A 144,179-nucleotide genomic window follows, 5' to 3' on the forward strand; every position below is an offset into this window, starting at 1 on the left:
TATAAGTTGTTCCGTGAATATTTCTGGGGTAGACCCCTCCACTCGCTCCGGCAGACCCAGAATACGGATGTTATTACGTCTGCTACGGTTTTCAGCATATTCCGCTCTAGACTGTAGCATCTAGACCTGCTGTAACAGTTGTCTGGTGTCATTTCCAACCATTCTAGACGCATCTTCCACGTTGCTTACTCTTTGCTCCGCTGCAGACGTTCTCTCACGTATTTTGTCAAAATCGTGGCGTAAACAGCTGAGATCAGACTGGAGATGGTCTATCTTTGTTGTAAGAGCAGCTTGACAAGCCGCTATATAGCTTTCATAATTTGAGAGGCTTCGCGTGTCGCATATGTCCAGGAATCACAGGCAGAAGCTTACGGTAATACCGCTGATACGATGCCGCACCTGCAGTGTGTTGTCTGTGCTCCGCTGTGGTCTCCCACACCGCCGATCCTCTCTTTCTTTTCTCAGTGCTGTCCTGGTCTCACTACTGCGCCGTCAGTATCCTCAGGATGTCACCAGAACCGCGGCGTGCAGGTCAGTGTAGTTTGTCCCCAATGCTCAGGGGACCTGATGGTACCGATGAGGGCTCAATTAACCCCGATTTTGCCAGGTGTTAGAAGGGTTATCTTCAGGATTCTGGAGGAGCACTTCGTCTCTGCTTCCTCATGCCAAGGTTAGGCCACGCCCCCTGAAAGAAACTTTCTGCTGCCGAAATAAATTATGATGTTGGGAATAGAGAGTTGCTGGCCATTAAATTGGCCTTTGAGGAATGGCGTCATTGGCTAGAAGCAGCGATTCATCCGATTACGGTAATTACTGACCAAAAGAATCTGGCTTACCTGCAATAAGCAAAGCGTCTGAACCCTAGGCAGGCCAGATGGTCATTGTTTTTTACCAGATTTAATTTTGTGGTCACCTATCGCCCTGGGGTCAAAAATGTCAAAGCAGATGCTTTGTCACGTAGCTTTTCTTTGGGGTGGGGGGAATTAGGAGGATCCCGCTCCGATTTTGGCTGATGGGGTGGTTGTATCCACTCTTTATCCCGAACTGGAGGCGGAAGTGTTGGGGGCTCAAGGTGAGGCGGAAGATTCAAACTAATAAAAAAAAAAAATTGAGAAAGATATAAACGGATGGCTGACAAGAGAAGTATGACTGGTCCGGACCTGTGTGTGATTTGGTGTGGTTGTCTACTAAGAACATTAATTTGAAAGTAACTTCTTGAAAGTTGGGCCCAAGATTTATTGGTCCTTACAAAATCCCGTCCATTGTTAATCCGGTTGCGTTTCGTCTGGAACTTCCGCAGGCCTGGAAGATCCATAATGTGTTTCCTAGGTCTTTGTTGAAGAAGCATGTTGAACCTGCTGAACCATCTCCTTTGCCACCTCCCACTGTCTTGGTAGATCGTAATCTGGAATTTCAGATCTCCAGAATACTCAACTCGTGTGTTCTTCGTGGCTCCCTTCAGTACATTGGAGGAGATACAGCCCTGAGGAAAGAATGTGGATTCCGGCTACCGATGTCAATGCTAGTCTCCTTGTGAAGGCCTTTCACAGGGCACACCCGGATAAGGTTGGTCCTGGGTGCCCGAAGGTCACCCGTAGAAGGAGGGGTACTGTCACGCCCTGCCCTGTGAGAGGCATGCAGGGGTTAACCTGGTTGATTATCAATTTGTTCAGCGTCATGGTTTTATAACAAGCACATTAAGCAAAGGGATATCAGTATTTGCTCTTGATTCCGCTCCTCTCTCGCAAAAGTATCTAACTAATATTGTGCAGGATATTCATTTGAGGGTGGGTGATTGTCATGTTGAGTCCATTTCTTTTTTTCTGAGAGGTTTGCCTGTGTTACAATCCTACAGGCTCACCTGAGTCAGAGGACAGCTGGCTGGAGGTGGGAGCCCAGTGGCAAGGACCGCAGGCAGGTTGTAGTTGCAGGAAGTCAGGCAGAGGCGTAACCGGTTGGCAGGCGGTGAGTCAGGGCAGACGGCAGTGAGCGTGGTCAGACAATCCGGATCAGGTACGGTGGTAGCAGTTCAGTTGGTATGGACAAGCAGAAGAGTAGTCGGGGACAATTCCAAGGTCGGCAGCAGTCGAGTTGGTAGCAGAAGCAACAGAGGAACAGCAGTAGATGCAGCAGGATCAAGTCCAGAAGAACAATAACCAGCAGGGATCTGGTGCAAGAGGCTGGGCTTATAAAGAGGAAGTAGCAGGTGCAAGGAATCACAGAGATTAACAAGGCAAGGCTGGAACAAGGTAGATCAAAGAGTTCAGTAGAAGGAAAAGTCCAGAAGGGTTGGTAGTCTAGTGGCTAGAGCTACCGCCTGGGACATGGCCGGTCATGGGTTTGAATCCTGACAGCCTGCTCCTCTGGTACTGGATTTACCACGGTTGATCAAACATAACCCTACCATTGATTGTCAAACTAGGGTGCCCGGAGGTCACCCGTAGAAGGGGGGGGGGGGGGTACTGTCACGCCCTGCCCTGTGAGAGGCCTGAGAAGATCTGACAGACTTGCTGCACGTGAGTCTATCTGACAGATTGTTCTGTTTCTCTTTGTTGTGGTTTTGGGCAGGATCCCACCTCCCCACAGGTTCTGCTCATTAGCTATTTAGTGGTGCTATTAATACCCGCCTCTCACTATAGCCCTTGCGGTTTATATTTGCTTCTGGAGTTCTCAGCTAGTGTTTGGTGGATCTCCTGCTCCCCGTCAGTCTTAGCCTAAGTCCTACTCCTTCTCTTTTTGTGTGTGTTCTGGCTAGGCCTCAGGAAAACGCTGGTTTCTGCACCTTGCGCTAGGAACCGGTCGTCTTATCTCCAGCTCCCTAGCTGAGGGTTTGTTACAGTTTCAGCTAGGCTTAGGTTCCAGCGCATGAGCCCTTCCACCTTAAGGATTTGCTTATGTTGTCAGCAGTCAGGAAAAGGCTCAGGGATTGTCAGGTGGTGACCTTTCCCTGTTCTCTAGCTTTGGGGCCTAGCCTGGTGTTTTGTTGCTTTTGTTGTATTTGGTTTGCTTGCCTTCCCTTACCTACCGTGACAGCAGGCCCTCATCTACAATCTTTTACAGGGTCAGCTCACCTGCAGGCCCTCACCTACAATCTTTTAGCGGGTCAGCTCCCCAGCAGGCCCTCACCTACAATCTTTTTGAGGGTCAGCTCACCTGCAGGCCCTCCCCTAATTATACCTAACAGGTAATTTGCACGCATGCTGCCTTGATTGGAAGTGGTAGCCGTAGCTGTTTATCAGGCTCCCTCTACGGAACAAAACCCTAATTCTCCGTTTCCTGTGGTCACCGTGGTTGGTGCTGAAAATAACATCAAAAGTTGATAGGGCAGACATCCGAATGGATCGTCGCCGTCACAGGGACGTGCGATTGGGCCCAGGTTATCTAGAGTCACCATAGCGGCAGCAGGCCCTTGCTCCTAATGTTTTTGAGGGTCACCAGCAGGCTATCAATCATAATTTTTCAAGGGTGTATGATGCCCTCCTTTATGTGTAACAAAGGGTGTATTGTAGTGCAGATTCCTTGTCATTTGTGGCAGCCCTTTCACTTAGTGCATAGACTTTATGAGTGTAGGAGTCCCACTACCTGAACAATTGTATCACAATGTGAATGAGGCCCTCCATTATGTAATATACAGGTTGTATCGGAGTGCCTCTTCCTTGCAATTTTTGGCAGCACTTGCATTTTATATACAAGTAAATATATAGGAAAGAATGTTTCCTAACAATTTTCCTCTAAAATCTTCGGTTTGGTGCGTATTATTGTCAGTCTGTAAAAGTGGCGTACAACTCGGACAACATTGTTCCCAGCAGCGACCTGGGAGTCCAAGATGCATCCAGACATCCTCCCCATGCTGTTCCCGAAACCATTTCAGTGGCGTTCCCATCAATTTCTGACCTTTTCCTATGAACCAAGCACCCTCCCCTCTTCAGAGCAGGGGGTGCCTGGTTTAATGCTCGGGTTCTCCCATTGACTTCCATCCCGATGTGTTCGGTCTGAACACCCGAGCACTATGGTGCTCGATCAACACTACTTGTTATGTGTGATCGTTCGGCCCTGTTGTGCTGGTAATACCACCTGGCAGAACTGTAATGTGACTGTTGCCAGAGCATGCCATCATTGCTAAAATGTTAAGTTATGCATGCTTTTGCACATTGCTCTGAAGCTGATGAGCAGAGCCTCTGCCCATACCCTACCAACTGGAACAGCAGCCCGTCAGTCTGCCAATCTTGTGTCAGGTGGGCCCTTCTTTACCTTCAGGGGTGGCCCCTCATAAGTGATAAAGTCCTGCTGATGAGACAAATCGATTCGCTCGTCTCCAATATACACTACCCACAAAAAGTTAGGGATATTTGGCTTTCAAGTGAAATTTATGGAAAACATAAAAAGTTCACGCTACATTGATATTATATCATGAAGGTAGGGTATTTAAGTAGAAGCAGCAATGATTGTTTCCTCATATCAAACAATTTATTGAAACAAAAGCCAACACCAGTGGTGGGTATACCCCCACAAAAATGTCACTGTCTCAATAACTTGTCATGTGGTCTTGAGCATCAATTACAGGTGACAACGACGTCTTATGCTGTTCACAAGTCGACTTTTGGTCTGCTGAGGCATGGCATCCCATTCTTCTTGAAGGGCAGCCCTCAGGTCATTGAGGTTCTGGAGTACAGAGTTACGAGCCTCTACATGGCGACTCAGCTGATCCCATAGGTTTTCAATTGGATTCAGGTCTGGAGAAAGTGCAGGCCATGCCATTTGAGATACCCCAGTCTCCAGCAGTCATTCCTTAATGATGCAACCTCGATGAGCTGGTGCATTGTTTTCCATGAAGATGAAATTAGGCCTGTGTTGTTCATGCAGAGGCACAATGACTGTATTAATGGTGTTATTCAAGTAGTATGGGCTTGTCACTGTACCATTCACAAAGTGTAGGGCATTTCTGTATTGACTAAACACACCTGCCCACACTGTAACACCACCAGGTCCACCACCAAAGGCTCATCTGGTGACAACAGTGGCTGATGCTTAGCGCTTTCCTTGATGTCATCCACATCGTTGGCTGACATAATTTCTGCTCAGTGTGAATCGACTTTCATCAGTGAACAGCACTGAGGCCCATTGGTCCCTCTTCCAGCCTAGATGCTCCCTGGCCCTTGCAAGACGATGATGACTATGGTCAGGTACCCTTGCAAGTCATCTAGCATGCAGACCACGCTGATGCAAACAGTTTTGAATGGTCTGACATGACACTTGGGTGCCTTTCACCTCCCTTAAATGTGCTTGGAGTTGTGTGGCATTCATCATCTGGTTCTGCAGGGCATTGTTCACAATGAAGCGGACATCAGTGTGGGATGTGGCCAAAGGACATCCACTTCTATGCCTTTCTATGACTCTTCCAGTCTTTCTGTATCTCTGTTGCAACCTGCTGATGACACTCTGTGACACTCTAAGCTCAGTGGCCATTTCCGTCTGAGAACATCCTGTTGAAGCCTCGCAATGGCGAGGTACTGTTGATCAATTGCTAGGTGTCATCTTGGTCTCATGATGTCAAAATGTGAACAGCATGATGAGGAGGACTGTTTAAAAAACAATTCTAATTGAACCTGGAAATGTATTGGGCGATTCATGGATCAAACACCTGTTGTGAATTTTGCCGTTAAGCTCCTTAGAGAACAGCAAGTTGTGCAAAAAGTATTGCAACATTGAACAGTTGGCTATGTGCCTTCAATAGTTTAGAGAAGGTCACATTAAGTTCACCTGTAAAGATTAGAGTGCATTTTAGGTTAATCCTGAAATTTCACCCACAAGCCAAATATCCCTAACGTTTTATGAGTAGTATATATATATATATATATATATATATATATATATTTAAATAGCAAGAAAAAGGCAGCACTCTCTCAGTAAGTGTATAGACAAGGGTGCCAGCGTATAGGACCTTGAGCCAGAGTCCATTACACAGAGCAGGAAATCTGCAGCACGCCATAAAAATGGGAATGCAAAAAAAATGTGACTTTCATTCATCCATGGCATTGCAAAAGAATTTTTTTCGCACCAATCTACAATTTACACTGCATAGGCATGGAAACCTTCCCAATGGAACGTTTCAGGTAAGTTTGGTGTTCCCTCTCCTTGTTTAACACATCATTCCTCACTAGTCTGTCTTTAAAGGGGTTGTCTGCCTTCTTCTTAGACCTCATGCACACGACCGTGGTGTATTTTGCGGTCCGCGGAACGGCGCGGACAGCCTTCAATATAAATCCCTATTCTTGTCCGCAAAGCACGGACAAGAATAGGACATATTATATATTTTTAGCGTGGCCACGGAACGGAGCAACGGATGTGGACAGCACACAGAGTGCTATCCGCATCTTTTGCGGCCCCATTGAAATGAATGGGTCTGCATCCGAGCCGCCAAAACGGCATCTCGAATGCAGACCAAAACAACGGCGGTGTGCATGAGGACTTACTGATGATCTATACTATGAATAGGTCATCAGCATCTGATCATTAGGAATCCAACACCCAGGGTCCCCACCGTTATGTTGATTTAGAAGGCATCGGTGTTCACAGTAGTCTTGCAGCTTCCCACAGGCCAGTGATGTCAGAACTATAGGCGGGGTCGGACTGGGAACTTTAAGTGGTCCTGGAAAAAAATTCTAAAAGTGGCCCCATGTTATAGGGGGGTCCAACTTGACAGAAGGGTAGGCAGGGCCAGCAATATCATAGTTCAAAATATCGCCCCATCAGAACCATATACCACAGTGCAGCACAATATATTGCCCCAAAAGCTGCCCCTCTGTGGTGGCCATCAATAGCTACCATCTTCTGTCTTCCTCCTCCAGTTCTCTCTGATTAAGATATGGAGCAGGGGGCTTAGGCGGTGAGAATTCAGCAGTTGAATTCAGGAAGGCATGTGCTGTGTCTGGCCAGGTACGTGAGTACCTGATTCTCAATCTTCTTAATTGCCTCTGAGAGCTCATTATGTACCTGAACTGTGACAGAGAGGAGGGCTTGGGAGGGCCCATGGGCATTGGACCACCAGGAAATTTCCCTTTAAGGTCTATTGCCAATTCACCCCTGACTATACGTCATGTGGCCTGGGCACAGCTCAGCCCCATTGAAGTCCGTCACCAGGGATCTCCGCTGATCAGATGCTAATGACCTATACAAAGGATAGATCATCAGTTTGAAGAAAGGCTGATAATCCCTTTAATATTCTTAGGCCTTCCATATGACAATAGTAGGCTCTGATGTAATATCTGGATATCTGTTTCTCACAACTGGCCAATGTTTTATAAAAATTTGTGTGACAGCTGAACTTAGCTCATTATAAGTGGACACATAAGGTACCATTCTTCACCATCCCTCTTGTCTTGTCTGACTGTTGTAACATATTTTTCCTCAGGACACTGACCACCTTCTATGGACTACATCCCTCAGATAACCAATATAAAAAATAACCTCATCATTTTATTTAAAGCTATTTCCGTCTTATCCTCCTGATCCAGAATCCTGCAGACCCTCAACATGTGGCTGAAGGCAACGCTCCGCTCCCACTGTCTTCCACAGATGGCAGCTCCTGTAATGTAAAATGTTTCTATCTGTACCTTTGACATGTACATTCGTATGTAGATGTCCATCTGTAACATATACTCATGTATCCAAAATTGTATAGGCTCAGAAGAGTGGGACAATGTAAAGTTAAAATTTTCATCATTTTTTTTTATACTTAATTTTTTTCTTATTTAGGGGCGATAGAACCAATTACTGTATTTTCCGGCGTATAAGATGACTTTCTAATACTAGAAATTCTTTTTAAAAGTCGGGAGTCGTCTTATACGCCGGGTATACTCAGTTCCGATGGTATATTCTAACCCCCAGGTGTTCCCATGGTGACGGGGACGCTTGCCTGGGGGTTAGAATATACCATCGGATCTGAGTTTTCGTGAAAACTCAAATCCGATGGTATATTCTAACCCCCAGGCATTCCCATGGTGACGGGAATGATTGCCTGGAGGTTAGAATATACAGGGCCCCGCCGCTCAGAGGAGTATACATTTATTAACTGTAAGGCCTCATGCACACGACAGTTTATTTTCACGGTCCGCAAAAACGGGGTCCGTAGGTCCGTGATCCGTGACTGTTTTTTCGTCCGTGGGTCTTCCTTGATTTTGGAGGATCCACGGACATGAAAAAAAAGTCGTTTTGGTGTCCGCCTGGCCGTGCAGAGCCAAACGGATCCGTCCTAAATTACAATGCAAGTTGTCGGGTATTTATTTCATATAAGATATGAAATCATAAAAATTATGATTTCATATTTTTTATGAAAAATAAAAAAAATTAAAATGGAAAATGTAATTGGCGGACATATAAACGCCAGTTCTTTTATTGATGAGATCTAAAGTTAATTTGTGCAGCTAATGAAACAGGGTACAATTAATTATACAAAATATAATTTATTATAAATACAAGCAGTACAAATGGCATACAAATGAATACAAAGATAATATCGAAATTGACCATAAGTTGGTGCTCCACCGTTTACAGGCTGACCTAAGTACAATACAATACTACTTTTTCCTTTTATCAAATTATTACCGATTAATATACTGGTAATCAAAATATTATAATGCAACAACAACAAAAAAAACAATAGAAATGAATCTGTGGAAAATCCCTTATGCTCAATCAGAGAATATGGCAGTAAGAGACTCCTTATAAATACGCCCGTTGACCTAACTACGGATAATAAAATCCGATCAGAGATTCCACTCTGATAGCAATATTACAGAAATTCTAATGATGTGCACGTTCATTAAAATTTCCCATAAAATTATTGTTTTAACACTATTGACCCACTAATAATGGGGTCTCAACTATATGCCAATTGGAGCGATTTATAATTACTGCAAGTAAAATAGATCATACATTACCCCTTGCTTTGGGATAAAGAGCTTTTAGAAGGGACCCAGCTTTCCAAGATTCAGATCTATCCCGTCCTGTGGTACGTTCCTGACGTGTGAAGTGATGCTGATGAATGAATTCCCAAGTGTTCTCCCTGAAGAAGTTCCAAGTGATGTTTGGCTCAAGTCCTCTTTGTCTCAAGTGATTTTTCAAGTGATCTTCCTCTTTTTCCCCAAAAACTGGATCAGATATCCTAATCCTTATCTATGCCCATCCCCTCTTGGATTAGGGATTTCCAATTAGATAAGGTGGGTGTGACGTATGGTAATCATGGGTATGATGTCATTTTATTGCCATTCTTGCAAAACTTCCGCCCATCTACCACTTGATGGCACTGTTGTATCATATAGCAATTTTAAGATATTTTAGGAATTAACACATATATATGGTTTTATTACACCTCTTAACCTTTGGTCTCTCCCAACTTAAATCAATTAGGAGGTATTCTTTCTGACACTTTAGGATCACTTTCCCAGACATCATGGATCCATTTTGACAGTTAACAGACCATCTTATTTATGGTCAGATAAGAGAACCATAAACTTCTAGCTTTTGCCCTGGTTTGTATACACCTAATTGTCACAGCTATTGACTAATGACGTTTGAAATATCAGCTCCTCTGAATAGACCCTTTTTAAGAGAAGAAAAACAACAACTTGCTATATCCCCTCAATGAGATACAATACAAAAAGATACATTTGGTCATAATATATCAATATTGCATAGTATATATGAATCATTAACAAGTTCAAACGCTAAATAAATGCACACAGGAATATATATATATATATATATATATATATATATACGAAAAGATACCCATTCCACACCAGATGTGTTTTATGGACGTCTCTTATCAGATCATGGTTTAGCCATGCAACACCCATTGTTCCTCAGACTGATATGTTTAGAGAAACTAGTGTTTTTAAGCAATAACCTCTCATGACCCCGGTAGTTGAGACAGTTTATGTGAGACCCATTACATTCTCTTAAGATACCACATCTGTTGGCAATAACTTTTAAAACAATATACATTGTATGCCAGTGACCATCATGATCTTCTCTGGCTTATTCCAACAGAGAGTTTGGCCTCTTAAAGGTAATGTGAATCTCCATTTTGGTTCTAATATTGTAAGACCTTAATGTGCAGATATAAATATGCCCGACAAAGTCAATGGGGACGGATCCGTTTGATGTTGACACAATATGGTGCCATTTCAAACTGATCCGTCCCCATTGACTTTCAATGTAAAGTCTGGAGTTCTTTTATACCATCGGATTTGAGTTTTCTCCAATCCGATGGTATATTTTAACTTGAAGCGTCCCCATCACCATGGGAACGCCTCTATGTTAGAATATACTGTCGGATATGAGCTACATCGTGAAACTCAGATCCGACAGTATATTCTAACACAGAGGCGTTCCCATGGTGATGGGGACGCTTCAGGTTAGAATATACTACAAACTGTGTACATGACTGCCCCCTGCTGCCTGGCAGGACACGATCTCTTACAGGGGGCCGTGATCAGCACAATTAACTCCTCAGGTGCCGCACCTGAAGGGGTTAATTGTACTATCATATCCCCCTGTAAGAGATAAGGGCTGCCAGGCAGCAGGGGGCAGACCCCCCCCCCCTCCCCAGTTTGAATATCATTGGTGGCCAGTCTTGTACACAGTTTGTAGTGTATTCTAACTAGAAGCGTCCCCATCACCATGGGAACACCTCTGTGTTAGAATATACTGTCGGATATGAGTTTTCACGAAGTTAAAACTTAGATCTGAAAAAGCTTTTATGCAGACGGATCTTCGGATCCGTCTGTATGAAAGCAACCTACGGCCACGGATCACGGACACGGATGCCAATCTTGTGTGCATCCGTGTTCTTTCACGGACCCATTGACTTGAATGGGTCCGTGAACCGTTGTCCGTCAAAAAAATAGGACAGGTCATATTTTTTTGACGGACAGGATACACGGATCACGGCCTCGGCTGCAAAACGGTGCATTTTCCGATTTTTCCACGGACCTATTGAAAGTCAATGGGTCCGCGAAAAAAAACCGGAAAACGGCACAACGGCCACGGATGCACACAACGGTCGTGTGCATGAAGCCTAATCATTGTCATGGGGGGGGGGGATCTGTGGATGGCACTGTTATGGGTAGGGGGATCTGTGAATGGCACTGTTATAGGGAGGGGGATCTGTGGATGGCACTGTTTAGGGGGGGGGGGATCTGTGGATGGCACTGTTATAGGGAGGGGGATCTGTGGATGACACTGTAATAGGGAGGAGGATCTGTGGATGACACATATAGCATAAGATGCTATGTAGTGTCATCCATAGATCCCCCCCCCATAGCAGTGTCATCCACTGATCCCCCTCCCCATAGCAGTGTCATCCAATGATCCCCCTCCCCATAGCAGTGTCATCCACTGATCCCCCTCCTCATAACAGTGCCATCCACAGATCCCAGTCAGTTCCGTGGACTGGAGAAGATCGTCTTGAAGACAGGGAGAGCTGGGCATTCAGGGGTAGTCTTATACGGCGAGTATAGCCCAAACCCTATATTTTAAATGGATAAGTTGGGAGTCATCTTATTTGCCCAGTCATCTTATACACCGGAAAATACAGTCGTGGCCAAAAGTTTTGAGAATTACATAAATATTGGAAATGGAAAAAGTTGCTGCTTAAGTTTTTATAATAGCAATTTGCATATACTCCAGAATGTTATGAAGAGTGATCAGATGAATTGCATAGTCCTTCTTTGCCATGAAAATTAACTTAATTCCAAAAAAAACTTTCCACTGCATTTTATTGCTGCCATTAAAGGACCTGCTGAGATCATTTCAGCAATCGTTTTGTTAACTCAGGTGAGAATGCTGACGAGCACAAGGCTGGAGATCATTATGTCAGGCTGATTGGGTTAAAATGGCAGAATTGAACTGTTAAAAGGAGGGTGATGCTTGAAATCATTGTTCTTCCATTATAAACCATGGTGACCTGCAAAGAAACGCGGGCAGACATCATTGCGTTGCATAAAAATGGCTTCACAGGCAAGGATATTGTGGCTACTAAGATTGCACCTCAATCAGTAGTTTATAGGATCATCAAGAACTTCAAGGAAAGAGGTTCAATTCTTGTTAAGAAGGCTTCAGGGCGTCCAAGAAAGTGCAGCAAGTGCCAGGATCGTCTCCTAAAGAGGATTCAGCTGCGGGATCGGAGTGCCACCAGTGCAGAGCTTGGAAGCAGGCAGGTGAGAGCGCATCTGCACGCACAGTGAGGCGAAGACTTTTGGAAGATGGCCTGGTGTCAAGAAGGGCAGCAAAGAAGCCACTTCTCTCCCAAACAAACATCAGGGACAGATTGATCTTCTGCAGAAAATATGGTGAATGGACTGCTGAGGACTGGGGCAAAGTCATATTCTCCGATGAAGCCTCTTTCCGATTGTTTGGGGCATCAGGAAAAAGGCTTGTCCGGAGAAGAAAAGGTGAGTGCTACCATCAGTCCTGTGTCATGCCAACAGTAAAGCATCCTGAGACCATTCATGTGTGGGGTTGCTTCTCATCCAAGGGAGTGGGCTAACTCACAATTTTGCCCAAAAACACAGCCATGAATAAAGAATGGTACCAAAACACCCTCCAACAGCAACTTCTTCCAACAATCCAATAACAGTTTGGTGAAGAACAATGCATTTTCCAGCACGATGGAGCACTGTGCCATAAAGCAAAAGTGATAACCAAGTGGCTCGGGAACCAAAACGTTGACATTTTGGGTCCATGGCCTGGAAACTCCCCAGATCTTAATCCCATTGAGAACTTGTGGTCAATCGTCAAGAGGCGGGTGAACAAACAAAAACCCACTAATTCTTACAAACTCCAAGAAGTGATTATGAAAGAATGGGTTGCTATCAGTCAGGAATTGGCCCAGAAGTTGATTGAGAGCATGCCCAGTGGAATTGCAGAGGTCCTGAAAAAGAAGGGCCAACACTGCAAATACTGACTCTTTGCATAAATGTCATGTAATTGACGATAAAAGCCTTTGAAACGTATGAAGTGCGAGTAATTATATTTCACTACATCACAGAAACAACTGAAACAAAGATCTAAAAGCAGTTTAGCAGCAAACTTTGTGAAAACTAATATTTGTGTCATTCTCAAAACTTTTGGCCACGACTGTACATACTACTTTTCTATAGAGTTATGGACTTATGTTACAATAGTTTAAACTTATAATGTTCGTCCCGGAACCAAATAATATTGTAGCTTGATGCACCATTAAAGAGAAAGTAATTATCTCTCAATATCATTTCCAAAAGAACAAGTACAAATTCCCAAGTAAGTAGTCACATGAGTCCAGCTGCTTTGTTTATGCTGTAACCATATCCCCCTGATTTCTTCCGCCATCCTACATCCTAGAGTGAGGAGCCATACATACCACTTGGGATCAAAAAGATCTGTTCTCTAGATGTTTGACAATACATATGGGGCCAGATTTATCATTAGCTCAAGTCAGAATAATGGAGTGAAAAAGTCGCACATTTTTGCACAATCGCTTAAACTGCGCAAAAATTAGCGACTTTTTTCTGCTCTGCACTATGCTAGCCAGTTTTCTGAAAGTGGGCGTGTTTTCTTATGCAAATTAATCTCTAGACAGATTTACTATTGGGACTATTTAAAAAGTCGCAAAAAAGTCGCAATTTCACTCCAGTGAGGACCATGCGTATCTTATGAGACTTTTTAATAGAACATGCGACTTTTTCATAAAAACGTGCGACTTTTTCATAAAAACGTGCGACTTTTGTAAAGCTGCTTACTGACAGATAAACTGCTACCGTCAAACCACATTTATTACAGTCTTAAAGGGCCGATCATAAATCTGACTTGGCTAAAACTGACTTTAGCCATATGTGAAAGTGGAGTGAGCTGTCAAAGTCATGATAAATCTGGCCCACAGACTATAGACCATGGGCCAGATTTATCACGACTCTGACAGCTCACTCCACTTTCACATATGGCTAAAGTCAGTTTTAGCCAAGTCAGATTTATGATCGGCCCTTTAAGACTGTAATAAATGTGGTTTGACGGTAGCAGTTTATCCGTCAGTAAGCAGCTTTACAAAAGTCGCACATCTTTACGAAAAAGTCGCACGTCTTTACGAAAAAGTTGCATGTTCTATTAAAAAGTCTCATAAGATAAGCATGGTCCTCACTGGAGTGAAATTGCGCAATTTTTTGCAACTTTTTAAATAGTATCAATAGTAAATCTGTCTAGAGATTAATTTACATAATAAAACACGCCCACTTTCAGAAAACTGGCGAGCATAGTGCAGAGCAGAAAAAAGTCGCAATTTTTTGCGCAGTTTTAGTGATTGCGCAAAAATTTTGACTTTTTCACTTCATTATTCTGACTTGAGCTAATGATAAATCTGGCCCTGTGTGTCCACCCCTGGACTAGCTGTTTTGACCCAGTACACAGTGTAAAGGACTTTGGTTTTGTTCAACCACTAGAATACCGCTGTACCTGCTCATCTCTTAAGCAACGTCTTTGCGCTGTACCAGTGGCTGGAGCTCTTTGCCCGTTACAGAGACCATGCGTGAAATGATTGATCTCATGGGTGGCAGAAGAATATCTTTATGAGCTAGCTCTGAGGACAGCATGAAAACCAGGTGCGACCAGTTGTGGAACACTACTTGTCTATGTGAAACTAACACTTCCCTTTCCTGTAGAATATCACTACGGGAACTTCTAAAAGACTTTCTGGGATCCTGGACAGATAACATTGTTACAATCTCCTGTTCATATAAATCGCTAACACTACAAGACCCTCCTTATCATAAGGTCTAATTGTAATATAGTGGATCAGTGAGAAAGGTGTGCGTCTGCAGACTTCTCTCACTACCTGCCCCACACTGATCTGTATGATCATACCGGCAGGAGAGGAGGCTGAACGATCTTTCAGCACACGGAGGGGACTTTGATAGATACAGTCCTCTCCATCTTGAAGGTCTCCAAGCTACAGTAAATGAGATGAAAGCTTTGAGTAACTGGAGTTTGACAACCTTTGATGATATCATCAGTAGGCAGATCCTGGCCAGGAAGAGTAGAAATGTGAGTTTTTATTAAAGTGTGTGTGCAGCAGAACTGTGTGTGTCTAATGTGTGTGCTGCAGAGCTGTGCGTGTATAATGTGTGTGCTGCAGAGCTGTGCGTGTATAATGTGTGTGCTGCAGAGCTGTGTGTGTATAATATGTGTGCTGCAGAGCTGTGCGTGTATAATGTGTGTGCTGCAGAGCTGTGTGTGTATAATGTGTGTGTTGCAGAGCTGTGCGTGTATAATGTGTGTGCTGCAGAGCTGTGCGTGTATAATGTGTGTGCTGCAGAGCTGTGCGTGTATAATGTGTGTGCTGCAGAGCTGTGCGTGTATAATGTGCGTGCTGCAGAGCTGTGCGTGTATAATGTGCGTGCTGCAGAGCTGTGCGTGTATAATGTGTGTGCTGCAGAGCTGTGCGTGTATAATGTGTGTGCTGCAGAGCTGTGCGTGTATAATGTGTGTGCTGCAGAGCTGTGCGTGTATAATGTGTGTGCTGCAGTGCTGTGTGTATAACATGCATGCTGCAGTGCTGTGTGTCTGTATTTGTATGATGTCATGCTCATAGAGAGTTAAAAAAAATACCTAAAAATATAAACTAGCAGAACAAGCATGTTTATAAAGAGCAAGGACAGGAGACGCATTTTCTTGGATATATTAATTGAGGCGACCACATGCACCATTGCCGCAGCAGATGACACACTGAGAGTAACAGGAGCTGACCAAAACTATTACCTCCAGTATGCTAGACCCCAACACTACTGACCTTAACCCTTTTACTTCAGTAAACCACCAAGGAAGATTTAAAGTGTAACTGCCGTTTCATGTATTATTCCCTAATGGTATAGTACACCCTGCTGTATAAGTGCTTTTGTGATGTAAAATTTGATCATTTTCAGTTTTACCTGCTAATAACTCCCACAAGTGCATGCTACCTTCCTATTCAGCAGCTCTCATCTCACAGCGTTGCCATGTGCAGTCCGTCTTCTCAATATTATAACAAGAGACGGATGAGCTGTGGGAGAAGGAGCTCAGCCCTGACAGCCTGGAGCTGGGCTGAGGCAGAAAGTGGAGGGGGAGGGCTGCTTTACATGGTGATATCTTCTCAATGGTAGCAGCTATAAATATGCAACTGATCTTGCACAGCTCTAGTCCAAGAAATCACTGTTAGAAATAGAGTCGGGAATAATCGCGGGTAAAATCTGCTTTTACTTTCAGCTTCATTCACAGCATCCCGATTTCTATCATTGATATCTTCCCCTGTACTGAACAGATTTATGTCATTCTGTTATTGTCTAAAAGCTGGTACCTGGTACCAAGCCAGAGATATAAGCAGCTAAAGCAGGCCCCCCCCCCCCCCCCCCTGTCAGTCTGGAAGAGAATGAGGGACAGCTGGCTATTAAGAGGTTAAAACAAATGCTTACTGATTTAATGTAATTGCAGGGCTTGTCTCTGGTTAGCTGTATGTGAGGAAACAAACTGCTCTGGGTACTGTGGGAAAAGTTATCTGCATTCTGGTCCTGCTAGTTCATGTGAGGAGAGCAAGGGCTTATGGGAAGTGAGGGAAATACAGGATGGCCTCAAGGAAGGGCAAAGATCATCACAGGAAGAGCAGCAGAGGCCATCTTAGGTAGTTGCTGAAATAGAGGCACAGAGAAATATGGTCGCTAAGGGCTGAATACAGACATCAGAAAGGTAAAATTAGCTGAAAAATGCAGCTTCATGAATATCTTCCCTTCAGCATCACATATGTTAGGAATTTCATTTTTGGTAGTGAAATAGCAGTTACACTTTAATAATTAGAAACTTTTTTTTGTCTAAAACTAGGGTACATCTTATAGTCTTTCTTTTATGATTGTCTTTTTATTAAAGTATTATTTGCAAAATACAATACAATGGTGTTACCCTGCTTATTTCCACTTTTCCTGTTTAGTTTTTTTTAAGTAAATAACAGTACAGTAATTGAGGACCATCAGCATCCAAATACAAGCAATATTGTCGTCCTAACATCAACAAAATTTGAAGCGGAGAACCGCAAGAATCTCCAATATAACAGGACAGAATATCATACTTGTTAACCAGTAATTTGTGATACTTCCATATTATAGCAGAAAGATAATAATGGACTAGAAGGAAAGAAAAAACGAAACGTGAGGGAAACGCACAAAAGATTAAGACAAGGGATAAACAATCAAGGAGAGGAGTAAGAAAGACTTTAGATGCCTGTATCAGAATAATCATCCCAGGGTTGCCAAGTTTCATTAAATCTGTCAACCTGATTAGTTATGGTGGCTGTGAGGTCCATTCTTCTGGTTAGTAGATCAAGTTGAGTGGGAGGATCTGTTCTCTTCCAAAAACTGGCTACAAGGCGTCTAGCAGCCGTCAATATGTGTAAAATCAGAAGCAAAATATGCTTTTTCAAGGGATTAGGAGGCATATTTAAAGGGCTTCTATCACCCCCCAAACAGCAATTTTCAGTATTGGACTTTAATATAATTGCTAATGTACGCAGAGTCCATATATACCCCTCTTACCTCTGTCTGTGCTTTAAATTCTTTAAAAATAGTACTTTTGTGATATGCAAATTTCTTCACTACCAGCAAGTTAGGCGGACTTGCTGGTAGCCGCCGCATCCTCGGTCTAAAAAAACGCCCCCTCCTCCACTTGATTGACAGGGCCAGCGAGCGCTCTCCTCCTTCCGCTGGCCCTGTTTGCAGCTGAAATCCCGCGCCTGCGTCGTACCGATCCTCATTCGGCGCAGGCGCTCTGAGAGAAGGACGCTCGCTTGGCTGCTCCTTCCTCAGTGCGCCTGCGCCAATGACGTCAGCCCTACACCCGGAAGAGAAGACGCCGGCATCGCTTGTAAGGAGGCGGAGAGTCCGGTGATGTCGCTGGATGCTTGATTCAGGTAAGTATTTGCCTAATAAGCATGCAGCCACTACAACCACCGACGAAATGGGGTGCCATTATTTTACAAAAAGTATATTTAGACACACTATACCATCAACGCTTATAAATAATATACCCATAATTAATAAATATGTATAAATAAATATGTGATATATATATTTATATATGTGTGATATATATATATATATACTGTATATATATACACACACATATATATATATTTATTAATTATGGGTATATTATTTATAAGCATTGGTGGTAGGTAAAACAAAGGGTCCAAGGGAAACCTAATACCCAGTAGTTGGAGGTGGAGACTTTGAGTTGATATCCAAAATGAGACTATTAATGTGCATTCCCAGAAAACATGCATATGAGACCTACCCCCATTCCACATCTCCAACACCTATTTGAAATATTGGGATTGAGATGTCTCAGCAGTTGTGGGGTGTGATACCAAAACATCAGGACTTTGTAGGAATGTTCTTTATGAGTAGTGCAGGTAGAAGTTAGTGCGGCTCTCTTCCAAATCAGTCCCCACTCCCTCAGGGAAATAGGGCGATCTAGGATCGATTCCCATTTGGACATGTACGGGTGCTTAATATGTGTGGGAGGGGAGATAGTAGAGAGTATGACATAAATCTTAGAAATGAGTCCCCTACTGTATGTATCTTGATGTGCCACTATATGAATGTTTGTCTTGTGCCATTACTTCATGGTAACCTATTGACTGGAAAATGACATCCGTCTTCCTATATTTGAACTTCATGTCCAGTTTAAGATTGTACAGTGGCGTGCAAAAGGGCCCCCCTGGTCAAAGTGACAGTGAACAGTTAAGCAAGTTGGAGATGAAATGATCTCCAAAAAGCATAACACTCATTTTTTATTTAACCACTTCATTACCAGAGTGTTCCTTACCTGCCAGTTTTTCAGTTGTAGCAATGCGTCTATCTAACTGCAAATAACGGATTCATGTCTGAGCCAGCCTACATGTATTCCATATTATTTTTCACAGGACACCTTAGACCTTTCTTTTGTGCCATTAGATGATGGATATAATATTTAAAAAAATATATATTTAAGAAAAAACTTTTTTTTAACTATAACAAAAGGTTTCAAGACAAAACATTTCTAAAACCATTCCCGTACGATTGTACCCTGAAATTGGACGCTATCTATGTAATTCATCTACTGGCCGGGCCCGCCGCAAGACTTCATAAGACTGAAGCGTATTTTGGCAGCCTATTTTTCTATTGCTGGCTCTATAGCACCGTACTGCCAGAAAAATCTTGTACAGCGCCAAAACGCAACAAGCCCCTTCAAAGTGACTTTTTTATGTTATTCATCTTGGGGAAATTTGAACATTTAAATTTATTTTTATTAGTATTATTTATTTATTTTATTTACTTTTTTGTAAGTGAATTAACCCCTTTCTGCCACAGTCAAGGCAGGAAGAGGTTAATTCCCAGCCTGCAGGCTGACATTTCATTTTAAAGCCAGCAGGTGGTGCTCTTACCTAACAAAAAGCGCTCCCTGACGGCTTTTAGATAGTTGCTACAAGCGTCTATTACTGCCTGACTGCTCCCGCTGGCCAAGGCACACCTCCCTGTGACCGCAGCTGTCTAATTACAGCGGGGGCCGCCGGCAGATCGCGATGTAACCCAACGCTTTTATATGTTGTGTTACAGATAAGAGCCTATTGCCGTGACGTATAAAGTCGTGCGGTGGTAGGCAAGTGGTTAAAAAAAAATTTTTTTCATCTTTTACATTTTGAACTTTAGATTTTTATTGATCAATGAGAGCATAAATAAACAACAAACACGTAACTTGCATAGACTTTTAGATATGAGTCATGCAGGAATACAAAGGTATACAAAAGCATACAAATGTAATTAGTAATAAATATAAGGAAGCTACATCCAAAAGACCCATGTGGCAAGTATCAGAGCTTTTTGTAGCCAGCCAAAAGTCTTTCAATTCTTGTTTGAGGGATTTTCATCAATTCTTCCTTGGAAAAGTCTTCCAGTTCTTTGAGATTCCTTTTTAACGGTGTTATTTTTCTTCCAGAATTTGCTGGAATTTCATTGAATCGATTCTTTCCTGCACTCGTGAAATGTTCCCCAAGCATTTGCCTGCAACACAACCCCAAAGCATGATTGATCCATCCCCATACTTAATGGTTGGAAAGGTGTTCTCTCCATGAAATTCTGCGCCCTTTTTTCTCCAAACATACGTTTGCTCATTGTGGCCAGAGTTCTATTTTAACCTCATTGCTCCACAGGACTTGTTTCCAAAATGCATCAGACTTGTTTAGATGTTCTTTTGCAAACTTCTGATGCAGATTTTTGTTGTGAGGACGCCGGTGAGGTTTTCTTTTGAGGAGTCTTCTATGAAGGCCATATTTGTGCAAGTGCCGCTGAACAGCAAAACAATGTAGCACAACTCCAGATTCTGCTAAATCTTCCTGAAGGTCTTTTGCAATCAAGCAGGGGTTCTGATTTGCCTTTCTAGCAATCCTACGAGCAGCTGTCTCCAGACATTCTCTTGACCTCCACTGTTCTTCTTAACTGCCATTTCTTAATTATATTTGCAGCTGAGAACTGAAAACACTTTGATATATTCTTACAGGTTTCTCCTACTTTGTGGGCTTTAACCATTTTCATTTTTAATGTGTTAGGCAGCTGCTTGGGAGAACCCATGGCTGCTGTTTTTTGGAACAAGGTTAGAAGTGATTGTGAACAAGCTTTAAAGTGGTTGTCTCATCTGAGACAATGAGGGCCTATCACTAGGATAAGCCCCCATTGTCTGATAGGTACAGGTCCCAGTGGTGGGAGCCGCACCTATCTCCTTAACGGAGCCTCGAAAGTGATGGATGGCGCACTGCACATGCGCAGCCGCCCTCCATTCATTTCTATGGGGGCTGTCGAAAATAGCCCAGCGCTGGCTCGACTATTTCCTTCAGGCCCATAGAAGTGAATCAGAGAGGTGACCAGGCGCAGTGTACTCCCATTCACTTCTATGGGGAGAGCGCAGAAGTGAAGATGCGGATAGCACACTGTGTGCTGTACGCATCTTATGCGGCCCCATTAATAATAAATGGGTCGGGATCCGTTCAACAACGATCCGGACCGCAGATGTGGGGGAATTGGGGCACCATGGCTGCTCTTACAGGCAGGCATCCATGCCGGGTAAGGGCAGCATGTTGTATCCCCCCCCCCTCCCTGCAGCTCCAAGCACTGCGATTGACCGATCAATGAAGACCGGCACATCGCAGCGCCGGAAGCAGAAGGAAGCTGCGTGGTGGGTCGGGGGTCATGGGGAGGTGACCGGTCTCCTCCGAGGTAAGGCAGGGGACTCCAGTGTTTGCCGTCCCCTGCCAGCGCTGCGATTGGCTGGAACAACGCTCCAGCCAATGGCAGAGCTACAGCAGCAGAGGGAACTGGAGGAATCCCTCTGCATGCAGAGTGGACTTGTGGCCCTCTGTGCTGTATCTGCTGGGACTTGTGGTTCACCACCACAGCAATCTACTGCTTCCTTTACAGTAGAAGAAAAAAAGAACATCTGCAACATCCCTGTCTCTATCCCCCCTCCCCCGTACAATTTTGCCTACGGCGAACAAATTGTGACTTTTTTTGTCACTTTTATCTGGCTTTTTATTTTTTTCCTGCTCTGCACCACTTTTTCTGTGTGCAAGCTGTGAACGCCAAGCACTGATCAGTCTGTAATCCACTGTTCAGCACCTGGCCTAATTTTTTGTATCTGCAGTAAATTTTTATACTGCAGTGTTTGCACAGACGCACCAAACGTGCGCTTGCGTTCTGCTGCCCATTATTTTTTACTGGTCGCTTCTGTGCTCAGTTTTCCTTTTTTTTTGTGTAAAAAATACATTTATTGTTAAATAGAGATCATTTTTGGGTAGTGTTAGTGTAGATTTTTGCACGCACAATATATCTGTGTGCGTGTGTCCTGCACCTGCTGAGCGCTGATCAGAAACATACATTTTTATGATCGGTCTGCCCAGTTTACTGCACTGATTTATTTATTTTTTCGTGTACTTAGTCACTCAGCTGAAGAGGCATACGCGTATCTTGCCTCCGATACAGAGTCTGCCAGTGAGGGAGAAGAGGATGCCACTTTCCTTTACCCCCTCATTATCATGCGGTGATAAGGGACACTCTAGAACAAGGGTACTCAACTGGCGGACCGCGGTCCAAATACGGACCGCGGCCGCCAGTTGTCCGGACCCCAGCCATCCTTCAGAGCGCTCCTCCTCTCCTGCACACTCTGGTACGTGCAGGAGGAGGAGCTTACCGGCGCACTTCTTCCTGCTCCAGGGGCGCAGTGAGAGACGGCTCCCTCCACATGCAGGCACCAGCGCTTTCATCCGGCACCTGCACATGGAGGGAGCTTTCTTCCGCTCACAGATCCCTCCTCCCCTGCAGCAGCGGCAGCACGTAAGGGAGCTTCAAGCTCCAAAGGACACTTCCGTGCTGCTGGGGAGGGGAGGGACATCACCACTGCCACCAATGAAATAAATGTCACATTTGGGAAGGAAGGGGGGCGTGGAGAGGGCTAGAGAGAGGCGGGAACACTGACTGCAGGAAAGGACTCCAATCAGTGTCGTGTTCCCATCTCTCCTGGGCCATCTTCTTTAAAATTAAAGGTAAACTGATTAAATGAAATGATTAAGCCCCATCAAACCATGATAGTTTTGTTTCGCATCCAATTCCCATTATTGGGGCATTGGATGCGGACCCCTTAGTTTCAATGGAGCGGAAAAAGATGCAGACAGCACACAGTGTGCTGTCTGCATCTCTTGTGGCCCCATTGTGATTAAGGGGTCCGCATCCAATCCCCCAATAATGGGAATTGGATGCGAAACAAAACTATCATATGTCTGTTCTGTGGCTTGGGTTGCCACCCGGCCAGTGGTTCACCAGCAAGGCTGGTATTTTAGTTACCTTGCTGGTGCCAGAATTTTCCTGTAAGGACTGTTAGGCTACTTTCACACTTGCGGCAGGACGGATACGTCAGGCTGCTCACCCTGTCAGATCCGTCCTGCCGCTATTTTGCCGGACTGCCACTCCCCATTGATTATAGCGGGAGTGGAGTTATGGGGCAGCATGGCAGTGCACGGCGTGAGGCCGCCAGACGAAAAAGTCGGATATGTAGTCCTTTTAATCTGGCGGCCTCTCACCGTGCTGCGCCGTAGCTCTGCCCCCATCCCCATTATAGTCGATGGGCACAGAGCAGCGGCACGGCGAAGTAGTGGCAAGATGGATCTGACAGGGTGAGCAGCCTGTCGGATCCGTCCTGCTGCAAGTGTGAAAGTACCCTTACTATCGAGCGCTTCCATCATGGAACACCCATTAGTACAGCCTTTACCTCCACCGCTACTTGTGCTAGTACAAATAAAAATAAAATTACGGTACCTCCATTTGCTCACGCTGTGGAGAACACTCCCTGCTGACTAGAAGCTCAGGACAGGACCTACAAGACGTCATCACGTTGGAGCACTGGTCCTGAGCTTGCAGTCAGCAGCGAATGTTCACCGCAGCCAGGTGAATGCTATTTTTTTTTTTTGCAAAAGCAGAGAAGGGGGGGGGGGGGGGTCACCAATGGGGGCATTATCCTTACTGGGGGCACTAATGGGGACATTATTCTTACTGGGGGCATTATTCTTACTGGGGCACTAATGTGGCCATTACTAATTCTGGGACTTTCCCGGGGCGCTCCACTGTAACGTCAGAGCGCCTCACGCGCATGGATCACATGATCGCATGGCATATTTACTGTTGGCGTTCAGCTCGGACCTTCACCTGACTGCAGACCCAGGTATGTGGACCTTTAATAAAACTAGTTGAGTACCCCTGCTCTAGAAGGTGCCACCAGAACAACAGCTGAGGCAGCCCCCCAGAGTAAGCCTATATGGACCCTACCCCTGATGATTATTTCAAATTTCAGATTTTGAGGGCAGGTCCGGAATACAGGTAGACTGTGCGGGCTTCACTGAACTACATTTTTTCAAAATCTTCTTCTCTGAAGATTTTGTAAATTTAATGGTGGCCCAAACCAATTTATACACCCAACAATTTATTGCTCAGAACCCTACATCGGCATACGCTAGACCCCTATGTTGGACCCCAGTAAGTGCAGCAGAATTAATGAAGTTTTGGGGACTTGTGCTGCATATGGGCGTTGTAAAGAAGCCAAACGTTAGACAATATTGGAGTTTGGACATTTTCTACTAGACTGCAATTTACAGTAACACCATGACCTGGAAGCGATTTGAGTCACTTCAGAAATTCCTACAAAGACAACCTACCCCAAAACGACCCAACATTTGACCGTCTGTTCAAGGTTAGGCCTGTCATTGACCACTTTAACACCAAGTTTGCTGAGGCGTACAACCCAGATAAAAATGTCTGTGTAGATGAGTCCCTATTAACTTTCAAAGGGATTAGATTGCCCCAGTACCTGCCTAGCAAAAGGGCAAGGTATGGCAGAAAGATTTACAAACTTTGTGAGAGTAGCTCCAGGTACACCCACAAGTTTTTTCCGTATTTATGAAGGGAAAGATTCCCGGATAAAAAACCCAGAATGCCCCCATGTGCTAGGAGTTAGTGGGAAGATAGTGTGGGACTTACTGCACCCACTGCTGGATAAGGGTTACCACCTCTATGTGGATAACTATTATACCAGCATACCCATATTCATGTCCCTAACTGCCAGAGGTAGTGTGGCTTCTGGCACTGTGCGCAAAAATCAGAGAGTCCTCCGTAGATCCCTGGTAGGGCAACCACTGAGAATGGGTGAAAGTAGAGCTCTTCTCCACGAGAAGATGCTGGTGGTTAAAAGGGTTTTCTATTTTCACCCAGGCAGCCCCCCTGACTTGAGCATCTGAGCAGTTCATGCCCCAATGCTCTCCTTTGCACTGCATTAAATCGCGCAGGGAAAAGGCTCTTTTGTTTACAATAACACACTGCCCGGCGGAGGCTTCTGCCGGGCAGTGTGTTCGGTGACATCACCGGCTCTGATGGGCGGGCTTTAGCGCTGCCCTAGCAGTTTTACTGCCAAGAGCAGCGCTAAAGCCCGCCCATCAGTGCTGGTGACATCACTGGGCACCCTGAGCAGCACATCTGCAAGACCCAGTCCCCATAGCTCTGTGTGTTTTTATTGTGTATAAAAACCAATTTGATACATATGCAATATAAGCCGAGATGAGGCAGAGCTTGAAAATATGACTCTTCTCTGGTCACACAAGTAAGATATGACTCCTTTGTGTTAATTTGCATATGTATCAAATAGTTTTTTTGACACAATAAAAGCACACAGAGCTATGGGGACTGGGTATTGTGGATGTGCTAGTGGCCATCTAGCAACCCATGTCCTCAGCTCTATGCACAAAATCCTGGTGACAGGTTCCCTTTAAGTACAATCACAAGAGAGACGTCCTTGTACTGACCACCATTCACACTAACACCAGCTCCTTTGCTCCTGTACGAGGTACCACAACCACTACCCCCAAACCAGTTTGTATCCTGAACTACAACAGGCACATGGATCTATTAGATTAACTTCTGAAGCCCTACAGTGCCACACGAAAAACGAAAGTGTGGTACAAAAAGCTGGCCGTACACATTGTACAGATGGCAATGTGCAATGCGTGCGTGGTATTTTAGTCTGCAGGCCACACAGGAACTTTCCTTCAGTTCCAAGAGGTGGTTATCAAGACCCTAATTTTTCAAAGCCAGGCCGGGGAGGGTCCCAGTACTTCTGGAAGTCATGGTGCCGTGTCGTACTAGGGCAACATTTTCTAGGTCAAGTCCCCCAGATAGCACGGAAGGACCCCAAAAAAGATGCAGGATGTGTTCCAAAAGAGGGATAAGGAAAGACACCATTTACCACGGCAAAACCTGCCCTGAAAAACCTGGTCTGTGCATGCAGGAGTGTTTTAGAATCTACCACACATCCATGGAGTATTAATTTCATCCTTGATGTGCCCTGTAATTTTACCACCTTATACCTCCAATTTAGGCCACTTTCACACTAGCGTTCGGGGCTCCGCTTGTGAGTTCTGTTTGAAGACTCTCACAAGCGGCCCCGAACGCATCCGTCCAGCCCTAATGCATTCTGAGTAGATGCGGATCCGCTCAGAATGCATCAGTCTGGCACCGTCTGTCCTCCGCTCCGCTCAGCAGGCGGACATCTGAACGCTGCATGCAGTGTTCGGGTGTCCGCCTAGCCGTGCAGAGGAAAACGGATCCGTCCAGACTTACAATGGAAGTCAATGGGGGCGGATCCGTTCAAAGGTGACACAATATGGTGCATTTTTCAAACGGATCCGTCCCCCATTGACTTTCAATGTAAAGTCTGGACGGATCCGTTTGCATTATCATGAACATAAAAAAAAAAACGGATCTAAGCGTTTGCACTATAGGGGCGGATCTGTCTGTGCAGATACCAGACGGATCCGCACCTAAACGCAAGTGTGAAAGTTGCCTTAGTCTGCATAACTTACATATCCACTTTTCACCAACCACTACATATTCATTTCTATGAAATACCTGTTAGGTCAAAAGTGCCCAAAAGTGCATTTTGTCCTGTTACCCTTTGGGAAAGTGAAAAATGTGGGTGTAAAGAAACTTTTTCTAGAAAAAGAAAAATGCTTTTTTTCATTTTCACTGCCAAGTGTTTCCTAATACTAGGAAAAATCTTTGAGATCAAAGTGCTCACTACACACCTTAAAAGATTCCTTGAGGTGTGTAGTTTTCAAAATAGGGTCACTTTTTGGGGGGTTTCCACTGCAGGGCCACCTCAGGGTGTCGTCATATGCGACATCGCTACCACTTACCATTCCAGCTCAATCCACTCTCGAAACGCCATATGGTGCTCCTTCCACTCTGAAGCCTGCTGTGTGCCCATACATACGTTTTTGAGCACATATGTGGTGTTTCTGTAAACTCCGGAAGTAGGGTAATAGAAGTTATAAAAAAAAGGTTTTGTTTGGCTGTTAACCCTTGATGTGTACATGATGTGTACATTTTGAAATTTCATTCTCATTTTCCTTTAATTCTTGTGGGAATAGCTTGAGGGGTGTAGTTTGTAAAATGGGGTGATTTATGGGTGGTTTCTAATATGTAAGCCCCACAAAGTGACTTCATAACTGAACTGCACCTTTAAAAATTTGGTTTTGGACATTTTCTTAAAAATTTTAATATTTGCTTCTAAACTTCTAACGTTCCAAAAATAATAAAATGTCATTTACAAAATGATGCAAACATGAAGAAGACATAACTATTTTTGGAGGTATTACTATATATTTTAAAAGTAGAGAAATAGAAATTTGGAAATTTGCTAATTTTTCCAGGTTTTTGGTAAACTTGGTATTTTTTTTTTTTAGAAAAAAGGAAATCTTTTGATGCAAATTTGTCATGAATAGAGATGAGCGAATTTGATATTTTAAATTAGTTTGCGCTTTGTTTGGTGGTAAAAGCAGAATTGCGCAATAGATTCCGTTACCATAAAGCAATTTTATTACGGAATGCCTTCAGAGGCATTCCATCATAATAGAAGTACAGGTCCTTCTCAAAAAATTAGCATATTGTGATAAAGTTCATTATTTTCTGTAATGTACTGATAAACATTAGACTTTCATATATTTTAGATTCATTACACACCAACTGAAGTAGTTCAAGCCTTTTATTGTTTTAATATTGATGATTTTGCCATACAGCTCGTGAAAACCCAAAATTCCTATCTCAAAAAATTAGCATATCATGAAAAGGTTCTCTAAACGAGCTATTAACCTAATCATCTGAATCAACTAATTAACTCTAAACACCTGAAAAAGATTCCTGAGGCTTTTAAAAACTCCCAGCCTGGTTCATTACTCAAAACCGCAATCATGGGTAAGACTGCCGACCTGACTGCTGTCCAGAAGGCCATCATTGACACCCTCAAGCAAGAGGGTAAGACGCAGAAAGAAATTTCTGAACAAATAGGCTGTTCCCAGAGTGCTGTATCAAGGCACCTCAGTGGGAAGTCTGTGGGAAGGAAAAAGTGTGGCAGAAAACGCTGCACAACGAGAAGAGGTGACCAGACCCTGAGGAAGATTGTGTAGAAGGACCGATTCCAGACCTTGGGGGACCTGCGGAAGCAGTGGACTGAGTCTGGAGTAGAAACATCCAGAGCCACCGTGTACAGGCGTGTGCAGGAAATGGGCTATAGGTGCCGCATTCCCCAGGTCAAGCCACTTTTGAACCAGAAACAGCGGCAGAAGCGCCTGACCTGGGCTACAGAGAAGCAGCACTGGACTGTTGCATGTCATTCGGAAATCAAGGTGCCAGAGTCTGGAGGAAGACTGGGGAGAGGGAAATGCCAAAATGCCTGAAGTCCAGTGTCAAGTACCCACGGTCAGTGATGGTCTGGGGTGCCATGTCAGCTGCTGGTGTTGGTCCACTGTGTTTTATCAAGAGCAGGGTCAATGCAGCTAGCTATCAGGAGATTTTGGAGCACTTCATGCTTCCATCTGCTGAAAAGCTTTATGGAGATGAAGATGTCATTTTTCAGCACGACCTGACACCTGCTCACAGTGCCAAAACCACTGGTAAATGGTTTACTGACCATGGTATTACTGTGCTCAATTGGCCTGCCAACTTTCCTGACCTGAACCCCATAGAGAATCTGTGGGATATTGGGAAGAGAAAGTTGAGAGACACAAGACCCAACACTCTGGATGAGCTTAAGGCCACTATCGAAGCATCCTGGGCCTCCATAACACCTCAGCAGTGCCACAGGCTGATTGCCTCCATGCCACGCCGCATTGAAGCAGTCATTTCTGCAAAAGGATTCCCCACCAAGTATTGAGTGCATAACTGAACATAATTATTTGAAGGTTGACTTTTTTTGTATTAAAAATATGCAAATTTTTTGAGATAGGAAATTTGGGTTTTCATGAGCTGTATGCCAAAATCATCAATATTAAAACAATAAAATGCTTGAACTACTTCAGTTGGTGTGTAATGAATCTAAAATATATGAAAGTAATGTTTATCAGTACATTACAGAAAATAATGAACTTTATCACAATATGCTAATTTTTTGAGAAGGACCTGTATATAGCCTGCATAACGGATCCATCCTATTTCAGTTATGCAGGCCACATGTGGCTAATGTGAAAGTATACAGAGCTTAGGCTACTTTCACATTAGCGGTTTCAATTCTGCTATTGAGATCAGTCATAGGATCTCAATAGCGGAAGAAAACGCTTCAGTTTTGTCCCCATTCATTGTAAATAGGGACAAAAGTGAACTGAAGGAAATGGGATGCACCAAAATGCATTCCGTTCCGTTTGGTTCCATCCGCCATGACGGATCCACAAAAAACACTTATGTGAAAGTAGCCTTAGTCAGGTAGGCCATGGTGCAATTTTAAAGCAGGTGTCCAAAACGGTCAACATGTCTACCATCTTCTATGCAATCATTTTGAACTTTCTTGTTGTCAATTTACATGGGTAACAGACCACAAACGACTAATTGCAATAATCAATGAACATTTGTCAAAGCCTGCCCTATCCTGGATACATTTTTTACTTGAAATATGAAATAAGCATTGGGAACATTGCAGATTATTTTTGGAAACCTCTATCATCTAAATCTAACACCTAAATGACCTTGACTCCAGGTAGATATTGTAATTGTTCACTCTAAGAACTGGAGTCCTTTCTAGGTTGAGGCTTACGTTCAACCACGTGGCCCATACAGCATATGTTCAGGCTGTCTTTAATGAAAAACATTCACTCTCAGTTTCAGACTCATGTTTAATATTGTGAGACAATCACCTGGGAAAACTTCAGAATAGAATGCTCAATCTAGCTCATCAAAGTATGGTATAAAGCAATTGCTTAAAGAGTCCCTGTACTTTTACACAATTTGATTTAATTTAATAGAGAATGGTGTAACCAGAGAATTTCTAAACTACTTTATTTAAAAAAATCTGCCTGCATCCACCTAAAAAAAAGCTGTAAAGCCATGGCCATTTGTAGTCTCATTTTCTGTCAGCTGCATGTTGTCAGGCAAGATCCATCTCTAGTAACAGAAAAAAAAACTGCTTCTGAAGATCACAAAGGGTTCTGCCTTTCTGTAAGTCTGATCTCCCCCTCCTTATCTGTTCTGTGAGCTTTGGAGTTGAAAACAAACATAGTGTAAAGTAAGGGAAGTGAGGTCACAGCAGTACAGTGCTGGCAGATTCCATATAAGGGAGACACCCACTGCTTGTGAGAGAAATGCATTTAGATGTGCAGCTGAAACAGTGAATTATATGGTCGAGAAAGACCTTAGGGAATCCCAAAAGAGATATAATAATTAACAGTTATTTTTTCAAAGTATGGCTTCATGAGTGGAGACATGCATTGACGTGTGTACACCTTGCCAAATGACTCCTATTGACATTAGGCAAGTCAACAGTCAGTTCCCTGGAAGTCCATGAACTTCTGTCACAGTGTTTATTTCTACTCTTTGCCAGACCACTCTCATCTATTGGTTGTCATGAATGATTTTTCAAGGTTTGAACCTATTGATTCACACAGGTAAATAACTGTCTGGCCTCAGGCCAACAGTGAAGTGGAATGGTTCACACAAACTATCAACATTTTGATGTATAAAAATAGTCTAAAAGAAAATGCTCTTTGGTGCTTGTAGCACTAAATTACACTGCAGCTTTCTTTTTCAACGCAATAAAAAAAATATTAAAACTGTCCTGTGAATGGACTTCAAAGACTTCATTCAGTAGTGAGATTTCTAAATGCAATCCGAAGCCAACAAGTTGAAGGCCAGCAAATCACCTCATGGATTCCCAATTAAAGGGGTTCTCTAGGAATTAAGAAAATGAAAATACATAAATATTTCTTTATTATAAATAAATTCCCAAATAACTTTCATTAGTTATAATGGCTCATTTTGTCTCGGGAGCAATCATTAGGAGAAATAAAATGGCCGCCGTCCTATTACTACACACAAAACCTGTCCTAATCACACAGGAGGACAAGTTACTTCGGAACAGTGAGGTAAAGAGCTGCCTCATCCTTCTCTCTGCTCGTCAGGGGTTATGGTACTAAATACAGTTTAATATGATCTTCAGCTTAATCTCTGTAGGAATGGAGTTCATGAGGAGACCTAATAGACAAAATGACCCCTTTTGGGCTCAGAATATTTTTGAAAAAGCACAAAGGTCAATGGCCAAAGGCTATGTTAGGTCTGTTTAGGCCTAATTATTCCTTTTCTTTCTTTTTGTTAAAAAAATTACCTTTTATTATATCCTTTTAAAAATGAAAACCGAGAAGGATAGTATATTTTTTTATCCCTTTGTGTTATCCTTTCTCAAAAAAGCCCTTAAATAAACACCAAAAAAACATGTAGTCTAGTGTTTTGTTTTTCTCCCCACTTTTTTCTTACCTGTTTGTTGCTGCTATCAATACTCTGTTATGGGTATATCAATATAATAATTAATTGCGTTATTTACACAAACTAAATTGGTAGCAAATATTTGTAGCCTGCTGCTATATTCTAAGTGTACTGTGAATCAGTCGTTATCCATTTACTATATCATTTATTATTAAAATAGTTTCAATTTGCTCTCTCATTGTAAAACTTGTTACTCTGATAGGATGGTTTGTTACACCATACTATTCACTTAGTTTTTCAATTTACTTTCTCAATATAACAGCTTGCTACTCTTAGTTCAACTTGTTCTTAGAACTAATCTATTCCCTGAGTATCCTCAAATTATTATTGCAATCCTATTTTTAAATCAAATAATGGAGTAACGCCTGCAGTTCGTCCTCCTGATCTAACTACACTGATGTTTTTTTTAATTAAAAAGAACAGCAAAGCTCCCCCGACATGTTTCACCACGTGTGTGGTGTCTTCAGGGGTTAGGAGCTTGTAACACGAGTGCTGGGTTCATTTACATAAGGACTATGAACAAGATAATCTTTGAGATTTTGCCCTCTCCAGTACGTTATCCTTGGGTATGGGCTAAGGACAGGTTTTAAATCTCTATCCGATTTTAGACAGTCATCATCAAGAACAGACATCATTAACCAAACAATATAAAGATGGCCCCAAGGGATAAGCACCTTGTGGAGACTGTTCATTCTGTAAATTTATTTTAAGAGCACAATATTTCACAAATCCTAGTGATGGGAAGAGATACAAGATAAGACAGCTGATAACTTGTAAGAAAAAAGGGGTGATCAATGTTGCAAGGTGTACTTGCCCTAAATTATATGTGGGTAAACGATACAGGAACTAAGGCAACGTATATCGGGCCATTTGAGTGCCACTGAAACTTACAAAGACACGTCCATTGCACGGCATATTAAACACTTTCATGAAAATAATCCAAATAACATGAAATTCTAGGGTATTGAAAAAGGAAAGATGCAACCAAAGGGAGGGAATTTGGACAAAAAAAAATTACAAAATGAGGCAAGGTGGATATATCGACTCAACACAATGAGTCTCACAGGCCTCAATAAAGGCTTTTCATTCTCAGCCTTTATATAATAAATATGGCAGAGAAAAATACTAAAAATGGAGTAATGAAGGATTCATATGAAGATTATGTATATACATATATATATATATATATATATATATATGTATATTTACCTAATATGAAAACAAAAATTGATCACATGATCATATAAAGAAATATGGAGGATAGCCACATTATGGGAAAACAGCTAATTGAAGACAGATCAATACTATAGGATATCTGATGTATTATGAACTGATATGTTATGATGAAGTGGAGACATGATTGGTAACAGAGAATATAACAGTACATTGAAGATATTATGAAATGAACATCTAAATTGATGACAGATATAAATACATGTATAAAAAAATTAAGAATAATAAATTAAAGATATATAGAAACTGAGTTTTATTATTGAATAAAAATATGATTATGTATCAGTGAACATAAAAGATATATTGAGAAAAAAAAATGCATAAAATGATAAGATAAAACAATTGAGGCTGAGGTACCAACAACAACTATTGGGCAAAAATTCATAGGGTAGATAAGGTAGAAAACCATCTTACAAACTTTTATGATATTCATAAATATCATCTAACGTACTGAATACTATTTATGATCACATTATATACATTGCAAATATACAATAATGAGCATAGCTCCCCATTATTTATGACATTTTACTTTATTGTACCTTGCCATCAATTATGTCCCTGATTTAATAATTATATTAAAAACTGAACCCTCATAATTATGATTAAACTCATTATTGGACATACAGGTGAAAATCGAAAAATTTGAATATCGGGCAAACTTCATTTATTTCAGTAATGCAACTTAAAAGGTGAAACTAACATATGAGACTCATTACATGCAAAGTGAGATATTTCAAGCCTTTATTTGGTATAATTTGGATAATTATGCCTTACAGCTTATTAAACCCCAAAGTCACAATTTTGAGGTACCCTTTGCTCAGGGGGTACGGATTAATTAGCTGACTAGAGTGTGACACTGAGGATAGAATGTTGAACCTTTTCACCAAATTCTAATTTTAAGTTGCATTGCTGAAATCAATGAACTTTTGCACGTTATTCAAATTTTTCGAGTTTTACCTGTATATATACAGTACAGACCAAAAGTTTGGACACACCTTCTCATTCAAAGAGTTTTCTTTATTTTCATGACTATGAAAATTGTAGATTCACACTGAAGGCATCAAAACTATGAAATAACACATGTGGAATTATACACATAACAAAAAAGTGTGAAACAACTGAAAATATGTCATATTCTAGGTTCTTCAAAGTAGCCACCTTTTGCTTTGATTACTGCTTTGCACACTCTTGGCATTCTCTTGATAAGCTTCAAGAGGTAGTCACCTGAAATGGTTTTCACTTCACAGGTGTGCCCTGTCAGGTTTAATAAGTGGGATTTCTTGCCTTATAAATGGGGTTGGGACCATCAGTTGCGTTGTGGAGAAGTCAGGTGGATACACAGCTGATAGTCCTACTGAATAGACTGTTAGAATTTGTATTATGGCAAGAAAAAAGCAGCTAAGTAAAGAAAAACGAGTGGCCATCATTACTTTAAGAAATGAAGGTCAGTCAGTCCGAAAAATTGGGAAAACTTTGAAAGTGTCCCCAAGTGCAGTCACAAAAACCATCAAGCACTACAAAGAAACTGGCTCACATACGGACCGCCCCAGGAAAGGAAGACCAAGAGTCACCTCTGCTGCGGAGGATAAGTTCATCCGAGTCACCAGCCTCAGAAATCGCAGGTTAACAGCAGCTCAGATTAGAGACCAGGTCAATGCCACACAGAGTTCTAGCAGCAGACACATCTCTAGAACAACTGTTAAGAGCAGACTGTGTGAATCAGGCCTTCATGGTAGAATATCTGCTAGGAAACCACTGCTAAGGACAGGCAACAAGCAGAAGAGAGACTTGTTTGGGCTAAAGAACACAAGGAATGGACATTAGACCAGTGGAAATCTGTGCTTTGGTCTGATGAGTCCAAATTTGAGATCTTTGGTTCCAACCACCGTGTCTTTGTGCGACGCAGAAAAGGTGAACGGATGGACTCTACATGCCTGGTTCCCACCGTGAAGCATGGAGGGGGAGGTGTGATGATGCTTTGCTGGTGACACTGTTGGGGATTTATTCAAAATTGAAGGCATACTGAACCAGCATGGCTACCACAGCATCTTGCAGCTGCATGCTATTCCATCCGGTTTGCGTTTAGTTGGACCATCATTTATTTTTCAACAGGACAATGACCCCAAACAAACCTCCAGGCTGTGTAAGGGCTATTTGACCATGAAGGAGAGTGATGGGGTGCTCCACCAGATGACCTGGCCTCCACAGTCACCGGACCTGAACCCAATCGAGATGGTTTGGGGTGAGCTGGACTGCAGAGTGAAGGCAAAAGGGCCAACAAGTGCTAAGCATCTCTGGGAACTCCTTCAAGACTGTTGGAAGACCATTTCAGGTGACTACCTCTTGAAGCTCATCAAGAGAATGCCAAGAGTGTGCAAAGCAGTAATCAAAGCAAAAGGTGGCTACTTTGAAGAACCTAGAACATGACATATTTTCAGTTGTTTCACACTGTATATTGTATGCATATAATTCCACATGTGTTAATTCATAGTTTTGATGCCTTCAGTGTGAATCTACAATTTTCATAGCCATGAAAATAAAGAAAACTCTTTGAATGAGAAGGTGTGTCCAAACTTTTGGTCTGTACTGTGCGTGTATATATATATATATATATATATATATATATATTTATATTTATATACACACACACAATAAGGAGCATAGCTCTATATTATCTATGAAATGTTGCTTAAGTATATCTTGCCATCAATCATCTCCCTGATTCAATAATTATATTAAAAACTGAACTTCATAATTATGATTAATTCATCACTGGATATATGAAAATCATGGATAAGGCCAAGTTTAAAAAACATGCGCAGTGGAGGAGACGTAAGTATGGCGATAGGATGAAAGAAACTTTTCTAAGTTTCATGCGCAGGCGCCGGATATAGTGGGGCATCGGATCACTCTCTCTGGCTGTTAGGTAAAAATCTTCAGTGGGGTATTGGTCCATTTCATTTCACGGTCATCAAAATGCTGATCCCATAGGCTTAGAGACCTCTGTACGCTTATCTCAGTAGGCGACTTATACTGTCAATTAATACATCGAACGTGGGGAATGGATGAAACTAATAGAGGAGGGCATTCTATCCCTATAAAATGTTAATGAACCCAGCGCTCGTGTTACAAGCTCCTAACCCCTGAAAATGCCACACACGTGGTGAAACATGTTGGGGGAGCTTTGCCGTTCTTTTTAAGGGTACTTTCACACTAGCGTTATTCTCTTCCGGTATTGAAATCCGGTAAAGAGTCTCAATACCGGGAAAAAAAGGGCTTCTGTTTTCTCCCAATGAATTCTGAATAGAAAGCAATCCGTTCAGTATGCATCAGGATGTCTTCTGTTCCGTCTCTTACAGTATTTGACAGGACAAAATACCGCAGTTTGTTGCAGTATTTTTTCCGGTCAAAATTCCAGAACACTACCGCACTTGCTAGATCAGGCATTAATTTTCATTGAAATGCATTAATGCCGGATCCGGTACCAAGTGTTCAGGAAATTGCCGCATCGTTCTTTCTAGCTTTGAAAAAAATTAAATACCGGATCAGTTATTCCAGATGATACCGGAAAGACGGATCCAGTATTTCAATGAATAAGTCTAACAGATCCGTATCCGGGGGGGGAAAAAAAAAAAAAAGAAGATTTCAGGATCCGGCTGGCAGTTCCGGTACTGCCTGCCGGATACTAACAACGCTAGTGTGAAAGTAACCCAATTCAAAAAACATCAGTGTAGTTAGATCAGGAGGACGAACTGCAGGACTTTTGTCTCCGCTCCAAAATCTTCTTCTGAGCGGAAACCTAACAAACCCCATTATAGTCTATGGGGCCCGTGGGCTCCGTTCAGCTCAGTGCCCCTAAACGGGGCAGGAGAACGGAAAGGCTGAACGGTGATGTGAATGAAGCCTTAGTTTCAATTTGCTTTTTCTCAGTGTAAAACTTGTTACTCCGATAGGACTTTTGTCTCCGCTCCAAAATCTTCTGAGCGGAAACTTAACAAACCCCATTATAGTCTATGGGGCCCGTGGGCTCTGTTCGGGTCAGTTATGTTCCGAATCCAGCCTTTCCGTTTTCCTTCCCTTAAACGGGGCAGGAGAACGGAAAGGCTGAATGGTGATGTGAACGAAGCCTAAGAGGATGTAAAAAACTCTTAATAACAAATGATATAGTAAATGGATAACGACTGATTCACAGTACACTTAGCATATAGCAGCAGGCTACAAATATTTGCTACCAATTTAGTTTGTGTAAATAACTATTATATTGATATACCTATACCAGAGTATCAATAGTAGCAACAAACAGAAGAAAGTGGAAAGAAAAACAATACACTAATGTTTTTTTGGTGTTTTATTATTGAAGGGCTTTTTTTTGAGAAAGCATAACAGAGGGATAAAAAAAAAACTATCCTTCTCTGTTTTCATTTTAAAAGGATATAATAAAAAAGGTAATTTTTTTAACAAAAAGAAAAAAGGAATAATTAGGCCTAAACAAAATTAATATAGCCATGAGGAGACATGAAGTAAAGAGAGGAGGTGGGGATGTGGCTGTGTCCTGCTGTGTGATCAGGACAGGTTTTTTCGTGTACTAATAGGATGGCGGCCATTTTATTTCCCCTAATGATAGCTCCCCAGACAAAACAAGCCATTATAACTAATGTAATGTATTTGGGAATATATTTATAATAAATATATAGGTATTTTTATTTTCTTAATTCCCAGAGAACCCCTTTAACGTTCCTTAATAATCTTATTCTTTTTCACTCAGAAATAAAAAAAAGTCTACAGAATTCTAAATAAAATTACTAGATATCTCCCTTCCTGGAAAAAAGAAACTGACTAAATGAATGACCTACCCGATAACATATCTTTGTCTCCAATCAAGAGTCCCAAGGAGGAGTAAAATTGCTTATGCACTTGCACCAAGATAATAATACTTCTGTAAGAGTCTGGGGTCAAGTGCTAGAGTCTAGCTGCTTTTATCATTCTGGGTTGGAACAGGCTAAAGTCGGATACAAGCCAAGGTCAGTGATGGAGCCATAAGACAAGCGTGGTCAGTAGTCAGTCAGGGTTCAATACACAGGTAATCAGTAATGGAGGCTTTGGACAAATGTATCAAAACAGCTAATAATATAGACCGAGCACCCACATCAGGTTACAGTAAAGACTAAAACACATAAAAAGATTTAAAACTAGAGAATGGTCATTCAAACAAGAAACCGGAGGTAATCTCTGTAAAGTTCAAAACACTTGAAATCAAATAATGTTACTGCAGGCACATTCAGGTATATATTGGATAGCAGGTATAATGTCTTGCTTGAGGTAGAATTATATTGTGTATACTTAATGTCATAAATATGGTCCTCAGAAATGACACATATGGCTCCCAATCAAGATATATCCCCTTTAAAGGCAGAGTGATACATTTCTTCAGAAGACAAGAGATAAGATTTGCCCAGCTTGTAAAACCTCAGCCACAGCATGTGTTCTATAACTAACATGTATGCCAGTATACTAACACAACGTGGTACGGCATAGAGTCCGGCTCTCCGTGGCGTCCCACTAGGCCTGGACTGCCGATACCACGATTACCTCTCCAGACGATTTTCGTATTCGTTTCCTTTCCCAACAAGCGGAGCAGGTAAGAAAATGTGTTAGTGTCCTCAACAATCGTAGGACCTGTGATGTATCACATGCTGTGTCAATTGACGTGAACTTGAGGGCAGATCCTTCCAAAAAAGATGGTCGCAAATTGGATCCTTCCAAGCAGAGTATTCGTTTGGCTAGCCAAAAAGGGAAAATGAGAAACAGTCCAGTAGAGGATTACAGTTCATAAAAGTCCTTCATGGGTAGACCGGTATCAACCATATGCGTATCGGGACCCACTCTAGGCCTCTTCCTCAGTGGTAGAGGTAATCGTGTTATCGGCAGTCCAGGCCTAGTGGGACGCCACGGAGGGCCAGACTCTATGCCGTACCACGTTGTGTTATATAACTAACATTTATGCCAGTATACACATGCTGTGGCAGAGGTTTTACAAGCTGGGCAAATCATATCTCTTGTCTTCTGAAGAAATGTATCACTCTGCCTTTTAAAAGGGGGCCATATGTGTAATTTCTGAGGACCATATTTATGACATTGTTAAGTATACACAATATAATTCTACCTCAAGCAAGACATTATACCTGCCATCTAATGTTTACTGACGTTCTCTAGTTTTAAATAGTTTTATGCGTTTTGGATTTTTTTTTTTTTATAAATTGATACTTTACTGTAACCTGATATCTGGATGCGAGTGCTCGGTCCACATTATTAGCAGTTTTGATACATTTTCTCTCTGTTGATGTGGTGGATCAATAGGATGTTGTAGCACCTTCCGTGTTATTGTGGGGTGAGCAACCATATCCGTTTTTTATTCATGTAGTCAGTAGTCAGCCAGTGTTCAGTACACAGGTATCAGTAATAGAGGCATTAGACCAGTGTGGTCAGTAGTCATCCCGTAAGACACAAGCATAATGAACACTTGGCCAAAGATCGCCACACATGTAATAAATAGCAGCAAGTGCTACAGAGCAGAAATGTGCAAGACTAAAGCAAAAAAGCACAATAGCTGGGGCTAATCAGAAAAACAAGGATTGGAAACTCAAGGGGCAGGGACCTAGACAATGGGTTCAGCTAAGGAGCTGTCCTTCAAACCCATTAGGCACAGTGAGAAAAGCTACTACTTGTGACACAGGAGGCTTTGGGTTTGAATCCCGACAATTGGATAGTCCGTATGATTACAGGCATGGGGGTAGGACATTGATCCATCACCTACTGTTACGGTCATGTACCAAAGATGTGGCTTCTATAAACCATAACATATTTAGCCCTCATAACACTGGGTGTGGAGTCTAAAGTATACGTTGGTCTTCTTCACCTTTAACCCCCACCCTGTAGCCACAAGTCTTCACAGAACCAGAGGCGTAACTTGATCCTTCTGGACCTTAATGCAAAATCTTTAACAGGAGCTATGGAATTTGCTGCTAGTAGCATGGTCAAAAACAGAGCCAAATGTCGTTACCAGGAGCAGTCAGGATATGACAGGACAGAGAACGACCCAGGAATGGAGCCAAGGGTCAGAACCAGGAGTTCAACAAGTACAAAACCAACTATCACAAGGATTGGGCAGAAGTGATATCCAGGAACAAGGAAGAGGTCAAGATGAAGAACAATAAGGAGTCAGAACCAGGCACGAGAGGCAGGAAAAGGAGAGAACCAGGGCACATGAATAGAACGTGCCTAATACAGACATGTAATAGACCACATGACTACATAGTCAGTAGTCGTGATGCACTGTGTTTTAAAAACGGCAACAAATCTCTACAAGTATGTACGGAGTGTCTGAAAATCAAAAGCTCTCAAAAAAGCTTGGACAAACTTCTGTACTTTCTGTAGCCGCAAGTCTTCACAACATAAAGGGTATAACTTAAACCTTCTGGACCTTAAAAAGGCTTTTTAACTGATGACTCATGCTTTGGATAGGTCATCAGTATCTAAATCAATGAAGGTCCCCCCCCCCCCCCCGATCAGCTGATTGAGAAGGCATCGGTGCGCGCAGTAGTGCTGCGGCCTTCTCTCAGCTCACCAAGCTGTTACAGGTTTTGCATTAAAGGGGTTTTCTGGAATATTTTTACTGATTATCTTCTCAAACAGCTGATCGGCGTGGGTCCCAGGAGTTAGACCCCCCTTATCCAGAAGTCATCAGTAAAAATTTCTCAGAAAACCCCTTTAATGCAAAATCTGTACCAGACCCCTAAACACTCTCCCCCCCCGAATCTATTATTGAGTTCCTTCATTATCCTGCCAAATCTGTGTCCTTTTGTAAGGAAGGTGAACAATGTGCTCTCCGCACTAGCAGCAAAATGGACTGCAACTGTATCCTTTATTACTGAATAAATGGACGGACTACTTGCTGTAATTTGTTTGGATTCATTGAATATACATCTATAAAGCCTAAAAAGGTGCTGCAGAGGGGGATATGATAGTGGTCAGTGGAGGACTGGCCAGAGAAATTGTTTGGTGCACTGAGGAACGGAAAGCGGAGCATCAAGACTGATTTACGTAGCGAGAATGAGACATCACAGGAGCAGACAATGAGCTAATCCTCCAACCAATGATTCACAATAGAGGTCGGGGAGGCTGTATTCTGCCTCGTGCATGACACGAGGATTCAAACAGCACCAAAGACAATCCCTCTGTCATGCGTCACCATTTCGGACCCTGCAAAAGCAGCTAAGGTTGTGTTCAAATCACGTTTTTGTCCCATGTCGTGTATTTGTTTAACGGATGCTGTTTCATCACCATAATGTACTACTGAATAAAAAATTTAAAAAACGTATCTATAAATAATAAACTTTTTTTTTTTGGGGGGGGAAAGCATGTGGACAGGCCCCTATGGTATTCAGAGTCCAAAATAAATTGAAAAAAATCTTCTCTATACAACCACTTGTATTTACGGCTCAGATGTTTAAAAATAAATAAAAGCATAAAGAAACATAATGAAGCAACCAACATTTCATCTAATCAAACAAGACACCTAAAAATGAATTAGAATCTGTAGAAGTTACAAACTTATGTTCCATATTGAGAGACAGTAAGTGACATCATGGGGCCTCAGCCGCCTCCTCCTCCGTTTCATCATCTTTAACGTTCCCATCAGTCATGGGATCAGGTTCAAACACCATATTATCACAGTCTTTATTCGCATCAACAGGACCTTCATTGTATATAACAGGGAACTCTTGACCATTGGATTCAGCATCATCATCTTCTTCAGGGACCAGGATTTCAAGTGTGCTGCTCACCTTCGATGAACTGACCGCTATGGCATTAGATGGAGTCTGTTCAGAGGAAGACAACACAAGTAAGGTAAGTTTCCACAGCTACTCACTGACACCTGCAGCTGGTTTAGAGTCACTATTGGGTTACAAGGAGAAGACTGGTGTGTGGGTCCACCGACTCTTCTCCTACCCTTGTCTTTGGGGAGAGAGCCTCTTTTGCTCAGTAGGACCTATCTTGTCTGTAGATCATAGGCGGCCCATTATGTTATGTGCAATGCCTTATTTTGTGGAACTAAAACTCTGATCCATCCGCCCAATTAACCCAAGTAGTGAAAACTGTATTCGATTGGTTAGACTAAGGGAGGAAGCCAAATCTGTCACTCCATCAACGTGATGTTTTCAAATGGCAGAAGCCTAATGAAGGCCCCCAGGTCTGCCATCTTTGTACTCCTATTACATAGTTACCAACATTTGAACTATTTTTTTTCTGGGCACACTGGGGGAGATTTATCTAGATCAGTATGTGCTACAACAGTCTTGAAAATTCCTGTGTCACCGGAGGATGTGCTTAATTTATTATGAGGCGCACCCCTCATCATAAATGAAGCCCATATTCCTGGAGTCAGAGCGCCTAAATAAAATCTACACCAGCTCTCGGCCGGCATAGATTTGAGTCATTATATATGCCAGAAAACCTCTGTATATAATAATAATTGTTCCAGAGCTGATGGGCCCGCCTACATCATGCCATGCCCCTGCATCGGAAAGTGAAAGTGGTCGGGGGGGGGGGGGGGTTAGAAGCTCCACTTGCGCCTAGATTTAAAAAGTTACAAAACACTGCATTTTAAAAGCCATGTTCCTTAGTGAGAGTCAAAAGATAAAGATTAATAAAGTTACATCAGCGGAAAAATGAATAAGTTCTGGCTCTTGGAATGGGACGACATAAAAAACAATTGTTTGTGCATGGCATATGCTAATACTGTGCAAAAAGAGCACAAAAAATATAAAAGTAAGCCTATTTGTTACCGTCCTCATCATGCTGAAACAATAGAAGTGACATGCTAGTTATGTTGCAGGGCAACGTACCAAATTTAAAGGGAAGCAGCAGGAAGAGAGACAGGAGACACAGCACGTGCCTTCTCTTCATATAGCCGACACCTGGCACCCCCGCCGATCTGATATTGATCAATATTAAAAGCCCCGAAAATCCATTTAAAGTGCAAAAACAATAGTAGCTTTGTTTTTTTTTCTCCGTTACATCAGTTGATTAATAAGTCATATGTACTCCAATATGGGGCCACTAAAAACTTCAATTGAACAGAAAAATAAGGCTATTGCCAGAAAAAAAAAAAAGAAAGAATGAATAAATTAAATCTTGAAAAATCTACAAAAAAAAAAAAAAGGACCAGCCCTACTTTCTTCCCATGAGCAGAATCCACATTATGGTTAACAGGAAGATCTTGACCATTGGCATCAGCAATGACATCATCCCCTTCCTCGGGATGTAGGACTTCATGTGCACTGCTTACCTGTGATGAAGAGGCCGCTCTGTACTTAGAGGAATAGTGACCCTAGGAAGACAACACAAAAGGTAAGTTTCCAGCTATGACATTGCTACTGGTTGAAACCTGCAACTGGTTTAGTGTCACTATTGATGCTTTAATGCTTCATTCTGTTGAACAACGACTTTGATCCCTTCCATTACAGCTCTGACATCGACCACGGCATCAGACTGAAGTCGGAAACTCCGTGTCACCCTGTCAACGTCACGGCAGGGTGAGGTTTTCAAATGGCCGCCAGAAGCCCCGAGATCTGCCACCTTTGTACTCTTATTATATAGGTACCAACATTTGAACATTTTTTTTTCTGGGCACAATGGGAGAGATATATACAGTGGATATAAAAAGTCTACACACCCCTGTTAAAATGTCAGGTTTCTGTGATGTAAAAAAATGAGACAAAGATAAATCATTACAGAACTTTTTCCACCTTTAATGTGACCTATAAACTGTACCACTCAATTGAAAAACAAACTGAAATCTTTTAGGTGGAGGGAAGAAAACAAAAAAATAAACTAAAATAATGTGGTTGCATAAAATTGTCCACACCCTCTTATAACTGGGGATGTAGCTGTGTTCAGAATTAAGCAATCACATTCAAAATCATGTTAAATAGGAGTCAGCATACACCGGCCATCATTTAAAGTGTCTCTGATTAACCCCAAATAAAGTTCAGCTGCTCTAGTTGGTCTTTCCTGAAATTTTCTTAGTCGCATCCCATAGCAAAAGCCATGGTCCACAGAGAGCTTCCAAAACATCAGAGGGATCTCATTGCTGAAAGGTATCAGTCAGGGGAAGGGTACAAGGCATTAGATATTCCATGGAGCACAGTGAGGACAGTCATCATCAAGCGGAGAAAATATGGCACAACAGTGACATTACCAAGAACTGGACGTCCCTCCAAAATTGATAAAAAGACGAGAAGAAAACTGGTCTGGGAGGCGACCAAGAGGGAATTATGAACAGTTCCAAATTCCAGTCGATATTGGCACAAAACCTTCAGACTTCTGCTAGAAAGCTGAACATGAAGAGGAACTTCATCTTTCAGCAACGACCCAAAGCATACATCCAAATCAACAAAGGAATGGCTTCACCAGAATAAAGATTAAAGTTTTGGAATGGTCCAGCCAGAGCCCAGACCTAAATCCGATTGAAAATCTGTGGGGTGATCTGAAGAGGGCTGTGCACAGGAGATGCCCTCACAATCTGACAGATGTGGAGTGTTTTTGCAAAGAAGAGCGGGCAAATCTTGCCAAGTCAAAATGTGCCATGCTGATAGACTCATACTTACAAAGACCGAGTGCTGTAATAAAACCAAAAGGTGCTTCAACAAAGTATTAGTTTAAAGGTGTGCACACTTATGCAACCATATTATATATTTTTTTTCTTCCCTCTACCAAAAAGATTTCAGTTTGTTTTTCGATTGAGTTGTACAGTTTATAGGACACATTAAAGGTGGAAAAAGTTCTGAAATGACTAATCTTTGTCTCATTTTTTTACATCACAGAAACCTGACATTTTAACAGGGGTGTGTAGACTTTTATATCCACTGTATGTGCTACGCTGCTCTTGATATCCCTTGTGCTGGCAGAGGATGCAAGGGGAAAAAAGTGCGTCTTATAAAGCAAAAAAATATCTCTTTACACTAAAAATAAGCTACATCAGCGAAAAAATTAATACGTTCTGGCTCTAGGAGCACAAAAAATATAAAAGTAAGCCTATTTGTTACCGTCATCATCATACTGAAACAATAGAAGTGACATGCTAGTTATGTTGCAGGGCAACGTACCAAATTTAAAGGGAAGCAGCAGGAAGAGAGACAGGAGACACCACGCACAGCACGTGCCTTCTCTTCATATAGCTGACACCTGGCACCCCCGCCGATCTGATATTGATCAATATTAAAAGACCGGAAAACCAATTTAAAGTGCAAAAACAATAGTAGCTTTGTTTTTTTTCTCCGTTACATCAGTTCAAAAAAAAAAAAAAGACCAGCCCTACTTTCTTCCCATGAGCAGAATCCACATTATGGTTAACAGGAAGATCTTGACCATTGGCATCAGCAATGACATCATCCCCTTCCTCGGGATGTAGGACTTCATGTGCACTGCTTACCTGTGATGAAGAGGCCGCTCTGTACCTGGAGGAATAGTGACCCTAGGAAGACAACACAAAAGGTAAGATTCCAGCTATGACATTGCTACTGGTTGAAACCTGCAACTGGTTTAGTGTCACTATTGATGCTTTAATGCTTCATTCTGTTGAACAACGACTTTGATCCCTTCCATTACAGCTCTGACATCGACCACGGCATCAGACTGAAGTCGGAAACTCCATGTCACCCTGTCAACGTCACAGCAGGGTGAGGTTTTCAAATGGCCGCCAGAAGCCCCGAGATCTGCCACCTTTGTACTCTTATTATATAGGTACCAACATTTGAACATTTTTTTTCTGGGCACAATGGGAGAGATATATGTGCTCCGCTGCTCTTGATATCCCCTGTGCTGGCGGAGGACGTGCTTCTCTTATGATGAGGCACATGCTTCGTCATATATAGGCGCATCCTCATGCAGTTTGTGTGCCATCTCACAGCTGGCTTAGAGATCAGTCATCATTTACACCAGAAAACGGATGTAAAGAATGATGAATCTTCCAGAGCTGATGGCCCCTGTCCACACCCTGCTATGCCCCCTTTTCAGAAAAGTGGCGAGGACGGCATAGCAACTCCACTTGTGCTTAGATTTAGATGCAATGGCGTTTAAACTATCACCAGAAAAAAAGAAATACATAAATCGAGAGAAGTTGTTAATCATCCTTAAAATAAAATAAAGGTTTTTCTCTCCCCCCCCCCCCCCCCCCAAAAAAAAAAAAAATAAAAAAAAAAAAACAGCAGGACCTTCATCATTATTAATGGAAAGCTCTTGACCAATGACATCATCCCCTTCCTCAGGGACTAGGACTTCATGTGCACGGCTTACCTGTGCTGAAGAGGTCGCTTTGTCCTTAGAGGAATGCGGTCCCTAGGAAGACAACACAAGTAAGGTAAGTTTCCAGCTATGATATTGCTACTCGTTGAAACCTGGAGCTATTGGGGAATATGGAGGTAATTGGTCTGTGGGTCCACCCAATCTGCCCCCTTCCTCTTAAAGGTTGTATCATTTCAGCAAATGGCATTTATTACGTAGAGAAAGTTAATACAAGGCACTTCCTAATGTATTGTGATTCTCCATATTGCTTCCTTTACTGGCTGGATTAATTTTTCCATCATATTATGTACTGCTAGTTTCCATGGTTACGGCCACCCTGTAATCCACCACTGTAGAGCATGGGGACGAGTGACGGCATAGTGATTGCTCCTCCCCGTGCTGCGGGAGGAAACCTCAGCAAGCAAGCGAGCCGGCCATTGCCGGGAGGGACAATAGTCTGCGTGATAACCTCCGAAAAAATTTAAAAAAATGCCCGTCCCCACACAAAATGAAAAAAGCAAGTAATCTTTATTATGTCACATGATTAAAAACCGTTAAGAGATTAAAGGAAGATGCAATATCCTTGTAAAGGGGGCACATCCATAGGGATGGCAGTGACAAGTATATAGCTATATATGTAAACCTTACGTTCCAATACAAAAGAAAAGGTCACTCTAATAAGTGTATTAAAAACAATCATCTAGCCCCAATGTTTTTTGCCAATTATATAGCTACAGTAAATATTTGTCACTGCCATCAGTATGGATGTGTCCCCCTGTCCAATTATGTGCATCTTCCTGTAATCTCTTTAAGAGGTTATCCAGTACTATAAACTGCCCCCCCCCCCCCCCCCCCCATATGCAGGGCCCCTCACAGGGAATAAACCACCACTGCTGCTTCTCTCTGTGCCCCGATGAAAACATTCAGTTTCGGGGGGAGCAGCCAATGGCAGGTGGGGACAAGCCTCCCTAGTGTCACCCCCTCTGCAATTGGCTGCTCCCCCACCCCGACAGCGGATGTTTTCATCGGCGCACGGGGAGAAGCAGCGGCGGTGCGGAGACCAGGAGCGGCGCAGGGAGCAGGGCAAGTATATTCCCTGTGAGGGGCCCTGAATATGGGGGGAGCAGTTTATAGTAATGGATAGCCCCTTTAACTGTTTTAAGTCATGTGATATAATAAAGATTATGTACTTTTTTTATTTTATGTGCAGACTGGTGTTTTTTTGAAGGTTATGTTTATAGCCACAGGCACCAGATTTTTTTTGGCCTATAAGTTCTGATGTATATGGCATAGAATATCCTTATTATTGGTTTATGTAGGGTTTATTCCCCCCTCTCAGAGCGGGGAGACAGTCTTGCTCAGTAGGACCTATCCTGTCTGTAAGGGCTCATGCACGCGAACATATTTTCATTCCATGTCAGTTCCGTTTTTTGTTTTTTTTGCGGACAGTATGTGGAACCATTCGTTTCAATGGATCCGCAAAAAAAAAAAAAAAAAAAAAAAAGAAAGTTACTCCATGTGCATTCCGTTTCAGTACCCTATTATTGTCCGCATTACTGACAAGGATAGGACTGTTCTATTCCGTAAAATACGGAATGCACACAGACGTCATCCATATTTTTTGCGGACCGCAGTTGTGTGCATGAGCCCTAAATCAAAGATCATTGTCGGCCCATCCTGTGATGTGTAATACTTTACTTTGTGGAATTAGAACTCCAATCCCACCCATTTAAGCTGATAGTGACCATGGCATCTGATTAGCTAGGGGGAAGGAGCTTTAGGTCACCTCATTAATGGGGAGTGACGTGCTTCAATGGCGGCCATCTTTGTACCTGTCAATCAAAATACAGGGGGCGCGACAGCAGCAGAGAGAACGGGGCCTCCATCGTTCCTAGAGGCTCATTTGCATATATTAAAAGTTTTGCGGGAGATTTATCAAACTGGTGTAAAGTAGAACTGACTAAGTGTCCGATAGCAGCCAATCAGACTCCACCTTTCATTTTCCAAAGGAGCAGTCAAAAATGAAAGGTGAAATCTGATTGGTTGCTTAGTTTTCTCAGGATTAAAGCCACATAGACATGGAAGGAAAACTGCTAGCTTCTGCTGACCTGTGCACATGTCGCAGGTCGGCCTCGTTTATTACAATGATTCTGCAGTTATGGAGTCCGCAGAGCGTTAGCGACCTTTATGCCCCCCAGCACTCTGTGACCCTGCTCTGTAACTTTACATGGTCTCCATTTCGTGGCTGAGTTGCGGTGGTTCCTAAAAACCTCCATTTTACAATAATACCACTAACAGCTAATGGTGGAAGGATCTAGGAGGGGAGACATTTCATGAACTGACTTTGGCGACATCCTATTACGGGGCCACACTGGAATGCTAAGAGATGTTAACAAAGAGCCCTTCTTTCACAAATGTCTGTAAAGGGGACTGCATGGCCATGGGATGGATCTTATACAGCTGTGGTAATGGGACTGAGTGAAACGCCTGCATTCAATGATTAACCCCTTCCCGACTGCCCACTGTGTATATATGTCCTATCTGCACATGCCCCGGGCAGATAGCATGTATATACACGTGCAGGCAGCGCTTTAATCCCAGCGCTAATCAGCAAGGAGCAGGTCAAGTAATGGCTGATAGACACAGCAGGGGCCCTGAGGAGAAGACAGGAGCGGGTCATTAACACTTCTGCCTTCTCCTGTGCCGGCAGGAGAGCGCTGAACGAGCGCATGGTAGAGGGAGCATGTGACCCCCAAGGGTGCCTGGAGCAGGGGCAGAGACCCTCATCAGCTCTGCCTGTGTCATGCCCCCGCAGGGGCCGTTTTTCTCCTGTAACTGGGGCTCCTGTGGATGCCCCAGTTACAGTGAAAAAAAAAAAAAGTCAGTCAGTGTCCTCCAGAGGTCTTTTAATGACCTCCTGGGGGACATATGTGCCAAAAAGAAATAAAAAGTTAGTAAGTTAATAAATAGTTGCCCTGTTCTCTCAAACCTATACATGTTATATATGAAAACGATCATCACAAAATAGGGAACCCATTGCAATAATTAATTTTTGTGTCAGTTTCAATATTTAAATAATAAAAAGCTATAATAAAAAAAAAAAAAAAAACACAATTTAATAATAATTAGCAGTTTTCTTCCAAATTAAAACCTAAAAAAAGAAGAAAAAAAAAACATTCTAATAAAAAGTCCAAAGTGCCAGGTAAAAAGTAAAAAAAAAAAAAAAAAGTTTACACTCCGATATGTAGACTGAAGAAATAAAACAGATTTATTATCTAAAAATAAAAACAGACCCTCCTATTTGGTATCACACTATCGGGTCATTCATTAAGACACAACCTATTTGGTTATAGTCCTCTGTCTTATTTTGTGCCATTACATGTTTATACACTGTACCTTGTTAGTGGGATTTTAATACACAATTCCCCTTATTTTTATTTTATTTCTGAACCTAATAAAGTTTATTTCTTTTAATGCCTCTCCTCACTCTGAATATAGGTCATTATTGACTCAGTGATACCAAATGCGAGGGTCTGTTTTTTTTATTTTTTTATCCTTTGGTGACATAATACATTGCAGCTCTTCTGTATTGCAGTGTATTATGCGGTCAGTGTAATGCTGACAGGAGCCCCACACACAGTCCCAAATTTGTCGATGGCCAGCATCAGGACATCATGTGTGGCCATCATCAGGCCACATCCCGATATCCTAGGCACTGCTGTCCAGTTCACCCCGATTAGACCTGATAATCCCTGTGCATCGATTAGCTGTGAAGGGGGCATTTTGTGCCATTTAGCCATTACCGTACATGTTTATACACTGTACCTTGCTTGTCGGCTTTTAATACACAATCCCTCTTATTTTTATTTTATTTCTGAACTTAATAAAGTTTATTTCTTTTAACGCCTCCCCTCACCGTGATACGAATATTTGAAGTCAGTTTTGCTAGAGTCTGCATTGGCGGACTTTGTACCAAATGTCGCGTGTTTGTTGAATCTGGTGCACACACTTTTGTCTAGAAAAGCTACTCCAGTTTTCTACTCCACTTCCTACTAGAGTGAGATTGCAATCTTATTTAGCAAATTAGATGGCAGAGATAAATCTGGCGTGAAGCTAGTTTACGTGGCTAACCACGCAAAAATGATGCAAAGAGCTGCATTATTTTTGTAAACAATTTTGTGACTATACCCAGAAGTTTGGATTGCAGGGCCTGATAAATTGGCACTACTTGGGCCATCTAGTCTTAGAGAAATCCACTGGACCTAGCTCACGTGGCTTAGCAGAAATTTAGCAGAAAAGGGTCATAGCCTAAGATGCTACATGGTTTGCCATAATTATGTCACAATCCAACAAATAGCTGGTGTGAAGGCACAGAAAAGCGTTCTAGCCCTGCACTACATTTATCTTCTACTGTGATAACTCTGGTGCAGGTCCTAGAAAGCCTGTCTACGTCGTCTACAGGATTAGTAAATCGGCCCCATTATATGTACCCTGAATTGGTGGCATTAAAACAAAATACAACTCTGCCCGCAGAAAGCGGGCCACCAAATGGCCTAATGAGTCACTGTACAATTTCCTTTCATTTAATAGAGAATGGTGTAACTAGCAAATTTCTAAATCATTTTATTTAAAAAAAATTCTGCCTGCTTCCACCTGAAAAAAACAAAAGCTGCAAAGTCATGGCCACTAGCGGTCTCGCTACCACCTTAGATGCAGTCCACTGCCTGTTGTCAGGCAGGATCCGTCCCTGGTAATAGACACTCAGACAGCTGAGAGGAAGTGGAGGTGGGTCAGAGCTATTGGAGATTGCGAGCCTGATAAAACAACTGCTTCTCAACATCACAGGAGCCTCCTGCTTTTCTATCAGTGTGACTTCCCCTCCTTATCCGTTCTGTGAGCTCCAGAGTTGAAAACATAGCAGGAAGTAAGGGAAAGGATGTCACAGCAGAACAGTGCTGGCAGATTCCCCATAAGGGAGACGCCCTCTGCTTCTAAGTGAAATGCACCTAGCTATGCAGCTGAAACAGGGAATAATATGGCTGAAAAAAGCCTTCAGAGTTATGATTGTTCAAAGTAGTACAGACATTATGCAAACTTTTTTTGAAAACTCAGGTACACTTTAAGGGGGTCATTTATGAAGCAGAAATATGCCTATATTAGGTGTATTTCTGGCACAGGTTGTGGCCCAAAGGTCCTTTGCCACACAATTTCAGACTATAACCACTCCGCGCTCCAGTCTATACAGTATACAACCGCAGCATCAGAGGCAATCATTACAGAGCTGAACACGTCCACCACTTACCATTTTGGATTGTTTTTGCCTTTCAAAATCCTGCAGAAGCTCCTTTGCTGTCGTAACGCTGTTGGTCTTAATGTTCTCCAATTTAACCTGGTGAAAGACACGCAAACGTAAAAGGCATAAAGTTTAGGACATGGGCAAGAAAGTCATGTGGAAATGATCAGATAAAGCCTTCACAGTTACTCCTGTCATAAGCCAGGAGGTCATAAATATCGGACTCCGAAGTTGATGCAGTGGACCCCAGCGAAATGATTGGTCAATTCAAGATAACGACCAACCGTTTCAATCAGGCCTCTATCACCAGTTTATAGTACCCTCAGACAGGTTTAATTTTGGGAATAAGGGGGCTGTCCTATTAAGGCCTTTTCACACGATCATGATGACATCCATGACAAGTTGGGCAGTGGTTAATCTATGAATATGTCCGTGAAGGAAACGTATTTGGTCCACAAGTCCATTTTTTTTCTGTCCATGTGTTATCTGTATTCAACAGACACTGCTAGGATGAACATTTATTTCAAGAGCATCTGCTATCAATGGTCCGTGAAAACAACGGACCAAACGGGCATGGCATCGGTGTGGTGTCAGAATAAATTGTGCGTGAGGGACATCTGACATGTGAAAGAGGTCTAGGACAACTTATCCCCTATGCACAGCATGGGGCTGCTGGAAACAGCTGATCGCTTGTACTGAGCAGCTAGGTCCCCTTGCAATCGACAGGAGTCCCAGAGTTTGAACGCTCACCAATCAGACATGTTGTCGATAAATTGTCTTAAAGGGACAAACCCTTTCATGTTCCTGACCTAAAAAACAGTATTCATATTTAAAGTACAAGCTGAGATGAAGTATGCAGGAGATATTTTATGTGGTTTCTTTTATATAAAAAAAGTTTTCACCTAAAAATATGCGTTTTGTGCCTTTTTTTTTTTATACTTTATTTTTCTCTTACAATTTCCCATCAAGCATTTATAGGATAACCTTTGTCAATTATTCCCCCAAGCCTGGTGATCAATGAAGTAGTAGTTATTCGTGAGGCACATTTCTCGTTAACGTCATTGGGGGACACAGCACCATTGGTATATGCCCAGCTACCACTAGGAGGCAACACTAGATATTAAAAAGGTTGGCTCCGCACAGGTTTGCTATACCCTCTCCACAGACACTAGGATAATCAGTTTTAGTCTAGCGTCCGTAGGAGACAGACATGACCTGTTGTTTTTTGCAGGTCTTGCTGCTCTTTATTTTATAATTTTTTTCCTTTCTTCTGCAGGTCTCAGCCTGCTGCAGGATGGGGTTCCATTGTGGATATCCACTTTGAGTACGCGCCCGCAGGGGGTGCAACTAGAGTACCTCGACGGTCACCCAGTCCCCCATTACTGCATCCGCAGTGGCATGCCGGTAATCCCTTGTAAGGCGAGTTTGTGGAAGGGGTGACCCTGCCGCGCCTGAAGACGCCGGACGGTAAGTTTTCTTCCCTGTGTCCCTGCCCCATGGGGTCCCCCAGGTTAGCCCCCCTTTTCTGGCCAAGGGATAGGATTCATTTTATTAGGGCGACCTGGGTAGGTTCCTCCCTTCCCCTTTTTCCTCCTGTCCTTTCTCTTCCCTCCCCTCTCCCAGGCCACCCATACCTCTCCCGGCCTTTCCCTCTACTTTAGTCCCCAGAATCGGCCGGGACTAGACAGCATCTTCGTTCCAGAGGGCCCCCGGTCTTCCGCGGTCCCCCCCCCTTGCTTCTCGGGCTTTTTCCTTGCCACCCCTGCTTCTCTCGCCTTCTGGGAGGGGCTCTCTTCCTCCCCTATCCCAGCCAAGCGCGGGCTTTAACCCTAGTGGTGGAGGTTTTCATTTAACTTCTGTTTCAAGAATAAAGAGCCTCCATCTTGACAGAATCTCTTCTGCAACCTCCTTGCACACTTCCGCAGCTGCTGCAGCACCTCTGGGGTCCGGTAGCTCAGCCTCTGACTGGCTGCTTTTCTTTTTTTTTTTTTTCAGGCTCCGTCCCAGCCCTCATGTTCTTTTCCAGAGAGGACTCCCATTCCCACCCCCCCTCGGGTTCGCCACGTATTTTACGTGCGCCCGTTGCGATAAACAAGTTGCCATAAGCGGTCAGCCTGACCCTGTTTGTGCGCAGTACCTTGCTCCCAGGCCCTGTCCACCCCTTCTGTGTAGGTCACACCTGAATGGGCCGCTTCCCTGTCCCAAGCCATAGGGAATCTTGCCTGACTCTCCCAATCCATGGTGGAGTCGCTGGACTGCTTGCCTGCCCAAATTGCGGCCGCCTCTGCCCTCTCAGGGACTCCTCCGTGTATGGGGACACTCGCGTTAAGACACCAGGTCTCGCAAACTACCTCAGGTTGTCACAACTATGTCCCGCTCCTCCTCGGCAACCTCGGGTCACCCCCAGGACAGATCTGAGGCTTGTGACGAATCCTCCCCTGATGCACCTTCCGTAGGTGGTGCTTCACCCAGCACGCCAGCACACCTATGTGGTGTCCTAGGTACATACGGATTCCCCTTCACAGGGGGATACTTTTACCACTGCCGAATGCTGTATCCAACAGAATTTCCTGGTTCCAATGTATCTCCTTTTCAGCTGGAGAAATTTTCACTATCACCAGGAGCTATATTCAACACACCCTCCTGACTGTTCCCGGCCTCCGCATTTCTTCTCTAGACGCTGTAGCGTACACTAGCGTGGGCCACGCACCATATTACAGGGGGTGCCCTGGTTCACCATATTACTCCTTTTTTTAGGTGTAGTCCCTTTTCCCTGTTCCAGAGGCTCCCTTACCAGGCGAAATATAGATGCCATCTTCAAATGCTGTAGCCATTGCACCTGTCTGGTTCTAGTGTGCACCACACAGCCACATTGCTCCCTTCTTAAGTGGAGTACCTGTACCATCTCCAGATACTATAGCCATTACACCTGTCTGTTTTTTAGTAGTTCTCCTTTATTAGGTAGAGTTCCAGTACCATTTCCAAATACTGTAGCGTTTCCAGATGCTGTTGCTATGTCTCCACTCTCACTATAGTCTGCACCATGCAGCCAGATAACTCCTTTTCTCAGGTGAAGTATTTGTAGTATCTTAAAGTGCTGTGCCCCTTTGGAACAATCTGTGGCCCATACGGCTCCTGCACTACTGGGTGTTTCCTTCCCTTCCCTGGCTCTAATGTGTGCTTGGCATTCATGGGGCCCCTCTTCATGCGGAGTGATGATACAATCCCCAGACGCTGTATTCATCACTCTTTTCTGGTTCTAGTATGCATCTGGCACCCCATTACCGTCATGCTCAGCGGGTGTACTTGTACTATCTCAAGGCGCTGTATACAACAAACCATCCTAGTTGTAGTATGTACCTGGTAACCATATGTTCCCCCCTTCTTGGGAGGAGTAGAGTTGCAATTGTTAGATCCAGTATATGGCTGGCCTGTTCAGATCTGACAACCGATGCAGTACCTCCTGGCCCAGGGCCTCTGAGTGCACCAAGTCTTTCTATGGCCCCTGTACTAGGCATGATTAATTTTACTTTATTGCCTGATGCAATATTTATCAAGGCCCTCAGTCCTGTTATGCACCAGACAACCACACTCCCTCCGCCATGGGCAGGTTGTTGGCTATCATGCTAGGCTTGTTCTTTGTCAACTCTAAAAAGGTACTACTGTATTCCGCGCAGCCGCGTTACCCCATTTCATGGATGGAGTACTCTCGTTGTTACTGCCTCTCTGCTTTGTTTTTAGAGTCACATGGCCCAGTCCTGGCAGAGTACCTGGATCCACTGGATGTTCTATCCTGCAGGGATACGCAGCATTGTGAGCACCAGCGGCTACTGCAGTTTTCCCTACTTGAACCTCTGTCTGGGTAATCCTACTTTGAGTCCCTGCCGCAATGATTCTTCGACCATCTAGCTGTCCGGTTCCCTCTGGGAAACTACTCATGGCATCTCTGACAGCACATGCTCTGTATGACAGTTGCTTCTTGGGTCCGGTTTGGTTCTTTTTCCTCCTGGGTTCCCATAGGCTTGTTTCCCTCTTGAGATTCTAACCTCTATTCCCGTCTCCCCAGGTCAAGTACCTGGGAGTTTGTTGCTCTGGCTTGCAATTTACATTCGTATTGGTCACTTTTGGGATGGAGCTTTCCCTTGATTTGAGAACTGCTCCTGTTTAGGCTGTTTGGAGTCTTCTCTTCTACTCCAATATCTCTCAGACAAGTGTGTCTCCACTTGTATTACCAGGGCCTGTGACTGGTTCCTTTTCCCCCCTGAGACTTCATGGCCAGGGATTTCTCTGGCCTGATATGCACAGTGTTATTTTGTTAGTTTTTCTGAGGCCTCCCTTGCATGGGAAACAGGTGTTTACGTTCCCCTCTCCTGGCAATTACCAAGGACCCCCTTCTCCCCCAGGGGTTGGCGGCTTTCTCTGGCAGGATGGGGTTTCCACCTTCTCCTAGGGTGTTTCTCTTTTCCCACCTACCTTGCAGTGGAAGGAGGCTTGCTATCTTCCCGTGGTGGGTCTTTGCTATGATTTTTACCAATCGTTCAGCCTCCAGTGCTTCCTTGTTTCCTCTCTACCCTGGCCTTTACATGGTGTTGACCACGGACAGGCCACCTTTTTGGTCTGAGAAAATTTTGAGTTTTTACCTGGCTGGGTACTCCTACTGGTCAGGTTCCTTGGCTTCCTTTTGTCGAGGGGTGGCCCACAGAGTTTTTTAGCTTGTCTGTAGGAAGTTTTTTTCTTGGTTCAGGACTGCTCCTGTCCTTTTCCCAGGCACTTTCTCTCCTGCCAAGGTTCCATCATAGTCTAATTTTTCTTGTTGGGTCTATCCTCTTATAGATTCTCTTCCTGGAGCATCCTTCCATATGCAGGGGGCTAGGTCATTACCAACAGACACTGCTGTGCTGCTCTCCTGTTTCTTCAGGGGCAGCCCTGGCTCTTCCAGGTCCTTCCTCGGGCTCTTTAGTGCGCACTTGTTCAACTCTTGGTTCTTGCACAGGACATCTAGCCCTGCTCCCTATCCTCTAGCTTCTTTATTTTTCCCACCTTGGGTGGAGCCGGGTGTTTCCCTTTGTTCTTTCTTGTATATTGCCTTTTTTCCCAGGCATCTGTCCTTGGGATCCCGAAGGTCTCCCATATTTTTTCTTTGGAACCATTTCATGCTATGGCCTCTCCTGGTCCTGTTGGGTCACAGGGTTCTCCAGCACCTGTGCGTCCAACTTTTTGCATGAGATTTTCTTCCCACCCTCGGGGACTGCTTTGGGACATCCCATGGTGCTGTGTCCCCCAATGACACTAATGAGAAAATTGGATTTTTGTACTTACCGTAAAATCCCTTTCTCGTTCAATTCATTGGTGGACACAGATCCCACCCTTTTTTTTCCATTTCTCCCCGTCACCGGGCTGCTGTTCTCGTTTCCTTCCCCGGTCCAGGACATGTTGGTTCTTTGCTTTTGTTTCGCTCTCCTACTGCTATTGGTACAAACAGATTATCCTAGTGTCTGTGGAGAGGGTATAGCCCACCTGGGCGGAGCCAACCTTTTTAATATCTAGTGTCGCTTCCTAGTGGTAGCTGGGCGCATACCTATGGTGCTGTGTCCCCCAATGAATTGAACGAGAAAGGAATTTTACAGTAAGTACAAAAATCCAATTTTCCTGTCCTTTCTCATCTCAATGACAATTAGGAAGTATAAGGAAAAACAAATTTGACAAATCTGAGATTTGCTTTTGATCTTTTCATTGTGTTCTAAGAACCAGATTTTTATTTTTTTTTTTAATTGGCACATAAGTAGGCACAAAAAGAGCATTATTCTTATTGAAGGGGCACTATTCTATTGTACGGGGACTAAAGAGGACATTTTTATAATATGTGGGGACACTAAAGGGAACATTGTTATTAGGGATGAGCGAATCGAGTGGCACCTTGGAACCGAACCAGAGATTGGTAAAAGGTTTTTAACAGTAGAAATTAATTTCTGAAGTTATTACCCGAAGTCTCGCGAGACTTCGAAGTAACTTCAGCTCATCTGAGCCAATACATTCTAATACTGTACGGAACGCTCCCTCCGTACAGTATTCTAACAAAATTTTATGCGAATCGACTTCGTATGTGTCACCTGAAGTCGATTCGTTCATCCCTAATTATTATCTTGTGGGGACACTAATGAGGATATTATATCGTGGGGGCACTAATGAGGACATTATTTTATATTATGGGGACAATTAACAAGGACATTATTATATTGTGGAAACACTAAAGGGGACATTATATTGTGGGGACAATTGAAGAGAACATTATATTGTAGGGACACTAAAGGGGACAAGATTATATTATGGGGACTAAAGGGGACAATATTACAGGGACACAAAGACATTACCGTGTAGGGAGTACAAGAGGGGCACTTAGAATTCCATCACTGTGGGGGCAGTCTGGGCACTAATATCGTTTGGGGAGAAATATGACTGTATGTGGCACAAAAGAGTACGTTTACACTCTACGGCACCAAGGTCCAAAATTTGCCCTGGCACAGAGAGGACTCTATTTACGCCCCTGTACCTGATCAAGAGATCACATGTTCATGTCCCCTAGTGGGAGACAAAAAAGTTTTAACCCCTTAAGGACTCAGCCCTATTTCACCTTAAGGACTTGGCCATTTTTTTGCAAATCTGACCAGTGTCACTTTAAGTGCTGATAACGCTTTGACTTATCCAGGCCATTCTGAGATTGTTTTTTCGTCACATATTGTATTTCATGACACTGGTAAAATGAAGCAAATTTCAGAAATTTTCAAAAACCCAATTTTTAGGAACCAGGTCTGAAGTCACTTTGCGAGGCTTACATAATAGAAACTAGGGCTGCAACGATTAATCGATGTAATCGATTATATTCGATAACTGGATTCGTTGTCGACGAATCCAGTTATCGAATAATCGCCGATTCGTTGCTATGCGGGCGGGCGGTCGCTGCATCTTTATTTTACCTTTTTACAATGACGCTCCTGTAACAGCCAGGCAGAGCGGACGGCGGCGTAACGTCACTCACTCACGTGACACGCCTGCTCCGCCTCCTTCATTCATGAGTGGGCGGAGCAGGTGCGTCACGTGAGTGAGTGACGTTACGCCGCCGTCCGCTCTGCCTGGCTGTTACAGGAGCGTCATTGTAAAAAGGAAAAATAAAGATGCAGTGATTAGTCCGACTTGTAAGCATCGGGGCCGGGGCTGTTATGGGGAGGGGGGAGGATCTGTCTATGGCACTGCTATGGGGAGGGGGGTCTACGTATAGCACTGCTATGGGGAGGGGGGGAGGATCTGTCTATGGCACTGCTATGGGGAGGGGGGTCTGTGTATAGCACTGCTATGGGGAGGGGGGTCTGTGTATAGCACTGCTATGGGAAGGGGGATCTGTGCACTGTTATGGGGAAAGGGATCTGTGCACTGTTATGCCCATAACAGCGCCGCCCACAGATCCCCCTCTCCATAACTGCGCCGCCCACAGATCCCCCTCTCCATAACTGCGCCGCCCACAGATCCCCCTCTCCATAACTGCGCCGCCCACAGATCCCCCTCTCCATAACTGCGCCGCCCACAGATCCCCCTCTCCATAACTGCGCCGCCCACAGATCCCCCTCTCCATAACTGCGCCGCCCACAGATCCCCCTCTCCATAACTGCGCCGCCCACAGATCCCCCTCTCCATAACTGCGCCGCCCACAGATCCCCCTCTCCATAACTGCGCCGCCCACAGATCCCCCTCTCCATAACTGCGCCGCCCACAGATCCCCCTCTCCATAACTGCGCCGCCCACAGATCCCCCTCTCCATAACTGCGCCGCCCACAGATCCCCCATAATAGGGTCGTCCACAGATCCCCCATAATAGGGTCGTCCACAGATCCCCCATAATAGTGTCGTCCACAGATCCCCCATAATAGTGTCGTCCACAGATCCCCCATAATAGTGTCGTCCACAGATCCCCCATAATAGTGTCGTCCACAGATCCCCCATAATAGTGTCGTCCACAGATCCCCCATAATAGTGTCGTCCACAGATCCCCCATAATAGTGTCGTCCACAGATCCCCCATAATAGTGTCGTCCACAGATCCCCCATAATAGTGTCGTCCACAGATCCCCCATAATAGTGTCGTCCACAGATCCCCCATAATAGTGTCGTCCACAGATCCCCCATAATAGTGTCGTCCACAGATCCCCCATAATAGTGTCGTCCACAGATCCCCCATAATAGTGTCGTCCACAGATCCCCCATAATAGTGTCGTCCACAGATCCCCCATAATAGTGTCGTCCACAGATCCCCCATAATAGTGTCGTCCACAGATCCCCCATAATAGTGTCGTCCACAGATCCCCCATAAGAGTGTCGTCCACAGATCCCCCATAAGAGTGTCGTCCACAGATCCCCCATAAGAGTGTCGTCCACAGATCCCCCATAAGAGTGTCGTCCACAGATCCCCCATAAGAGTGTCGTCCACAGATCCCCCATAAGAGTGTCGTCCACAGATCCCCCATAAGAGTGTCGTCCACAGATCCCCCATAAGAGTGCCATCCACAATTTGTTTTAATATGGCCTTTGAACATAATTTTTCAAGTAAAATCATATAAACCTCTCTGTTTTGTAATTTAGTCGTTTTTCCCGATTAATCGTAGAAATTAATCGGCAACTAATCGATTATTCAAATAATCGTTAGCTGCAGTCCTAATAGAAACCACCCAAAAATGACCCCATTCTATAAACTACACCCCTCAAGGTATTCAAAACGGATTTTACAAACTTTGTTAACCCTTTAGGTGTTCCACAAGAATTAATGGAAAATAGAGATACAATTTCAAAATTCCACATTTTTGCCAGATTTTCCATTTTAATAATTTTTTTCCAGATACAAAGCAAGGGTTAACAGCCAAACCAAACTCAATATTTATGGCCCCGATTCTGTAGTTTACAGAAACACCCCATATGTGGTCGTAAACCGCGGTACAGGCACACGGCAGGGCGCAGAAGGAAAGGAATGCCATACGGTTTTTGGAAGGCAGGTTTTGCTGGACTGTTTTTTTTTTTTTGACACCATGTCCCATTTGAAGCCCCCCTGATGCACCCCTAGAGTAGAAACTCCCAAAAAGTGACCCCATTTTAGAAACTACGGGATAGGGTGGCAGTATTGCTAGTACTAGTTTAGGTTTTTGTTTTTTTTTATGTAAGTTTTACACAATGATTTCATTTTTGAAGCAAAGAAAATCATGATTTAGTGTTTCCATAGTCTGAGAGCCATATTTTTTTCAGTTTTTGGGCGATTACCTTGGGTAGGGTATGATTTTTGCAGAATGAGATGACGGTTTGATTGGCACTATTTAGGAGTGCGTGTGACTTTTTGATCGCTTGCTATTACACTTTTTGTGATGTAAGGTGACAAAAAATTATTTAGCACAGTTTTTATTTTTTATGGTGTTCATCTGAGGGGTTAGGTCATGTGATATTTTTATAGAGCCGGTCGATACGGACGCGGCGATACCTAATATGTATACTTTTTTTTATTTATGCAAGTTTTACACAATAACGAGATTTTTGTATAACTTACCAGTAAAATCTCTTTCTCGCTCTTTCCTTGGGGGACACAGAAGACCTTGGGTATAGCTCATCTCCCTAGGAGGCGTGACACTAAGTGAAAACTGTTAAGCCCCTCCTCCATCAGCTATACCCTCAGCCTGGAGAGAGAGACTGCCAGTTGCGTGTCCAAGTAGTGAGAAAAGGCAAAGTCCAACAAGTGGAAACAACAAGCCAACTACCCAACGGGTAAACAAAACTCGGAAACCGTGCAGAAAAAAAACAATGAATGGGTGGGTGCTGTGTCCCCCAAGGAAAGAGCGAGAAAGAGATTTTACTGGTAAGTTATACAAAAATCTCGTTTTCTCGCCCAATTTCCTTGGGGGACACAGAAGACCTTGGGACGTTCAAAAGCAGTCCAAGAGGGGAGGGACCACAGCACCAAGGCGAAGCACCCGAAGGCAGCAAGGAAATGCCACCTGCAAAAACCAGGCGGCCCAAGGCAGCAGCCGCCGCCGAAGCCAGAGTACGCACCCAGGAAAAAAAGAGTGCAAGGAAGACCGTGGCCACCCTGCACAATGACATGGCCGAAGCCCAATGCCTCCGGCCCCGGAGGCACCAACCGCTCTGGTGAAATGAACGGTGACACCAAAAAAAACAGAGCCCTGCCCTTGAGCAGTAACCACAGCAATAGCCATGTGGTTAAGCGGAGGAAAGCACCCAGGAGCCGTGAACCTTGGCGCGGACCTCCTGGAAACAAGAGACCGAGCGTCGACAAGAGTCGGAGATGTCCAAGCAAAAAACTGCAGACACTTCAAGTAACAGAGTCCCAGTCGCAGGTCCAGGCCAGACTGGAGAAGACCGAATCACGGGAAGAGAAAGGCAGAATTGGGTGAATGCCCAGCTTCCTAAAGAACCCCAGGGAAGACCCTAAGTCAGACAACAGAACCTGGACGAAGCACGGCCGGGAGCGAACACTAGTGTGCTCGCTGGACTCGTCTGGGCAGACGGGAGGAAATCCAATGCGAGTAAGCGCAAATCAGTGACACGGCAAAAAGGTTGGGAAAACCGGTCCCGTCGGCCCCCGAGCAACGCCGTCCCGAATCCACGCGGAGTGGGGGAGCAGATGGACAAACGGAAGGAACCGAACGGGACCCGGCCAGTTTCCAACAGACTCCAGGACAAGTCAGGCTAAAGTCCTCGTCGTTGTAGCCACCACAGTAAGGTGTTCTACAGACCCGAAGTGGGGGCTTGAAGGGTAATCTTGACAGAAGAAAGTAGGCACGCCAGGTTACCGAGAAGGTAAAGTCCAAGCAGGACCAGCGCCCAGAATGGTAAAAGTAATCTGCACCCAGCGGGAGGACAGAATGCGGCAAACCCGGTAATAGGCACACAGCTAGTACAGCCAGTGTGAACAATGGAGACAGTACGAGGTCATAAGGAACACCGGGACCATCCATATGAACAACCATGGTCTCCCCAGGGGGGAGGGCAGTGAAGGAACAGCCCCTGAAGCCTGGCCGGGGCAGAAGCCACATCGGAGTAAAACTGACCCAGGAGAAGCCAAAACAGAGCCGTCGAGAGAAAAATAGCCGAGAAGACGGATGACACCCTCCAACCGCAAGGAGGAGTGGGCAACAGGGAAGCCACAGGACCGCTCAAAAGCAGAACTCCGCTACTCCGAGATGTCCGGCTCACCAATTCGCAGAAGGCGAATACCCTAACGAATCGAAAGTGGAGGTCCCTGAGACCTCGGTAATCGAGCAACCAAGAGAAGTTGGGCGACCTGCTCGAAAAGAGCGGCTAGAACCTGGTAGCAAAACAAACTGAAGCACGGAGGGTGCCAACAGGAAGGACTCAAACCAAAACGCATCCAAGAGGAGGAATGGCAACAGGCGAGGGAACCGTAATCCGGCCAGAGCCAACGTAGACTGCGAGGGACGCTGGAGACAGCACTCTCGACCATGTGACCGCTTGCGCTGGGAAGCAATGCCACAGGGTAACTAATGGGTACGCATCCAGGAACCACAAACACTCCCCAGGCGGAAGGGCCAACGAATATGGTGGATACCGTCACAACGGAAACACCAAATATACCCTCCGAACAGAGAATGGATACCACCCAGCTCGCTGCAGTAGAGAACAATAGAGCCCGTCCAGGCCAGGTGAACAGAAAGATCTCCTCAGAGAAGAGTGCCAGGCCGGCGGCAATCACCGTATCCCAAGAGAAAAACGACAAGTCGCAGGAAGAATGGAGGCATACGTACAAGCAGCCCCATAAGCAGTGAGAAAGCCAACCCACCTACGGAAGGAGAAGGCATACACGGCCCAACAACGCACAGAGTAGCAGCCCCCAAGAGCGTCCGCCCACTGCGAAATAGTCATACAGCAAGGAGGGCCAGCCACAGAGCCCCACAGAAACCACAGAAGTGCAAAGTGCAACCGGAAGGGGGGACATACACAAGACTAGTATGGCATGCGACGGAGCGCAAGCAGTCCGCCCAGAAGAGAGGGCAATGTACTTGGCAAACAGTGCGGGCAGCAAGCGTGCAAAGCCCGCCCCACAAGGGGGTGATGCCCAAGACCAGCACCTACTTCAGAGAAGGAAGACATACCATATTCCGCCCAGAAGAGGGCCATGCACATGGCCACACCGCATCCAGCAGGACGTCCACCTAGTGAAAAGGGGACATGCACAGGGTAATCCTAGCATTAAGTGAGTGTGCAATAATCCACCAAACACCGAATTTTGTGAGAGTACAACTACTTCGCCAATGAATGGGGACAAGTACAAGTCCAGCACAGCACATACAAGGACAGTTGTGAGTCCTGTGAGCGTACAAAAGGTCCACCCATGGAATGAGGGGTGGTCACGCACAAGGCCAGCACCGTATCCAATGGGAGTGCAAGCATTCCACCCATCTTAGAGGCCAGCAACGTATCCGGTGAGAGTGCAGTATGCCGCCCAGAAGGGGGAGCCATGCCCATGGCCAGTATTGCAACCAGGGAGAATGCGAGCACCCCGCCATGGATGGGGGTCAGGCACCTGGCCAGCAGCACACTGGCGAGAGAACAAACACAGTCAGTGAGAGTGTGTGTATGTTGCCTGAGGAAAGGAGACATGTCCATGGCCGGCAGCGAATCCAGTAAGAGTGCCGTACACCACCCACGGAAGGGGGAACATGTATATGGCCGGCAGTGGATTTAGTGAGTTGCAAGCGTCCCACCATGGAAGGGGGTCCTGCACGCGGCCAGCAACTTATCAGCGAGAGAACGACCCCAGTCAGTGAGGGTGTATGCATGGCGCTTGAGGGAAGAAGGCATGCCCAAGGCCGGCAGCGAATCCAATGAGAATGCAGCATACCGCCTATGGAAGGGGGTTATGCACATGGCCGGCTGCCCAGCACCATAACCAATGAAGTGCAGTATTCCGCCTAGAGGAAGGGGTCATGCACAAGACCGGAAGCGAATCCAGTGAGTGCAGCATTCCGCCCCTGGAAGGGGGTCATGCACAAGACCGGCAGCGAATCCAGTGAGTGCAGCATTCCGCCTATGGAAGGGGGTCATGCACAAGACCGGCAGCGAATCCAGTGAGTGCAGCATTCCGCCTATGGAAGGGGGTCATGCACAAGACCTGCAGCGAATCCAGTGAGTGCAGCATTCCGCCTATGGAAGGGGGTCATGCACAAGACCGGCAGCGAATCCAGTGAGTGCAGCATTCCGCCTATGGAAGGGGGTCATGCACAAGACCGGCAGCGAATCCAGTGAGTGCAGCATTCCGCCTATGGAAGGGAGTCATGCACATGGCCGGTATCAAATCCAGTGAGAGCAGCGTTTCGCCTATGGAAAGGAATCACGCACATGGCCGGCAGTGAATCCAGTGAAAATGCAGCGGTCCCCTATGGAAGGGGGTCGTGCACCAGACCAACACCGTATCTGGTGAGAGTGCAGAGTCCACCTATGGAAGGAGGACATGCACAAGACCGGCAACGAATCCAATGAGTGCAGCATTCTGCCTATGGAAGGGGGTTGTGCACATGGCCTGCAGCGAATCCAATGAGTGCAGCGTTCTCGTGCACATGGCCAACACCGTATTCGGTGAGAGTGCAGTATTCCACCTAAGCGGGGGGTCATGCACCAGGCAAGCCTGCAGCCCGAGAGAGTGCAGTATCCCGCCTAGGAAGGGGTTGTCTGCACATGGCAGTTACCATAGCTGGAGGGTGACGAACTCTGCCAACCGAAAAAAGGAGAGCGCATGCACTTGGCCAGCGCTGTATCCCGGAGAGGGCAAAGAAGGGAAACATGCACCAGCCGGGGAGTGCGACACCATGCCGCTCATGGAAGGAGCACGCATACAGGCGGCGCTACTGAGATAAGGCTGCAGCGTCCTGCGCAGCGCACAAGAAATCCATTAGCTTAACCATGTTATGCATTTCTAAATAAAAAATAGCCTCACTGAGGCAGAAGAAGTGCCACCATACAGGTGCCCAGCATAGAAGTAGAGGGGGGGGGGGGGGGGGGGAGCGCCAGCCATATAGGCCCATCAGCCGAGCAAAACAAACTGAAGCACGGAGGCCGGTACCCGAAGGGTTAACAGCCAACCAACCTGGAAGGGAGGAGGAGGAGGCGGCGCCGCGATCCCCTGGGGGCGGGGAACCTCCAGGCGGGAAGAATTCGCGCCCGGAGAAGTTCCCGCCCCCTCCAACAGAGGCCGGAAGTTTGCGGCCTAGCAGGCCGTGAAGCCGGGGCCTAAATTTTCTGCGGCACCCGGCTGACCGGGGCCGCACAGGAAACCGGAGCGGACTGCCTGGACAAACCGGCCGCGGAAGCCCACCCCGCGGACCGGAAGTCAGGGGCCCGGGTGGAGCGCCGGAATGCGGCCCAGTAGGCCCGAAGCCTGGGCCAAAATTTGCGGAAGTCGCCGACGGCCGGCCGGAATCGTTGGAGCATCGTGCTCAAGCCAAATGCCGGCCGCGGGAGTCCACCCCGCAGGCCGGAACAGTCGGGGGCCGGGAAGGAAGTGCGGCCCAGCAGGCCGGGAAGAAGCGCCGGAGGTGCGGTCGCCCAAACAGCACTGCCGTCAGGAAAAGGCCCCCGGTCCAGAGCAGCGCATCGGTGAGGGGATGGGGGGACCCTGAGACCAGGTGCCCGTGAGGATGTGAGCACAGCGTTCCCAGGAGGGACGCTGATAAGTGAAGGGAGGCGATGTGGTTGCCTATTCGCAGCATTCTGCTGCTAAAATGTCCCATGAGGGCCAGAAGGGAGGAGAGGGAGCAGGGAGTGGAATGTCGCCCCGCAGCACCCCAGGGGCCAGCCTAGGTCCAGCAGTGACCGAAGGGTCCAAGTATGGGGGGTCAGGCACGCAGGAGACCAGGGTGGGGGGTGGGGGACGTAGGGCTGGAGAAGCCACTCTCTCACCATAGTCGTCTTCACCCTCGGTCCATTCCAGCAGGGTCGCCCCTTCAGCTACTGGCACCGTAGTGGCAGGACGCTGGGAGAGGGACTTGGCGTGTGGGCGACCCTTGCGCTGGCGGGATGTAGGGGAGCTGGGCTGCCCTGATCCACCTTGTCTTCTGTGGGGGAGGCAGCAGTGCGGGTGACCGGCACTGGCGCAGCTCAACCCCGGGAGAAACAGAGAGGTCTAGTGCGTCTCTGTTGTCCCTGATGATCTGGAACAAAAAGAAAAGAAAAAAGTAAAAATCAAAATTTAAACAAGGAGAAAACAGCCCCCCAGTAGCAGGGAGTGTCTTGCCTCCTTGGACACTAAGCAAAAACTGGCAGTCTCTCTCTCCAGGCTGAGGGTATAGCTGATGGAGGAGGGGCTTAACAGTTTTCACTTAGTGTCACGCCTCCTAGGGAGATGAGCTATACCCAAGGTCTTCTGTGTCCCCCAAGGAAATTGGGCGAGAAAATATCATTTTTGAAACAAAAAAAATCATGTTTTAGTGTCTCCATATTCTGAGAGCCATCATCACTCGCCGTCTCCGATGGAGCTCACAATCTAAGGTCCCTATCAGTATGTCTTTGGAGTGTGGGAGGAAACCAGAGAACCCAGAGGAAACCCGCGCAAACACGAGGAGAACATACAAACTCCATGGAGATGTTGTCCTTGGAAGAATTTAAAACTAGGATCCCAGCGCTTCAAAGCATCAGTGCTAATAAATGGAGTGGCAGAGTGCGTGCTCCACCCGCTGCTTCATTAGATCGGGGGAACTGGAGCCCGGTCTTGGGATCGGTGGGGTCTCAGTAGTTATCCCTTATCGTGTGGCACAACCCCTTTAACTTCTGTGGTAAGCCCAGGAAGAGGTTGCGAGATGAAATCCAGGTTTAGACAGAAGCTTGGTGTGCCAACCAGACAAAAAAATCCATCTGGTTTTACACTACGTGCAATTGTGTTCGATATCCTCAGAACAAATAGGGAGAAGATCCTTACAGAAGCCGGTGAAACCAAAGGGCCCAGCAGGACTAAAGCACATTGTGGAATTAAAGTGATGAGGAGGTAGTTAGAGGAGGTTCTTAGATTACATCATCTGTGCAGTAAGGTATTTCTTTTAGGGTATAGTCACACGTGGCAAATCTATGGCAGAAATTGCTGGAACTGCCCTATTCACATCAATGGAGGCTGCCAAAATCCACATGCATGATGCAGACCAAGAACCTCAATAACCTAATTCTGATCATTAGAAGCAACTTTCAGACCCAAAAAAATTCTGCAACGAATCCTAATAGACATTTATATTCCAGCTGGTCTGTACCTGGAGATTCTGCTTGTGGTCGAGTGATTGTATGTGTGCTGGTAGGAGATCTGGGTCATCTGGAATGAGAATACCGCATACCTCACAATGCGTGGCTTCAATACGATGCAGATAATGTGTTGGACTTATTTCTGAAAGAGAGATGGTAATACAATAAATGCACAAGACACAAAGCACACAGGAAAAGACGGAGCATCTCACAGATATAAGTACATACAAATGGTCACCAAGAGTACCACAACATGACAAATGACAATTCTGCTTTAAAGCAACCCTTTAAGAAAAAATGAAAAAGCCGTTTTTTTCGACAGAAGGGATCCACAGCCTTTTCTCCGAAAGGGTTTTAAAATAGCACTCCCACAAAAATATTAATTCTCTGAAAAAGGTACATAATATAATCTGTAGTAAAGGAAATCTTCTTACCAGTGATTGTATTTATGAGTTATAACTAGTGTTGAGCGAACTTGTGTTTTAAGTTCGGCGTCTAAAGTTCGGGTTGGGGTTATCGAAGTATCCCGTTATGGATTCCGCTACCACGGACCATAACGGAATTTAGAATCCATAACGGGATACTTCGATAACCCCAACCCGAACTTTAGACGCCGAACTTAAAACACAAGTTCGCTCAACACTAGTTATAACCTCCCTTCTGATCCTAAGCCGTGTCATGTGACCAGCCCTTTCATTTCCAATGGACACAGGACAGGAAGTCAGTTACTTCTCTATTTATTTCTATGAGACTGACAATGAGGTTCCCAATACATAGAGAAACTGGCCTCCTGTCCACACATAAGATACTGTGTTATTTGGAAAGTCACAGTGCTGGTCACATGACACAGCTGACAATTAGAAGTTAGGTTATAGCTCACAAATACAGTCACTGGTAAGAAGATTACCTTCCTTACTGTTTACATCATGTACCTTTCTAACAAGTAAGAGAATAAAAATGTATAAGAGTGCTTCTTTAACAAGCAGACATGTTGTTAAGTTCAGTTCTCGAGCAGTGGTAAGGCAAGTATAACTTGGCGGCAGGGGATTGCATAAGTGGGGCTTCCCTCTAAATTGGGGAGGGAAAAATAAAAATAAAAATAAAAATCACAAGCTAACAGGCTTACTGCTGCCTGTTGAATGATGGGAGAAGAATCCAAGTGAGCAAAAGTGTGGAGGCAAGAGGCCCCCAAAGCTCTAGTAAAATGAGCTGCGAATCGGAAAGACAGTCTAGTAGAACACCTCCCAGATGGTCATCTTGATCCATTAAATTATTGTAGCCGCGGATACTGTGTGGGATGTTGAAAAGAGCATTGGACTAGGGGAAGGAGGCTATTTAAAGGGGTTGTCTCATCATAGACAATGGGGGCATATCGCTAGAATATGCCCCCATTGTAATATATATACACCTATATCGAGAAAGAGCCCCGCAAGGTGGTGGCTGGAGGACTCTGTCCCGGCCACCACCAAGCCGGCTCCCCATAGAAGACAACGGGGTATATCCTAGCAATATGCCCCCATTGTCCATGAGGAGACAACCCCTTTAAGACAGACAGATCTGAAAAGCTGTAACCACACACATTGTGTAGAGAGCTTTGGAAGGGCCACCTTCGGCCAGAACCAGAGAACTGGCTGGACTTTCACCCAGTCTTAGTAAAGAACAGAAAGGGAGAAAGGCAGGTAAAAAAAAAAAAAAAATGCCAACTCAGACACCTGATGGATGGAAGTGACAGGATCAGAAATGGTTAACAGGCAGAGGTTGAGTAGACAGTCTGAACAGAACACCTTCACTGGGTAAACTAGCAAGCTAGGAACCTAAAGTTCAGGCATCCTCCCACTAGGAAAGGTGCCTTATATACCCAGGGAAAGCTGGCCATACACTGGGGAAGAACATCACCATGCGTGCTGGCCTTTTAGGAGGCCAAGAGTGAGTGTGCATGCGCTCCAGGAGACAGGCTAGGTAAGACAGCGCAGGCCGTGGCCTGCAAAAGAGGATTAGGACACCAGTGGTTATGTGGAACGTCAGCTAGACCCGCTGCAGACGGCAAAGGAGAGCACAAGGGAACAAACCACTGGTAAGGCAGGATGCAGGGCAAGAGATGCGGTGCCCATGCCCACTCCGGGCAGCGAAGAAACTGCCATTGCAACAATTTACACAACATTGAGAAATAACTTTGGAACATTCCAACATGAGTGGGGGGGCAGCCAATAGCAGGACACTTCGGAAAAATTTAAAAGTTCCACTTCTTTCATCTGTTCACACAAGCATTGTGGAATATCCAGGTGGTCTTGGACAAATGTGAAATGGTCTTTTTTTATTTTTATTTTGGACTGCAGAGTCTTTTTCAGGTTGAAGTCTTCTGTAGGTCTTTTGCGGTTAAAAGGCTTTTCCAGGATTTGTTTTACCGAAGACCTATCCTCTATCCTGTGCTTGGTATTTCTCTCAGCCCTATTCACTTGAATGGGGCTGAGCTGCTCCTAGGCCACGTGTTCGACAAACGTGTCGTCACTAACTTAAGAAAAGCAGAGAGAAAGCCGGTGCCGTCTAAAATAGCTGATCAGCGGGGGTCCAGGGCATCAGACCCCCACGATCAGATACTGATGACCTGGATGTGCAGAGTACTACACAGGTCCTTGCATGTGCGACTGGCAAAGAGGCACCCAATGGGTGCAGAGAAGCCTCATTGCAACTCAGGGTCGGTTGGACTGTCCAGGGAGCCAACTCCAAGCCAAAGCAATTATGAAGCTGGAAAGCCTGAAAGTGGTATATCCTCAGGCCAAGAGTCGCCAGACTTTTAACAGGTACATGGAAAACATTTCTGCAGAGATCCTCAGAACCATGTCTCCCTCTTACTGACAGAAAACCACTTGGGTGAGAGAAGTGGTGCACGTGGGAGAGTAGAAAAGCTCTTTTGATATTTTGCTTGACGGTAACTTTAAAGGCCATCTGTCAGCAGATTTTTACCTATGAAAATGGCATGTGCGCTTGCCAGCTGAAGGCATCTGTGTTGGTCCCATATTCATATGTGGCCACATTGCTCAGAAAAAATTGGAATATAGGCAAATGAGCCTCTAAGGAGCAACGGGGGCATTGCCGTTACTCCTAGAGGCTCCACCTTCTCTGCAACTGCGGCACCCTCTGCACTCTGATTGACAGAGCCAGGCATGATGATGCTTTCACTGCCTGGCCCTCTGAATCAAAATAGATGGGGCGCGTCAGTTGCAGAGAGAGCTGAGCCTCTAGGTGTAATGGCAACGCCCTCGTTGCTCCCAGAGGATCATTAGCATATATTAAAACATCATTTTTCTTTGGGCACATATGAACATGGGACCAACAAAGATGCCTTCAGCTGCCACTTTCATAGGTACAAATCTGCTGACAGATGCCCTTTAAGAGGAAAAATAAAAATGCACAGGAAAATCAAAAGTGGAGTAGCTGCACAGGCTACCTCTGCAAAATAAAACGGAGGAATCGGACTGGTTTCTTTAGGAAACTCCTCCACTTTTGCCCCGCACTAAACCTAACACATGAAGACGATATGGGGGCCAGTCCACACAGAGGCTGAGAAAATCTTATCGTACGTGTAAATACGTTTCTGACGAGATTCACGTTGTTGCTCTTTTGTCCCAAGGACGTTTTCATCTTCGATATAAGTTGTCCCTAGAAATAGAGAAACCATGGTTAACCATCTCCACGCCAGGATTGAGAACCTTTGCAGGACATATCCAATGGCTTCTCTCTTACATTAAGGAAGTTCACTCTGTTTTTCGGGAGGTGGTTCCGCAGATGCTTCAGCACCATTTTGTGCTTATAGGTTAAGAAATGTATCTGGATTAGCTTCTCGTCCAGGGTATGATACCGACACAAGCCACAGGAGTACATTGCACTGGTATCACCTCGCAATCCATACTTATTTACAAGGTCAACCCTAATAAAAAAATAAAATAAAAAAAATTGCAATATTAATATAACCAGACGGGAAGCGAAGTTGGCCACATAGTCAATGTGCATCAATATGCGCAACTGGCGTTTTTTGCTTCCTGGGTTGTCTTCTACTGAGGTCTTCTTGTCCACCCATTGTATAGTGCCCTGATGCTCAACCTGCGTTCCTCCAGCTGTTGCAGAACTACAACTCCCAGCATACCTTAATAGCTTTAGGCTGTCCAGGTATGCTGGGAAATTTAGTTTTTCAACAGCTGGAGGGCCGCAGACTAGGCATCCCCGATCTAGTGCAACTGACATTACAATATACAGTAAAAGATTTGGAAATGTTCCCTAATGTAGTTATTCTGGAATCTGTTTTATATTCTCCTATCGGAGGTGAGCATCTAATGGTGAAAGACACCCTGATTGAGTCACTTTCTTGAATTGACCCGGTCATTTTGATAAAATCTATTTCAAGCGTCTCAAGCCAAGAGCTGAAGTCCGCTCAATACGGTGCACACCCAAGAGCCCCTGGCAAGCTCTGGAGTCTACACAAAAAATCTCTAATAACTACTAGGGTCCCGGGGGGTAAGGATTAGGGAGGTGGATTTTAATATGCCCAATCCTTTTAGGCTCCATTCACACATCTGTAGAATGGGTCCGCATCCGTTCCGCAAATTGCAGAACGGGTGCAGACCCATTCATTCTCTATGGGGACGGAGACATGGCTGCCGATTCTTACTGCTCTGCAGGAGGGCCGTTCTCATCTGTCTTCAATTTCTTGTGTGGTTGACTTGGCAAATCAGCATCTAGGAAACGACACGAGTTTTACGTCACTAAATGATTACCATTCAATACAGCAATAAAGGGGGTATGGAGGTTACCTCTGGTCATCTCCGCAGCGTCACGTTTCTTGTTGTCTCCATTCTGAGTGTTCGTCTTGCTCTGCTGCAGAATAAATAGATTATGACAGACCCTTATTGATACTTATACAGAAGTTAGATCTCAACACCCCTGCCCCTAATCAGGACACTTCAGGACGTTCACTGAGATTTTTGGGGATGTTGTGATGATATGTGCATGCAGATTTAGGTACAAGCGACACGACACGTATGAACGTACGCACATTTTGGACTTTCTAGGAGGTGTTGTAGGTCTTTAGCGTTACGCTTTCATGCAAAATTGCATGAAGGTGCCAGTGTAAAGAACTGGGTAGCACTATTAAAATATGACAGATCTCTACTTTCATAAAATAGTCTCCATACACCCGCCGAGTCTCTTTAATAAGAGACAGTTACCATCTCTACCCCCTGAGCTGCGTCTCAGACCTCTCATCCAGCCAACCAGTCTGACAACAGGAAAGACCCCCGAGAGAGCCCTTCTTTTTTTGGAGGAGTCTCTGGTTTTGCCGACAAAAGCCAATTTGCAAACCTTTTTTCCCCATGGAGCATTGCCAAGAAAATAAGACTTCCATCACCTGAGTCTCTTCAATGAGAGCCGAGAACACCCCAAAAAATCCCAGCAACAACCTCCGTACTCACTTGATCATCATCTGCATTTTCTGGTTGGTTGACACATGGTGGGTTTGGCTGCAGCGAGTTCGTAGCTGTATCTATAAAGAATGGTAAAAAAATGAAAAGAAAAAAATGGGTATTTAAATGAGATCTAAGCAGAGGTTGTCAACAGCCCCACCCCTACCATTCACGTCAATTAAAGGGGTTGTCCGGGATTGGGGACATTACTCTAATAGTACAAGTGTGGCATACACATTACATACAAGCAGGTAGTACCTTTGGCACAGATTTCTGCAGCCCCGTTTTCATCTTTGAAATTCCTGGCCGGAAGTTACTGTTTTCTTCTCCTCAGTGACGTACCGGGTCCCATGCAGGCAAGCAAAGCTTCCTCTTCCGCTGCTCAGGGAGCCCGGTGACGTCACTGGCAGCAAATTAATCGAGGTGAATATGGATGAGGGGCGGAGTTACAGCGGCTGGCCGACATCCCGCTAAGCCCCGCCCCTTAACCAGCTCAGCTCCGCCCCTCCAGTGCGGTGAGCTGCAGAATGAATGGAGGTGAATATTGATGAGGGGGCGGAGTAACAGCGGAGCAGAGAGACAGCTGTTACCACCTGATGCTGCGCTGCCCCAGGACCCACAGGGCAGTGCAGCCGGAAGTCAGGTAAAGATAAACAGATATATAAACAATGAGTGGGGGACCGTTGGAGCCACATAGAAGTGGCAAAAATAGCTGAAAATGTATGGAGGCCTTTACTTAGCTGTACACTGTGAGTAAACGTGTTTTTTTTAAAAACATTTGGTCCCGGACAACCCCTTTAAGAAAAAACTCATAAAGCTGGACACAGACCAAAGAGAAAGGTCACTCAAAATACAACGTTTTTTTGTAGGGGGAGATACGTGGCGATCCGATTCCTAGAAACATCAAGGCCAGGCTGGAAATATATAGCAGCGGGATCTGCTGACCACAACCTTAGACTGGCAATGCACATAAGACGATGGCTCCTGGATGCTGGTTTGGCTGAACACTGTCTCCCAACCCCCATACACATACATGCTTGGCTCAGACAGCTGCAGGGCACCTCTAATGGTGTCTTATCTTCCCAAGACTAAGGCTAGGTCTACACGACGACCAATGTCGCGCGACAATTTTTATAATGGCAGTCTATGGTGTCGCACTGCAACATGCGACATGCTGCGACTGCGACGCGACAGTCGCAGAAAATCCATTCAAGATGGATTTTTCTGCGACTGTCGCGTCGCAACGTGTCGCATGTTGCAGTGCGACACCATAGACTGCCATTATAAAAATTGTTGCGCGACATTAGTGCAACAAAATGTCGCGCGACAAATGTCGTCGTGTAGACCTAGCCTAAGGGCTGTATTAGACAGGTGACTGCCGGGAAGGAACGCTTCCCTCCCGACAAACGCCTGTTTGTTAAGTGGAGGAGACTGCTGACAATATATGCAGCGATCTCCTCCACAGCATGGGAAGGAGCGATCGCTAACACCACAGCACGATCTACCGCCGGCAAACAATGCACGTTTAAAAATCTGGATTGCCCGATGAACGGGTAATCGGTGGCAGCGTTACACCACCAGATCATCGGTAATGAGCGTTACTATGAATATAATGTAATACAGGCTTAAAGGGATCGGACAGTTATAATCCTACTTTCCGATCTTTATCTTCCCCAATATATGCCTCTGGGTAGAGTAAGAAGGCCCACATACTCTGGTATGGCTGGTTAGGCCAACATTTATCTAATCTGCATGGCCTCTCCTATACTTAGGTCATCGATAGCAGATCATTGGGGGTCTAACTCCCGCTACCCCCAGAAATACACAGCTGCATCCACCGAGTAGTGGTTTTTCCTGGTTACTGCAGGACTGCTCTAATCCGCAGTAAGGCCTCCCTCTAGTTAAGGCTGGCCATACACAAAAAATGGCCATTGGCTATATCTCAGACTCCCCTCATACACATATATACTCAGCTGAGCATGCATGTGTCCTGGGCACGTGAAGGGGAGAAGGCTTATCTCCCTAAGAACAAAACAAAGAGCTGCCGGTGCCCCTCACCTTCAGGTGTCACACTGACATCTTTCGGCATCGGCTGCTGTGGTTTCCCTGCTGCATCTGCTAATGAGAGAGATTACAGAATTACTATAATGTATATACAACCGTGCAATGTCAGAGTAAAGTTACAAACTGCTTCACAGTTTTACAGCCTTACCTCAACAATTTTATGCTTCCCTGAAACAGTGCCACTCCTGTCAACAGGTAGTGTCTGGTATTGCACATAATTACATATATGTGGGGCTGAGCTGCAATACCAGGCACAACCCTTGGATGGACAAGAGGGGCGCCATTTGTGGGATAAAAGGCAGTCTTTTCTTCCAATCCTATACAGCTCCTTGTAAGTGAATCAATCCACTTTTGAGCATGTAATAGTACAGCACAGTGAGGGTGTGGGTACAGAATCTGCGCTGCCACTTACAGGTGGCAGACGGGTTATACAGCTGGCGCCCTGCTCTTAATGCAGGAATCACTAACTTCCAACCTGGCATTTTATCTCCTCAGATGCAGCGGTCAATGGCTATTGACTGAGGCAGCTAAGCGGTTAACAGAAGGAAGGGGCTCCCTCTGTACACCATCAGGCCCCTCAAGACACAATTGTAAGCATTGCTTCCACTTCTAATAGCTGATTGGCTGGGGTGTCAGGAGTTTAACACCCCCACCCCCCTACTTCAGCTGCGGACAGAGTCCAACACCATACACGCAGCTTATTCCCCCAAGAATAAAGCGCCATTCAGACGTCCATAGTGCATAGCGGATCCACAATACACCCGATCGGCACCCCCATTGAAATGCCTATTCTTGTCCGCAATTGCGGCAAGAATAGGACATGCTGTATTTTCTTGTGGGGCCGCGCTCCGGAAATGCAGATGCAGAGAGCACATAGTGTGTTTTCCGTATCCATTCCGTCCCCATAGAGAATGAATGGGTCCGCACCCGTTCTGCAATTTGTGGACCCATTCTACAGACGTGTGAATGGAGTCTAAAAGGATTGGGCATATTGAAATTCAGCTCCCTAATCCTTACCCCCCGGGACATCTTGGGGGAGAGTCAGGAGGCTACCACACACATTGAACGTTGGCCAACACTTATCCAATTTGTATAGCCAGCTCTGAACACGGACATACCCACAATTTCACCTAGGCAGCCCCCTGATGTTGGCATCAGAGCATTTCATGCTCCGATGCTCTCCTTTGCCCCTAGTTGGATTGCGCAGGGCAAAGGCATTTTATGGAGTACCAGTGACGTACCGGGCTCTCCATAAGGACTGCTAGGCGGAGGCTTCCGCCCAGCAGTGAGCCCAGTGACATCACCGGCACTAATGGGCAGGCTTTAGCGCTGCTCTAGCCTTGCCCATCACCGGGAACACTGCTAGGAGGAAGCCTCCGCTTAGCAGTGTGTAATTATAGACAAAAAACCTTGCCCTGTGCGATCCAGTGCAGGGCAGTGCAGAGAATCAGATCATAAAATGATCCAATGCCAACATCAGGGGGCCTGTCTGGGTGAAAATGAGGGGCCCCTCCAGTGGGGACTACCCTCTATCGTCCAAGCATTGAGCTGCTCTTGCTCTGAAGCACTTGGTATGATGACGTATTACATTATTCCAATGGTAGCCATGTCACGCTACATTTCTCCTGTGATAGCAGTGAATCCTGGATGGCTCGATCGGTCTGATCCACAGCAATGACAGATGACAATAGGAAAGATTTAGTAATACTAAGTAAACTTAGGCCGGCTGTACATCGCATTTTTCCCATCCGTTTAACATATATGTTAAACGGATGCCTCAGGCTGACGCCATACAGTTGCATCCGTCCATCATAGAGTTCGATTGTAAATACAAAAAAAAAAAAAACAAACACGTATGCTTATTTTTACAGGATCCAAAAGCGTAGCGTTCTGCGCGTTTGTATCCTTATTTTTCCAACACATACGGCAAACAGATGGGAAAATCATCAAATATACGGTTGTGTGAATGGGCCCTAAGGACCAGGATTTTGGTGAGGAAAGGAGGATGCAGAAGATGCTTGAAAATAAGAAACCCGATTGCCTCATTGATACAACGTTCATTTGTTGTATACAGACATTAGAATTACTGGTTGCCGGCAGCCCCTCTCCACCTGACAGGGAGCGTGCCGGTGACAATGGGCAGACTGTACGTGGACAATGGTTTATACTTACAATCATTGGCCGTTCTACAATATGATGATTGCTACATTTAGGCGCCGATCAACATCTTATATTGTCGACTGGCACGTCAATTATCTGCCCGTGTAAAACGGCCCTTTATGGCTGCCAGTACACTATGGATTCTCACCTGAATTCTGTGGTTGACTGGTGGCTTCATGGTTCTGTGGATAATAAGCCACAGCTGTCAGAGAAAAAAAAAATACAGAAACTGTAAAATCCCTCAGTAACAAAAACTAGTGCACCCTATAAAAGAGCAGGAGATGCGCAGCCCAAGAAACGCCAGCCATGGTATTCAATTAAAAACTTAAAGGGGTTTTCCGACAATTTTCTACTGACGACCTATCCTATCCTAGGAGCAGCTCAGCCCCATTGAGGTGAATAGGGCTGAGCTGCGATACCAAAAAGAGCCACTATACAATGTATGACGTTGTGCTTGGTCACCTGAGGGAAGGCCGCAGTGCTCACAGGAGCACCGATGCCTTCTGAAACAGCTGATGGGCGGGGGTCCCGGGTGTCAGATCCCCATCGCACAGATACTGATCCAGAGGGGCATAATGAGGGTCACGTAATCTACATCAGTGTTAGGCCAGTTTCCTGGCCGTGCCAGTATTGCGGGTTTGCAATATGCGGGCATCGGCCTTGTGCACCCCACATCACAAATGAGGACCCACTCACTTGAATGGGTCCGCAATCCGGAAGGTCCGGTGCAGAATGGAGGAACAGAACCCCACTACGTTCTATTTTTTCGCGGTGCGGATGGATCACGGACCCATTCAAGTTGAAGGGGTCTGTATCCATCTGCGGAATCCGCACGGATGTTGCCCGTGCATTGGAGACTGCAAATTACGGTCCCCAATGCACGTAACGGCCGACCAATGGCCGTGTGCATGAGCCCTTATTGTGTAGAAAAGTCAAAAATTTGGTCACAAGCGCCATTTTACAACAAAATTCTTACTTTCCAGCTTTTTCCTACACCAACAGCCACTTTTCCAAAAAAGTGGGCAAGAGGAGGCCGCAAACTCATTTAATAAAATGTTTTCTGGCGCACATTACACTAGAAATCTACTCCACCTCCTGACCGGAGTAGATTTCTGTTCTGGCGTATGGACAGTAGAAAATGCAATAAATGTATTATGAGGTGTGCGCCTCTTAATAAATGGGACAGCTCTGCCGCCAGCAGGGTTTTCACTAAGACTGGTGCGTGCAGTGCCAGTCCTTAATAAATGACCCCCATTCTGTCTATTCACAGTGTAGATTCTCACCTCTTGATTTTTTTCCTCTTCTACGGAAGGTGTTCATCTTCCTCGGCCTTGGCTTTTTAGCTGCACCCGGTGCTAAGAGAAAAAAAAAAAAAAAAAGGAACAATGATGTACTGCGTCTGCCATCAGGAGACTAAAAACAAAATATTCTGGCGCACCAACCTCCTAAAGATGTGCATGTTTTTTAAGACTGACGTAAGAAACCCAAGTCTTCCAAAATCTCCCCTAAAGTGTTAAAACTATTGCTCAGTTTTCCAGAATACCCGGTTATTCCACCAGTGCATAATGAAAAGTTATTCTATACTTTGTGTATCATTTCTCCTCCATGTTCAAGGTCTCTGCTAGCTGTCAGTGAATGGAATCATCCATTGTTTACATTAGAGGCAGAAAACCTGTTCTACCCATGTCCAAGGCCTGGGCTACATTGTGGCTTTTTGTAGCGCTACTGATTGATTTTTATTTTTTATTTTTTTTGTAAGTGACAGCCGCAAGATAAAACCCGTACAACCCAATGTAATCCTTTGGACTGCAGCAGTGGCTCAATAGTTAGAATTAAATTTAATAATCAAGGGACTGCACTTTTTTTAATAGATGCATGGATTAGCGGTGCAGACTGTGTTATCTCATGGGGGGGGCTGGAGAATGGATGGGCACATGGGACTCATCAGTGAATGCAGTGCCACTAGCAGCATGTTTAGAGGAGCCCAGACCAAAGTGGTGCTAGTGACCCCTTACCTCTCCTGCTGTGGACTCTGACGCCAAAAGAAAATGGCGCTTAGAGAGGCGACCATAAATTGCAGGCCAGAGTCAGATGAACCCTGGCCTCCCAGCATTCCCAGAGGCCTAAAATTATGGCTGCCAGTTAACTATATGGATCCTCACCTCCTGAATTCTGTGGTTGACCGATAGCTTCATGGTTCTGGGGATTATTAGTCGCATCTGTCAATGAAAAAACAGAAGCCAGAAAATACCTGTTATTAAAATTAGTGCAGCCTATAAAAAGGGCAGGAGATGCCCACAATAACCCAAGAAACTCCAACTATGGTATCCAAAACGCACTAACAGCCAAGAACCGACGAGCAGCTCCTCTACTAATCTGCAGTCAATGCATTTATCCCCTGGAAAGTCAATCTCGTGGCCCTCCAGCAGTTGCAAAACTACAACTTCCATCATCCTTAGACAGCCTACAGAGTTGTAGTTTTGAGACAGCTGGAAAGCCCTGAGTTTTACATCCCTGGTGTAGTGTCTCACCTTTTGGGTTTTCTATTGTCTTCTTCTCTGGATTTTTAGGTGCAACTGGCTCTAAGGGAAAGAAAGGGTCTGCGATGTGAGATCTAGATTGGCTCCTACCGGCAATTTCTCCACTTTCCCCCCAATAATTGTACCTTTTTCCACCACTTTAGGTAACTGATTGGGTACGAAAGGCTTGTTTTTGTTCCTCCTCTGTTTTCCATGTTGAAATACTTTCCGCTAAAAGATGACAGGAAGGCAAATACATAAATATGATGATCAGGAGCCACATTAATCCTTTTTATGCCTCGCTGGAGCGGGTACTGTTGCGGGCAGCACCACAGCTGGCACAGGAACTCTTGTAAGTCATGCAGATATACAGATTAGCTCACTTCCAAGAAAAAGATAGCCTACAGGAGGTAGCTACCCTATAGTGAGCAGCTGACATTTTCACTGGCCTTGCAATTTAACTAAGAATATTAGCAACACCAAGAGCCTTCTCCATCTGTAGAGAGCTGTTTCAGGGTTTTTGCCTCTCGTCAGTACAGTGCAGGGGGCTTGGTTGGCTGGGTGAGAAGCCTTTATCATATGTCTTAGAGGGTACCATTTCTTCTTGCGGAGAGAAGCATAGCTGGTGTTCAAAGTCTTAGACGCCATGAGCTGATCTGTCTCATTTTAGGGGTTTTCATTGTGTCTACTGGCGTTGTCTCATGAAATATCAGCTGAAACGTGGTAGACTGGTCATCCTTTTCCTTTCCTTTAACCCTAGTTTATCTCATGTTACAATTAAAACTAAGAAATACATAAAGAAATCTTCTCTGTGTGTCCAAAGAGATCCTCTTCACTGTCCCGAGACTGACTGTAAGACAACTGGCTGCAGCTCCGGTGAGCACCAAGGTCTCTTCCTAAGCACTTACCATAGTATCCTTTGAAGCTACCGGTCCTACCCAAAAGTTATTTCCACGCAAATCTGGATTCTCTGCAAACTCAAAGTCCTGATGCACACGAGATCTGGAGAAGAAAGGAAAGATGACACATCACGCATATACCGAGGTTGGGGGTTGGTGGTGATGCTCTTTATCCCCAAACACTTCCTCCCGCATTACGGACAGTTTAACTTTACTAAAAGACTTGATGAGACGACGAGCTGGTGGGTCGATGAAGAAAAACATCACAAGAGAAACGGACAGGCTGTGGTGGGCTACCTGTTATAAGTTGGAAAATAAGGAGCCCCCATCCTAGGTCCTGAAAACATTCTGGGGCCTGACATATTTCTGTAGTTTCTTGGGTAGCTCATTGTGGACAAGGAAATTAAAACCTCGGAGACCTATAGATAAAAAAAAAAAAAAAAAAAAAAAAAAAAAAGAGAGAAAAATAAGAACAAGAAGATAAAGACAATATTGTAATAAACAGGGCGAGATATACAGTGCTATATATATATTTATTTCACCCCATGTATGGTGGACTCCGGGCAACCATGTAACTGCCTTAAAGGGGTATTCCAGTTTGTTGAAGTTATCCCTATCCACAGGATAGGGGATAACTATTAGATCAGTGGGGGTACTACTGCCGGGACCCCCACTGATCACGAGAATGTGTAGCCCCCACTGAAATGACAGGAGTGGGCGGTCGCACATGCGAGTGGGCGCTCTATTCATTTCTATGGAGATTCCGGAGATAGGCGAGCGCTGTATGGAACTGCCATAGAAATGAATGGATCGGCCACGCGCACATGCGACCGGCCGCTCAATTAATATGAGGGGGGCTGTAGGGGGTACGGGGCCGCCATTTTCATGATCTAATAGTTAGCCCCTATCCAGAATACCCCTTTAAACAAAAGTGGGCTTTTAGTGTACTCCAGACCTGTCTCCTTATACAGAGTGGTCTATATCCTGGAAGCCCAGTGGCCACCCGCGTATAGATGGGGCAGTGGAGGGTAAGATCCGGGTCAGATTTGTTTCAGCTCCAGCCTTAAAGAGTATTTCAAACTGAAAAATGTACTGAAGGGGTTTTCTAGGACTGGGATAGTGATAGCCTGCCCTTACATCGGTGGGAGTGCGACACACGGCCCCCCCACCAATCAGCCATTGTAGTTGGAAAATATACAGTGGATAGAGAGCGCCGGCGTACTGCAGCTTAGCTGCCATCCACAAACTACTCCCACTGAAGACCTACTATAAAACATCCGATAGGTGGAGGTGCTGGTGGTTGGACCCCCACAGATCAGATACGGATTGCCTATCCTGAGGCTAGGCTATCAATATTAATGGGGTTGGGCAGTTTTAGGCAAACCCTTCCCTGAGAAGGGAAGCATACTTACTAGGGATCAACCGATTATCGGAATTACCGATATTCATGATTTCCTAAGTTATCGACATCTAACCTTGCCGATAGCGGGAGTCTACAGACTACCGCCTGTAGTCTCCGAGTGCGCCATGTCTGTCAGCTGCCAGTGCCAACTATAGCGGGAGTACAGGAGAGACTACGCGTGTGGGCGTGCCTGCCGACACTAGGCGACACTAGTTGATAGGACTGACGTCACCGATCTAGAGAAGTGGTTCTGTGTAGGCCAGGGTACCAGAGAAACAGAGAGTGCCGAGACCGTATACAGTGTGTGATATGGTAATAAATACGTGCGTCATAGCATTATAGATATACAGTGTTATATATCACCTACTACACCTCATACGATTATACATATACAGTGTTATGTATTATATACCTCATACTACATCATACAGAGTCAGACATTATATAGTATGAGGTATCTAATATAGAACACTGTATATGTATACTAGCAGGAGGTATATAATATACAACCCTGTATATGTATACTAGCAGGAGGTATATAATATACAACCCTGTATATGTATACTAGCAGGAGGTATATAATATACAACCCTGTATATGTATACTAGCAGGAGGTATATAATATACAACCCTGTATATGTATACTAGCAGGAGGTATATAATATACAACACTGTATATGTATACTAGCAGGAGGTATCTAATATACAACACTGTATATGTATACTAGCAGGAGGTATCTAATATAGAACACTGTATATGTATACTAGCAGGAGGTATCTAATATAGAACACTGTATATGTATACTAGCAGGAGGTATCTAATATACAACACTGTATATGTATACTAGCAGGAGGTATCTAATATAGAACACTGTATATGTATACTAGCAGGAGGTATAATATACAACACTGTATATGTATACTAGCAGGAGGTATATAATATACAACCCTGTATATGTATACTAGCAGGAGGTATATAATATACAACCCTGTATATGTATACTAGCAGGAGGTATATAATATACAACCCTGTATATGTATACTAGCAGGAGGTATATAATATACAACCCTGTATATGTATACTAGCAGGAGGTATATAATATACAACCCTGTATATGTATACTAGCAGGAGGTATATAATATACAACCCTGTATATGTATACTAGCAGGAGGTATATAATATACAACCCTGTATATGTATACTAGCAGGAGGTATATAATATACAACCCTGTATATGTATACTAGCAGGAGGTATATAATATACAACCCTGTATATGTATACTAGCAGGAGGTATCTAATATACAACCCTGTATATGTATACTAGCAGGAGGTATCTAATATACAACACTGTATATGTATACTAGCAGGAGGTATCTAATATAGAACACTGTATATGTATACTAGCAGGAGGTATCTAATATAGAACCCTGTATATGTATACTAGCAGGAGGTATCTAATATACAACCCTGTATATGTATACTAGCAGGAGGTATCTAATATACAACCCTGTATATGTATACTAGCAGGAGGTATATAATATACAACCCTGTATATGTATACTAGCAGGAGGTATATAATATACAACCCTGTATATGTATACTAGCAGGAGGTATATAATATACAACCCTGTATATGTATACTAGCAGGAGGTATATAATATACAACCCTGTATATGTATACTAGCAGGAGGTATATAATATACAACCCTGTATATGTATACTAGCAGGAGGTATATAATATACAACCCTGTATATGTATACTAGCAGGAGGTATATAATATACAACCCTGTATATGTATACTAGCAGGAGGTATATAATATACAACCCTGTATATGTATACTAGCAGGAGGTATATAATATACAACCCTGTATATGTATACTAGCAGGAGGTATATAATATACAACCCTGTATATGTATACTAGCAGGAGGTATATAATATACAACCCTGTATATGTATACTAGCAGGAGGTATATAATATACAACCCTGTATATGTATACTAGCAGGAGGTATATAATATACAACCCTGTATATGTATACTAGCAGGAGGTATATAATATACAACCCTGTATATGTATACTAGCAGGAGGTATATAATATACAACCCTGTATATGTATACTAGCAGGAGGTATATAATATACAACCCTGTATATGTATACTAGCAGGAGGTATATAATATACAACCCTGTATATGTATACTAGCAGGAGGTATATAATATACAACCCTGTATATGTATACTAGCAGGAGGTATATAATATACAACACTGTATATGTATACTAGCAGGAGGTATATAATATACAACCCTGTATATGTATACTAGCAGGAGGTATATAATATACAACACTGTATATGTATACTAGCAGGAGGTATATAATATACAACACTGTATATGTATACTAGCAGGAGGTATATAATATACAACACTGTATATGTATACTAGCAGGAGGTATATAATATACAACACTGTATATGTATACTAGCAGGAGGTTTATCAGTAACATGCTGGGATGTCCTATGACTGCTAACAGCATCAGTAACAGCCAGGTACATATTTACCAATAAAAAAAATGAAACATTTACACAAAAACGAGATTTTTGTATAACTTACCAGTAAAATCTCTTTCTCGCTCTTTCCTTGGGGGACACAGAAGACCTTGGTATAGCTCATCTCCATAGGAGGCGTGACACTAAGTGAAAACTGTTAAGCCCCTCCTCCACAGCTATACCCTCAGCCTGGAGAGAGAGGCTGCCAGTTGCGTGTCCAAGTAGTGAAAAAAGGGCAAAGTCCAAAAGTGGAACCAACAAGCCAACTACCCAACGGGTAAAACAACTCGGAAACCGTGTAGAGAAAAAACAAAGAATGGGTGGGTGCTGTGTCCCCCAAGGAAAGAGCGAGAAAGAGATTTTACTGGTAAGTTATACAAAAATCTCGTTTTCTCGCCCAGTTTCCTTGGGGGACACAGAAGACCTTGGGACGTTCAAAAGCAGTCCAAAAGGGGGAGGGACCACAGCACCAAGGCGAATCACCCGAAGGCATCAAGAAACCGCCGCCCGCAGACCAGGCGGCCCAAGGCAGCATCTGCCGAAGCCAGAGTATGCACCCTGTAGAACGCTGTAAGGCAGACCAGTGACCGCCGCGCACAGACGCATGGCCGAAACCAAATGCCACCGGCCCAGGAGGCACCGACCGCTCCGGTGAAACGAACGGTGACACCAAAAGCAGAACCCTGCCCTTGGTGCGGTAACCACAGCAACAACCACTGTGAGAAAGCGGAGGAAAGCCACCCCGGAGGCCACCAACCCGTTGCGCGGACCTCCTGGAAAACCAAGAGACCGAACGTCGACAAGAGTCGGAGATCTCCAAGTAAAAACCGCAAGGCCCAAACAACTCCCAAATCGGTGAAGTGTCCGTTCCCGGGGGTGGGAAGGGGAGGACGAAAGCCCCGTTAAAATGAAAGACAAACACCACCTTCAGAAGGAAGGAAGAGACGGGATGGAGAACAGCCCTGTCCCGAGGAAAGAGAAGGCTCGGAACAAGAAGGGCCGCCACCCAGGCACCCGCCAGAGACACGACGGCTACGGAAACATAACCGTACAGGACAGAAGGAGTAGAGAGAACTCCTGTAACGGCTCCAAGGGAAAGATTGGAGCGCCAAGAGCCCAGTATGCAATGCCCAGGGCGGTACCCAGGGGCAGTACGAGGGAACCCCAAAGCCGCTCCACGGAAAAGGGCCCTGACAGGCCCAGAGGGCCGGGGAACGCCGAAAGGGGAAGGACAGCGCTGACACTTGACACTTCAAGCAACAGAGTCCCAGTCCCAGATCCAGGTCGGACTGGAGAAAGACAGAACCATGGAGAGAGAAAGGCAGAGTGGGGGAACGCCCAGCTTCCCACAGAACCCCCGGTAAAACCCCTAAGTCCTACAACAGATCCTGGACAAAACACGGCCAGGAGCGAACACTAGCGAGCCCGCTAGAGTCGCCTGGGCAAGCGGGTGAAACCCAATGTGAACAGGCGCAGACCAGTAACACCGGCAGAACGGTCGGCAAAACTGGTCCCGTCGGCCCCCGAGCAACGTAGTCCTGTAACCACCCGGAGTGGGGGAGCAGAAGGACAGACGGAAGGAACCGAAGGGTCCGCCCAGCAACCGCCAGGACAAGACAGGCTAAAGTCCATGCTGATGTAGCCACCACAGGAAGACGTCCTACAGTCCCGGTGTGGGAGATCTAATGACAATCTCGACCGAATGGGGGTCCTCCCAAGTTACAGCCAGAGTGAACAAGGGAGACAGCACGAGGCCAAGAGGAACATCAGAACCATCCACATGAACAACCAAGCTCTCCCCAGAGGGGAGGGCAGCGAAGGAACAGCCACTGAAGCGCGGCCGGGGCAAAAGCCACATCGGAGGGAGCCGAGCCAAACCGAGTGGGAGCCAAGCAGAGCCGGCGAAAAAAGGCAGTCGAGACAGAGGCCGGCATAACACCCTACAACTGAAAGGAGGAGTGGGCAACAGGGAAGCCATAGGACAGCTCAAAGGCAGAACCCCGCTCACCGAGACGCCCGGTTCACTGCCACGCAGAAGGCGAGTACCCTGAAGAACCCAAGGTGGAGGTCCTACGGACCTGGGTAAGTGAGCACCCAAGAGCAGCTGGGTGACCATCCCGAGAAAAGCGGCCCGAACCCGGTAGCGGACCAGCCTAAAGCGCAGAGGGGGCGCCAAAAGAAAAAACTCATACTGCACGACACCCGAAGAGGAGGAAAAAACAGTAGCAGGCGAGGGAACAGCAGTCCCGCCAGAGCTAACGCAGAAATCGAGTGGCACTGCAAACGGCACTCTCGACCCAGTGACCACTTGCGCCGGGAAGCGAGTGCACGGGAGAACGAAAGGGTACGTATCAAAGAACCACGAACACTCCCCAGGTGGAAAGGCCAACGGACATGGTGGATGCCGAAACAACGGGACCACAATATACAGGCCAAACCAGAAAAACGAGCACCACCCAGCTCGGCGAAGTAGAGAGCAAGTAGAGCCCATCTACTCATATCTAAAGAATACACCTTTGAATACAGCGGCATACTTGTAATGCTTGTATGACAGCACCCAAGGGTTATACAGGTGGACAGAATGATCTCTTTAGAGAAGAGTGCAAGGCCCGTGACAGCACCACATCCCAAGAGAAAAAAGGGTATGTCGCAGGAGGAAGTGAGGCATACGTACGAACAGCCCCGCAAGCAGTGAGAAGGCCAACCCACCTATGGGAGGAGAAGGCATACACGGCCCAAACAACGGACAGAGCGCACCAGAAAATTCCGCTCACTGCAAAAAAATAGTCACCCAGTGAAGGGGATCAGCCACAGAGCCCAACAGTATCAACGGAAGTGCAAAGTGCAACCTGAAAGGGAGTGATGCACAAGACATCAGTATGGCATGCGATGGGAACGCAGGCAGGCCCCCCAGAAAAGGGGGAAATGCACCTGGCAACACTGCAGCTGGTAAGAATGCAAAGGCCCGTCCCAAAGGGGGGTTGCCCAAGGCCAGTAACAACTTCAGAGAAGTAGAACATACCATAGTTCGCCCAGAAGGTGACTAATCACATGGCCGCACAGTACCCAGCGGGAACGCAGGAGGTCCGCCCAGAGAAAGGGGGACATGCACGGGGTTATCTTACCATAAAGCGAGTGCGCAATAACCCACCTAACACCGAATACTGTGAGAGTGCAACTACTCCACAACGAAGGAGAACAAGCAAGAATCCCGCACAGCATTTCAAGGACAGCCATGGGTCACGTGAGGGTGCAAATTCTTGCCCATGGATGAGGTGGGCCGTGTATGGCCCGCAACATATCCGGCGAAAGAGCAGTATTCCACCCAGAAAGGGGCGGGTAATGCACACGGCCGTCATCGCATCCAGCAAAAATGCAAGCACCCCGCCAAGGATGCGGGACATGCACATGGCCAGCAACGCACTGGCGAGAAAACAACCACAGTCAGTGGCGTTGTGCATATGCCGCCTGAGGAAAGGATACATGCTCATTGCTGGCAGCGATTCCAGTGAGTGCAGCACACCACCCAAGGAAGGTGTCGTGCACATGGCCGGCAGCGAATCCAGTGATAGTGCAGCAAACCACCTATGGAAGGAGTTCATGCACATGGCCGGCAGCAGATCCAGAGAGAGTGCAGCATTCCGCCTATGGACGGAGGTCATGCGTATGGCCGGCAGCGAATCCAGAAAGTGCAGCATTCCGCCTATGGAAGGAGGCAATGCACATGGCCGGCTCATGCATATGGCCGGCAGCGAATCCAGCGAGAGTGCAGCGTTCTGCCCATGGACGGAGGTCATGCATATGGCCGGCAGCGAATCCAGAGAGAGGGAGCGCAGCAGCCCTCCTTTGGACGGAGGTCATGCGTATGACCAGCAGCGAAGCCAGAGAGAGTGCAACATTCCACCTATGGAAGGAGGTCATGCATAAGGCCGTAGCGAACCCAGCGAGAGTACAGCATTCCGCCTATGGAAGGAGGTCATGCATATGGCCGTAGCGAACCCAGCGAGAGTGCAGCGTTCCGCCTATGGAAGGAGGTCATGCATATGGCCGTAGCGAATCCAGCGAGAGTGCAGCGTCCCGTCTATGGAAGGGGGTCACGCATATGGCCGTAGCAAACCCAGCGAGAGTGCAGCGTTCCGCCTATGGAAGGGGGTCGTGCACATGGTCAGCATCGTATGCGGTAAAAGGGCAGTATTCCGCCTACAGAAGGGGGTCATGCACAAGGCCAGCCCGCAGCCAGAGAGAGTGCAGTATGCCGCCTATAATGGGGGGTCATGCACATGGCCAGTACCGTGACTGGAGAAGGCGACTAATTCTGCCTATAGAAAAGGGCGGCCTGCACCTGGCCAGCGCCGTATCCCAGGAGAGGGCAAGGGTCCGCCTAGAAGGGGAACATGTATACCTGGCCAGTGCCACGGAGCGCAACATGCCGCCTATGGAATAGGGGCAGGCATACGGCCAGCGCTCTAAGGTCAGGCTGCAGCATCCTGCGCAGCCAACAAAAAAATACAGATACCTCATATATATATATATATACACACATACTGTTAATTCTTTTTTTTTTTTTTTTTTTTATTTATTTATTATTCTAAAACACAGCCTCTTTGAGGCAGGAAGGGGCCACCATATAAGGGCACAGCCTCTTTGAGAGGCTAGCCATCCTAGGGTCTCCTCCAGATGGGAGCCGTCGGCATCCAAGAGGTTAACAGGGATCCGACCTGAGAGCGGTGCAGCGATGCCCTGGGGGCGGGGGGACCTCCGGCGGGAAGAATTCGCGCCTGGAGAGTGCCCGCCCCCTCCAATCGAGGCCGGAAATTTGCGGCCTACTAGGCCGCGAAGCCGGGGCCTAAATTTTCGCGGCCGCGAAGCCGGGGCCTAAATTTTCGCGGTGCCCGGAGGTACCGGCAAGGACCTGGAGGGAGCGGAGCGGCGCGTGCATAATACCGGCCGCGGGAGCCCACCCCGCGGGCCGGAACAGTCAGGGGGCCCGGGAAGGAGCTGGAAAGAATCTTTCTGCGGCGCCCGGCCGACCGGAAAGACAGCCTCTGAGAGCAGCAGTGGTCGCCAGGGTCTGCTGGGACACCGCACCAGTCATGCCGGCCGCGGGTGCCCACCCCGCGGACCGGAAACAAGGGCCCTACGCTGCAGCCGTCAGGAGAGGGCCTCTGGCCCTGAGCAGCGCACCGGTAAGGCGATAGGGGGGGGGGGGGGGGGAACCCTGTGACCGGGTGCCCGTATAGAGGCAGCTCCCTGGGCGGCATGATAGGGACGCCAGCATAACCCCTCAGTGGGCACCTATTGTGGAGGGGAGGAGAGGGAGCTAATAAAACAAGCTAGGATGGGGCCAGCCTAGGACCAGCAGGGACCAATATGGGGGTCAGTCACGCAGGAGACCTGGGTGGGGGGAGGGGGTCGTAGGGCTGGAGAAGCCACTCTCTCACCACAGCCGTCTTCACCCTCGGTCCGTTCCAGCAGGGTCGCCCCTTCAGCTACTGGCACCGTAGTGGCAGGACGCTGGAAGAGGGGCTTGGCGTGCGGGCGACCCTTGCGCTGGCGGGATGCAGGGGAGCTGGGCTGCCCTGGTCCACCTTGCCTTCTGTGGGGGAGGCAGCAGTGCGGATGACCGGCACTGGCGCAGCTCAACCCCGGGAGAAACAGAGAGGTCTAGTGCGACTCTGTTGTCCCGTAATGTCTGGAACAAAAAGAAAAGAAAAAGTAAAAATCAAAATTAAAAACAAGGAGAAAACAGCCCTGCAGTAGCAGGGAGTGTCTTGCCTCCTTGGACACTAAGCTAAAACTGGCAGCCTCTCTCTCCAGGCTGAGGGTATAGCTGTGGAGGAGGGGCTTAACAGTTTTCACTTAGTGTCACGCCTCCTATGGAGATGAGCTATACCAAGGTCTTCTGTGTCCCCCAAGGAAACTGGGCGAGAAAAGCTAAATGTTAACAATAAACGTGTCCATTTAACAGCAGATTTGTGTAGAATTTTTTTTTCTAAAATGAAAATGCACAGAATATCGGTATAAGTTATCGGCCATCGGCCTGAAGGTTCACAGGTTATCTGTATCAGCTCTAAAAAATCTTTATCGGTCGATCCCTAATACTTCCCTGCTTCTTCTCTCCCCGGCTGCTCTTCCAGAATGTAAAATTCTGTTTTGACAACGCTGCAGCCAATCACTGGCCACAGCAGTGACCTGCAACGTTGTCAAAGCGGAAGTTTACATCCTGAGAGCCCAGCGGGGCAGCCGCTTCAATGTGCAGGTCTGCCATCTGCAGCTCCGGTGATGGAGAAGCCCCTTCTCTGCCCGTCTCCCCTCAGAGGTCATCTCTTTGCTTCCGGACATCTTTCCTCCAACTTTATTGTAACAATACGGAATTGCTGGTGTCCCCACACAGAACATTGGGAGAGCTCTTCCCCTCATCTCCACCCAGGAAAGCTCCACTAATATGGGCAGAAGTGTCACACGTTTCCCCGGTGAAAGTCCAGGGATGTAACCATACAGTGGCAAGCAAAGGTTTGGACACCCCTCGTCAAAATTACTGTTACTGTGAACAGTTGAGCAACTTGAAGATAAAATAATCTCCAAAAGGCATGAAGTTAAAGATGAAACATGAGGAGATTGGAGCGCTCAGATGACTTTGACCGAGGTCTCAGACCTTAAATAGCCTGTTGGGGTTAAAGGGTTTCTACCATCAGAAATACCGTAATGTAGCTGACTGACAGTAGCGATGCGCTAATCTCCGCACTACATAACAGTGTGTTTTTACCTTTCTCCCTGCAGCCGTTCTGATAAAATACACACTTGTATAATAGGCTAATGAGCCTCTAGGTGCTATGTGGGCGTAAAATCATCACCTAGAGCAGGGCTGGCCAACCTGTGGCTCTCCAGCTGTTGTAAAACTACAACTCCCACCATGCTTTGCTGTAGGCTGATACCTGTAGGCAGTCTGGGCACGCTGGGAGTTGTAGTTTTGCAACAGCTGGAGAGCCTCAGGTTGGCCATCCCTGACCTAGAGGCTCCGTCTACTCACCCTTTATCCCGCCCAGGTCCCCTGTTCTGCCCGCCCCGCTGCTCTTGATTGATGCCACGGTTCGCAGCATCGCTTACGAAATCCTGCGCTGTTCACTTCTGTATTCGGCGCAGGCGCAGTGAGTGAATGATGCGCTCCTGGTACGGGATTCCTCACTGCGCCTGCGCCGACTACGTCACAGTTAGGAAGCCGGCATCAGGGGAGCGGCCTTCACTCGCTGCGCCGAACATTTGCATATTATAAAAGTGCTAATTTTATCAGAACGGCGGTAGGGGGAAATGTCAAAAACATACTGTTATGTAGTGCTGAGATTAGCGCATCGCTATATCAGTCAGCTACATTACAGTATTTCTCGTGGTAGAAACCCTTTAAGGCTTGTTCACAGTCATCATTAGGAAAGGCCGGGTGATGCAAGTTTCAAAGCTTTATAAATACCTAGAGTCCTCTAACCCAGTGTTTCCCAACCAGCGTGCCTCCAGCCGTTGCAAAACTACACCTCCCAGCATGCCCGCACAGCCAAAGGCTGTCCGGGCATGCTGGGAGTTGTAGTTTTGCAACAGCTGGAGGCACGCTGGTTGGGAAACACTGCTCAAACCTTGTCCAAAAAACAGCAGTCATGGGTTCTTCTAAGCAGCTGCCTAGCACTTGGAAAATGAAAATGACCGAGACCCACAAAGCAGGAGAAGGTTATAAGAAGATAGCAAAGTGTTTTCAGGTTGCCATTTCCTCAGTTTGAAATGTAATTAGGAAATGGCAGTGAACAGGAACAGCGGAGGTCAAGAGAAGGTCTGGAAGACCCCAAAATAATTTCCGAGCCAGCTGTTCATAGGATTGGTAGAAAGGCAAATCAGAACCCCTCTTGACAGCAAAAGACCTTCAGGAAGATTTAGGCTACTTTCACATTAGCAGGGTCTGGCAGGAACCGTACTAATGCTAGCCCATGTGTGCCACCGGAAGTCCACTTCGGCGGTTCGGCCCCATTTAATATAAAGTACATCCTTGCCGAACACTGCCTGTGCTCTTCCAGTTTAACTGAGGGCATCAGCTTCAGCATCGCTAGGGTGACGCTAGGAAGGCTCATCTGGCTTGAGGCCTCCTATTGGCCTGCCCCCCACCAGTCCGAAAAATACAGTAATAATTTCTATTTTGAAAAAAAATCTGACAGCGACCAAGGAAAGGGGGGGCATACAAAACTTTTTCCCAATGAGATATGTAAACCGCCCTGGAGGAGCTTCCACAAGGGGAAATAACCAGGGCAGCAGGATCAGTGAGAGGAAGCTCTCTCCCTGTACTCTGTCTGGTGGGTGCTTTTACAGGATGACGGCAGCATGGAGGAAAATACCCACAGCAGACCTGCATGGGTGATAAATTCCACCGTATGCAAACACATAATAAGAATAAGCTGCTGCCTTCCATCAGAGGACTTCTGACATGCAGAATATCAAATTCCAAAAGAAGTTTGATTTGAACACAATCCCACCTAATGCACCCCTCGTTTCTCCTCTGCTCCTCCCCCCTCTGGCTTATAGGATTCAGTTCAAAATTCTAACGTAGACATACATGATCACCCACCATGGGTCCCCTATTCACCCCGCACATAATCTACAGTCCTCACGAGACCTCCTCTGCTTCCCTATAAGGGTGTATTCACACTGTGTGGTTGGTGCATTTAAAGTCAAATCAGGAAACAACATTCTCTCTGATCTCCTGACCTCCTAAACACTTAGGTAAGCCATATTCTTATCAGTTTGATGACAATATAGCTCTAATGTCAGGTTTCAGAAGTCACGAGATCAGAGATACAAATGAGCCGTCAGATGACGGGATTCAAATATAACTGCTGCAAACTGACAGATTTTTTTTTTTAATCCTTGTATCTCAGAAATGGTTGAATCCACCAGCATTACCCTAAAGTAGCCAGCAGTATGTTCCCAAAGATCCTTTTCTTCCTCCGGCTGGATGCACCAAAATCTTGAAAAACTAACTTTAATCCCCTGCACGCGCTATGTAACAGCAGAGTTTGAAGTCAAGGGGGCAGCAGCCTCCTTGCTTCAAGTCAAGATAACCATGCCCCCTTTCCCTGCTCTGCGGGGCCCTCGGCGCTAACCCCCTTACTGCGGGGGGGTCCCTCGGCGCTAACCCCCTTACTGCGGGGGGGGGGTCCCTCGGCGCTAACCCCCTTACTGTGGGGGGGGGGCCCTCAGCGCTAACCCCCTTACTGCGGGGGGGGGCCCTCGGCGCTAACCCCCTTACTGCGGGGGGGGGGGGGGGGGTCCCTCGGCGCTAACCCCCTTACTGCGGGGGGGGGGGGGTCCCTCGGCGCTAACCCCCTTACTGCGGGGGGGGGGTCCCTCGGCGCTAACCCCCTTACTGCGGGGGGGGGGGTCCCTCGGCGCTAACCCCCTTACTGTGGGGGGGGGCCCTCAGCGCTAACCCCCTTACTGCGGGGGGGGGGGGGGCCCTCGGCGCTAACCCCCTTACTGCGGGGGGGGGGGTCCCTCGGCGCTAACCCCCTTACTGCGGGGGGGGGTCCCTCGGCGCTAACCCCCTTACTGTGGGGGGGGGGGCCCTCAGCGCTAACCCCCTTACTGCGGGGGGGGGCCCTCGGCGCTAACCCCCTTACTGCGGGGGGGTCCCTCGGCGCTAACCCCCTTACTGCGGGGGGGGCCCTCAGCGCTAACCCCCTTACTGTGGGGGGGGGGGGCCCTCAGCGCTAACCCCCTTACTGCGGGGGGGTCCCTCGGCGCTAACCCCCTTACTGCGGGGGGGTCCCTCGGCGCTAACCCCCTTACTGTCGGGGGGCCCTCAGCGCTAACCCCCTTACTGCGGGGGGGGGGGGCCCTCGGCGCTAACCCCCTTACTGCGGGGGGGGGGCCCTCGGCGCTAACCCCCTTACTGCGGGGGGGGGCCCTCGGCGCTAACCCCCTTACTGCGGGGGGGGGGGGGCCCTCGGCGCTAACCCCCTTACTGCGGGGGGGGGGCCCTCGGCGCTAACCCCCTTACTGCGGGGGGGGGGGGGCCCTCGGCGCTAACCCCCTTACTGCGGGGGGGGGGGCCCTCGGCGCTAACCCCCTTACTGCGGGGGGGGGGGGGCCTTGGGGCTCAGTGCAGAGAGCAATTAAACCAGTACAGAGAGCAATTAACCCACTGACAGCCATTTTTTATGCACTAGAAAGCCCACAGGAAACGTAGGACCACCACACAGCTGCAGCCCTAACCCCAGATGATAATAAGGCTTCCTTACATCACCATTAAGCCTTTCCGTTCTCGGGGCAGGAAAACGGAGTGGGCGGAAGAAGAAACCTAACGGACCGCATTACAGTCTATGGGGCCCGTAGGCTCACTTCCGCTCAGTATGTGCCAAACCCGTCCTTTCCGTTTTCCTGAACGGTGATGTGAACGAAGCCCAATGATCCCACTACCTGTACATCAGCAGCACAATACAAGGCCCGGCATGCACTGCCAGCAACCAGCCCGCTGCAGGACCTCCCAGAGCTAACTGGGTTCTGTAGCTCCACCGCCCTGAACGGTCCTCGTGGATTAGAACATATGAGACACTGCTGTGACTACGACACCCATCAGGATTCTCATACCGGTTTCTATAGCTCGATGAATCCGACCCACTCCGTTTCATCAACTGGACACCACGCATGCGCAGATCGCCGAGTAAAAGTCCGTTCCGATAGGACAGTCTCTGATGAATGCGATTGGTTGGTTCCCGGATGTGACGTAATAGGAGAAAGTGACGCGAGATCCTCGCGACGTCTGTAGTGTGGGAGGTTTCCGTCTTGTGTATTTTGTCCTATGGCTGAGCTTCTCGCCGACATACGTTATGTGGGGGACGTTATTTATATATATATATTGCTAAACTAATTTTTTTTTTCCTGTCATTTTTGAAACGCAGCCCCAATGATGCAAAGTCTGCATGTGTGAACAGGTGCAATTTAACACAAACCCAAGAATAACTCTTGGGTTACAGTCAGTTCGGGGAAGCTGGATCGTGTTTCCCGGGATGATCACGGTCATGTGCATGAGCCCTATTTAAAAACAATGACTTATGACGACATGGGGGTCGTTTATTAATATTGTCATTTTTTTCGGCGCTCTTTTTTGTACATTTAAAATTTACACCAACGTTAATGTCGGAAGATGTGCCTAATTTATGAGCGGCATGCACGTTTATTAGGCGCATCTTTGGTTGTTAACCACTTCAGCCCCGCTAGCTGAAACCCCCTTCATGACCAGAGCACTTTTTACACTTCGGCACTACACTACTTTCACCGTTTATCGCTCGGTCATGCAACTTACCACCCAAATGAATTTTACCTCCTTTTCTTCTCACTAATGGAGCTTTCATTTGGTGGTATTTCATTGCTGCTGACATTTTTACTTTTTTTGTTATTAATCGAAATGTAACGATTTTTTTGCAAAAAAATGCAATTTCTCGTGCATGGCATTGGGGGACACAGCACCATGGGTATATGTCCAACTACCACTAGGAGGCACTAGACACAAAAAGTGTTGGCTCCTCCCAGGTGGGCTATACCCTCTCCACAGGCACGAGGCTATTCAGTTTTAGTCTAGTGTCCGTAGGAGGCAGACCTGTCCTGCTTTTTTGCAGGTTCTGCTGTTTTTTATTTTTATTCTTTTCTTTTTTCTCTCTTCCGCAGGTCTCGGTGTTCTCCACCGTTATACCTGCTGCAGGCTGGGGCTCCATCGTGTTCCACTTTAGTTGCCCCCCTGCGGGCGCGTACTTCGGTACCATCGCCGGTCACCCAGTCCCCACGGACTGCATCCGCAGTGGCTTGCCGGCATTCCCACGGTTTCCGTGTTGAGTCTGCCGAAGGGGTGACCCTGCTGCGCCCGAAGACATCGGATGGTGAGTATATCTGATGGTGAGTATACTCCCCTGTCCCTGTGTCCCTGCCCCAGGGTTAGGTTCCCTCCTGTGGCCAGGGGGATGGGATCCACCTTAGCTGGGGGTCCTGGGGAGCCTCCATCTTCCCCCTAGCCAACCCCCCCTTTTTTCTGGGGGGGGTTATATTCTTGTTTCCCCTCCCTTCTCTTCCCCCTTGGTTGGTCTTTTCTCTCCTCCCTGGCCACACAGTCTTCTCCCTGGCTTCTCCGCTACTTTAGTCCCCGGCTTCTGCCGGGACTAGGCCTCATCTTCTGTGGCCCGTTCCCGGCTCCCAGGTGCTCCGTTTGCCCTGATCCACCTGTCCCTAGGTGTCGCTTCTCCCCCCCTACCCTCCTCACCTATTTTTATGATTCGGTGGGCCCTCTGTCGGCCGCGGTTCGCCCCGCCCCCCTCGCTCCATTCCCGGCCGCCTTAATAAATCGAGGCCCCGGCTTTTGGGCCCGCTAGGCCGCAATCTTCCCGGCCCCTCCTCCTTGCTTCCCGGGCTTTTCTGAGCCCCGCCCGGCCCTTGGGAGGGGCTATCTCTTCACCCTTTCCTGGGCTAACGTGTTTTTTCTGCTGAAGGGGGTGGTTAACCCCTTCCCTCCCCTCAATTGCTTTATGTCCCCTGCAGCCCTACTGACCACCTCTTTTGGGGGGACAAGCTGCTGCAGCGCCTCTTTGGGGGAACAGGGCGTCCGGGTCAGGATAGACAGCCTCTGCTGGCTGCTTTTTGAGCATCTCCTCTCCCAGCCTCTCCTCGGTCGCCACGTGTTTTCACGTGCGTCCGCTGTCTGCACCTCTCTGGGTCTAACAATGGCTGCCGTGCGGTCAGCCTGTCCCTGCTGGGTGCAGTACCTCTTCCCAGATCCTTTCCCCGAACAATCCCTTTGTGTCGGTCCCCCATGAATGGGCTCCCTCCGTGTCAATGCCATGGGAACCTTGACCGCCTCTCCCTGGCGGTGTCGCTGGCCGCTACCAATCCAAATTGCGGCCACCTCTGCCCTCCCAGGGTCCTCCCTGCAGATGGGGCACGCTCAGTTAGGGGTACCTGCACCCGGGTTCGGCTAGGGGTAGCTCACGGTACTCCCTCGGGTGGTCTCAACGGGGTACCACCCCTCCTCGGCATCCTCGGATCCCCCCCAGGACAGGCCTGAGGCTGGTGACGAATCCTTCCTGTCACCCCATCCGTTGCCTCTGGGGACACCTCTGCGCCGATTCCCTCGGAACAGAGCATCAGGCGGTCTTCCTCCATGCAGAAGCCCTCTGGGAGGTCAAGACGAATGTGGACAGAGGAACCTTTCCTACCCAGGGTTGGTATCCCCTCTAGTGGATTTTCGGATGGTGCTCCCCTGACCGCACAGGTATTCAACCGCACAGGTAAGGCAGCCGTCCCCGTGTTTAGCATACTGAGTCACCTACGCGGTGTCTCTGATACGTACGCCTTCTCCTTAACAGGGGGATGCCTGCACCACTGCCATAGGCTGTCCCTGACAAGCCTTCCTGGTTCCCCTATACCAGGGGCTATCCTCTACATATTTGAGAGTGTTTCCACAGGGTCCCCATCCTGGTGGTGGTGTTCGCCACTCTACCTCATTACAGGGGGTTCCTGTTCTGGGCAAGCGGTTAGCTCGGCTATCGCCTCCTGTAGGTTGGGGAGTTAAGAGCAATTGTACAGCTGCCTTGCCCCTTTTCATAGGTAGTGTACCTACACCTACTCCAGATGCTGAAGCCATTACTCCTGGCTGGCTCTGGGGTGTTCCATACAGCACTATTTCTCCCTTCCGGGCGAGATGTACAGGCCGCTTTGATTGCCGTTGCAATTGCACCTGTCTGTTCCCAGCCACTTTGCTCCCGTCATAGGTAGAGTATCTACGCCATCTCCTGATGCTGTAGCCAATTCCCCTGGCTGGCGCTATGGTGTTCCGTGCGGCACTATTTCTCCTTTTCTGGCGAGATTTACAGGCCGCCTTTAATTGCCGTTGAAATTGCACCTGTCTATTCCCAGCCATTTTGCTTCCTTCATAGGTAGAGTACCTACGCCATCTCCGGTGCTGTGGTCGATACCCCTGGCGGGCTCTATTGTCTTCCAGGCGGCAACATTTCTCCCTACGGGCGAGATATAGAGGCCACTTTCTATTGCCATAGAGTTGCCCCTGTCCGGTTCAGTTACTCCGGATGTGGTAGCCGTTCCTCCTGTCCGGCTTTATGGTGTACCATGTGGCATTTTCTCTCCCTTACAGGACGAGATTTTGAGGCCTCCTCCAGTTGCCGTGGCCATTGCACCTACCTCATCATAGTGTGCACCAAACAGCCATCTTACTTCCTTCATAGGTAGAGTTCCTGAACCGTCTTTGATGCTGCAGCCGTTACACCTGTCTGGCTTCTATGGTGTACTATGCGGCCCTGTTTCTGTTGCCATTGCACCTACCTGATTGTAGTGTGCACCTGTCTTGTTCTTTGTGGTACCGTGCGGCCCTATGGGTTCCATTGTTAACGCAGTTGCTGTTGCACCTCTCTGGGTCTGGGGTGCACCATGCGGCCACATTGCTTCGATCTTAAATGAAGTTCCTCTTCACAGCCATATTTCTACTTTACAGGTTGTGTACCTGTACCCTCCGAATGCTGTCGCATCCCCAGATGCTGTGGCTATGTTTCCACTCTCCTTGGTCGGCAACATGCAGCCACTTTACCTTTATTTTAGGCGTGTGTTTGTAGTACCCCAAGTGCTGGGCCCTGTGGTGCGATCTGTGGCCCAGACAGTTTCTTTCTTACTAGGTGTTTTCTGCCCACGGGTTCTAATCTGTGCTGCAGATGTTGGTTCCATCCGTTTGGTTCTTCCATACGTCTGCCACTCCGTTACTGTCGTCCTCATTGGTCTCCTTGTGCCGCTCAAGGCACTGTCAGCACCAGGTCACCCTTGTTCAGCATGTGCATGGTTACCATATCTGGCAGGGGTGGGTCAGCCCATCCCCCACCTTATCGGTCTAGTGCTGCTTCTGGTAGCTCCAGTATATGACTGATCTGTCTGGTCCGGCGGGTGGTCCTCATTCAACCTCCTACTCCATGGCTAGGTGGTTGTTGGCCTTTGTGCTAGAGTTGCTCTTGCTTTCTCTTTAAGGTCCTACGGTATGCTGTGCTCCGCGTTACCCCATGTTATAGGGGAGTACTCACATTGTTTCCTATTGCTGAGCGGGCCATTCCTGGTGTAGTACAAGGATCTCCACTGGATCTTCTACCTTGTTTGGACATGTAGCTGGTGAGCATCGGCCGCGGCAGTGGTTTTCGGTCATCGCTGGATGTCCGCCTCACGGTATCCTTCTGGGTCCACGGCTTTTATCATTGCTGGACGTCCTCCCTGACGGGTCAAGGACAGGACCTCTGAGCGCCACACACACCTGTCTGAATTTTCAGCTGATTGCTCTGGTATCGGACAGGGCCCCGTAGTTCCTTCTGGGTCCAGGTGTTTTCGGTATTCCCTTGTATTTTCTGCTTAGTTGTGCTACATGGCGAAGGGGCAGTCCTCTTGGACCTTGCTGTCGTCTGCACCTGTCTGGTACTTTCTCCCCCCTGGAAGTTTTCTGTATGCCGGTCGCAGCTGGTTTCTACATTTCTATGTAGGCTACCCCGGTTTTTTCATGGCGACTTCTGCATTCCTTATGCATATCGATGTCTGTCGTTTTGTGGTACCTCCGAGCTGCTGTACTTGCCCTCTCTGGGACAATGTTTACGGTTTGCTGGTCAATGTTTTTGGTGCGGCTAGTTGTCCATGGCCAATGTCCCTTCCCCTATGGCGGTTTCTTTTCGCCTTTCCTGGATATGCTGGCTTGCGTTGTCTTCCGGTGGTTCAGCTCCTGGTTCCTTGTGACCCCATCTGGGTACTCCTTTCTGGAGTCCCTGTCCCTGTTCATTTGAGGTCCTCTTGGGATTTGTCTTTTTTTCCATCCTCCCACGTAAAGTACCTGGTATTGAGTGGTTTGGTGCTACGGTTTGCAATTCCACCGTATGGTCTCCTTCGGGAGGGACCTCCTCCTGTTGTAGACCCCTTCCTCCTTAGGCTGTTTGGAGTGCTCTTCTTCTACTCCCATGTCTGTCAGTCCAGTGTGTTCCTGCCAAGGTTGCCTGGGCCTGTCTCTGGTTCCTTTTTTCCATGATACTTCACATGCCCAGAGTTTCCTCTGGTCTTGCGCTTTACAGTGCTATCTTGTTTTCGGAGGCTTGTGCCTCGTTTCCTGTTTTTGGGGACGCAGGAGCGATCGTTCTTTGTTCCTGGCTTTTACCTACAACCCCCTCCTTCTCCAAGGGTTGGCAGTTTCCTCTAGCAGCCTTGGGTTTTCGCCTTTACATGGGGCGCTTGGCTTCTTCACCTGGCCTTGCGGTGAGGGGAGTCCCTCTCCCTTCACATGTGAGCCTTGCTATGGCTTTCCTCACTCGTTTGGTTTCCAGTGCTTCCCTGTTTCTTTTCTCCCCTGGCCTTTCAGGGGATGGCCACAGGTTTATGGGTCTGAGACAATGTAGGGCGTTGGGTCGATCCAACACGCAGTGCTGTCCTAATTTTTTTCTCCAGCCCTTGGCTGCGCTTGGTGTTCCCTTTTGCCACCTTCTTGCATTTGGGATTTTCTTCCAGACATTTGTCCTGGGGTGCTGGCAGTCTTCCCTGCTTCTTCTGAGGTTTCTTCCTTGTTATGAGACCTCTTGCCCATTCCGTGTTTTTTCCTGTTGGGTCACATGGTCACATTCTCCTGCACCTGTATGCCCAGCCGGTGGCACGTCTCTTCTTTTCCCACCCTCAGGGACTGCTTTGGGACGTCCCATGGTGCTGTGTCCCCCAATGCCATGCACGAGAAAATTGGATTTTTTGTACTCACCGTAAAATCCTTTTCTCGTAGTAGGCATTGGGGGACACAGATCCCACCCTATGTTTTTACTTCCGCTTCTCCGGGCTGGTCTCTTGATCTTTCCCGGTACGGGAGTTGTTGGTTCCTTGCTTTTCTTCTCTCTCCTACTGCTTTTGGTACAAACTGAATAGCCTCGTGCCTGTGGAGAGGGTATAGCCCACCTGGGAGGAGCCAACACTTTTTGTGTCTAGTGCCTCCTAGTGGTAGTTGGACATATACCCATGGTGCTGTGTCCCCCAATGCCTACTACGAGAAAAGGATTTTACGGTGAGTACAAAAAATCCAATTTTTTCACTTTCAGCTGTAAAATTTTGCAAAAAAAACGACATCCATATATACATTTTTCGCTAAATTTATAGTTCTACATGTCTTTGATAAAAAAAAATGTTTGGGCAAAAAAAAAAAAATGGTTTGGGTAAAAGTTATAGCGTTTACAAACTACGGTACAAAAATGTGAATTTCCGCTTTTTGAAACAGCTCTGATTTTCTGAGCACCTGTCATGATTCCTGAGGTTCTACAATGCCCAAACAGTAGAAAAACCCCACAAATGACCCCATTTCGGAAAGTAGACACCCTAAGGTATTCGCTGATGGGCATAGGGAGTTCATAGAACTTTTTATTTTTTGTCACAAGTTAGCGGAAAATGATGATGATTTTTTATTTTTATTTTTTTCTTACAAAGTCTCATATTCCACTAACTTGCGACAAAAAATAAAAATTTCTAGGAACTCGCCATGCCCCTCACGGAATACCTTGGGGTGTCTTCTTTCCAAAATGGGGTCACTTGTGGCGTAGTTATACTGCCCTGGCAATTTAGGGGCCCAAATGTGTAAGAAGTACTTTGCAATCAAAATGTGTAAAAAATGGCCTGCGAAATCCGAAAGGTGCACTTTGGAATATGTGCCCCTTTGCCCACCTAGGCGGCAAAAAAGTGTCACACATCTGGTATCGCCGTACTCAGGAGAAGTTGGGGAATGTGTTTTGGGGTGTCATTTTACATATACCCATGCTGGGTGAGAAAAATATCTTGGTCAAATGCCAACTTTGTATAAAAAAATTGGAAAAGTTATCTTTTGCCAAGATATTTCTCTCACCCAGCATGGTTATATGTAAAATGACACCCCAAAACACATTCCCCAACTTCTCCTGAGTACGGCGATACCAAATGTGTCACACTTTTTTGCAGCCAAGGTGGGCAAAGGGGCACACATTGCAAAGAGCACCTTTCGGATTTCGCAGGCCATTTTTTACACATTTTGATTGCAAGGTACTTCTCACACATTTGGGCCCCTAAATTGCCAGGGCAGTATAACTACGCCACAAGTGACCCCATTTTGGAAAGAAGACACCCCAAGGTATTCCGTGAGGGGCATGGCGAGTTCCTAGAATTTTTTATTTTTTGTCGCAAGTTAGTGGAATATGAGACTTTGTAAGGAAAAAAGAATAAAAAAGAAAAATCATCATTTTCCGCTAACTTGTGACAAAAAATAAAATATTCTAGGAACTCGCCGTGCCCCTCACGGAATACCTTGGGGTGTCTTCTTTCCAAAATGGGGTCACTTGTGGCGTAGTTATACTGCCCTGGCAATTTAGGGGCCCAAATGTGTAAGAAGTACTTTGCAATCAAAATGTGTAAAAAATGGCCTGCGAAATCCGAAAGGTGCACTTTGGAATATGTGCCCCTTTGCCCACCTAGGCGGCAAAAAAGTGTCACACATCTGGTATCGCCGTACTCAGGAGAAGTTGGGGAATGTGTTTTGGGGTGTCATTTTACATATAACCATGCTGGGTGAGAGAAATATCTTGGCAAAAGATAACTTTTCCAATTTTTTTATACAAAGTTGGCATTTGACCAAGATATTTCTCTCACCCAGCATGGGTATATGTAAAATTACACCCCAAAACACATTGCCCAACTTCTCCTGAGTACGGGGATACCAGATGTGTGACACTTTTTTGCAGCCTAGATGCGCAAAGGTGCCCAAATTCCTTTTAGGAGGGCATTTTTAGACATTTGGATCCCAGACTTCTTCTCACGCTTTAGGGCCCCTTAAAAGCCAGGGCAGTATAAATACCCCACATGTGACCCCACTTTGGAAAGAAGACACCCCAAGGTATTCAATGAGGGGCCTGGCGAGTTCATAGAATTTATTTTTTTTTTTTTTGCATAAGTTAGCGGAAATTGATTTTTTTTGTTTTTTTTCTCACAAAGTCTCACTTTCCGCTAACTTAGGACAAAAATTTCAATCTTTCATGGACTCAATATGCCTCTCACGGAATACCTTGGGGTGTCTTCTTTCCGAAATGGGGTCACATGTGGGGTATTTATACTGCCCTGGCTTTTTAGGGGCCCTAAAGCGTGAAAAGAAGTCTGGAATATAAATGTCTAAAAATGTTTACGCATTTGGATTCCATGAGGGGTATGGTGAGTTCATGTGAGATTTTATTTTTTGACACAAGTTAGTGGAATATGAGACTTAGTAAGAAAAAACAAAAACAAACAAAAAATTTCCGCTAACTTGGGCCAAAAAAATGTCTGAATGGAGCCTTACAGGGGGGGGGGGGGTGATCAATGACAGGGGGGTGATCACCCATATAGACTCCCTGATCACCCCCCTGTCATTGATCACCCCCCTGGTAAGGCTCCATTCAGACGTCCGTATGATTTACGGATCCATGGATACATGGATCGGATCCGCAAAACACATGCGGACGTCTGAATGGAGCCTTACAGGGGGGTGATCAATGACAGGGGGTGATCAGGGTGATCACCCCCCTGTCACTGATCACCCCCCCTGTAAGGCTCCATTCAGACGTCCGTATGATTTTTACGGATCCATGGATACATGGATCGGATCCGCAAAACACATGCGGACGTCTGAATGGAGCCTTACAGGGGGGTGATCAATGACAGGGGGTGATCAGGGTGATCACCCCCCCTGTAAGGCTCCATTCAGACGTCCGTATGATTTTTACGGATCCATGGATACATGGATCGGATCCGCAAAACACATGCGGACGTCTGAATGGAGCCTTACAGGGGGGTGATCAATGACAGGGGGTGATCAGGGTGATCACCCCCCTGTCACTGATCACCCCCCTGGTAAGGCTCCATTCAGACGTCCGTATGATTTTTATGGATACATGGATCGGATCCGCAAAACACATGCGGACGTCTGAATGGTGCCTTACAGGGGGGTGATCAATGACAGGGGGTGATCAGGGTGATCACCCCCCTGTCACTGATCACCCCCCGTAAGGCTCCATTCAGACGTCCGTATGATTTTTATGGATACATGGATCGGATCCGCAAAACACATGCGGACATCTGAATGGAGCCTTACAGGGGGGTGATCAATGACAGGGGGTAATCAGGGTGATCACCCCCCTGTCACTGATCACCCCCCTGTAAGGCTCCATTCAGACGTCCGTATGATTTTTACGGATCCATGGATACATGGATCGGATCCGCAAAACACATGCGGACGTCTGAATGGAGCCTTACAGGGGGGTGATCAATGACAGGGGGGTGATCAATGACAGGGGGGTGATCAGGGAGTGTATATGCGTGATCACCCCCCTGTCATTGATCAGGGAGTGTATATGGGTGATCACCCGCCTGTCATTGATCACCCCCCTGTAAGGCTCCATTCAGACGTCCGCATGTGTTTTGCGGATCCGATCCATGGATCCGTAAAAATCATGCGGACGTCTGAATGGAGCCTTACAGGGGGGTGATCAATGACAGGGGGTGATCAGGGAGTGTATATGGGTGATCACCCCCCTGTAATGCTCCATTCAGACGTCCGTATGATTTTTACGGATCCATGGATACATGGATCGGATCCGCAAAACACATGCGGACGTCTGAATGGAGCCTTACAGGGGGGTGATCAATGACAGGGGGTGATCAGGGAGTGTATATGCGTGATCACCCGCCTGTCATTGATCACCCCCTGTAAGGCTCCATTCAGACGTCCGCATGTGTTTTGCGGATCGTATCCGTGGATCCGTAAAAATCATACGGACGTCTAAACGGAGCCTGACAGGGGGGGTGATCAATGACAGGGGGGTGATCAGGGAGTTTATATGGGGTGATCAGGGGTTTATAAAGGGTTAATAAGTGACGGGGGGGGGGGTGTAGTGTAGTGTTTGGTGCGACTTTACTGAGCTACCTGTGTCCTCTGGTGGTCGATCCAAACAAAAGGGACCACCAGAGGACCAGGTAGCAGGTATATTAGACGCTGTTATCAAAACAGCGTCTAATATACCTGTTAGGGGTTAAAAAAATCAGATCTCCAACCTGCCAGCGAGCGATCGCCGCTGGCAGGCTAGAGATCCACTCGCTTACCTTCCGTTCCTGTGAGCGCGCGCGCCTGTGTGCGCGCGTTCACAGGAAATCTTGGCTCTCGCGGGAGGACGCGTATATGCGTCCACCCAGAAGAGCAGGGCCGCCGGCAGGACGCAATCCTGCGTACGGCGGTCCTGAGGAGGTTAATGCGCCTGCCAGAAATTTTTTCAGCAACCTTTACTGGCGTAAATTAAGTAAATGTGTCATTGGCCCACAAGCAACTTAAGCAGGAAGGAATCATGTTTTCATATGGAAAATAAAATGACGAATATTCTAAAAAAAACGTTGTTTGCATACTCCTCCCCGACAAGTGTCCCCGTCACCATGGGAAGGCCTGTGGGTTAGAAAATACCATCGGATCTGAGTTTTCCCTGAGATTGTGAAAACTCAGATCCAATGGTATTTTCTAATCCACAGGTTTTCCCATGGTGACGGGGACACTTGTCGGGGAGGAGTATGCGAACGAACTTACAGATTGGAGAGAAAAAAAAGACGAATATTCTAAATAGCCAACCAATAGTAAAGTTGCCTTATACAGTTAAAAGAAAATCGCAATACACGAATAATTAAATCGCATATTATTCGCAGTAAATAGAATAATGACGAATATTCGATTTCGACAAATATAAGATGAATATTCAATCGAATATTCGCAAAATATCGCTAAATCAAATATGGCACTTCCCGCTCATCCCTACTTGTTATGGTGCACATTCTCCCTGTCTCTTAAAGGACAGTGCCCCCCTCCCCAGTAATATTAATGGCTCCATTAGTGGCCCCCTAATAATATTAAGGCCTCCATTAGTGCCCCAATGCCCTTTTCTATGCTTGTGCCACATCCTCTTCCATCATTGCACAAAGCATTTTTTTAAGGAGACATATAAGTGGCCTAGTAATGCTAAAGATGGCGTCATCGGCGCTGCCCATGGTGATGGAGTACTCGAAGCACTGAAATATGGCACACAAGTCCCGCATGGAGGCCCACTCGCTGGTGGTGAAATGTTGCTGTTCCGCAGAGCGACTCACCCATGCGTGCTGCAGCTGAAACTCCACTAGCTGGCACCAAATGGAGAGATTATGGTTTAAGAATACAGGCTTTAATATATATAATAAATCAATCCCTCCCAAGAAGATTTAAGAGTTAAACAATTAAAAATAGAACAATAAAGATAATAAATAGTCGAGATGTTAGTGACTGTATGTGTACCATACTCTAAGGATGGAAAAAGGTGAGTATTGGGGCTCACACAGTCAGTATCAGCGCCACAACAAGGTATCAATAAAGAGCGCATCGTATCATATTTCATTGCAGCAATGTATCTAAAAGGTACACATAATATCATATTTCATTGGAATGTTGTTGTCCCTCTTTAGTATTAAATAGTGGGAACTATGTATCCAGTCTCTCTTTAATAAAAGGTAATAGAGCAGGCATGCTCCAGCTGTTGCAAAACTACAACTCCCAGCATGCTCGGACAGCCTACAGCAGGGCATGGTGGGAGTTGTAGTTTTACAGCAGCTGGAGGGCCGCAGGTTGAGCATCCCTGTAATAGAGGATATGTGTCTAGTCTTTGTTGTGAACAGAAGTATCCACCTATTAAGAGGAGATCGCAATGGTTGGTGATATTATGTGTCAGCAGTAATATATTGCCATAATGTAGTCACTTAACCCCTTAAGGACATAGGACGTACCGGTACGCCCTATTTCCCGAGTCCTTAAGGACACAGGACGTACCGGTACGTCCTGACTTAAAATCGGCATTCCGGCGCCGCGGGGGTTAATCGGAACGGGACGCCGGCTGAAATCATTCAGCCGCCATCCCGTAACAACGCAGGGGGGGGGTCATTTGACCCCCCCGTATCGGCGATCGCAGAAAACCGCAGGTCAATTCAGACCTGCGGTTTTCTGCGTTTCCGGTCCATTCGGGTGTCCTGTGACCCGATGAACTGGAAAAAGACTGCGATCGGTGGCGTAATTATACACCACCAATCGCAGTCCGAGGATTTGAGGAGGCGGTGCTGGCCCTGGTGCTGAACACTGCTGTCCAGGGTGCTGATTGGTGCAGGGGAGAGAGGCGCGAGATTCAAACTTCCTGCGCTCCTCTCTCCCCTCCTCTTCCTGTCCAGCACCCTGACCGTGCAGCATCGTCCAGCACCAGCTCCTGTGTCCCCCTAATCGGCATCCATCACCCTCCTGCACCCATCGCCACCCAGGTAGGTTAGGGTCAGTGAGGGAGAGGCACCGTTAGGCAGGGAAAGAAGGGAAAAGTTAGTTAGAAAAAAAAAAAAAAGTACTTTATTCCAAACTTCCATCTAACCCAGACCCCCCCTGCCACTTGCCCCCCAAGCCCCCCCACCCCTAACCACCACTTTTTTTTTTTCTGCGTGCGCTGACTGGCCGGCACTTTTTAGCGTCCGTCCACTGTTAGCGCATCGCCCGCCCCACCGCTGATCAGCAAGTTTTAACTTTTTTTTTTGCCTTTTTTAGTACGTGAACACCCGTGCCCCCACACACACACGCACATACAATAAAGGTTTACACGCACGCACACACACACGCACACACACACCCATGGCCCGCCGGATGTTCTCGGCCGAGGAGGCATACGCCCAGATTGCCTCCGACTCCGAGAGCCCCAGTGAGGATGAGGATGACCCCACATTCCTTTTATCATCCGCATCCTCCTCATCATCATCGGATGACGATGAGCCACCAAGGCAGCGGAGACGCCGCCAGGCGGAGCCAGGGGCCCCACATGCTAGCGATCCTGTGGCCCACCCTAGTACGAGCCGCCCTGGGGTTCGTACTGGTTTCCCGGCCCACCAAATAAGTCCACCGGAGCCCCCTGCCGATGAACTTAGCTGGTGTCCCCCAGTGGACTTTGAGCCTGAGATTCCGGATTTCGCTGGCAATCCTGGAATCCAGATTCCCACAGTGGGGTTTACTGAAATAGACTTTTTTAGTATTTTTTTCAGTAACCCACTGGTGAATTTGATGGTGGAGCAGACGAATCTGTACGCCCAACAGTTCGTCGCTCAAAACCCAGGCTCATTTTTGGCTAGACCGGATGGCTGGACGCCGGTCAGTGCAGCCGAAATGAGGACATTTTGGGGCCTCGTGCTGCATATGGGTCTAGTCCAAAAACCCAGTGTCAGGCAATACTGGAGTGGGGACATCCTGTACCAGACCCCACTGTACAGTATGGTCATGACACGTTCCCGGTTTGAGGCCATCCGGAAATGTCTGCATTATTCCGATAATGCAGCATGTCCACCCCGAGGTGATCCTGCCTATGACCAGCTGTATAAGATACGGCCGGTCATCGATCACTTTGAGGCCACATTTCAGCAGGCCTACGTACCTGGAAGGGAGGTCGCGGTTGATGAGTCTCTCGTTGCGTTCAAGGGGAGACTCAGTTTCCGCCAATATATTCCCACAAAGCGGGCGAGGTATGGCGTGAAGCTATACAAAATTTGTGAGAGTACCTCAGGGTACACTTACAAATTTCGTGTGTACGAGGGGCGAGATTCCCGGATTCAACCCCCAGAATGTCCCCCCACTCTGGGTGTTAGCGGGAAACTCGTGTAGGACCTTATGCACCCACTGCTGGATAAGGGTTACCACTTGTACGTGGATAACTTTTATACCAGCATTCCCTTGTTCAGGTCCCTTGCCGCCAGATCCACGTTCGCTTGTGGGACTGTGCGGAAAAATCAACGCGGCCTCCCTGCCTACCCCCTCCAGGTACCTATCCCCAGGGGTGAGACCCGTGCCCTTACCAGTGGAAACCTGTTGCTGGTCAGGTATAAGGACAAGAGGGATGTCCTTATGCTGTCCACAATCCACGGTAACAGCACCACCCCAGTCTCTGTGCGAGGTACCACGGCAACGGTCCTCAAGCCCGATTGTATCGTCGACTACAATCGGTATATGGGAGGAGTTGATCTCTCTGATCAAGTCCTCACGCCATATAACGCCATGCGCAAAACCCGGGCATGGTACAAAAAAGTTGCGGTCTACTTGGTACAGGTTGCCATGTACAACTCTTTTGTACTATACCGAAGCGCTGGCAGCACAGGGACATTCCTCCAATTCTATGAGGCAGTCCTCAAGGCCCTGATCTTTTCGGACCGGGAAAGAGCAGGCCGGAGTACCTCGGGAACTGGAGGCGCCCGGATCCTCCCTGGCCAACACTTTCCAGGTGTGGTCCCCCATACTGGAAAGAAGGGACGAACCCAAAAAAAGTGCAGTGTGTGTCACAAGAGGGGGATACGGAAGGACACCACTACTCAATGTGACACGTGCCCCGATCATCCGGGCCTCTGCATTATCGATTGCTTCAGGGAGTATCACACTTCCATGGAGTACTAAATTTTTATAATCCCCAACAGTCCACTAGAGAACATAAAACACTATGGCTCTCAGACTTTGGAGACACAGAAACAATTTTTCTTTCCCCAAAAAATATTAGTTTTAGTGCAGGCATCCTCAAACTGCGGCCCTCCAGATGTTGTAAAACTATAACTCCCAGCATGCCCAGACAACCTACAGCCATCAGGGCATGGTGGGAATTGTAGTTTTACAACATCTGGAGGGCCGCAGTTTTAGGATGCCTGCTTAGTGTCTCCAAAGTCTGAGAGCCATACATATTGGGCATCGTCGCGTGCGTAAAAGTCGTCGCTATAAAAATAACTTTTTACCAAACGCCTCGGATGAACGGTGTTAAAAATATAAAATAAAAACTGTGCCAAAACACCAATTTTTGGGCAAAATTTCAATTTGAATCCATTTTGCCGGTAATAAAGCAAGGGTTAACAGCCAAACAAAACTAAATATTTATTGCCCCGATTCTGTAGTTTGCAGAAACACCCCATATGTGGTCGTAAATGGCTATATAGCCGCACGGCAGGGCATAGAACGAAGGGAACTCCATACGGTTTCTGGAAGGCAGATTTTGATGGACATTTTTTTTTTTTACACCATGTCCCATTAGAAGCCCCCCCTGATGTAGCCTAGACTAGAAACTCCAAAAAAGTGACCCCATCTAAGAAACTACACCCCTCAAGGTATTCAAAAGTTACTTTACAAACTATGTTAACCCTTTAGGTGTTCCACAAAACTAAATAGCGAATGTAGAAACAATTTTAGAATTTAATTTTTTTGTTACATTGCCTAAAAAAAGAGTAATATAGAGCAACCAAAAATCAAATTTACCCCAAAAATAGTCCCAAAACAACAACCACCTTATCCCGTAGTTTCCTAGATGGGGTCACTTTTATGGAGTTTCTACTCTAGGGGTGCATCAGGGGGCTTGAAAGGGTACATGGTGTAAATAAACCAGTCCAGCAAAATCTGCCTTCCAAAAACCATATGGCGTTCCCCTTCTTCTATGTCCTGCCGTTTAGCCAAATAGTAGTTTACGACCACATATGGGGTGTTTCTCCAAACTACAGAATCAGGGCAACCCATTTTGAGTGTTGTTTGGCAGTTAACCCTTGTTTTACTCCTGGAAAAAATTGATTATATTGGAAAATTTTCCAAAAAAATAGAAATTTCAAAATTGTTTCTCCATCTGCCATTAACTCTTGTGGAACACCTAAAGGGTTAACAAAGTTTGTAAACCCAGTTTTGAATACCTTGAGGGGTGTACTTTCTTAGATGGAGTCACTTTTTTGAAATTTCTATTCTAGGGGTGCAACAGGGGGCTGTAAAATGGGACATGGTATAAACAAAACCAGTCCTGCAAAATCTGCCTTCCAAAACCCATATGGTGTTCCCCTCCTTCTATGTGCTACCGTTCGGCCAAACAGTAGTTTACGACCACATATGGGGTGTTTTTGCAAACTACAGAATCAGGGCAACCCATTTTGAGTGTTGTTTGGCAGTTAACCCTTGTTTTACTCCTGGAAAAAATTGATTATATTGGAAAATTTTCAAAAAAATAGAAATTTCAAAATTGTTTCTCCATCTGCCATTAACTCTTGTGGAAGACCTAAAGGGTTAATAAAGTTTGAAAAAACAGTTTTGAATACCTTGAGGGGTGTAGTTTCTAGAATGGGGTCATTTTTGGGAGGTTTCTATTATCTAAGCCTCACAATATGACTTCAAACCTGAACTGGTCCATAAAAAGTGGGATTTTGAAGATTTCTGAAAAATTTCAAAATTTGCTTCTAAACTTCTAAGCCTTGTAACATCCCCAAAAAATAAAATATCATTCCCAAAATGCTACAAACATGAAGTAGACATATGGGGAATGTAAAGTCATCACAATTTTTGGGGGTATTACTATGTATTACAGAAGTAGAGAAACTGAAACTTTGAAATTTGCTAATTTTTCAACATTTTTGGTAAAAAATGTATTTTTTTTATGCAAAAAAATTTACTTTTTTGACCCAATTTTAGCAGTGTCATGAAGTACAATATGTGACGAAAAAACAATCTCAGAACGGCCTGGGTAAGTCGAAGCGTTTTAAAGTTATGAGCACTTAAAGTGACACTGGTCAGATTTGCAAAAAATGGCCTGGTCCTTAAGGTGAAAATGAGCCTGGTCCTTAAGGGGTTAAATAGGTCTTATATTCTGTTAGTTCAGCTGGGCATATTCAGACATCCCTGCTATGGTGAATAGTCTCAGCTTGCCTGCGATGTAATTAAATAAGTCCTCTTATACCAAGTTCAACCTCTTATATCGCATTCACTAAATTGTATGCTGAAATATAGGGTGGCAGTTAGGTACTTTATATGTCTCTTGTGGCGTCCCACATGCCATCAGTACAGTAACTGCTATTACCTTTGCCGAAGTCTTCACAGTCGGCACCGCTCTCGTTTGTGGCCAGTATTTCTCTGTCGGCCCGAGCTCCGCATTTGGCGTCCGACGTGATTGTGCAGCCGGTGTCTTGGCGTTCCACGTGTTGTATGCCGGACTGTTCAATGGGCTGGGTAGATAAAGGCAAGAGGTAATGGAAGCGCTTCCCAAAAAGATTATTGAATGCTGTTCATCATAATATGGGAGTTCCTTACTTGCAGTACTACTAGCGTCATCTACAGGTCCTTCTAAAAAAATTAGCATATTGTGATAAAGTTCATTATTTTCTGTAATGTACTGATAAACATTAGACTTTCATATATTTTAGATTCATTACACACAACTGAAGTAGTTCAAGCCTTTTATTGTTTTAATATTGATGATTTTGGCATACAGCTCATGAAAACCCCAAATCTAAAAAAATTTGCATATTTCATCCGACCAATAAAAGAAAAGTGTTTTTAATACAAAAAAAGTCAACCTTCAAATAATTATGTTCAGTTCTGCACTCAATACTTGGTCGGGAATCCTTTTGCAGAAATGACTGCTTCAATGCGGCGTGGCATGGAGGCAATCAGCCTGTGGCACTGCTGAGGTGTTATGGAGGCCCAGGATGCTTCGATAGCTGCCTTAAGCTCATCCAGAGTGTTGGGTCTTGCGTCTCTCAACTTTCTCTTCCCAATATCCCACAGATTCTCTATGGGGTTCAGGTCAGGAGAGTTGGCAGGCCAATTGAGCACAGTAATACCATGGTCAGTAAACCATTTACCAGTGGTTTTGGCACTGTGAGCAGGTGCCAGGTCGTGCTGAAAAATGAAATCTTCATCTCCATAAAGCTTTTCAGCAGATGGAAGCATGAAGTGCTCCAAAATCTCCTGATAGCTAGCTGCATTGACCCTGCCCTTGATAAAACACAGTGGACCATAACCAGCAGCTGACATGGCACCCCAGACCATCACTGACTGTGGGGACTTGACACTGGACTTCAGGCATTTTCCTCTCCCCAGTCTTCCTCCAGACTCTGGCACCTTGATTTCCGAATGACATGCAACAGTCCAGTGCTGCTTCTCTGTAGCCCAGGTCAGGCACTTCTGCCGCTATTTCTGGTTCAAAAGTGGCTTGACCTGGGGAATGCGGCACCTGTAGCCCATTTCCTGCACACGCCTGTACACGGTGGCTCTGGATGTTTCTACTCCAGACTCAGTCCACTGCTTCCGCAGGTCCCCCAAGGTCTGGAATCGGTCCTTCTCCACAATCTTCCTCAGGGTCCGGTCACCTCTTCTCGTTGTGCAGCGTTTTCTGCCACACTTTTTCCTTCCCACAGACTTCCCACTGAGGTGCCTTGATACAGCACTCTGGGAACAGCCTATTCGTTCAGAAATTTATTTCTGTGTCTTACCCTCTTGCTTGAGGGTGTCAATGATGGCCTTCTGGACAGCAGTCAGGTCGGCAGTCTTACCCATGATTGCGGTTTTGAGTAATGAACCAGGCTGGGAGTTTTTAAAAGCCTCAGGAATCTTTTGCAGGTGTTTAGAGTTAATTAGTTGATTCAGATGATTAGGTTAATAGCTCGTTTAGAGAACCTTTTCATGATATGCTAATTTTTTTAGATAGGAATTTGTGGTTTTAATGAGCTGTATGCCAAAATCATCAATATTAAAACAATAAAAGGCTTGAACTACTTCAGTTGGTGTGTAATGAATCTAAAATATATGAAAGTCTAATGTTTATCAGTACATTACAGAAAATAATGAACTTTATCACAATATGCTAATTTTTTTTAGAAGGACCTGTAGATCATACAGTGCCCCTGCCAAAAACAATATATGGTGAGAACAAAAAGGACAAAAATATGGGGGATTCAGCCCGCACAACCCCTAGCAGGTTCAGATTGCTATGGCGAAATACAGATACAAACGCAAAAACACAAAATGCAATCGCACTCTGCAACCAGCACTCTGCCCTGCCTTTATGCTGGATGTTGAATAAGGCATTAGTGTACATTTTGGCCAAAGCGTAATAAGCCACTCACCACGTCAAGGTCGCCTTAATGAGTGGTCCCTAACACTAGTTCCTACCTTTTATGGGCCATGACAGCCACACAAAGTCCAGGGAGTGTAGGTACAGCATGCACGCCAAGCACACTCTGCTTTTAACGCCGTCCGGTGCCATTACAGCTTTCATCGGATCCAGGGATGCAAGTACCAACATGCATGCTGAGCCCACTATATACTTCTCCTGGAGCCTAATGGCTACTGGTAGGTGCTATATAAGCAGACCCAGTTTTATACTGACTTTAAAACCAGCCTCCAGGGGGCAGATTAACTGGACAGGTGTGCACGGCTGCATGGAGATCGCCACGCCTCCAATACGTACTACAAAGAAAAAATATGGGGGATTCAGCCCACACAACCCTATGCAGGTGCAGATTGCTATGGCGAAATACAGATACAAACGCAAAAACACACCAACCATTGCGATCTCCTCTTAATAGGTGGATGCTTCTGTTCACAACAAAGACTAGACACATATTCTCTATTCTATTACCTTTTATTAAAGAGAGACTGGATACATAGTTCCCACTATTTAATACTAAAGAGGGACAACAACATTCCAATGAAATATGATATTATGTGTACCTTTTAGATACATTTAAGGAGAGAAGGTAGGTTATTGGTGGCTCACCTGGTCAGTACAATGTGTAGGTGCTCTGGTTCTGGACTGATTCACCCAATCAGGAGGCGGTTTATAACAATAAAAGTATATAGTGGAAAAACCGGCACTCTACATCTATCAATAATGCTAAGGAGGCAGTATGTGGGATAGTAAGATATGTATTTATTTTTGTAAGGGTACGTTTTAGGAGTGGGAAATAAAGAGGTAGAGGTTCTAAAAATGTGGAGGTCCAAAGGATGAGGTTCTCATAAATAAAAATAACAATAAGAATGATGTTTTGCCATATACAGCGTTGCAGATACACAATACCAGAGATATGTCAAAAAATATACCAAAAAATAACAGGAGTAGCAAAAATAGCAAATATATGCAGAGTGGAGGTGTGGCACTGCAGTAATTATTTAATAGCGGTTTTCACCTTCCGTGGGTACAGTGAGTGGTTGTGTCTAGAGTTGAGCGAACACCTGGATGTTCGGGTTCGAGAAGTTCGGCCGAACATCCCGGAAATGTTCGGGTTCGGGATCCGAACCCGATCCGAACTTCGTCCCGAACCCGAACCCCATTGAAGTCAATGGGGACCCGAACTTTTCGGCACTAAAAAGGCTGTAAAACAGCCCAGGAAAGAGCTAGAGGGCTGCAAAAGGCAGCAACATGTAGGTAAATCCCCTGCAAACAAATGTGGATAGGGAAATGAATTAAAATAAAAATTAAATAAATAAAAATTAACCAAAATCAATTGGAGAGAGGTTCCATAGCAGAGAATCTGGCTTCCCGTCACCCACCACTGGAACAGTCCATTCTCAGATATTTAGGCCCCGGCACCCAGGCAGAGGAGAGAGGTCCCGTAACAGAGAATCTGTCTTCATGTCAGCAGAGAATTAGTCTGCATGTCATAGCAGAGAATGAGGCTTCACGTCAGCCACCACTGCAACAGTCCATTGGCATATATTTAGGCCCAGCACACACACAGGCAGAGGAGAGAGGTCCCGTAACAGACAATCTGGCTTCATGTCAGCAGAGAATCAGTCTGCATGTCATAGCAGAGAATCAGGCTTCACGTCAGCCACCACTGCAACAGTCCATTGGCATATATTTAGGCCCAGCACACACACAGGCAGAGGAGAGAGGTCCCGTAACAGAGAATCTGGCTTCATGTCAGCAGAGAATCAGTCTGCATGTCATAGCAGAGAATGAGGCTTCACGTCACCCACCACTGCAACAGTCCATTGGCATATATTTAGGCCTAGCACACAGGCAGAGCAGAGAGGTCCCGTAACAGACAATCTGGCTTCATGTCAGCAGAGAATCAGTCTGCATGTCATAGCAGAGAATGAGGCTTCACGTCAGCCACCACTGCAACAGTCCATTGGCATATATTTAGGCCTAGCACACAGGCAGAGCAGAGAGGTCCCGTAACAGACAATCTGGCTTCATGTCAGCAGAGAATCAGTCTGCATGTCATAGCAGAGAATCAGGCTTCACGTCAGCCACCACTGCAACAGTCCATTGTCATAAATTTAGGCCCAGCACCCAGGCAGAGGAGAGAGGTCCCGTAACAGACAATCTGGCTTCATGTCAGCAGAGAATTAGTCTGCATGTCATAGCAGAGAATCAGGCTTCATGTCAGCCACCACTGCAACAGTCCATTGGCATATATTTAGGCCCAGCACCCAGGCAGAGGAGGGAGGTCCCGTAACAGAGAATCTGTCTTCATGTCAGCAGAGAATCAGTCTGCATGTCATAGCAGAGAATGAGGCTTCACGTCACCCACCACTGCAACAGTCCATTGGCATATATTTAGGCCTAGCACACAGGCAGAGCAGAGAGGTCCCGTAACAGACAATCTGGCTTCATGTCAGCAGAGAATCAGTCTGCATGTCATAGCAGAGAATGAGGCTTCACGTCAGCCACCACTGCAACAGTCCATTGGCATATATTTAGGCCTAGCACACAGGCAGAGCAGAGAGGTCCCGTAACAGACAATCTGGCTTCATGTCAGCAGAGAATCAGTCTGCATGTCATAGCAGAGAATCAGGCTTCACGTCAGCCACCACTGCAACAGTCCATTGTCATAAATTTAGGCCCAGCACCCAGGCAGAGGAGAGAGGTCCCGTAACAGACAATCTGGCTTCATGTCAGCAGAGAATTAGTCTGCATGTCATAGCAGAGAATCAGTCTTCATGTCAGCCACCACTGCAACAGTCCATTGGCATATATTTAGGCCCAGCACCCAGGCAGAGGAGGGAGGTCCCGTAACAGAGAATCTGTCTTCATGTCAGCAGAGAATCAGTCTGCATGTCATAGCAGAGAATGAGGCTTCACGTCAGCCACCACTGCAACAGTCCATTGGCATATATTTAGGCCTAGCACACAGGCAGAGGAGAGGTTCATTCAACTTTGGGTAGCCTCGCAATATAATGGTAAAATGAAAATAAAAATAGGATTGAATGAGGAAGTGCCCTGGAGTCCAATAATATATGGTTATGGGGAGGTAGTTAATGTCTAATCTGGACAAGGGACGGACAGGTCCTGTGGGATCCATGCCTGGTTCATTTTTATGAACGTCAGCTTGTCCACATTGGCTGTAGACAGGCGGCTGCGTTTGTCTGTAATGACGCCCCCTGCCGTGCTGAATACACGTTCAGACAAAACGCTGGCTGCCGGGCAGGCCAGCACCTCCAAGGCATAAAAGGCTAGCTCTGGCCACGTGGACAATTTAGAGACCCAGAAGTTGAATGGGGCCGAACCATCAGTCAGTACGTGGAGGGGTGTGCACACGTACTGTTCCACCATGTTAGTGAAATGTTGCCTCCTGCTAACACGTTGCGTATCAGGTGGTGGTGCAGTTAGCTGTGGCGTGTTGACAAAAGTTTTCCACATCTCTGCCATGCTAACCCTGCCCTCAGAGGAGCTGGCCGTGACACAGCTGCCTTGGCGACCTCTTGCTCCTCCTCTGCCTTGGCCTTGGGCTTCCACTTGTTCCCCTGTGACATTTGGGAATGCTCTCAGTAGCGCGTCTACCAACGTGCGCTTGTACTCGCGCATCTTCCTATCACGCTCCAGTGCAGGAAGTAAGGTGGGCACATTGTCTTTGTAGCGTGGATCCAGCAGGGTGGCAACCCAGTAGTCCGCACAGGTTAAAATGTGGGCAACTCTGCTGTCGTTGCGCAGGCACTGCAGCATGTAGTCGCTCATGTGTGCCAGGCTGCCCAGGGGTAAGGACAAGCTGTCCTCTGTGGGAGGCGTATCGTCATCGTCCTGCCTTTCCCCCCAGCCACGCACCAGTGATGGACCCGAGCTGCGTTGGGTGCCACCCCGCTGTGACCATGCTTCATCCTCATTCGCCTCCACCTCCTCCTCATCCTCGTCCTCCTCGTCCTCCAGTAGTGGGCCCTGGCTGGCCACATTTGTACCTGGCCTCTGCTGTTGCCAAAAACCTCCCTCTGAGTCACTTCGAAGAGACTGGCCTGAAAGTGCTAAAAATGACCCCTCTTCCTCCTCCTCCTCCTCCTCCTCCTGGGCCACCTCCTCTTCCATCATCGCCCTAAGTGTTTTCTCAAGGAGACATAGAAGTGGTATTGTAACGCTGATAACGGTGTCATCGCCACTGGCCATGTTGGTGGAGTACTCGAAACAGCGCAACAGGGCACACAGGTCTCGCATGGAGGCCCAGTCATTGGTGGTGAAGTGGTGCTGTTCTGTAGTGCGACTGACCCGTGCGTGCTGCAGCTGAAACTCCACTATGGCCTGCTGCTGCTCGCACAGTCTGTCCAGCATGTGCAAGGTGGAGTTCCACCTGGTGGGCACGTCGCATATGAGGCGGTGAGCGGGAAGGCCGAAGTTACGCTGTAGCGCAGACAGGCGAGCAGCAGCAGGATGTGAACGCCGGAAGCGCGAACAGACGGCCCGCACTTTATGCAGCAGCTCTGACATGTCGGGGTAGTTGTGAATGAACTTCTGCACCACCAAATTCAGCACATGCGCCAAGCAAGGGATGTGCGTCAAATTGGCTAGTCCCAGAGCTGCAACGAGATTTCGCCCATTATCACACACCACCAGGCCGGGCTTGAGGCTCACCGGCAGCAACCACTCGTCGGTCTGTTGTTCTATACCCCGCCACAACTCCTGTGCGGTGTGGGGCCTGTCCCCCAAACATATGAGTTTCAGAATGGCCTGCTGACGTTTACCCCGGGCTGTGCTGAAGTTGGTGGTGAAGGTGTGTGGCTGACTGGATGAGCAGGTGGAAGAAGAGGAGGAGGAAGCCGAGAAGGAGGAGGTGGCAACAGGAGGCAAAGAATGTTGCCCTGCGATCCTTGGCGGCGGAAGGACGTGCGCCAAACAGCTCTCCGCCTGGGGCCCAGCTGCCACTACATTTACCCAGTGTGCAGTTAGGGAGATATAGCGTCCCTGGCCGTGCTTACTGGTCCACGTATCTGTGGTTAGGTGGACCTTGCCACAGATGGCGTTGCGCAGTGCACACTTGATTTTATCGGATACTTGGTTGTGCAGGGAAGGCACGGCTCTCTTGGAGAAGTAGTGCCGGCTGGGAACAACATACTGTGGGACAGCAAGCGACATGAGCTGTTTGAAGCTGTCTGTGTCCACCAGCCTAAATGACAGCATTTCATAGGCCAGTAGTTTAGAAATGCTGGCATTCAGGGCCAGGGATCGAGGGTGGCTAGGTGGGAATTTACGCTTTCTATCAAATGTTTGTGAGATGGAGAGCTGAACGCTGGCGTGTGACATGGTTGAGACGCTTGGTGACGGAGGTGGTGGTGGTGGTGTTGGTGGTACATCCCCTGTTTGCTGGGCGGCAGGTGCCAACGTTCCTCCAGAGGCGGAGGAAGAGGCCGAGGCGGCAGCAGCAGAATAGGCCGAGGCGGCAGCAGCAGAAGAGGTAGCAGGGGGAGCCTGAGTGACTTCCTTGGTTTTAAGGTGTTTACTCCACTGCAGTTCATGCTTTGCATGCAGGTGCCTGGTCATGCAGGTTGTGCTCAGGTTCAGAACGTTAATGCCTCGCTTCAGGCTCTGATGGCACAGCGTGCAAACCACTCGGGTCTTGTCGTCAGCACATTGTTTGAAGAAGTGCCATGCCAGGGAACTCCTTGAAGCTGCCTTTGGGGTGCTCGGTCCCAGATGGCGGCGGTCAGTAGCAGGCGGAGTCTCTTGGCGGCGGGTGTTCTGCTTTTGCCCACTGCTCCCTCTTTTGCTACGCTGTTGGCTCGGTCTCACCACTGCCTCTTCCTCCGAACTGTGAAAGTCAGTGGCACGACCTTCATTCCATGTGGGGTCTAGGACCTCATCGTCCCCTGCATCGTCTTCCACCCAGTCTTGATCCCTGACCTCCTGTTCAGTCTGCACACTGCAGAAAGACGCAGCAGTTGGCACCTGTGTTTCGTCATCATCAGAGACATGCTGAGGTGGTATTCCCATGTCCTCATCATCAGGAAACATAAGTGGTTGTGCGTCAGTGCATTCTATGTCTTTCACCGCTGGGGAAGGGCTAGGTGGATGCCCTTGGGAAACCCTGCCAGCGGAGTCTTCAAACAGCATAAGAGACTGCTGCATAACTTGAGGCTGAGACAGTTTCCCTGGTATGCATGGGGGTGATGTGACAGACTGATGGGGTTGGTTTTCAGGCGCCATCTGTGCGCTTTCTGCAGAAGACTGGGTGGGAGATAATGTGAACGTGCTGGATCCACTGTCGGCCACCCAATTGACTAATGCCTGTACCTGCTCAGGCCTTACCATCCTTAGAACGGCATTGGGCCCCACCATATATCGCTGTAAATTCTGGCGGCTACTGGGACCTGAGGTAGTTGGTACACTAGGACGTGTGGATGTGGCAGAACGGCCACGTCCTCTCCCAGCACCAGAGGGTCCACTAACACCACCACGACCATGTCCACGTCCGCGTCCCTTACTAGATGTTTTTCTCATTGTTATGGTTCACCACAACAACAAATATATTATTTGGCCCAATGTATTGTATTCAAATTCAGCGGGATATAAATTTGAGGCCTAGTATTTAGGCGCTGGGTGACCGGTATGGATTTAGTGACAGAATTAGACTTGGAAATGCACAGAAGCGTGTGTGTGAAGTTATTCTGAATGACCCTATGTGCACCTTCAATATGATCTACCCTTTTAGGGATAGATTTCAAATAGCTCTGATATAGCAGAAACGACTAAATTATGAAATTGCTAAATTGGGAATTGTATTTCAACCCAGAACAAAAAATGTGCTTTGACGGACACTAAATAACTTTCCCAGCCACAACAGGACAGCGGTAACGAGAGATTTAGCGGGATATAAATTTGAGGCCTAGTATTTAGGCGCTGGGTGACAGGTATGGGTTTAGTGACAGAATTAGATTTGGAAATGCACAGTAGCGGGTGTGTGAAGTTATTCTGAATGACCCTATGTGCACCTTGAATATTATATACCCTTTTAGGGATAGATTTCAAATAGCTCTGATATAGCAGAAACCACTAAATTATGAAATTGCTAAATTGGGAATTGTATTTCAACCCAGAACAAGAAATGTGCTTGAACGGACACTAAATAACTCGCCCAGCTACAGCACTAGGGACAGATTTAGCGGGATATAAATTTGAGGCCTAGTATTTAGGCGCTGGGTGACAGGTATGGGTTTAGTGCCAGAATTAGACTTGGAAATACACAGTAGCGGGTGTGTGTGAAGTTATTCTGAATGACCCAATGTGCACCTTGAATATTATATACCCTTTTAGGGATAGATTTCAAATAGCTCTGATATAGCAGAAACCACTAAATTATGAAATTGCTAAATTGGGAATTGTATTTCAACCCAGAACAAGAAATGTGCTTGAACGGACACTAAATAACTCGCCCAGCTACAGCACTAAGGACAGATTTAGCGGGATATAAATTTGAGGCCTAGTATTTAGGCGCTGGGTGACAGGTATGGGTTTAGTGCCAGAATTAGACTTGGAAATACACAGTAGCGGGTGTGTGTGAAGTTATTCTGAATGACCCAATGTGCACCTTGAATATTATATACCCTTTTAGGGATAGATTTCAAATAGCTCTGATATAGCAGAAACCACTAAATTATGAAATTGCTAAATTGGGAATTGTATTTCAACCCAGAACAAGAAATGTGCTTGAACGGACACTAAATAACTCGCCCAGCTACAGCACTAAGGACAGATTTAGCGGGATATAAATTTGAGGCCTAGTATTTAGGCGCTGGGTGACAGGTATGGGTTTAGTGCCAGAATTAAACTTGGAAATACACAGTAGCGGGTGTGTGTGAAGTTATTCTGAATGACCCAATGTGCACCTTGAATATTATATACCCTTTTAGGGATAGATTTCAAATAGCTCTGATATAGCAGAAACCACTAAATTATGAAATTGCTAAATTGGGAATTGTATTTCAACCCAGAACAAGAAATGTGCTTGAACGGACACTAAATAACTCGCCCAGCTACAGCACTAAGGACAGATTTAGCGGGATATAAATTTGAGGCCTAGTATTTAGGCGCTGGGTGACAGGTATGGGTTTAGTGCCAGAATTAGACTTGGAAATACACAGTAGCGGGTGTGTGTGAAGTTATTCTGAATGACCCAATGTGCACCTTGAATATTATATACCCTTTTAGGGATAGATTTCAAATAGCTCTGATATAGCAGAAACCACTAAATTATGAAATTGCTAAATTGGGAATTGTATTTCAACCCAGAACAAGAAATGTGCTTGAACGGACACTAAATAACTCGCCCAGCTACAGCACTAAGGACAGATTTAGCGGGATATAAATTTGAGGCCTAGTATTTAGGCGCTGGGTGACCGGTATGGATTTAGTGACAGAATTAGACTGGGATATGGCCAAAAAATAAACAGACTATTGCTGGTTAAATGCACTTGGTGTGACAGCTTCACCCTGATGTAGGCTTTAGCCAAAAAACAACCACACCATTGAGGGTTAAATGCACTTGGTGACAGGCGCAGCTTGCCCCTGATTTAGTATATGGCCAAAAAATGAACAGACTATTGCTGGTTAAATGCACTTGGTGTGACAGCTTCACCCTGATGTAGGCTTTAGCCAAAAAACAACCACACCATTGAGGGTTAAATGCACTTGGTGACAGGCGCAGCTTGCCCCTGATGTAGTATATGGCCAAAAAATAAACAGACTATTGCTGGTTAAATGCACTTGGTGTGACAGCTTCACCCTGATGTAGGCTTTAGCCAAAAAACAACCCTACCATTGAGGGTTAAATGCACTTGGTCGCAGCTTGTGCTGGCGCACCACAAGACACAAAATGGCCGCCGATCACCCCAGAAAAATGTGACTGACAAACGGTCTGGGCAGCCTAAAAACAGTGAGCAATTGAGGATCAGCAGCTCAATGATCCACAGCTGCAGATCGATCAGTTAATCAAGTCCTTTGGAGGAGTTAATCTGCCTAATCTCGCCCTACTGTCGCAGCCGCAACCTCTCCCTACGCTAATCAGAGCAGAGTGACGGGCGGCGCTATGTGACTCCAGCTTAAATAGAGGCTGGGTCACATGGTGCTCTGGCCAATCACAGCCATGCCAATAGTAGGCATGGCTGTGATGGCCTCTTGGGGCAAGTAGTATGACGCTTGTTGATTGGCTGCTTTGCAGCCTTTCAAAAAGCGCCAAGAAAGCGTCACAAAAGCGCGAAGAAAGCGACGAACACCGAACCCGAACCCGGACTTTTACGAAAATGTCCGGGTTCGGGTCCGTGTCACGGACACCCCAAAATTCGGTACGAACCCGAACTATACAGTTCGAGTTCGCTCATCCCTAGTTGTGTCCATTTGTATGTAGTCCATAAAAATTGTCTGTCTATACCACCGGTCTTGGTCACATAGGAGGTATATAATATATGGGTAGAGCGGTGAGAAAATAAAAAGGGTAAAAATATATATAAAATACAAAAATGTAAAAATATAAAAATATATGTAGTAGGTCAGTCGGGTGCTGTACTTAGTGTGGCGTCCCACACATTAAGGGAACTGCACCCTGACTGTTTACCTTTCTTTGCGAGGTGTCCTGGTTGTTGGAGCAGCCTTGCTGCGCTCTGCAGTGTTTGTTTTCCCGGTCTTCTCGGCGTGCCACGTGGATATGACGTCACTTCTTCGGTGTCTCACGTGTCTTAGCCGGACTTGGTTTTAAGTTTTTCGTTGGTGGTCTTTTTTGATCCGGAGGATTCGTTGCTCGGAAGCGCTTCCAGAATGAGGTTATTGGCAGGTTTTCAGAGGGAGGTCACCAGACGCGTTTCGAAGGACTACGCTTTCGAAGGACTACGACCACTGATGAAGAAGGCAGCGTAGTCCTTCGAAACGCGTCTGGTGACCTCCCTCTGAAAACCTGCCAATAACCTCATTCTGGAAGCGCTTCCGAGCAACGAATCCCATCTGAATCCTCCGGATCAAAAAAGACCACCAACGAAAAACTTAAAACCAAGTCCGGCTAAGACACGTGAGACACCGAAGAAGTGACGTCATATCCACGTGGCACGCCGAGAAGACCGGGAAAACAAACACTGCAGAGCGCAGCAAGGCTGCTCCAACAACCAGGACACCTCGCAAAGAAAGGTAAACAGTCAGGGTGCAGTTCCCTTAATGTGTGGGACGCCACACTAAGTACAGCACCCGACTGACCTACTACATATATTTTTATATTTTTACATTTTTGTATTTTATATATATTTTTACCCTTTTTATTTTCTCACCGCTCTACCCATATATTATATACCTCCTATGTGACCAAGACCGGAGGTATAGACAGACAATTTTTATGGACTACATACAAATGGACACAACCACTCACTGTACCCACGGAAGGTGAAAACCGCTATTAAATAATTACTGCAGTGCCACACCTCCACTCTGCATATATTTGCTATTTTTGCTACTCCTGTTATTTTTTGGTATATTTTTTGACATATCTCTGGTATTGTGTATCTGCAACGCTGTATATGGCAAAACATCATTCTTATTGTTATTTTTATTTATGAGAACCTCATCCTTTGGACCTCCACATTTTTAGAACCTCTACCTCTTTATTTCCCACTCCTAAAACGTACCCTTACAAAAATAAATACATATCTTACTATCCCACATACTGCCTCCTTAGCATTATTGATAGATGTAGAGTGCCGGTTTTTCCACTATATACTTTTAGATACATTGCTGCAATGAAATATGATACGATGCGCTCTTTATTGATACCTTGTTGTGGCGCTGATACTGACTGTGTGAGCCCCAATACTCACCTTTTCCATCCTTAGCGTATGGCACACATACAGTCACTAAAGCTACTTTCACAATCGCGTTTCGTGCTGATCCGTCAGGGACGGATCCGTTCAGATAATACAGCCGTCTGCATCCGTTCAGAACGGATCTGTTTTTATTATCTGTAACATAGCCAAAACTGATCCGTCATAAACTCCATTGAAAGTCAATGGAGGACGGATACGTTTTTTATTGTGCCAGATTGTGTCATAGAAAACTGATCCGTCTCCATTGACTTACATTGTGTGTCCGAACGGATCTGTTTGGCTCAGTTTCATCAGACGGACACCAAAACGATGCAAGCAGCATTTTGGTGTCCGTCTCCAAAGCGGAATGTAGACTGAACTGATGCATTCTGAGCGGATCCTTTCCCATTCAGAATGCATTAGGGCAAAACTGCTCAGTTTTGGACCGCTTGTGAGATCCCTGAACAGATCTCACAAACGGAAAGCCAAAACGCCAGTGTGAAAGTAGCCTAACATTGCAACTATTTGTTATCTTTTATTGTTCTATTTTTAATTGTTCAACTCTTAATTCTTCTTGGGAGGGATTGATTTATTTGATTTGATGTTATTAAATGTATCAAAGCCTGTTTCTTGAACCACATTCTCTCCATTTGGTACCAGATAAAGAATGCCTGTCTTTTTATCAGAGATTAATATATTCCATTTTTGACAGGGTGAGTCAGTTAGACATAGAGCACCTTGTCCATGCTACCTGACAGGTGAGCTACAATATTCCACCTTGTGGGCACATCGCATATGAGGAGGTGAGCGGGGAGGCCAAAGTTATGCTGCAGACGAGCAGCAGCAGGGTGAGAACGCCGAAAGCGAGCACAGACGGCCCGCACTTTCTGCAGCAGCTCTGACATATTGGGGTAATTCTTGAGGAACCTCTGCACCACCAAGTTCAGCACATGCGTCAGGCAAGGGATGTGAGTCAAACCGGCTAGGCCCAGAGCTGCTACAAGATTTCGCCCGTTGTCACACACCACCAGGCCAGGCTTGAGGCTCAGCGGCACCAACCACTCATCGGTCTGTTCTTCCACGCCCACCCACAGCTCCTGTGCGGTGTCTTTCCCCCAAACATATCAGTTTCAGACCAGCATGCTGTTGTTTCCCCCTGGCTGTGCTGAAGTTGGTGGTGCAGGTGTTGTGCTGACGTGATGAAGAGGAGGAACGAGGAGGCAACAGGAGGCACCGAGAAACGTCCAGCAATCCTCGGTGGCGGTAGGAAACGTGCTAAACTGCTGTCCGCCGCAGGCCCAGCCGCCACTACATTTACCCAGTAGGCAGTGAGGGAGATATAACGTCCCAGCCTGTACTTACTGGTCCACGTGTCGGTGGTTATGTGGACCTTGCCACTGATGATGTTGCGCAGTGCACACCTGATTTTTTTTCTGCCACTTGTTCGTGCAGGGCAGGAATAGCCCGTCTGGAAAAGTAGTGGATGCTGGGAAACACGTACCGTGGGACAGCTGCCGTCATGACGTTTTTAAAACTCTCTGTCTCCACCAGACGGAATGGCAGCATTTCATAGGCCAGCAGTTTTGAAATGCTGGCATTCAGGGCCAGGGCTTCTGGGTGGGTAGGGGGGTACTTCCTCCTTCTCTCCAGTGTATGTGGTGAAGGAGAAAATGAAAAATATATAGTATAATGCCGCCTGATTATACCAGACAATACATTCCCAAATCTTATGTGTGTGTACCCATTCATAAGGTGGGGGCACTCACTTGGATGAGGGGCTATAGACTAGACAGGATGAAGCAAGCATTTGTAGTCAATAACAGATGTTGGCCAAGAAGAACATGAGGCAAGCACGCATTATTCATTCATTGAGATGTCCAATGGGGTTGTAGAGGGAGTTTAACCTATCCAATGAGGATAAGACAATTATGTAAAGTTTAGGATGGTTATGTGTATAGGATGAGTGTGGGCCTCTCCCCCTTTGAGCATTTTCATTTGTGCGATTGAAGCTGCTAATGCTCTCGGCTAGCCGCAATAAACCTTATTCTTCCTGAAGAATGCGTTTTTGGAGTGGTTTTCCACAACATTTCTTGGTGACTCCGACGTGATCCCAGATACTCGAACCCTACGTGCTGGCAGTGTGACCATTAGGAAAATCTCAGCAGTGCAGGCCTGAGCAAATTACAGATAAGCAGACACCTTGCTTTGCTAAAGTCTGTCCGCACAGTTTTTTCCAGTGGCCACCATAGTCCAGTTAATAGGGTGGTTAGTTCGGGTGAAGACACAGAAACCGTGGGTATAGCTATGTCCTCTAGGAGGCGTTGACACTGGGCAGAAGCTGTTAGTCCCTCCCACGGCAGCTATACCCCCTCCAGCCTGGAGAGAGAGCTTCAGTTTTAGCTTAGTGTCTGCCTTATTTAGGGCGGCTTACTTAGCCGATTCTTTCTTTTTTCTTTTTCCTTTTTTCCCTTTTAGGTTTGGGAAACAGAGTCGCCCAGCCTCTCTGTTATTCCGGGGAGCGAGGCCGGTGTCGGAGTCCCTCACCGCTCGACCTCCCCACAGAAGCAAAAGGAGGATCCAGGGCAGCCTAGCTCCCCTGCTTCCCGCCAGCCAAGGGGTTACCTAGGTCCGCCAAAGAGTAAGACCCTCCCGCCATTCCAGACTCCTGCCCCTCCGGTGCCAGCTGCTGAGGAGGTGACCCTGCTGGAAAAGGTGACTCTGTGGGTCCACTTAGGGAGGATGAAGAAAAGAGGATGAGGTGAGAACACGGGACTAGGTAAGTATGTTTAACCCTCTTCCCCCCCCCCCTCCCTCCCTCGTTGGTGGCAATAGTTTTCAGGGGTTAACAGGCACAGGGCTTCATTTATTGTAGCCCAGGACCCCTAAAGGCATTCCCTCTCACTCCCCCTCTAGGCCGATGACTACAAGGGCACATAGGGGGTTAATGGCATATCCCCTGGCAGGCGCTGTTCAACACAGCAGGAGGCCAAGCACACCACTGTGGACCAGGACCATGCGCCGGTCAGACATGCAGTGAGGGGAGCGGAGCGGGCGTGCACCGCGGTGGAGTTCCTGCTCCCAGTCTGGCGTGCGCAGAGGCTTTTGATCGCGGCTTCGTGGCCTGCTGGACCGCAGCTTCATCCCCTGGTGGCGGGGGATCACTGATTCAGACCTTGACATGAATCCAAAGCAATCTCACAAGATTTCGTCTACAGTGGCCAGCAGTACTTTTCGTATGCATTACCCCCTTCCATAGGCAGAATTGCACTACTTCGGATACAGTACTTGCCTTATACATTGTTCCCTGCCATAGGTGGACTAAGTACAATAACACTGGTTTCAGTGCCAGACGTATACATACCCGTTCCATAGGTGGCGCGATGGCATTATCACTGGTTACAGTGTGTGCTGTATGCATTACTCCCTTGCTTAGGTGCAGTAATTGCACTCCCACTGAGTACAGGACTCGCCATATGCACTAGTTCCCGCCGTGGGCATTAACCCCCCCTTCATAGGTGGAGTATTTTCCCTACCACTGGCTTAAGTACTTGCAGTATGCATTCCACCTTCTAAAGGTAGGGTAATTGCACTACCATTGGATACGGTCCCGACTGTCGCAATATCCCTTCCATAGGCAGAGTATGGCACATCACTGTAAGTGATCCACTAGCGGGGGAATAACTAAACATCTTGGGATGCCGCAATTCAACTACGCCACGGCTCTAGGTGCCTTCGCTTATTGCACAAGTGAGGCATGGAAACAGTCGGTACCCGCGGGTGCCCGGTACTCTTCCTCTAGCGGTATATGGATACGCAGTGGATACGGTGGCTATTGCCCATTGTATCCTTCTTTTCAATTTGGCGCTGGTTTTGGGCATGATTATAACATCCTCTGTCTTCTCAGGGGGTTCCTAGCATCACTTATGTGCCCTAGAGACCCCCCATCTCCATGGGCCTCCACTGTTCCAGTCGGTCATGATATTGTCTGCATCAATACGTAGTGTGTACACCATTGCACATAATATGGTGAGTACGTTCCAGCGAGTCGTGTGTTTTTATTGACTCTGTATTCTCTATCCACCACTCCTCCTTCTATGGGAAGGTGGTTATGCTGGCACTCAGGTTTAGTTACTACAGCGTGTTTTCCTCCACAGGTGCAGCTTTTACGCTAATGCTAGAGTTCGTGGTCGCTGCAGTGGGACATCGCCCTCAGGTAGGGGTTCTACCCTGGCGCTAGCTTTGGCAGTTGCTCCTGCTCAGCGCCCTTCCAGGTAGAGTTTTTAAGGTTAGTTGTACTTAACTGGGGCAGTATGGTACGTGGCTTCTACCGATAGTCTCAGGCCTCCCCCTCAGTTTTGTGCTGACAGGGCAAGCGCTGGCTACTACTGTGGGAGTGGTATTTACGTTACCACTACATACTAGGGTTCTTACTGCACAGCTCCTTTGCCAGGTGGTGGATTCTTCTAGCACTGAATTCGGTGGCCTCTGCGTGTGGCCCCCTCCTCTGCTGGGGTATGGGGCTAGCAATACGGTGTGACTCCCCTTGCCTGGCTTCCTCCTCAGGCAGAGTTTTTGCACAGCCACTCAATCCTTGGCTACTTCTGTATAGCACCGGTCTCAGATGGGGAATGGGCTTTAGACCTAGTCTATTCTTCTCCTTCTGTCTTTTTCCTCCTCTGGCTCGTGGTTCATAGCCACCCCGCAAGCCTTGGTAGCTCCTACGTTACTACTTTCCCTCAACTGTTTTTGCACGGGGTATTTGTTTTGTGGCCTTCCATTTCCAGACATGCTCCGGTCCCGACTGGTGGGCTGTGGCGCCCACCACATTCCTCCTTCTACAGGGAATCCTTCCATTGGTCCTGGGTGTGCTAACGGTATTTACACAAAAGCTTCCCACCTTTCTCTCCCGAGCAAGAGATCCGGAAGCATGTGGCGTGGACGGCCTGATATCTCCTTCGCAGTTCTCCCTCCTTACGTGTTTCCCCCCTTCCCCTTCCTACCCAGGGTTCTACGGAAGATCAAGATGGAGGGCATTCCGACAATCCTAGTCGCTCCGGATTGGCCCCATCGTGCGTGGTACGCCAACCTCGTTCTCCTTCTAGGAGACGTCCCTTTGTCACGGGACACTGAGGCACATGCTCTCCTCAGCGCCGCCGGCGTCCCGTTTCTGTGCAGGCGCGAGGACTCGCACACCGTTCTCATCTCCTTGGTGATAGGGGGCGGGACAGACCGGCCGCGCATGTCTCCTCCGCGTCCCCAGTTCCCCCAGCAACCAGGCGAGGTCTGAGCACTGAGCTAGGCACTCGGTGCTCAGCTGTACTTCCTAGTGCGGGTCATGTGACGCTGGCCAAGTCACATGACCCCAGCTAGCTAGTATTTAAGAGGCAGCCTGCTGGCCACAGGTTGCCTGTTAATTTAGGTTCCTGGCGATTTTTGATTCCTGTATACTTACCTGATCCTGTGTTCCCTGACCATCCTCTGCCTGCTTGTCACGAGGGTGTCAAGAACCACGCCTGACTCCATTATACCCGGGGTCAGGAAGTCGCAGCGGTTGGCTGCGCGCTCTATGTAGAAAGATAGGACTGTTTCTTTATGGTAGCTTTCTGGGTTTGCTTTGCAACCCTTTTTGGCTCACTCAGGGATCCGTAGCTCCTTCTCCTCAGCTGTTCCTTGTCCAGCACTCCCAACCTCCTTATATTCCCCTCTCCCACTTCTCTGGTTGCCAGATATAGAGCTTCCTGCCTGGACTTCTAAACTGACCCACTGGAGCTGTGTTGCTGCGTTCCCTGGTTGTTGTTCCAGAACGTTACCCTCCGGATCCCTGTTGGGCCTTTGTGGTCTGCTGTTGTCGCCCACCTGGGATTATATGTTTGTCTGTATTGTCTGTCCTCTCTTTGGTGTTTTCCTTTTAGTGTCAGTGGTGCGGACTAGTGATCCCACTGCCCCGTTCACTACCTAGGGCTCATCTTAGGGAAAGCCAGGGTTTAGGCACGTGATCGGCGTACGGGTGAGGAACCCGTCTAGGGACGTCAGGGCAGTCAGGTGCCAGCCGCAAGGTGAGTCAGGGGTCACCACCTTTCCCTCTCCCTTGGGCAGGGCCTTCCCTTTTCCCTCCCTTTGCGTGACGCCGGTCAATACACTGCTCCTCCTGTACTGCGCATCTCTCCTGGTATTCTGACCCCGGCTTCCACCTGACGATTCTTTGCGGACTCCTGTTGTACTTCATTACTCTCCTGGTATTTGACCTCAGCTTCTCCTGACTGTTCTTTGCTTATCCCTCTGTACTGCGTTGCTCTCTTGGTATTGACCTGGTCCGTTCACGATCCATTATTTGTCTTGTCTGCCCTCCCAGCACGTATCCTAAGTTAGGGACTGCCGTCCAGTTGTCCCCTGTCATCAGGACTTGTGAGGCAAGTAGGCAGGGCCAGGGGTGAGGGTGGAGCACAGTGGTCACTATCTTCCCCCCTGTGTGTGTGTGTTTACGTGACTGTTACAGATTAACAGGCCCAATAACCACTGTACTATGAATCCTCTGGTGACTCTGACTGACCATGTCTCTAACCTGACGCAGATGGTGCAGGAGCTAGGGGAGAAACTCAGTTCTTTTGAGCTAGGACAAGGTTCTTCCATTCCTCAGGCCTCTAGTCCTCATTTAGAGCCCCAGATTAAGCTCCCAGAACCCTTTTCTGGAGACCGTAAAAAATGTATTTCCTTTAAAGGGGTTATCCCATCATAGACAATGGGGGCCTATCGCTAGGATATGCCCCTATCGTCTGATAGGTGTGGGTCCCACCGCTGGGACCCGCACCTACAAGGAGAACGGAGCCGGGGAGAGTTGTGGCTGAAGGACCCCGGGTTTCCCAGGGTCCGTCCACCACCAGGCGCAGCTCCCCGCCTCTCCCATTGAATTGAATGGGAGCGCACCGCGCATGCGCGGCCACCGCTCCCATTCAATTATATGGGGCTGACGGAAATAGCCGAGCCAGCGCTCGGCTTTTTTCTGCGGCTCCATAGAAATGAATGGAGGGCGGCTGCGCAGTGCGCCCTTCTTAAGTTTCTCCGCTCCGTTCTGCTTGTAGGTGCGGGTCCCAGCGGTGGGATCCACACCTATCGGACAATGGGGGCATATCCTAGCGATAGGCCCCCATTGTCTATGATGGGATAACCCCTTTAAGGAAAATTTTGCGCCCCGTGTCCTCTGGCCCCGAGAGTGAACGCGTGGGCATTGTCATTTCCCGACTACAGGGTGATCCCCAGGACTAGGCATTCTCTTTACCTGCTGGCGCCAGTTGTTTAACATCAGTGAAGGTTTTTTTTCAGGCCCTGGGTACCCTCTATGATGAACCAGACAGGGCTCTTGTAGCCGAGACGGCTCTAAAGGCACTGGTTCAGGGCAATCTAACTGGGGAGGATTATTGCACCCAATTCAGAAGGTGGTGTGTCCCCTCAGGATGGAACGAACCAGCCCTTAAGAGTCAGTTTAGGTCAGGTCTGTCTGATAACTTAAAGGATCTTCTAGTCAGTTATCAACTTCCAGAGACCCTAGAGGAGATGATGACCCTTGTAGTCCAACTTGACCGATGGGTTAGAGAGAGACGACAGGAGCGACAGTTCTCTTCTCAGATGGTGGTCCAGCCTGAGGCCTATCCCAGAGACAACGCTGAGGTCTCTACCGAAGAACCCATGCAGGTTGGCATAACTCGAGGTAATCTTCGCCTCAGACGTGGAGTGTGCTTCTACTGCTCAGATCCTGATCATTGGATCAACCAGTGTCCTAGGAAGGTCCTCTCCGTCAAGTCTCCTAAGGCAAGGCAACCTAAAGAGCAGGTACACCCTGATTTTTACTAAATGTAAACTTTTGGTACCCATAACAATATCTCTGGGGGTTAATAAATGGCCGGGTAAGGCCTTTATTGATTCTGGCTCAGTGGCCAGCTTTATTGACTCTGAGTATGCTGTTAAACTGGGTATTCCTATGTTTGCTCTACCTACACCTATCCATGCCATGTCGATTGATGCTACTCCCCTGATTGGTGGTATGGTGAGGTTATGTACCTCAGAGGTTTCTCTAACCGTGGGTGTGTGCCACTCTGAGAGATGTTCCCTTTTAGTCCTGGAGAACTTACCGGTTGAGGTGGTACTAGGGTTACCTTGGCTCCGATTATACAACCCCACTATAAATTGATCCAAGGGGGAGTTGGTGAAATGGGGACCTAAGTGTGACTCGTGCTTGTACGTGGTACAAGCTGGGGTCTCAGTAAAGTCTGATACATTACCCACAGTCATTAGGGAATATTCTGATGTATTCTCATCACCAACTCCGGAGGTTCTACCACCCCATAGACCTTATGATTGCGCCATAGAGTTAGTAGAAGGTGCCAAGTTTCCTAAGGGTCGAATTTATAATCTTTCCAAGCCCGAACGCAATATTAAAGGGACACTGACAGGCCCAATAACCATAATTAGCTGTACATATCCATGCACAGGTCTTCTAATGTGCATTAAAAACATATAAGTATCCCCCCTGTCCACATTATGAATACAGTTAACTCATGTTTTATAACCTGAACTAATCGCTGTTCTTTCTGCCCAAGGGGCGGGGTTTCAGCTTCTCTTGCGCCCAGCCAGCATCAGCCCAACCGCCGTTTTTGAAGCGCCGCCCAGCTCATCAATATTCACTTAGCTGGGCGGCTTCTGCAGTCCCCGACCTTCCGAGATCCGGCGCATTCCCAATAGAAAGCTATGGGCATCGGACTCGCTTTCAGCTTCTGCGCATGCGCCCGGCACCCATAGCTTTCTATTGGGCATGCGCCGGATCTCGGAAGGTCGGGGACTGCAGAAGCCGCCCAGCTAAGTGAATATTGATGAGCTGTGCGGTGCTTCAAAAACGGCGGTTGGGCTGATGCTGGGCTCAAGAGAAGCTGAAATCCCGCCCCTTGGGCAGAAAGAACAGCGATTAGTTCAGGTTATAAAACGTGAGTTAACTGTATTCATAATGTGGACAGGGGGGATACTTATATGTTTTTAATGCACATTAGAAGACCTATGCATGGATATGTACAGCTAATTATGGTTATTGGGCCTGTCAGTGTCCCTTTAAGGCAGGGGTGCGCAACGTTTCCTGGTTGGGGGCCACATTGCCAGACTGAACCAATGACGAGGGCCGAAATAAAAATTTAAAGGTGTATTAACAACTGAAATATTGTACTTATGGCATATTGAACACACATTATATAACATTAATGTCTAGTTACACTTCCAGGACTCCCATCTAATGGGAGAAATACATGAAAAATACATCTGAGCAGCCACAAGACATAGACATACATGTCTGTTACCAGATGGTTGGGGGCCGCACAGAATGGTATCAAGGGCCGCAGGTTGTGCACCCCTGCTTTAAGGAGAGCCTCGGTAAAGGGCACATTAGACCTTCTGTCTCTCCTATGGGAGCGGGGGGGGGGTTTCGTTAAGAAAAAGGATGGTGGTCTTAGGACTTGTATCGATTACCGGAGATTACGGTAAATAAGATCACTGTCCAGAATAGATACTCTCTCCCATTGATTCCGGATTTATTTAACAGGTTCTGGGGGCAACCTGGTTTTCCAAGATTAACCTGAAAGGGGCATACAATCTTATCCTAATCAAGGAGGGAGATGAATGGAAGACGGCGTTCAATACTTCGGCAGGACACTTTGAATATCAGGTTATGCCTTTTGGACTCAGCAATGCCCCAGGTGTGTTCCAAAACTTTATGAACGATATTCTTAGGGAGTTCTTAGGTAAATTTGTTATTGTCTATCTTGACGACATTTTGATATTCTCTCCTGATTTCAAATCTTATGTGTCTCATGTTAGACAAGTACTAGAGGTGTTGAGGGAGAATCACTTATCCGCTAAACAAGAAAAATGTGTCTTCGGTGTACAGGAGATACTGTTTCTAGGGCATGTCCCGACTCCTTACGCCTTCAAAATGGATCCTAGTAAGGTACTAGCAATTAAGGAATGGGTAAGGCCTTCATCCTTAAAGGCCTTACAACAGTTCTTAGGTTTCGCCAATTACTACCATAAATTTATTACAAATTTTTCTGTAATAGCTAAACCGTTGACCGATCTCACTAAGAAAGGGGCGGATTTGGAGAATTGGTATTTTAAGGCCATTTCTTCATTTAAAACACTAAAAAAGGCATTCAGTAGCGCTCCCATTCTGATCCAGCCTGATCAGTAGAGACCTTTTGTTGTGGAGGTGGATGCGTCTGAGGGCGGCGCAGGAGCAGTCCTTTCACAAGGTCCTGCTAGCTTTACTAACCTGAGACCGTGTGCCTTCTTTTCCAGGATATTTTCTCCCACTGACAGAAACTACGACATAGGGAATAGAGAGCTGCTGGCCATTAAATGGGCATTTTGTAATGACCGGCAACACGCACAGGGAGGAAAAAGGGAAAGTCCTGCCCAAGGGAGAGGGAAAGGTGGTGACCCCTAACTCACCTTGCGGCTGACACCTGACTGCCCTGACGTCCCTAGACGGGTTCCTCACCCGTGCGGCGATCACGTGCCTAAACCCTGGCTTTCCCTGAAATGAACCCTAGATAATGAACGGGCCGGTGGGATCGCTAGTCCTCACCACTGCACTAAGAGGGAAACACCAGGGAGAGGACAGACAAACACAAACACCCAGGTGGACGACAACAACTGTCCACAAAGGTCCAACAGGGATCCGGAGGGTAGCGTTCTAAGGCAACAATCAGAGAACGCAGCAACACAGCTCCAGTGGGTCAGAATAGATGTCCAGGCAGGAAGCTCTATATCTGGCAACCAGAGAAGTGTGAGAGCGGAATATAGGGAGGATTGGGAGTGCCGGACAAGGAACAGCTGAGAGAAGGAGCTACAGATCCCTGAGTGAGCTAAAAGGGTTTGCAAAGCAAACCCAGAAAGCTACAATAAGGAAACATCCCTATCTTACATAGAGCGTGCAGCCAACCGCTGCAACCTCCTGACCCCGGGTACAACGGAGTCAGGAGTGGCTCATGACACCCTCGTGACACATTTGAGAAGTGGAGGCATTTTCTGGAGGGGACAAGGCATTGTGTAACTGTTGTCACTGACCATAAAAACCTTATGTTTCTTGAGTCTGCTAAGAGGTTGGATCCCCGTCAAGCCAGATGGGCTCTGTTTTTTACTCGTTTAGATTTCTCCATTACGTTCAGGCCGGGAAGTTAAAACGTGAAGCTTCCATGCTTTTCAACCTACAGAGGCACCGCCTGAATCCATCCTGCCAGCAAATATCTTCATAGCAGCCCTAGGATATCTTGGCTCTCATTAAGGCTAAACAACATCTGGCACCGGTATCCACCCCAACTTATAAGTTGTTTGTTCCCATGAAATTTCATCTCCAGCTGTTGGGTGAGTGTCACGATTCTGCCTTTTGTGGACATCCGGGTTTTGAGGGAATTAAGGATCTGGTTTCTAGATCTTATTGGTGCCTACTCTAACTAGGGATGTCAAGTCCTACATGTCAGCCTGTGAGGTTTGCGCTAGGTCCAAGACACCTAGGACTCGCCCTGCTGGTAACCTACGACCTCTACCCATTCCCAGTAGACCCTGGTCCCATATCTCAATGGACTTTATTACTGACCTACCGCCAGCGGAGGGTAAGACTGTGGTTTGGGTAGTGGTCGATAGGTTTAGCAAGATGGTCTATTTCATTCCCCTGTCTAAACTCCCAAATGCCAAAACCCTGGCGTCCATTTTTGTGAAAGAAATTGTTCGGTTACATGGTATCCCGGAAAATATTGTGTCTGACAGGGGTGTGCAGTTTGTGTCCAAATATTGGAGGGCTTTCTGTCAAAAATGTCAAATTTCATAGTCTTTTTCCTTCACCTACCACCCTGACAGTAATGGGCAGACTGAATGCCTTAAACAATTCTTGAGGTTGTATGTTGCTGATGACCAGCAATTATGGGTTAAATACCTTCCATTGGCTGAATTTGCTTTGAATAACCGTGTTAATTCTTCTGCTGGGGTTTCCCCTTTCTTTTGTAACCATGGTTTCCATCCCAGTTTTCATTCTGGGTCATCCGTCTCCTCCTCTAACCCTGAGGCGGATAGGCTCTCCTCTGAACTGTGCACAGTTTGGGCCCAGGTTGAATCAAACCTAGAGAAGGCTCAAAGTTCTCAGAAACTCAAGGCCGATAGGAGACGTTCCAAGGGGGTGAACTTTCAGGTTGGGGATAAGGTGTGGTTGTCCTCCAAGAATCTGTCTCTCAAGGTAGCTTCTAAAAAGTGTGCCTTGTTTTATTGGACCGTATAAGATCACGGAGGTGATTAATCCGGTATCGTTTAGGTTGGAGCTGCCCGAGTCATTCCACATTCATAATGTGTTTCATAAATCTTTACTTAAAAAATATTTTGAACCTGTTGTACCATTGAAAGCCTCGCTTCCGCCGGTTCTTGTTAATGATGCTGTTGAGTATATAGTGTCTAAGATAATAGATGTCAGGAGAGTGCGTAATTCCTTACAGTACCTGATTCACTGAAAGGGGTATGGACCTGAAGAGAGATCTTGGATACCTGCTAGGGAGGTTCATGCTCCTAGACTGGTTAGAAAATTTCATTTAGAACATCCTGAAAGGCCATCGCCTGAAGTCTTGGGTCAGGTGGCCCCGCATAAGAGGAGCGGTACTGTCACGGGACGCCGAGGTGCTCGCTCTCCTCAGCGCCGCCGGTGTGTCATTTCTGTGCAGGAGCGAGGATGCACACAGCTTCCTCATCTCCTTGGTGATAGGGGGCGGGACGGATCGGCCGCGCATGTCTCCTCCTCGTCCCCAGTTCCCCCAGCAACCAGGCAAGGTCTGAGCACCGAGCTGGGCACTCAGTGCTCAGCTGTACTTCCTAGTGGGGGTCATGTGACGCTGGCTACGTCACATGACCCCAGCTAGCTAGTATTTAACAGGCAGCCTGCTGGCCACAGGTTGCCTGTTAATTTAGGTTCCTGACGATTTTTGATTCCTGTATACATCTCTCCTGGTATTCTGACCCCGGCTTCCACCTGACGATTCTTTGCAGACTCCTGTTGTACTTCATTACTCTCCTGGTATTTGACCTCGGCTTCTCCTGACTATTCTTTGCTTATCCCTCTGTACTGCTTTGCTCTCTTGGTATTGACCCGGTTCGTTCACGATCCGTTATTTGTCTTGTCTGTCCTCCCAGCATGTATCCTAAGTTAGGGACTGCCGTCCAGTTGTCCCCTGTCATCAGGACTCGTGAGGCAAGTAGGCAGGGCCAGGGGTGAGGGTGGAGTGCAGTGGTCACTATCCTCCCCCCTGTGTGTGTGTGTACGTGACCGTTACACCCTTGATCACTGCCACTCAGAGACAACCTTCTTTCACAGGGTCCGGTCTTCCATCAGCATTTAAGGTCTTTTCGTTTGACGTTGTGGCTATTGAAGCATCCATTCTGATGTGGAGAGGGTTTTCGGCGGACGTCATCTGCACTATGATTCAGGCCAGGAAGCCTGCATCGCCCAGGATCTATTATAGGACCTGGAGGTCCTTCCTGGGCTTTTGTGAAAGCCGGGACATCCCCTCACTCCGTTTTTTCTCTCCCTACGGTCTTATCCTTTCTGCAATCATGTTTGGTCCTTGGTTTGGCCCTTAGTTCCTTGACGGGTCAGGTGTTGGCGCTTTCTATGCTTGGGGACACAGCTTTTCCAACGTCCTCTGGCTCCCCTGGGGTCCATAAAACCTTCCTTCAGGGAGTGGCACATACGGTTCCTCCGTACCGTCCTCCTTTACCTCCTTGGGATCTGAATATAGTCCTCTCAACGCTCCAGACTTCTCCCTTTGAGCCCTTGCGGGAGATCTCACTCCGACTCCTGTCCTGGAAGGTAGTTTTCTTGTGGCTATCACATACATCAGACAGATGTCCAAGTTGGTGGCGCTCTCTTGGACGTCCCACGGTTTCTGTGTCCCCCAATGAATATGGGCGAGAAAACGAGATTTTTGTAAACTTACCAGTAAAATCTCTTTCTCGCTCTTCATTGGGGGACACAGCACCCACCCAGCATTGTTGTTCGGCCACAGTTGTGGCAGTGTTGGTTAGAACCCTGTTGTGGTTCCTTGGCATTGTTGGTGTTACACTTTTTTTCATTGATTAACTTGCCTCTCCTACTGCTTGTACACAAACTGAAGCTCTCTCTCCAGGCTGGAGGGGGTATAGCTGCTGTGGGAGGAGCTAACTGCTTCTGCCTACTGTCAATGCCTCCTAGAGGACATAGCTATACCTACGGTTTCTGTGTCCCCCAATGAAGAGCAATAAAGAGATTTTACTGGTAAGTTTACAAAAATCTCGTTTTTGCCATTCTGAGGAAGAGTAACGTTTATTAATATAATATTTAATATTTATGAGTAAAGGGTAACAGCCAGGTTCTCGTCACTGCTGTCCAAATCTCAAATTGGATTAGATATATTTTTTATTTATTTACTCAATTAATTAATGATTAATTGATGGAATAATTTTTTGGTCCAATTTTCGATTTGATTTGGTTCTAAATCCCTAAAGAAAGAAGACACGGGTAACAGATAGGGAGATCCACTACGGTCCAGGCTTGGTTCTAAATCCTGTGTGAGAGAAAGTGATACCCTATTGGTTACGGACCAAAACCTCGGTTTCGGACCAAAGTAGGAACAGGTCAGTTACGTTTAGCGGCACAGCTCATTGGTTACATAAACCAGTGCAAAAGACCGGTATGAGAGAAAGTGATACCCTATTGGTTATGGACCAAAACTCGGATTCGGGCCAAAGTAGGAAGAGGTCAGTTATGGTAAGTGGCACGGCTCATTGGTTACTTAAACCGATGCAAAAGACACAGAAAGCGCGTAAAAAATCCCTTGGGTGATGTATTCTTTTGTATATGTCATTGTGATTGTGTTGTAAATGTTGTGTTAACTGTCTGTACTAACCATTTGTTCCATATGCTGAGTGATTGAAACTCCACGTTTTGGTAAGCAGACACACCTTTGATGTGGTGTTTTGGACTTACTGTGAGCACTGTGGAGGAGTAGAATCCATGACGGTGTTGTTACCTCAGCTTGCATTAAGGTAAGGGGACACTTGCTGTGTAGTGAGTGGTGTCAGTCGACTTTACCCCGAGAAAGGCAAGTTAGGGGACGTAAACTAACTATTGTACTAACTGGTGCGGTATTACTAGGATTGGTACCTAGCAGAGCATTGCACATCGTTCTGCTGGAGTGTTTGTGACCCCGAGTTACTCCTCCATTAGGGACATCTATTATTAATATCTCAAACGATAAACAAAGTGACCAGAGGAGGAGGAGGGGGAAGGAAAGGAAGCTTAAGGGTTAATGGTTGTAATGTTTAAGTTGTAACTGGCCTTTTGATGAATTTTACAATGTGTGCGTTCAGGAACAGCAGACCACAGCAGTGTAAGTAGAAAGGGGATTGTATGTGGATTATGAAGTGAGTGTGAGGTTAAGGTTGGCGAACGCTCTACTATGAAGGTTTGATGAGTGTATAAGACCTTATAGTAGATTTACCAGTTTACAATTGTGAGTGAGAGTGTCTATGGAGTCAGTTAGTTGAAGCTAGAGGGGCTTCTGTGTAGTTTGGATGCACCACCCTCTCATCTCCTTGGAGGATGGGGTATGGCCGGCATAGACAGAGGAAAGCAGGAAGCTGGGGAATGAGTAAAAAAGGTCTTGAAATGATGACATAGGAAAAATGCCAAATGAAAGTGGAGGTGGGGAGAGGTGCTGCTGGTTGTAGAATGGTTAACAGATGAAAAGTCTAAAGAGAGAAAAGAGCAAACCTTCAGGGCTTTGTTCTTTAGCAGGGAGTCAAAATATGAGATGGATAAAAGTAAGTGATATGGGTCGAGGTATGTAATAACTAGGAAGTGGTTAATCCAGTATAATGTGAGGTTTATGAATTTGATGTAATTATATTAAGATGTTTGTTCTCTTTCCCAGGAGATGAAGATGCTGTGACATTTACCATTGCTTTATTGTGTGAATGAAGAATGCATAGAAAGTAGGGTGTGACGTGTGGTATAACTGAGAATGTCTAACTGAGTACTCTCCTAATAACTATACATTCTAATCGGATATCCTAAAAATAAAAACATGAAATTAATTGGATGATAGAAAATCCACGTGGTAAAAAATATAGCCAATTGTTAAATGTAATATTGGGTGAATATGGTTCTTTAATTATGAAAACAACTGTTTTATGAGTTTTATTTTGCAGCTGTTTTGAACAGACGTCAGGAACGCTTGGAGGCTTCTTGATAATAACTTTTACTTTCTCCCAAATGTTTGATTAGGTGAATGTTTTATTTGTAGCAATAATGAAGATCCCGACAGAACGGCTGGATAAAAAATTGGTTTGGAGCTCCAATGAATATTTTTATGTTGAAAAGTGTCATGTTTTATGCTGTATGTTATATATGTTATGTGTTGGGACATCTGATTAGGACCAGTGCACTGTTATACACCAAAGCAGAACTGACTTAGGAAACATGGTACATTTCACCAGACCCCAAGGGGTGTGGACAAGTGATGAAAAGGGGAGAAGGAAAGGTGGGATATTGTAATGAGTGGACTTCCCTTACATCCTATCTACTGATACATGATCCTATAGGCAGGAAGAACCTTCTTATTAACAACTGCAGAACAAGATATTAAAACAATCAATTGTATCTAACCCAAACGCTGAGATTTTTCCAATGCAGCAAGAGTCCTTCTTTACATCTAATGATATCACATACAGTGACACTTCAACAAACTCACTGTAAGCGTATGTTTACTTTAAGTCTCTCTCCAGGTAGGAAACGTCCATCCTCAGCAGCATTTTAAAGGGAAAACAATCAGGTGGAAGGATTGGTTACTAGAGTATTTGCATCAACAGAATATATGGGGAATGCAACCTTTCCAATTAATAATCTAGAAAGATAGTCAAGAAAGATATGGCACTCATATATCCGGAAGACTGCTCATACATTTGATTTTATTATATTCAAATATTCTGCAGGTGACAAATTACTAAAAATCATGCATCTAAAATCAACATACAAGATACGTAAATTGTAGTAGAAATACACAATAAAACGTCACTAAAATGACGATTATTATGTTAAAAGCTGAGGAATAGAGTATTCGTTGAACCTATGTGCCTAGCAGCAAATGTAGTCAGGTCATCAAATAAAGGTGATCGTTCAGGCTGGGTGTCGATCAGACCATCACCATATATTCGATAACCACAAAAATTCAATAACCGCAATTCACAATATACTCTGGTTAACAAATAGAATAGTCATTCAAACCAGAATCTCGATTAGATAGTCACCAAATATTCGGCATTAGTAGTCGCCATTAAACATGATGGAATGCATTTGTATAATTTTCCCAGATAGCAGGAGGTGGTTTCAGTTTGATTATTGGCTGTGAGTTACAAGTGTTGTATCGATCCAACACTAGATATTTGGTTGGCTCACAAAGTCAATATTTCGTTATAGAAACACTGTATCAATTTCACAGATTAACATGAATAATTCGGGATTCCAGCTCTCTGGTGGCGTCCCACCTCTTTATGAGCTGTACTACTCCCTTACCTCCAAAGCGCAAAAAAGGCTTTCCTCTGGTCTCTGCTGTTTCAGCGTCCCTTGTGCTTTAATCCTGGGTTGCTCCAATTAAGGTGGAGTGGAACAGTGTAGCTCCAGGGATTTCTTTAGCAGGCACGGGGCAGTCTATTCTCAGCCAGCAGATAAGAGAGAGATGCAGGTCCTCTCAGAGAAATTTGGGACCCTCTAATACCACCATTTCTGCATACGCTACAGACCACCAGGACCTGCTAACATCAACATTAATCCAGGTATGCCTTCGGTATCACCCAATATCATAGTCTAATCTGGTGAAGCAGAGATTTTGTTTGATCCATGGGAAAGCCCATCAAAAATGAATGCTGAGTGTATGAAAGGTGTATGAAAGGTGCCCTGATGCTGCCTGAGGAACTAAAGGCTAAACTATTACCTGAAGCCTACTGTAAGTGGGGGTTTATGTGATACAGGCTGGTTTAGGGCCAGTAGACTTCCAAAATGTGAGTTTGATACAGGCTACAGACGGGAAAAATGGAAGCAAGAAGTAGAAGTGATGAGTGAGAATGAACTCTGGAGGGTTCTAAACTCTACCTTCAGAGGGCACGCTACCCAATGAGAATGGATTTAGAGCATAGGCAAATCAAGAGAGGGAATATGTGATTGGGTTCAGTGGTGGGTGGCTCCTGGGTTCAACAATGCTGCCACCAGGTTAGTCCAAGGTTGAATGAGTGGTGCTATAATAATAATAATGAGAGAACTATGGGACTTCCAGGGAGGCATACATATTCCCAGCTCATCTTACCCATTCCAGAGACTGCGTATTGACTACATTCCGTTACCAAAGGTAGAACAGTGTGAATATGTCCTTGTCTGTATTGATCTCTTTCCAGGATATTCAAAGACCTGGCCTGTAGCAAAGGCTACAGCTACGAAGATACTGGCTGAGGTAGTATATAGATATGGGGTTCCAGAGAGGATGGAGGGTAATAAGGGAATTAATTT

At 46.4% G+C, this 144,179-nt stretch overlaps 1 protein-coding gene across 3 annotated transcripts; it reads right to left on the reverse strand.

Annotated features, from left to right (window-relative positions):
* Positions 1-41,129: 41,129 nt before the first annotated feature.
* Positions 41,130-95,373, reverse strand: LOC122927332 (A-kinase anchor protein 8-like). Of its 3 annotated transcripts, none has more exons than XM_044279065.1 (20): positions 95,260-95,373; positions 80,982-81,103; positions 80,694-80,787; positions 79,932-80,016; positions 79,798-79,848; positions 79,429-79,485; positions 78,550-78,621; positions 77,415-77,468; positions 75,101-75,157; positions 73,052-73,122; positions 72,395-72,458; positions 72,253-72,319; positions 71,331-71,514; positions 71,168-71,246; positions 67,598-67,728; positions 51,307-51,393; positions 46,017-46,058; positions 45,154-45,195; positions 43,009-43,050; positions 41,130-41,539 (listed from the first exon to the last, which is right to left on the reverse strand). In XM_044279065.1, the coding sequence occupies exons 2-20, from the start codon at positions 81,071-81,073 to the stop codon at positions 41,303-41,305; spliced, it is 1,608 nt and encodes a 535-aa protein (XP_044135000.1). In that variant the 5' UTR covers positions 81,074-81,103; positions 95,260-95,373; the 3' UTR covers positions 41,130-41,302. The 3 variants fall into 3 exon arrangements, with proteins under 3 accessions (XP_044135000.1, XP_044134999.1, XP_044135001.1); XM_044279064.1 differs by having other exon boundaries at positions 75,101-75,160; XM_044279066.1 differs by lacking the exon at positions 43,009-43,050 and having other exon boundaries at positions 75,101-75,160.
* Positions 95,374-144,179: the final 48,806 nt, after the last annotated feature.

This window comes from Bufo gargarizans, chromosome 2, assembly GCF_014858855.1.
Source record: "Bufo gargarizans isolate SCDJY-AF-19 chromosome 2, ASM1485885v1, whole genome shotgun sequence".
Classification (NCBI taxonomy): Eukaryota; Metazoa; Chordata; class Amphibia; order Anura; family Bufonidae; genus Bufo; species Bufo gargarizans.

Excerpts from the sequence above, each read along its gene's own strand:
- LOC122927332 (XM_044279064.1), bottom strand. The coding sequence starts at position 81,073 with ATGAGCTACCCAAGAAACTACAGAAATATGTCAGGCCCCAGAATGTTT. Across the intron at positions 79,486-79,797 it reads GACAATAGAAAACCCAAAAG|ATGCGACTAATAATCCCCAG; the intron begins GTGAGACACTAC and ends TTTCATTGACAG. Across the intron at positions 45,196-46,016 it reads AAGCGACCTCTTCAGCACAG|GGTCACTATTCCTCCAGGTA; the intron begins GTAAGCCGTGCA and ends TTGTCTTCCTAG.